Genomic DNA, 131,297 nt, shown 5'->3' on the forward strand with positions numbered 1-131,297 from the left:
AAGGAAAGAAAAAAATAGAGAAAATATAAGGGTAGAACAAGAAGCAATGGATGGAAACTAATCAAGGAGAGAAGCAACTTAGAACTGAGGAGAAATTTCCTGACAGTTAGAACAATTAATTCCAATTAATCAGTGGAACAGCTTGCGTCCAGAAGTTGTGAATGCCCCAACACTGGAAGTCTTTAAGAATATGTTGGATAGACATATGTCTGAAATGGTATAGGGTTTCCTGCCTAGGCAGGGGGTTGGACTAGAAGACCTCCAAGGTCCCTCTGCTATTGTATTATTTGTATAATTTCTACTCCAATCTTTACAAGAAACAGAAACCAGACATGCAGAAATAGACAATTATTTACAAAGACAACATTTACCTAATCTCTCACAAGCTCAACAACAACTTTTGAACAAAACAAAAAAAAAGGTTTGAACTTTGGAAATGCGTCCTTTCTTGTTCTGTATTAGGGTTTATGTCTGATCTTGTACTGAAACCTATGAACCATTTTCCAGGCCAGTTGACTCAGAATTTGCTATCCTAGATGTCTTTGTGGTAGCATCTGCTTGGAGGACAAATTTTTAAAGGCGCTTAAGCACTCAGAGGAAAGCAAGCTGCACAGCTACATTATCAGATAATTGCATCACAGGAGAGCTAAAAGTTCAGCTGAGCCATTTGTACAATAGCATAATTGCTCTAAGGCTTAATCCAACCTGACCATTTCCCCAAGAAAGATTTAGGAGCAGTTTTATTTCAGAGAAATAAGGAAAAGAGTCCTTTAAGCATTTCCACTAATACTATTAGGTAATTCAGGAATCATCATAAGAAGATTAACTTCTTGATGTTATGGATTGGTTTAAACTCTGACCGAATAAATAGGAATCTGCATCTACAGTTTGGAGCACAAATATCACTGCATCAGACTTAGTAGCCTCTAGATTGAACTACACACTAGACTCTAACTTTCTATGACTGTGTCCCTTCAGTTTCCTGTCATTCATCATTTTATCTAAATCTGAAGGCAAAGTCTGTCTCAGATGTTATTCACTGTGAATTCACTTACAGATTAAAAGTTGTAGTGTTCCTGTTCAAAGTTTTTGCAGTCTAACAATCTTGACAATGATGTGTCTTGAATTTGCCCCATAACAGCAACAATAAAATCAACTGGATTGTTCATTAAGAATTAGATTCAGATGGTGATTGAGCCTGTTGAATTTTGTCTTTTTTATGTTATGGGGTCATTCTTCTGGTTGTTTGTATTCTTTTTTCTTTCATGTATTTTGTTTTGGTTTTAATTTTTTTTATAACTGTAAGCTGCTCAACGTCAATGTGGAGTCAGATAGTTTTAAAATTGAAATAGTAAAATAAATTGTATTAAAATATGTAATTAAAGAACTTTGGAGTATGAATCAAGAATATTGAGATAATGTAATGTTTCTTCTTATTCATTTTGATATCTGTATGTCTTATAAGTAAACTGCATCTGCATAACTGTCTTGTCTTCCCTTCCCTTTTCCTTCTGCTCCTAACCTTTAAACACCACACCAAACTGGCTCTTAAATCTTATATCTATTTAGCCACTTTGGGCATTTAATGAAATGAACACATTTCTACTGATAGCTTATGCCTTTTATTAAAGTGTGTTAGTCTGAAAGATGCTACCAGACTTCTGATTTTTGTCTGCCATAGATTAACAGAGTTCTCCTACATTATTGACAACATTGTGGAAGTGCTTTGTCACTGCTTTCTTCTAGGATGTTTTTCAGCCCTAAAGTCTCCAATGGTGTCTTATACAAATAGTAATAAAATCTAATCCTGTTGAGATCAGTGAGATGTTACTACCTGCGGAGATGCTACCGTTATTATTAGTTCTTCATTTTTATCACAGATGGGCATCTATCAGATTTCAGAGGAAGTGGAAGGATGCAGCAGGTGGGACAAGTGGTCAAAGCCATATTATGTATCTACGTAGTGGTAGGATTTTCTAGTCTATATGCAAGAAAAAAATGTTTTTAAACTTATTTTAAGCTTAGATGAGTACAATTTTCCTACTTCAAAACAATGATTCCTACTTCAAAATAGCTAAGAACCACACTTCTTTTTGGAAATAATAGCCAAAAGGGCTATGAAAAATGCAAAAAGGATTTGATAGAAGAAAATTACCCACTCTTAGGATTTGTATGGGTTCTTCACTAATCAATGATACGAAGTTTGAAACAAAGTACTTCCATTGCACTAATTAAATTTGCCCCAAAATTCATGCAGTCTTGTAGATCTCAGGCAAAGAGAGATATTTTTACTTTTGCCGCATTTCAACAGCCAAATTATTTATCTCTTCTATGCAGAAGACAAAATAAATGTCTCATTGCTTTGTGAGGGAAAAGTTCCCTCATTTCTGTAATATTTCAGATTACCCAAGGAATTAGTTTGCTAAGTGAGAAAGATGATTTGGTAAATGTTACCCAGAAGGTTCCATGGTTTATGAGACACCAAAATAGGGGGGGGGGGGGCTTACCTGGTTTCCTTTACTTTTTTCTACAAGACAGAGGCATTTAAAGGCATTTTGCATAATTTTAACTATACAATTGTACTTCTTCAGTTATGAGAATATATTTTCTCTAGCACCATAATATGCTATCCATTCTATCCGTTCTGTTATTGTGTGTTTCCACCAAACAATAATATTTCTAAGATTTAAAAAAGTGTCTGACTTGATAAGATTGTTCAAATCTGGCACCTAAAGAATCTTAAGAGATTACAGGAAACATTTGAAGCTGCAATCTTATTTTTTGAACTATTCCATTTAATTTAAGTAAATTAGGACATTACTTCCAAATTGGAAATATAAAAGAGACCAGGATACAGCAATCCTTTTGCTTTCATCCTGATTTTTAAAAACAAGCATGAGTCAAAAGCAGAGTTTTACTCCTGTGTACTAATAGCTTTTCTTTAAGTGCCAATTCTTATGTCATCAAAATAGCACCATTGGGACATATTAACAGGCATGAAATGCCAATATTTCCAGAAGAACAAAAAGAAAAAGAAAAGTTTAGGAAACAAAAAAGCCCTAAGGGAGAAAAATAATCAGAAACTCAAAGTGAAGACTGTGCTCTGTTGAGAAAAAAAAATCTGAGGAATCTGTGAAGCTAGAAGACAGAAACCTGAAGGCCAGATGAGATGAAAAGCAGAATCCTAAACAAGAGCATGACTGATTGACTGCAATTGAGTAGGAATACTTCACACAACAACATCTTTTATATACCACTTGTACCAATTCAGGGCTTATCAGCGCTATCCATTTAACGCATTGCCAGAGGTGGCTAGCAACCGTTTCTGGAGAAAAGAAATATATATGTATAGTATAGTCTTTATTGTCATTGTACAAAATAAATACAATGAAATTGGTTATATAAGTGTGTGTTTGTTTGTGTGTGTTGTGTGTGTGTATGTGTGTGTGTGTGTATATACTTATATAACCAATTTCATTGTATTTATTTTGTACAATGATAATAAAGACTATACTATACTTATATTTTTACAACTTAAGAGGCTATAGCAATATCAACAGCACTTCGACTTATATACCGCTTTACAGTGCTTTTACAACCCTCTCTAAGCAATTTATAGAGTCAGCATATTGCCCCAACAATCTGGGTCCTCATTTTACCTGTAGCAGTCAGCAGAAGTAGCCTGCAGTACTGCATTCTAACCACTGTACCACCATGGCTCCGCAGAATAATATATACATAATCCTCCATCGTAATTCCTCACAAAAGCAATCTGTGGGGTGGGTTGAGGTGAAATTGAGTGACTAGCTGAAAGGCCCTGACCAGTTTTTACACCTTAGAATGTATTTTCTCTGGTTTATAGTCCAATACTTTATCTACAATATCAGAATGGCAAAATTCAATACATTTTTCTGCTTCCTCCCAAAGTACTATTTTCTAAGTCATTTTAAACCTACTTTTTATTTTGATAGCTAAATGGGTATAACAGTGATGACATTTACTTTGCTAGTTTGAAATCTGTTCAGAAAGGTTGTTGTGGTTGTTGCTATAATTGTTATTTATTGCTCATACTACTTTTTCCTGATCTCTGTATTTTTGTTTATTTATTTTTCAAGATAGGTAATACACCATTTCGGTGGCGGGGAGGGTATTCCAATAACTTGAAGCATAAGGATTTCACCTACTGCTCCCAAAGTGTTCATAAGTTATTATATATTTGGTTGCTGAGGATAAAATCTTTAGAAATATGTATTGCTTATCTATTATTAAGTAATAGTACTATAAGTACATTTTTAACAAAAGTTTGTTGTGCTTGCACACCTATATGCTTATTTTTCTTTATATATAATTTACAGAGCTGGTTGGAAGTGGCAAGCATTCAAATCAAATTAATAAAATTAATTAATTAACTTTGTTGACATAAATAAATGTGTACAGCGGACTTCCTGGGAGGAGCCTACTGGTGAAGGCAGCAAAAAATCAGCTGCCTCCGAATTCCTGGCTACGTACCTGTTTAGAGGATCTTCCATCTGACGTCTTATCAGGTTTTCTTATCCTTCAGGCAAGAGGGAAAGAAGAAACTGTTTTGCTGGCAAATGCTCTTCGATTTTTGCAGCTTTTGTGCTTGCAAGGAAAGGGGGGCGAGCCCAAGGCAGAACGGCTGTCCGTGCTGGGAATTTCAAACTGCCTTGTGCAGGACAAAGTAGGTCTCTCCCACTCTGCTCTAAGTTTTGTTTGATTTAATCTTATCACGAGCTGAATCCGTTTACTGCGAGGACAATAATTGCTTATCAACATTTTAGTTTCTTCTCTTTTTCTCCTCCGAAAAATTATTTACTCAGAGGCTTTTAAAATGGCGCCGAGCAGGCTGGTTTCTCCGGTAATAACGAACACTTTTTGCTAATCCTCAAAAGACTTCAAAAGAATTCAAAACAAAAGAGATAGCTTATCAAATGTTTTGGTTTCACAATAGAAGAATTTTACTCCTTCATTAACTTTGTTATTTGGAAGTTAAATGGTGATGAATCTGTTGAACGGTCTTGTTACAATGTTTACTCACTGAAAGTTTTGCCAAGCCTAAAACTTCAAAATAAAAGCCTCTTTACTTAAAGCTGCATATTTAGGCGATACAGTTTTATTAACTGCAGGCAGACAAATTTTGAAATGGCCTCAAAACCAAATATTAACTTGAAGTCTTCACCCTCTACTTCCAGGGGTACACCCTCAGTGCCTGGCACAAAGCTGCAGCCTCCGCTTCCTACGCCCCCTGCTGGGGATGTATTAACGAAAGAATTTTTTCTGAGTAATCTAAACGAGGCTCTTAATGCACAGACAATTAAAATGGAAGATAAATTTAGAGATAATAGAGAGGAGAGAAAAGAGGAAATAAAAGAAATGAAAGAAGAAATTAAAAGTGAAATTAAAAGTGAAATAAAAGGACTTAAACAGGGGTTGTATGAGAAATTTGAGGCTAAGGTTGATAAAATTAGAGACGACATGCTGAGTCTTGTAACTGTATTAACAGAACATATTTCTGGAGTGGAAGATACTCTAGAGGTTCTTAATGATGCCAATGCTAACTTGACATTGAAAACAGAGGTGGTGGAACAAAAAGTGGAAAATGCTGAAAAAGAAATTATTATGATACAGTACCGACAAATGGAGCTTGCATTAAGAGTAAGGGGGCTGCGTGAGGAGAAACAGGAGAACCTGAAACAGATCCTATCGGAAGCTTTTGACCGCCTGATGGGAAGACCAGGGACCAACCAAGGCTGGCAAATTGACAAAGCTTACCGCGTTAACTCCTGGCTGGCAAAGCAGAAGCAGCTTCCTCGAGACATCGTTATATATTTTACTACAAGAGAGTTCAGAAATATGGTACTGCAAGCGTCTTATAACACTAAGCTTCAAATTGGCGGTCAAGACCTGGCTGTTTTGAAAGAGATACCACCTCAAATGTTAAGAGCCAGAAGAGACTACGCTTTTTTGGTCGAAGAACTCAGAAACCGTCAGATACAGTATAGATGGGATGCACCATTCGGCATCATATTTACATTTGATAAGCAAAGGTACCGCCTCAACTCTGTATGGAAAGCCCGAGATTTTTATTATAATATATTGAAGGCTGGACACCCTGCACCATCTGGACCTAGAGAAAGACCACAAGAAGGACAGGATAGACAGCAAACTACACAACCACCAGACAAGATGGAGCATCTCTCTTCTCTAGAAGTGCAAGGTGCTATGGAACCAAGACCTAGCCGCATGACTACTAGACGTATGGAGAAACAAGCTAAGAAGCAACAGTATCAACAATTATCGGCCATCGATCAAGGAACTACAACAACAAATCTGGAAGCAGTGGGAGGAGCTAAACCTAAGGTTAAACAGGCCGTGCAGGAAGCTCTAAAAATGCCTCAACCAACCAAAGATGACAACTAAGATTTTAACATGGAATGTCAACGGACTGAACTCTCCACAGAAGAGGAAGAAAATATTTCATTATCTTAAACAGTTTAAGAACGATGTAATTTGTTTGCAAGAAACTCATATCAAGTCAACTGATCAAAAATATCTGATCAACTCAAAACTTGGTCAACATTTTGCAGCTTCTGCTATGGAAAAGAAGAATGGTATAGTTGTATACTTAAGAAAAGATATGAAAGCTGAATTAATAGAAGCAGATCCCTTCGGAAGATATATTGCTTTAGACTTGATCTTAGAAGGGAAAAAGACATTACTTTTGGGAATTTATGCACCCAATCAACAGCAAGATAGATTCTATAGAAATCTTCATGCTAAATTAGTACAGTGGGACTATAGTTCCTGTATACTATTGGGTGACTGGAATGGAGTGATAGACACTAAGAGAGATAAGAAGATTTCCCGCCTAAATACCAAGATGCGAGCAAAGTTACCCAAATCCTTCTTTGACATTATGGATGATTTTGAATTGAGAGATATCTGGCGAGAAAGAAATGCAGAGGAATATGACTTCACTTTCTTCTCGGACAGGCATCAATCCCTTTCAAGGATTGATTTTATTCTAACTACTAATGATTTGCTTTCTAGGGTCAAGAAAACAAAGATTGCAGCTAGAGTCCTTTCGGACCATAACCCAGTTTGGATGGAGTTGGGAAGGGTAGTGCAGGCAAGAAGGTTTTGGAGACTGAATGAAAATTTATTTAGATATGAAAACTATATTAATGATTGTAAAAAATTACTATCTGAATATTTTGTTTTGAATATGAATAAGGGTACATCTATGGAATTTGTATGGGATGCAAGCAAAGCGTATATGAGAGGAGTTTTGATGAATATAAATAAAACACATAGAAATAAGCAAGGGTTAAAACGAACAGAACTGGAAGAGGAAATTAAGAGAAAAGAGCTGGAGTTAACAAGGAAACCAGACGATACAAAGGTTAAGGAAACTATTAACATATTAAAATCTCAATTTGACATGTTGATCTCTGACCAGGTAGCTACTAATTTATTATATGCAAAACACAATACTTTTTGTAATGCAAACAAACCTGGCAGATGGTTAGCTTATCAGATTAGGAAAAAAAGGAAAACTCGAAATATATCTAAAATGATTTACAGAGGGAAGGAGGTGTTCCAACAGGAAGAGATTCAAAAGGCTTTCTGGGAATTTTTTACAGAACTGTATAAAGGGGATAAAATTAATGGTTTAGACATAGACAAATATTTAGACAAGGAGAAAATACCTTCAGTTAGAGAAGAACACAGGCAAAAATTGAACCAACCAATAACCTCGGGGGAAATCCTGCAGGTAATTAAGCAATTAAAGCCAGGGAAAGCACCAGGTACAGATGGCTTGACAGCGGTTTACTATAAAAACTTACAGTTAGAAATGGTAGAACCTCTTAGAGAATTATTTAATATGATTCAAACGGAAGGTAAAGTCCCTCCATCTTGGAAGACAGCGTTTATATCTTTGATACCCAAAGAAGATCAAGATACTACTCAACCCAAAAATTATAGACCCATTTCATTACTGAATGTAGATTATAAAATTTTTACTAAAATATTAGCAAATAGGTTAATGTTGGTCATTCAACAATTGATACATACGGACCAAACAGGTTTTATACAAGGGAGACAGATGAAAAGTAATGTCAGATTAATTATTAATGCATTAGAACATTTGGGAAAGAACAACCAGATCCCTGCTGCGTTTATATTTTTGGATGCTGAGAAGGCCTTTGATCGAGTTAACTGGCAATTTCTGTTGAAGATATTGCAAAAAATGCAGATAGGAGATAATTTTTTACAGTCAATTAAAGCAATATACCAACAGCAAACAGCACAAATCATAGTCAATGGAAGTTTAACAGACTCTATTCAAATTGGAAAAGGTACAAGACAGGGTTGTCCTTTGTCCCCATTATTGTTTATTATAACTTTGGAAGTATTGTTGAATAAAATACGGGGCTTGGATGGTTTAAAAGGGATCAAGATTAGGCAGCAAGAATATAGAGTCCGCGCTTTTGCGGATGATTTGGTCATAATATTGGAACAACCGCAGGAATCCAGTATGGTTTTAATGAATACGATTAATCAATATGGTCAAGTGTCTGGCTTTAAAATAAACTTAGGAAAAACCAAAACATTAGCTATAAATATGAATATTAAACAAAAGGAAGAATTAGGAGTGATGCTAGGATGTGAGGTAGTTAAAAAAGTCAAATATCTTGGAGTTAACATTTTAACTTCAAATGGGAAGTTATATAAGCATAATTATGAACCACTTTGGCATAGCATACAGACAGAGATGAAAAAATGGGAGAAATTGCACTTATCTTTGCTGGGCAGGATAGTGGCAGTGAAAATGAACATTTTACCAAAATTTTTATTTCTTTTCCAAATGTTACCTATACTTAAAAAAGATGCGAACCTTTTAGAATGGCAGAAGGGTATCAACAAATTTGTGTGGGCAGGAAAGAAGCCGAGGGTAAAGATGAAAATAATGCAAGATGTACGTGAGAGAGGAGGACTGAAACTACCTAATTTAAAACTATATTATGATGCAGTGGTATTATCTGTAATTAGTGATTGGATTCATTTAACCAATGATAGAATATTGAACATTGAGGGACACGATCTGGTATTTGGTTGGCACGCTTACCTGTTATTCAACAAAAAATTGGATAAGAACTTTAAAAGTCATATTTTAAGAAATGCTTTATTGCGGGTTTGGAAGAAATACCAATATAAATTAAATGACAAGATACCCATGTGGGCAATTCCTAGACATGCAATTGAAAATATGAATACAGCACAAAAACAGGACAGATTTACTTACAGACAGCTTCTTACCTCGGAAAGGGGGGTATTACAATTAAAATCTTTAGAGGTATTAAAAGAGGAGAAGGTAATTCAAACATGGTTCCAGTATGGGCAATTACAGGCTAGGTGGAAAATAGATCAAAAAATTGGTTTTATTCAAGTTGAGGATAATCTGTTTAAACAAATAAGAGATCAAAGCTTAATGCATATAAAGAGGATATATAATGTATTAATACAGATGGATTCGGAAACAGAATTAGTTAAAGATTGTATGATAAAATGGGCTCAAAATATTGAGGAACCAATAATGTTGGATACATGGGAAAGAATCTGGGTAAGAAATGTGAAATTTACACAAGCTCAAAATCTGAGAGAAAATTTTTACAAGATGTTCTATAGATGGCATTTAGATCCTAAAAAGTTGGCTTCTATGTATCCGAATGTACAGCCTAAATGTTGGAGATGTGGTTCTCTCGATGCTACATATTATCATATATGGTGGACCTGCCAAAAGGTTAAAGCATTTTGGATAAAAATATGGTGGGTCATGCAAAATGTTTTTAAAAGAAGGATAAAGTTTAGTCCTCAGTTATTTTTACTAGGTATATGTACTGACTTTACAGTGGTAGAGACCAATTTGACTCTGCACCTGATAACTGCAGCAAGACTGTTGGTGGCGCAATATTGGAAGAAGGAAGACTTGCCTACAATTCAAGAATGGACATTGAAAGTAACAAACTTAGCTGAAATGGCTAAAATATCGGCATATCTCAAAGATCATTCAAATGAGAGATATAAACGAGACTGGAAAAAATGGATTGACTATATACAAAATAAATACGGGACTAAGAAATTCCAGTTAGCCTATGCTTAAGATCAGAAATGATTTAAATTGTTTAAAGTTAGTTCAGTAAGAAGAAGCTAAGGTCAATCTAGAATGTTATTAATTTCTTTATTTCTTTTTTCTCAATAGATTTTAGACTGTGTTAGTTAAAATTCTATACCGTGTACGGGTTCTGGGAAGTCGGGGGGGGGGGAAGGAGGAGGGGAGGTGGGGGGGTGGAGGGAGGGAGGGGTATACACACAAAAAAAATTGTACTTCAATGTTTTAATGATTGACAAATGATGACATATTTGTGTTTTTTTTTTTTAAAGAAAAATAAAGAAATTATTCACTAAGAATAAATGTGTACAGCAATTGTACATAATTATGTACATATATAAACATATACAGACATAAATGTATCTGTGTACATGGAAACCCCCCCCCAAAAAAACTGGGGGGGAGAGTGTGGACAGAAAGTAGGAATGCACAACAGAGAAATTGTCCAATGGGAGCATATCCCAAGATCAGTGTTCCTCAACCTTGGCTGGCTGGGAAATTTTGGGAGTTGACACCTGTCCATCTTAAAGTTGCCAAGGTTGAAAAATACTACCCTACATAGTATAGACAGAATTTTCTTAAACCTGCTTAGATTTAGATAGCATGAGCACAGGGAAGGTGCGGTTTAAGTGTGGATGTGTCATTAGAACAAAGTATGTGGTTTGGTTTGGTTTGGTTTTATTGGACTTATATGCCGCCGTTTTATTAGACTTATATTCAGTATTAGACTTATATACAGTATTAGACTTATATATGCCATTTTATTAGACTTATATGTGGGTTATTACTATTCAGAAATAATTTTGATAGTATCAATTAGGGTAACTAGATTTATCAAAAAGAAAATTAAATTTCTTACTAACAAATACATACAAGTGAATACTCTCACCATTGTATTTAAGAAGTGGAAAAAAGAATAAAATAACACTTTTGATATTTTTTAACAGCTATCCCACATTTGTTCCAAGTTAGGAAATATAGCAAGCTACTGAATAATTGTATCTCATATCTCAGAATCAACTATGTTCTTAAGACTAGTGCTTATAATTCACTTCTGCTATTACATGAGGATTAAAACAGGGTCAGGACCATCTGCCTGGCTATTAAATTATTACTGTTCCAGTTGCAATCTTTCAGGATTTGTTTTAAATATAGACGAGAATAAAAGCATTTTTTCCTGAAAAGTGTTGCAACTAATTTGGACAAGATTGTTGTTGAATTGTTAAACTGGGATACCCTAACAAATGTATTAGATTATTACAAGACCCATCATCAAGCCAATAATCCAATTCATAGGTTAGGAAAGTAGCATAACACTATTGTCCTTGGGGATGTCTAAACAGTCAGGATGACATCCACAATCATACAATCAAAGATCCAACCTTGAAAAAACATGTTGCACTTGTGACACGAATAAGGCCAGGCTTGATCACAATCTTGACTTGACATTTTTTCTTCTCCCTGAGGTCACCCATACAGCATAAGGTCATGAAAATCTTGAATCTAGATTTAATTCAACTTTTTAAAGAAGATGCTGAAACATCTCTTCAATGTCTTGCTTGGCATGTCCATGCTACTGCTGCGGATATCTTCATTTATTTTCTTTGCCCACCAAATGTTAATGAAGCCTCAAGGTTTCAAGTTTGAAATCTCAAGGGCTGAGGCGTTCTCTATTGTGTATGCATGAAGAAACAAACATGGTTTGTTTTTCATTCTTTGCCCAAACAAACATGTCTGAGATTGCACAATACAGGGCGGGGCATAACCTTTTCCTAGGGGGTCACAGCAACACTTGTAATAACAACACAAATAATTCATACACCATTCGAAAGCCCATCAAAAACTGAGTTTATTGACACGATTTAATAGTCAGTATGACCACCATTAGCCCTTCGAACAGCATTCAAACGAGGTGCCTCTCGAAAGGCAATGCATTTTATTCTGTCAATGATCCTTTGTTCTTCCGAATCGAATTTTCCAGCCATTCTTAAAGCAAATTTAACATTTAATAGCTCATTCAATTCAGTTTTTTATGGGCTTTAAAATGAGGTGTCGCGGAAGTTGTAAACTGCTGTCGATCTTGCTGTGACCCCCTAGGAAAAGGTTATGCCCCGCCCTGTACATTTCAGAAGACAACTGCTATTTCAGAGGTATAGTTCTTGTGACCTGTTTTCATCCTCAATTTACCAGGCATAAATAGCAATAGCAATAGCAGTTAGACTTATATACCGCTTCATAGGGCTTTCAGCCCTCTCTAAGCAGTTTACAGAGTCAGCATATTGCACCCAACAACAATCCGGGTCCTCATTTTACCCACCTCAGAAGGATGGAAGGCTGAGTCAACCCTGAGCCGGTGAGATTTGAACAGCCGAACTGCAGAACTGTAGTCAGCTGAAGTAGCCTGCAGTGCTGCATTTAACCACTGCGCCACCTCTGCTCTATAAAGAACTGTCGATGTTAACTTTATCCACTATCATTAACAATGCCTCATAATGTTAATTAATACCGTAAGAGGCTAAATTGTAGATTTACAATTGTTTTCTGCCCATTGGGAATTTGTCATGCAAGTTTGTCAAGCAACATCTGGTATAAATAGAGGAATAATGCATTAATTAATGAAAGCTACCTCTAAGATAAAGTTTTGTAGCTAAATGATTATCATTACTTCATATTTAAGATGGCCTTCCCTTCTGTAGCTTCTTTTATGTAATGATTTTTAGTTATGAATACTGCATGTAGTTCTGCAGTGAATAATTTATGCATATGGAACATGGAACATGCTGTGCCCTTCTCAATTTCAAATGGATTGCTAATTGCAGTAGCTTGCACAGCTTCATATTGCATTCCTAACTAAAACTGATCTGTAAAAATCCCTTTCCTATCCTATCCTATCCTATCCTATCCTATCCTATCCTATCCTATCCTTTCCTTTCCTTTCCCTTCCCTTCCCTTCCTTTCCCTTCCCTCATCATTGTCTATATTATATAAAATAGGGTTTATTATACTGTTATATTAATCTACTATTAATCTACTATTAATCTACTATTAATCTACTATTAATCTACTATTAATCTACTATTAATCTACTATTAATCTACTATTAATCTACTATTAATCTACAGAGCCACAGTGGTTAGAGTGCAGTACTGCAGGCTACTTCTGCTAATCACTGGCTGCCAGCAGTTTGGCAGATCGAATCTTACCAGACTCAGGGTTGACTCAGCCTTCCATCCTTCCGAAGTTGGTAAAACGATGACCTAGATTTTTGAGGGTAATATACTGAGTCTCTAAACTGCTTAGAGAGGGCTGTAAAGCACTGTGAAGCGGTATATAAGTCTAAATGCTATTGCTATTGCTATTGAAAGATCAAGAGGTGATAGGAATAGAGATGAGATGAAACAAATTGAGTTAATCATAATAAAGTAAGATTAATAATATATATTTCATATTTTTATTTTTTTCAATAATATCAATAATATTTATTTAATATTGTCACATAGTTTGTGGCGGCCTTCTACAATGGCTTTAGACACAGTCTTTGGGCTACCCCATGCATGGGGGGTTGCACACGCATGCGCAGGGGAGCGTGTGCATATGCATAGGGAGGGCGGGGAGCTCTCCTGTGGGACTTTGTCCTATAAGAACTCATCCCACAAAGGGAAAGGTCTTTTTCTATAGATGGCTGGTCCTTAGTGAACTGAAGGAAATTCCTTTCTTGCTATAATATTAACTTGAGTGGGCAAATGTCAACAGATCTCAAATATAAAAAATGAAGATTGATTGTGCTTAATTCAGACATCTTTCAGCTAAAAGATACATTCATCATAATACCCTCTGTCTAAAAACATTGTACTTCAATCTTTCTTGACTGAGAGACATTTATTTTATTTTCTCCCAAATAAAGTCAGAAATTGTACTATTTCCAGATTTGGTTTACAACTGGTTTCCTCATTTCCATAATTTTATTATTTCATTCTGCTTTTTTTAAATGTTTGGCACTATTTGCATTCTCTTTGGCTGCTTCATATCATTCCTTTTATCTTTTTTTAAAATTTTCTATCATGATTTTTCAGATCCCACTGTTATTTCTCTCTTATTTTGGTTTTTTGTTGTCTTTTTCAAATAGGCAACTTTGTCACTGAGGTTACATTTATTTATTTATTTATTTTTTTGTGTGTTTCTGACTTTACTGCAGTCTGGGAATTGTAAAAACCCTTGTTTCCTTGTGTGTTGATTTTGTGGCCGATTTTGTGATTTTTCTATACAAGTGCTCTGATTTATAAGGGTCACATCTATATTATAGCAGAATGCATCTCCTTAAAACTCTTAGCTTGCTGCTGCAAGAATAAAAAAACACAACATTCCACATTTGATGTTTACAATGAAATGTTCTTATTTAGAAAGATTCAAGTAAGATCTCTTAACATTGCTGTTTTTTCATAAAAATCCAAGTTTTTATTTTAACAAAAAGCAAAAATGTTAACATTGCTAATTGTATCTTTTTTCAATACCAACTGTGCATAGAGAAGCTTATATAGTAAAAGCCTTTAGCCCTGTACAGGATATTCCTCAAGCTGCTCCTTCAATGTTCCTATATTTGCAAATTTTTAAGAACTGCTCAGAATTATTTCAGTGGGATACAGGGAATTAGAATGGCCCCCAAACTATTTTCTCATGTGAAGCACTTGAAACTCCACAGTTGCCACTATCTGTGGCATCAGCGTGCTCTGGCAATCTCTTTTTTTATGCTGTATCTTGTGATTAATGTGAGTGCCATTTGATGTCTACAGCAGGGTGAAATTGTCATTACAGTAGTAAAAGAATGGTTTTTTTGTGTGTTAGTATAACTGGTGTTGTTAAATGCAACAATTATGGTGAAATGTACTGTGTGCTACCATAACCACTAGGGGACACACTTATCCCAGAAATAGAAAAGGGGAGAAATTGCACATTCTATTTTTTAAATCTTTTTGTGATCATACTCTTTATGTATATTTGTTTAGACACTTGCCCTTTTACCAAACTTGCTAAGTTACCAGGTAGAATGCCACTAAAATCTATAATTGAATAATTAAAAATTGTATTATAGAACTCATTCTGCTATCAATAGAATCCAAATGAGTCCACTGCTCAAATTATAAACACCCTTTACACTGACTTCTTAGTACATGCCTGTGTGTCTGTGTGTGTATCTGTGTCTGTCTGTCTGTCCATCCGTGTCTCTGTTTCTAGCCTGCTGCCTTAACTACTACACCAAACTGGATCTCTGTAGTAAGCATACCCTTTCCATAGAGGTTTATCTAATTCCTTTTTTTACGTATTTGGGCACCAAAATTTTATCATTTTGTCAAGACTTACAAAAGTTTTTAGCCACTATTTGTAGTTTTGTGTTGCATGTTTGTAGCTCAGTTGCTCTCACTCTCTCCTTCTCCTGAAAATATGCGGGAAAATTTAATCCTCCAATTGTTCTGTGATATTTTAACTTTAAATCATATTTTATCTTTCCATCTTATAAGCTACCCAAAGAACAAGATGTGTTTATAGTGATAAAATAATGTCCTACTGAATTTCTGCCTGATTTAAGATGCAAAAGTTGTACAAAAGGAAATCCTATTTTTGTCTCTAGTATTATTTGCTCATAAATCTCCTTCCATAAAGCTAGATCATTTCAGTGACTTCTGCAGAATGATTTATTTCTTTTGCTTATTTCTTTCTGCAAGAATCTGTTAAAATTTCATTGCTTTTTTGCACACTATGGTTTATGCCTATGGTTAACTTTATTAAGTATTCTTACAAAAAATGCTTATTTTAAGGATTTGGGGACTACTTTTCAGTTAGCGTCATGATAAGCTAGAAAAATACTAATGCCTGAAAGAGGATCTGCAGAGGATATAGAAAGTAAAGGGAAAAGTGATCCCAGGGGTGGTAGGAGCCCTCAGGTTGGAACTCGGTCAGGCCCAAGCCTAAAGACAACCCAGTGGAATACAATTGGGTCTGATCCTTTATTTGCCTATGCCCAATGGACAGAATCTTGCCAAACTAAAGCAAATTATGAGAGATTCTAGTGTGTGGCTACCTGTACCTCTTCTCCCTCTCCCCCCCCCCGCCCCCATTTTTTTTCTAGTTTGGGACTGTGCACTCTCTTAATTTGCACTTCTCTCTGAAATGTATTGCATCTTCCATTGGAAAGCTCCATCATCATCTACATTTAACAACTCCATAATCCCTTGCAGGGTGGAGTCTGGGCAACTGAATGGAGCTAGAAGAGTGTTTTAATGGCCGAATGCCGTTCCTGTTGCTAATGCAGAGTTTTGTTCAGCAGATATATTCTCAGTGTTCCTGGAGAGAGAAATATCTGCCTCTACCTAGGATCAAACTCACACCCTCCTAATTCTGAGGCAAGAGCTCCAACTCTAGGCCAGTGCACCAGTCCCCCTTGGAAAGCTCTATGAAAACTCTAAGATTCTCCTGTCTTCTCCACTGCTTCTCCAAGTACAGATTTCATCACATTCCAAAACTGACAGTGGCTCCAACAGAACCCAGGAACAACATCAGAGCACTCAGTCAGAAGATTGCTGTGTTAGGAATAATCAAGATATTATGCAGAACTCTCAAAGCAGTGGTGGGTTACAACCAGTATGCCCCAGTATGGGCGTACCGGTGCCTTCCAGGAGCTCCAGGTACAGTGCTCTGGAGGGCACACCCGCCTGCCCGCTGTCCTTACCTGTATTTGAGCTCTTTGGGGCTTCCACACACAGTCACGGAACACACAGCTCCGCCAAGCAGCTGGAGCATCATGGAGGCATCGCAGAGGCATCATGGAGTGTCGCAGATGGTAAGTACACATGCATGCACTGCACACATGTGCGTGCGTGCTGCGTGCCTTCATGTGGTGGACGCCAGGCCCCCGTAGCACTGTACCGATTGCAACGGGATCCGGGATCCACCACTATCTCAAAGCCTCCCAAACCCAAGATTGAAGGAGAGAAAGAGAGAGACAGAGAGACAGAGAGACAGAGAGACAGAGAGAGAGAGAGAGAGGGAGAGGGAGAGAGAGAGAGAGAGAGGAGAGAGAGAGAGAGAGAGAGAGATGCTTCCTTGATTTAGTATGAAAATTAGGACAACTTTTGTTCCCAGTCAAATCAACAACCGTACACTGCAATTCCCATTGCCAGAAAAGGACCCACTAATACTTGCACTGAGGGAGAGAGCTGACAAAGAAACACATACCTCAGCCCAAATGCAGCATTTGTTGTTGAGTGTTCATGTTCTATCAAATTGAGTTACTGCCAGTTGCAAGGATCCTGCTACAGTGCTTCATGAGGGCAATTCAAAGGAGCCCTTTTCTTGTACCTTCATCAAGGCAAAGCATCCCTTCAAAAATCTACCATATTAAAACCACTTGGCTTTATTTTGAAAAATTGTTCTCAGCTTATCTTAAAAGCACAGAAACTTATTTTCTATTATAAAAAGCAAAATATTATAGACATTTTAGTTGCTCTTAAGAGGCCACTGGGTTATTTCCAGAAAGAAATTTCCTATTCATGACTCAAGTATGGTTTTAATTCTGGGTGAAATCACTAAGTATCTGGTCAATGTCAGTTTTTTTTTAAAAAAAAAAAAAAACCCTGTTACTTGTTGGCATGAACAATGAAAGGAATATTTTGTTATTTATAAATTCCCCAAGGAAATATGTAACTGTAAAATCACCTGGCTATGAATAATTGGTTAGATCCAAAGGCTTCTAAATGTTATCTTAATATCATCAATGTGCACGCTTCTTTGCTAATCTGAAACAGCATTCAGACAATATCTTTAACCAGTAGATATTAAATATAGATTGTCCTTAAATTATGACCACAATTGAGCCCAAAATTTCTGTTGTTAAGCAAAACAATTATTAAGTCAGTTTTGTCCCATTTTACGACCTTTCTTACACAGTGGTTGAACGAATCACTGCACTTGCTGAGTAACAAGTTGTTAAGTGAATCTGGCTTCCCCATTGACTTTGCTAGTCAGAAAGGCACAAAAGGTGATCACATGATCCTCGAGACACTACAACCATCATGAGTCAGTTGCCAAGGCTCTGAATTTTGATCATGTGGCCGTGGAAATGGTGCAAGGTCAAAGTCACAAAGGCAAAAAGTCATTTTTCAGTGCCTTTGTAACTTCAAGCAGTCACTAAATGAATTGCTGTAAATTGAGCATTACCTGTATGTTTACATATTTTCTTGTCCATATAGGCAGCAGGAAAAGAAGTGCAATTTCTACCCAAGTACAGGAGTTTATTGGTGTTTTTGTTCCCTCAAATTTAGGGGAAATGGGAGGGGAAAAACAGAGACACAGTGATTGCTGGATGACTGATCTGGGCTACAAAAATCTGAATTGGAGTTTGCTTGTTTGTTTGCCGCCATCTATAGTCATCAGAATTTTTGCAACTCAGAAGAAGTTGCTCTAGGTGGCAAGATCAAACATGTGTGGTAGTACATTTATTGTACATCAACACCTATCCCAGTTCAGCTTGCAAATGAGAGGTTTTCTCACAAAGAAATACTTTACCGAAACTAATCATGTTAGTTTGTTATGTTTCCAAAGACAACAGAATGAATCACAATGCAATGCAAAAAAGGCAGAACATCTGGACAAAATCTAAGATAATTTTGATCAAACTGTTCACAGGTAAAGATTTTGTTGCACAATTATCTCTATTTTAGTCATATATGTTTATAAGCAAAAAAAAATAGGCAAAACATTTGATATCTCATGGGTATTAGTGGGTGCTCTAATTGAAGAAAGTCACCATGAAACCCAGTAAGGGTGCTGTTACTCTAGTGTAGCCTATTTGCTCTCTGGACATTATTTCCATAAATTCTATAGATTTGAGTAGTATTTAATGTTTCTATTACAGAATATATGCTATCAAGAAGACAAATGATAGTGCTGGGCAATTTATTAACAAATAATTACTAGTAACAGATGTGGTAATAAGGTGTATTTCTTTTAAATACTACAGTTCAAACGTATTGAGATCATTTGAAAATAACTAACTTTACATTCAGCTGCTTCAGGTTTCATTGTGCAGAAAATTTATATTATCCGGGAGCATTCTTAAATGAATGTTGTTACGTGATATACTTGGACTGCAGAACATTCTATTACCCACTATTACTTAACATTAGTACATTGCACATGGTTAGGGAAGTTGTTTTGTACTTTTACAAAAATCAATTTACTTTATGTATTTAGAAGATTTTGAGAGAAAACCTCTTTTTCCTAAGTGCCTAATCATTGCAAATCAATTGAAATCGGCATACTATCCTTTAACTGAAGGATTTATGAATATCTTCTATAGCTTCAGTACTCAACATATTTAGAATTCAATGAGACTTACAGTTGCAATAAAAAGTATGTGAACCCCTTGGGATTACATAGAGTTTTGCATGAATTGGGCATAAAATGTGCTCTGAACGTCATTTAAGTCACAACAGTAGAAAAACACAGTCTGCTGAAAATAATACTACACAAACATTACATGTTGCCATGGTTAATTGGACATAACATGTAAACATTCACAGTGCAGGGAGGAAAAAGTATGTGAACCGTTGGACTTAATAACTGGTTGACCCTCCTTTGGCAGCAATCAAACGTTTCCTGTAGTTGCAGCTCAGACCTGCACAACGATCTGGAATAATTTTGGACCACTCCTCTTCACAAAACTGTTTCAGTGTAGCAATATTCTTGGGATGTCTGGTGTGAATCGCTCTCTTAAGGTCATGCCACAGCATTTCAATCGGGTTGAGGTCAGGACTCTGACTGGGCCACTCCAGAAGGCGTATTCTGTGCTGTTGAAGCCATTTTTTTGTTGAATTACTTGTATGCTTTGGGTCATTGTCCTGTTGCATCACCCATCCTCTGCGGAGCTTCAGTTGGCAGACAGATGGTCGTACGTTTTCCTGCAAAATGTCTTGATAAACCCTGGAATTCATTTTCCCATCAATGACAACAATCCATCCCGGCCCTGAGGCAGCAAAGCAGCCCCAAACCATGATGCTCCCTCCGCCATGTTTTACAGTGAGGATGAGGTCTTGATATTGGTGTGTTGTGCCTTTTTTTCTCCACACATAGTGTTGTGTGTTTTTCCCAAACAACTCAATTTTGGTTTCATCTGTCCACAGTATATTTTGCCAGTACTGCTGTGGAACATCCAGGTGCTCTTTTGCAAACTTCAAATGTGCTGCAATATTTTTTTGGGACAGCAATGGCTTCCTCCATGGTGTCCTCCCATGTACTCCATTCTTGTTTAATGTTTTCCTTATTGTAGATGTGTCAACAAAAATGTTAGCATGTGCCAGAGTTTTCTGTAGATCTTTAGCTGACACTCTAGGATTCTTCTTTACCTCATGAAGCATTCTGCGCTGTGCTCTTGCAGTCATTTTTACAGGACGACCACGCCTAGGGAGAGTAGCAACAGTGCTAAACTTTCTCCATTTGTAGACAGTCTGTCTTACCGTGGAGACATGAACATCAAGGCTTTGGGAGATACTTTTGTAACCCTTTCCAGCTTCATGCAAGTCAACAATTCTTGATCGTAGGTCTTCTGAGAGCTCTTTTCTGCGAGGCATGGTTCACATCAGACAGTGCTTCTTGAAACCAGTCACCCCAAAACAGGTGTGTGTTTTTAAAGGGCAGGACAGCTGTCAGCAACACATCCAATATCATCACACTGATTGGAGTCAAGGTTGGCTCACTCCTGGCTCCAATTACCTCTTGGAGAAGTCATTAGGCTAGGGGCTCACATACTTTTTCCTCCCTGCACTGTGAATGTTTACATGTTATGTGCAATTAAACCATGGCAACATCTAATGTTTGTGTAGCATTATTTTCAGCAGACTGTGTTTGTCTATTGTTGTGACTTAGATGACGTTCAGAGCACATTTTATGACCAATTCATGCAAAACTCCATGTAATCCCAAGGGGTTCACATATTTTTTCTTGCAACTGTACTTCTGAATTTAAATACATAGGGTACCACTTTAAAACATCTATATAGTCTTTAGGCTGGTAGCAAGGTTGCAGATAAGAAAACTTAATTTAATACTTTATTTTGGATTTTGTGTAGTACATAAGGAAAACAAGGATGTGTGCTTCACCTTCATCCTTTCCATCTCAATTTTAACATCCTTAGGGTTTTCCTCAACTATCTTCAAATAGCAATCATTTATCAGATTTCACTATTAAAATTAGATGACAGGTGTGGGTATGTTGGTATGATTCTTCCAGCCTCTACCAATAGATCATCTCCAGCAATCTCTTCTCTTCTCCTTTCTGATTTGCATTTGCAAGCTGTATCTGCAAGCTAGTTATATGGCTGCTACAGAACATCAGTTATGAGTAAGTGAAGTTGTGATTTGAGAAAGCAACTTGATGTTCTGACAATTCATAAGCTTCTATATATATAAGCTTCTATTTGTATTGCCATTTGCCTACTTTGTCCTGAGGACAAAGTGCCTTTTGCTGCCATTAGGCCAGGATCCATATTTGTTTAAGAAAGTAAAACCACCATTTTCTAAATGATACCCTAGTGGTATCAGCAAAGTAGAAGAAGGTGCCACGATAAACTAGTTCCTAGTTCTACCATGTGTGGGAGTTGAATTCATCACAATAATTTAATACAATTTAATGTTCATGGAGTTGCTAATTTATTACTAGTATTACATTTTTTCCAACTAATTATATCATTGGTACAATTATAAATGCCAAAATACAGCTCAGGTGCCCAAGGTATTTAATTTAGGAAAACAAATAATTGTGAATGTCTTAGAATGTCTTTTCTTGCAATCAGTTATCCCTTTTATAGTGACACTCCAGTGAAATAAGGAACAGAATCAGGTCTAAGCATGAGGGCTGTAAAGAGCAGCATCAAAAGAGCACAACGTAGCTGGGAAGTAGCTATTTTCATATACACTAATGTTGCCATATTGGGAATATAAAAAGGCAGCTTATAATATGGATATAAGGAGTCATCACGAGAAATGTTACAAGTACATCCTTGTCAGAACGCTGGAGTTATTCGTGTTAGTCAAGAGTATTATTGCTATTGAAAGCAACAGCAATAGTATTGGAGAAACTGCACAGAAGTGGTTACAAAAACAAAAGTATGATTTAAGTAATGTGTTAGAAAGATGCCCAGATGGGCTCCACCATCATTCAGTGAAGTATAAGAGGGAGGCAAGGGGTGGGGGGAAGTCTTCAGTACTGTGTTACTATAGCCTATGCTTTATTTTGGCTGGTGAATTCTGGGAGTTGAAGTCCACACATCTTAAAGTTGTTAAAGTTGAGAAAGATTGATCTGTCTCAACAAAATATAGTCAGATCAAACTCATGGATCCTATTTCATACTTCAAAAGACTGACCTATGTGATATCAGACCTAGAAACAAACCAACAAACACAGGAAATATGATAGCAAGTGATGCAAATTTAATTAGAGAAGCGTCACTTGTTTGTTTTTAGATGGTGCCAACACAAGCAGAAGTCAAGCCCAGATTGTGTGTAATCTACATAAGCATATCTTTATTGCTGAACTTACATAAGTAACATTTTATTTTGACAAAAATAATATTTTTAGTCTTACCCTATTCTACTTCTATGCCTCTTATTTTTATTTCCTAATTCCCAAATTTACCAGTACTTCTATTCTCCTCTACTAATCACAGTGGATGCCACTTGTGTGCTGTTTCTCACTCTTCCCACCTCCCCTCTCTCTTTATCAGTATTGAGTTGGGAACACAATAAGCTCCCTATGAAACAACCAGTTACACAATCAAGGCAAAATGGATGCCTGTCTCATTCAATGCTTCTGAATTCACTTCAGCTGGTCCAGTAGTTTTTGCTCTCAGCCTTTCCTTTGTCCCCAAAGCCTTTTCTCATGGAAGCATTTTGTTGTCAATGTGATTTCTCTCTCTGCAGATTCCTTTTGTGGCTGGGTCTACTGGATGAGTCTCTGAGTGGCAAACGTCAACTCTGCTATGCTGTGGATTCATTCTTTCACAACAGCTGTTTTTCCTTTAATCAAGCTGCTTGTAGCTCCTCCACTTTTTGTCCTCCAGATCCTCCAGTGCTTCTCTTATTCATCACTACCTCAGGCAATCTTCTTTCCTAGACTCAGTTATTCTTTTCTCTCTCTTCCTTCTATCCAAAGCAGAGGCCTCTAAATATATGAGAGCTTCGTCACTGGAGGCTTTCAAGAAAAGATTGGACTTCCATTTATCAGAAATGGTGTAGGGTCTCTTGCTTGGGCAGGGGATTGGACTAGATGACCTACAAGATCACTTCCAATTCTTAATCTGTAGTCTGTAATGTTAAAATATTCATGACTGGGAGAGACATGGGAACAAGATCAGCCAATGAATAAGCATAGCAACTAAGTCTGCCAATGGGAGCATAAACAAATCTGAGTCTGTGCAGAGAATTGAAACAGGAACTTAAGAAGAAAGCACTCTGCCTGGGCTTGTCTGCTGAAATGAAACTAACTGCTTGTGTTTGCCTGTAACTCCCTTCCTTGTGTTTACTTGAAAGAACTACATGTTGGTATTGTACATTTATTCATCTATTCTTATGTATATAAAGAAGTTAATGAATCCAGCTGAATCAGTTATCTGTGTGTGCTTTCTGGATTTGATTTTTCTGCAACAAATTTTGACATGAAAGGAGCATCCTATAGGTCAAACAGCATTGATTCCTTTCCATCTCTTTTGTCACTTAGCTGCTGGCTGGAAGGTGGAAAAAGACAAGATGTTCAAAATACTTCTAGCTTGTTGGAATGTCTTATTGAAAACAAAGGCAGAACTTGCACATTCCAGAATCTCTCTATCGGCCTCCAAACAAAAGCAGAAGGGCAGGTGGGGTATTCCTTTCTCATCTTTTACAGTCAAACTCTTTGGGGAGGAAGTGTTCCTTCCCTATTTTTTTTCTTGCAACTTTTTTTCCAGAATAAGTTGTTCATAATTTATTAGATTATAAACATTATAATGTTTCAAGAATGTTTTTAAATTGAAGAGACTCTGGAAACACAGTTTCTCAAATGTTATGCAGGAGAAAGGATAGCTTCTGTTCAAAGCATAATATGCTGCCAGATGTGAGCGAGTCACTAGGCTCCTTATTCCTGCTCATTATACTGAAAGAGTAGAACTAGGATGAAAGATTAAAGATTAAAAAACCACAAGGAAACAATGCTTATCATTTTCTTGTACTGAGCTGCTATGAACAGAGAATGATAAGGAATTATTTTGTGGGCTAGAGTGATCAAAAGAAAATGAGAGCTGTTAAAATTACCTTTATATTTTAAAAAACCCTAAACTTTTGTTAGAAGCCCAGATGGTATTTTAAAGTGTTCTTCTTTAGGGATAATTTATCAATTCAAAGAAAAAATGGTTGTAAAGTATAAGGAAAGAAAGAAAACCTGAAAGATGTGTTTGTTAATAACCAAATACCTGAACATTGCATGCTGATATTCCTAATAATGCAATTATCAAGTTAAAAGCTTTAGGCTAAACTATGTACAGTGCAAGTCTTTATTTCCAGTATATAAGTAATAATATTTAATATTTTTCTGCTAGACATTTATATGTAAATAATGTTTGTCTCTTTGTGACAGTTTAAGTTTTTTTAAAAACTATCAAAGGTCTAAGAGTCAATATTTTTTCAAGTAACAGCAAAGTGTTTTCTATCTTACACATACAATATTACCCTTGAAAAGAAAAAAAAAGTATCCTGGCAGTGTGAAAAGCTAAGTTATTACTGTACAGCAAAAGTTCACTGTTTCTTTTCTTAATATTGTTTCTTTTTTTTTCTTAGATATTGTATGGATTATTTCTTTTTAATTACGGACAAAATCAAGAAGTGTGACATTTCACCAAACATGTTAGGTGGTTTTGTACACAAGATCCTTTCCCTTTCCTCATTTTAAATGTCATTCTTCCTCTTTGCCACGTGGACTAGTACAACAATCCATTATCCAAGAACAAATCATGATTGCTAATTATTTTTATATTTTTCTGTCCTTTTAAAGCAGGGCCTTTCAACTCATCAATTTCTTCATGAAGTTTCAGGTTGTTCATAAAGTTTATTGGCTGCCCATCTTACCATAGGGTAAGCTTACTCTGGGAGGCTTACAGTTACATATAACTCTAATAAGAAAATAATGTAATAAATACCACTTTACTTAACTGTGCTATAAACAATATTATTAACAACAACACTTATCCCTTGGATATTCCCATCAATTCTTGAGTATTTCCCCACCCACTGATTCTGAAGATTGCTAGCCAACAATGTTATTTAAGGTAGCCAGATTTTGGGTAACAGAGTAGTAAGAAGGTCCCTGGAAGCCTACTGTGATAATTGTTCTCAGAATCTATTGGATAAAATCAATCAAATCCATTCCAAATGGGATGTCATCTATAAAGGTCCTATAGAGCTGATTGAGGCAAGTCTACTAGGAAATGGAGTCTATTATCTTGGAAGAGTTTAACCCTGACCTTCTTAATCCTGAGAAAATAGACAGGGTCCTTGATGGTATAGGTTCATCCACTTGTGTTTAGATCTATGCCACTCCTGGTTCTTTAAAATCTCCTGTAGGTGGATTGATATGATTATGAATGAGACAGAGGATGGTCCATCATCTCCTCAAAAAGTCATTACTAGATCCACCAGAACTGGTTGATTTTTGTCCAACCCTCCCTTTTTCTCCTGCTGTGCATGCTTTCAGACCCATCCCCCCCCCCAAAAAAAAATTGCCTATAGCTTTATCAAGCAGTTGACAAAAAAGAAAAAAGAAACTGATTGTAGGCCTCACTAAATCATGGTAATAATTTATCAGGACTGAGGCAAGATGTTTGTTGGTCACCTTTCCAATAAAAGATTAGAAAATATTAAGCCATGCATGTCATTCATTATCTAGGCCTCTGCAAGGAAGGAGGAAAAATCCAAATGGTGACAGCAAAATTAAAAACCCTGTGATGGGCATTTAAAACAGTGTGGCCTCAAACGCATGGATATGAGTACCATTTTAATTTTTTCGTCACCTTCTATGGAGGTCTAGTTCATAAAGCCACAGAAGGGCTGCACCAATTCCAAGATCGGATTGCAAAAACTTTAATCCACATTCAAATGGTTACTTGCAGTTTCAAGAAGCAAATCCAGATGGTCACTGTGTGGAATCATTTGTACAACTGCAGGATTGATGTATACTGCAATAGTCTCAGGTTAACATTGTATTTTTGTCTGTGTATATGTAAATAAAGCAATGTACACAACAGCCAAGAATCTTACTTACGAAATGCTTCCTTACTACTTTTTATATTTAAAAAATTGTTCTACAGATATTGGGCAATATAATTTGGAGATGAAAGCACTTTTAAAAGTTGTACAATACAATTAGAATATGAAATAAGCTACTATATGTTAAGAACAGGAATATGAAAAGAAGTTTGTACCAAAGATAGAAAAATGTATCAAAATATCCTAAAAGATTGCAGAGAAACACAACTTTCAGTTTTAATTTTATGTGATATTAAGGTTTAAGTCCTTACTTAGATTTGAAGCTTGTGATATTCTCACTGTATCTCTCAAACTATTCTGTCACAGAGTTGCTTAGAGCCAAGGTGGCGCAGTGGTTAAATGCAGCACTGCAGGCTACTGCTAGATCAGCAGGTCAGCGGTTCAAATCTCACCGGCTCAGGGTTGACTCAGCCTTCCATCCTTCCGAGGTGGGTAAAATGAGGACCCAGATTGTTGGGGGCAATATGCTGACTCTCTGTAAACCGCTTAGAGAGGCCTGAAAGGCCTATGAAGCGGTATATAAGTCTACTGCTATTGCTATTGCTATTGCTGAAAGGATAAACATAGGTGATTTTTACACTGCTTGCAGGAAGTTTGGGATAATATTAATTTAACTTTATGGCTAATGTGCGATTCTCCACTTAATCTCTGTTTATATTTTGCTTAACTTCCAAAGGATTTGTGAATTCCAAGCAATGAGGATTCAGAGAGATTAGTTTGTGACTGATTTTATGTTTTCAAAGGAAGTTTTTTTTCCTTTACTGTTCTGCTCTGGAAAACCTTTAAATAATTAAAAACAGCACAGAGCCTACTATCTGGATAACAAAGAGTTGATTAAATTAAGACTACTTTTAATTATATTACCTCAGCAAGTATTTTTATCCTATTTTAAGACTGAATATAAGCTGAAAGCTACAATATGCTATATTTTTTCCTATTTATATTGATTATTTTTATGGAAACAACCCCAAAAAGAACAATGTCACAGAGAATGAACTGTATTTTAAACACAGGTGGGTCTAATGAAATTTTATATCAAGAATGAATGAAACACACACACACACACACACACACACACACACACACACACACAAACACACGTTTACTTTCACAACAATACTGTTAGGCAAATTAGACTGACGGCCTATGTAACCAGTCGAGAGTCACTTAGTGGCTTCATAACTGACCTAGCATTTGAGCAGTGGAATAGTTTAGTTGTAATTCAATGCTTTAGTAAATATGTCCACTGATTCTGAAGTTGTTAACTTTATTTATCAAACAGCAAGTATTAGCTCAGTGTACATTGGGCTTCTTTTGCTAAAAAAAAAAAGAGGTGGAGTAAAATCAAGGATGAGTCAATTTGCATTGCCCCTTTCCATTAGTTCAGTTTTGAGTGTGTAGTATGGGCTACTAGAATAATATCAAAATGGCTCATCTATGAGCGTGCTCATAGCTGATGCTTAGAGGTAGAATAAACTAGGTATCATTACTTATTGTTTTGAATTCCTTATAGATCACTGCTCAGAAGACCAGGTGCCCAACACTATTTGCACTCAATGTCTGTTTGTATAAGTTCTTTAAACTCTCATTGATCACTGTGAAATAATATTACCAAGCTATTTTCTATTGATGTATTCTTTTGTGGCTGTCATCTGATTGTCTGGGATTGTCTGTCAGGAACTGTATGTCTGAACTCATGCCATCATTTCCTCTCATCTGGCTTTGTTCATGATATATTGTATTATATATTAAATTATTATTATTATATTCCCAACATCAAGCCATTTAGCTATTTACATCATTATAACTGATGCTTCCTAGCCACTATGCAAATTCTTAAATAGGAATATGGGATATGAGGGCCATCCATAATTGGTTGCAATTCACAGAGTCAAAGGGCTTAGAATTAGCATATTTTTCAGAGTATAATACGGATCTTTTTCCCTCAAAAAAGAGGCTGAAAATCTGGGTGCATCTTATACACTGAATACAGCATTTTTGCCTCCCAAAACCCTACCCCCTTTACCGAAATGGCCATGCATAGCCTTTAGGAGGCTTCAAGAGTGCTCCTGGAGGCTGGGGAGGGCAAAAATGAGCAAAAAACAGGCCGTTTTTGCTCCCCTCCCCAAAGCCTCCAGGAGCACTCTATAAGCCTCCTAAAGGCTCTGCATGCCCTTTTTTTGGACAAAAACGGACCCATTTTTTGTGAAAAAGGGGCCATTTTCTGCTCATTTTGGGAGGTGCCACCTCCCAGGAGCATTCTACAAGCCTCCTAAAGGCTATTGATGCCCTTTTTGAAAACAACTGGGTCCATTTTTGCAAAAAATGAGCCATTTTTGGGAGATCTGCAGAGTGCAAAATCTTTTTTTTTTTTAATTTGCCTCTTCAAAATCTTGGTGTGTCTTATACTCCGGTGCATCTTATACTCTGAAAAATATGATATCCATTACAAATCTATATATTTGTTTTAACTCTGTGGGCATTTTTACAGAATTATTCGAATAAATGTGACACTTATCTAGGTTAAAACATGTTTACATGAGCTATACAACAATAAAATGTGCATTTAAGCTGCATTATGCATCCAGAAAGTCTGTTTAAAAGATCAGTGTTGCATATATTTTACATAACATTGTTGAAAATCTATGTTGTAGCACTTCAAAGTAAAAGTTCTTTTTGGGATTAGAGATACCTTCACATACTGTCTCCATTTCTAAGCCTCCACAAAACCTGTCTACAATCTAAGGAAGGATACTTTTGCTCCATTTTTAAAATAACCTCTCTGGAGGCTAGTGGGGAACTAAGTCTATATTTGGCTGACAGCAGATCTGTTCTATGATTTTCAATTCTCTTACAAGCAGTTTTACAAATTCTGGAAATGTAGCTGTTAATTAAGGTCCATGCCAACCTGAAGAATATTGAGTTGTGAGTGGGCAGGAGGAAATTAACACCTTGGTTCTAATTTATTTAACAGCTTGAGATCAGTTCAGCATATAAACAGAGACTGCGGATAACAGGCTGAGAATGGTAAAGCAAACAGAGGTTCATCAGAGAATTCTTGACTATGGTCTGAAGTAACATCTTTTGAAAACCGTAGCTGGAAGAGTTCATACAAGTCCAAGAGTTTTAAACCAGAAAGCAACTGATACAGTGGAGAAAAAGGAAAGTGTGGTGTCAAACAGGTACAAGAACCCCAGGAGTAAATGGAGTAAATAGCAATAGCACTTAAAACTTATATACCACTTCACAGCCCTCTCTAAGCGGGTTACAGAATCAACTTATTGCCCCCAACAATCTGAGTCCTCATTTTACTGACTTCTTGAAGCATGGAAGGATGAGTCATCCTTGAGCCCATGGGAATCGAACTGCTGAACTGCTGGCAGCCAGCAGTCAGCAGTAAGCAGAAGTAACCTGCCGTATTGCATTCTAACTACTGCGCCACCACAGCTCATTGCCATTTCTCTTAAGAAATCACACACAGCTTTCCTTCTCAGATATTTTAAACTGCTATCTTGTTCTAGCATTAGGTATTAATCAAGACAGATTGCACACTTTGATGGAGGGAATCATGTCGTTTTTGCTGAGAGAACTCTGTCAAAGCAAATCTCAGTTACCTTGTTCTGGCTTTAAAGTAATGAATTAAAAAAACAGTCGTTTATATACTGGAATGATAGTTAATTATAAACCCTTAGATTTGGTGTATTCTATTTTATTAATAGCAGTAAGATTTCTTATTGTAAGATGCAAATATATGCACAGGATATTTTTGCAAGAACATAATTCCTATTTGGAAATTGACAATCACTCTTGGCATGAATGAGTTTAGATAATAAGAAAATGTGGTCAATGAATATATCAAAATAAGATTAAAACATACAATACATGCTCCTCTATACTGCTAAGGCAGGATTGGTCTTTAAAACCTAAAAACCAGCAAATCTAAATACCATAATTTTTTCAGGATTAGGGACCCTGGACCTTCACCCCATAATAAATCAGTTAATACTTTGCAGTTTTGCTATGTGATTGCATCACAACCTTCCTGTATCAGAGGTACTGTATTCCAAAAGCAACGGTAAAAGCATTTTTCTTCTTTAAACTGGCACCACTACATTTCAGATGATTCAATAAAAAACAGGTCAGCCTCCAGGCAAATATTTCATAAGAGTGCTATATCTCATAATGCGGATTGGTCATAACTGGATTTAAGGGGGGGAAACTGATTTTTCCAGTTGCAGAGAATGCTTAGCTTTAGGACTAAGTTGTGCCCATTAGGTAGCCAGATACCTATATTTTGCTACTGAAATAGCAAGAAAATGTAAGCAACATTTATTGTAATGTACAAAACATTCTTAAACAGATGCTCTCTTTCCTCCTTTAGTTGTGATGAAGATGGAGTTGGAAGGGAGCTTGGAGCATATCTACTCCAACACTCTGTAATGTGCAAGCAAACCAATGAAAGTGGCTATCCAGATTCTTCTTAAAAACTTCCAGGTATGGTAAACAACATTTGAGAATCACTGATAGGCCCTTCCCGTATTGTACTGATCTTACCATCAAGTTTATCCTTGCATTTAAATAAAATCACAGAAACTGCAACTTCTACTCATCATTTCTAATCCTAGTTTATATAGCAATAGAATATAATTCCAGACCATATTACTGAAGGTACTCTTGTAGGGTATCTGAACCCTAATATCATATCTCCCTTCACTCTTTTTTTCTTGAGACCAAACTTCCCAGGTTCCTTTCGGCCTGTCCCCAAAAGGCATGCTATCAAGCCCCTATATTATTTTTGTCACCTTTCTCTGAACCTTTTCTAACCTATCAATATCTTTCTTGAAATACGATGCCTAGAATGCTTACAGCTCTTGATCTATTTGGAACACTTGGTTTTCACCAGATGAGACATATTATTAAAAAATTGAACCCAAAAGGCACATATATATTTTTTTATGTGATCAAAACTTAAGTATTCTTTGGACTATAAAAGGAAACTCAAATGAGAATTTTCTACAAATTCTATTCACTATTTCTGTGTGCATCTAGAAAATAAAACAAATGGTTCAAAGTTTTATCAGTTCCTACAGCTGACAAGATATAGTTAAAGGTACGTTTTATTTCAAGGTTCATTCTTCCATTGCTACTGGAAAAAGTAATCCCTATTCATTTACTAGGTATAATGTATACAACATTTGAAAACAAGCTAAATAGAAGCAATCCATCGAAGCATGAAGATTATGTTCCAAGTGTCTGCACCAGCAGCAGTAGGCAGACCAACTTTGGTAAAACTTTAACAGAATAAAACCGCTGAATGAAAATTATTTAAGTATCCATGGTAATAAATGGAAGCCTTTTCATATCTTACTGTACGGATGAGAGTTTCTGACTTAGCAGCACTCATCAATCCACAATTCAGAAGTAAAACTAATGCTGTTGACAAATAGCTAAGCTTTCATCTGATTTCTACAGAAATAAGGTAATTTCATCCTTGTGGCTCTCAACTTTTTTCTAATAAAATCCCACAAAGCTTTTGCTTAATGAGTTAAAATAATGAAGTTATGGACTTTACTACTACCATGGTTCCCCCAAAATAAGACCCAGTTTTATTTTGGGGGGAAAATAAGCACTAGGGCTTATTTTCAGGGAAATGTAATTTCAGGGTGATCAGCCCAAGTGGGCGCCCCACCCTCGGCATGCAGAGAGGAGCTGGCAAGCACGCAGGGATTGATGGTATATAGCAGCAGCTGTAGCCCATCAGCCCCTTGGTCAGTGCAGTGTGGGGCTGCACAGAGCAGAAGATATGGAGTGGAAGACTGGCAATCCACATGTGCAGAGTGGAAGGCAGGCAATCCAGATATGCCATGTGGGCTGCAGACAAGCCAAGAGATATAAAGATGAGTCTCCCACAGCCAGCTGCCACTCTGGCTCACCACCACTCAGCTTTCCCATGGCCCGCACAGAGCAACCAGATTGCCTCCCTCCCACTGTAGCTCTGCTTCCACCTGTTGCTTGCACAGGTACTCAACTCACCTGTGTTGCACGAGCTGTGGCTGCTATCAGACACCATCAGCCCACATGTGCTTGCCGCCTCCTATGCTGGCCACATCCACCCCATCACTAGGGTTTATATGTAGGATAAGGATTATATTAGCCACAGGTGTATAAATCAGGCTAGTGCTTATTTTCAGGATACTGTATTTTTTGGAGTATAATATGCACCTTTCCCCCCCTAAAAGAGCGTGTAATGTTAGTGCATCTTCTACACTGATTACAGTGATTTTTGGCCTCCTGAAGCCTCACCCCCGCATTCCATTTTTGCAAAAAACAGGTGAAAATGAGCCGTTTTTCACAAAAACAGAGGCTTGTTTGCCTTGCCTTGGCCCCCAGCAGCACTCTGCGGGCTTCAGCGGGGCTGCAGCAAGGCAAAAATGCCCCTGTTTTTGCAAAAAACGGACCATTTTTTGCAAAAACAGAGGCTTTTTTGTCTTACCTCAGCCCTGCTGAAGCCTGCAGAGTGCTGCTGGGGGCTGAGGGAATGCAACAACTTTTTTTCTTACTTACCTCTTTGAAATCTTGGTGTGTCTAATACACTATACACCAGTGACGTGCAGTGAAGCTTCTGCCTGGTGAGGCGAAAAGAAAGAAAGCGGCTTCCCCCCCCCCCCCCGCAGCAGGCTGGAGCGAGAGCCGCGGTCTCCCAGCCAGCAGCCCCAGGAGGAAACGGCGAAGAGGGGTGGGGGGTGTTCCAAGAAAGCGGCGGGAGCAGAATGCTGTCATCTATTGCCGGAAAGTCCGGTGAGGGAAGCGGGACTCGTGGAGACTCGCTAGCAGCCGGGTTCTCTGGAGTGGAGGGGGGGTGATAGGAGCGGAGCGGATCGCAGCGGCAAGAGGATCCGCTTCCATCTGAATGGAATGGATTCTCCCAGAGCTCCGGCAGGCCTTGCGGAGTGCCAAAAAGGGGAGGGGGATTCTTGGAACACCCCCCCCACCCGTCTTCACCGTTTCCTCCTGGGGCTGCTGGCTGGGAGACGGAACCAGGGCTGCAAACACCCTCCCCACCCCTCTTCACCTTTCGCCTCCGCAGTTCCTCCTCGCCCCCCACCTCCTCCATCCCCAAGTCTGTGTCCGCCAGGCGTCTCGCGTTTATGCCCACCGGAGGAGGCAGAGGGGGGCGAGGTGGCAGCCGGCGAAGAAAGGGGAGAGGAGGAGGAGGAAAGAAAGAGGGGAGAGGAGGAGGAGGAAAGAAAGAGGGGAGCAGGATGGGGGGGGAGAGGGCTGCCCTTCTCTTCTCAAACAAGGCTCCCCTCCCGGCATCTGCTCCTTCCCTCTCTTCTCAAGCAAACTCTCTCTCAAATTGAGAGTTGTTTGAGTGAAGTTAAGAAACACACACACACACACACACACACACACACACACAATAAAAACAAATGACAATTACTTAAATTACAAATAAATTGAATTCCTCCCCCCTCTGACCAACATACCTTCCAGCTACGCCGAATTCCAGATTCGGTCTAGCTAGGCTCCAGGGCCAGGCAGGCTAGGATAGTGGCTCCTAGAGCCACCACGTGCCCTCTGCAGGAAGAGGCCCGAGAACTATGGGCCTCATTTGCATACTAATTTTTTTGCTTTTAACCCTTGGTTAACCCTTAAAAGGCAAAAAAATCCTTATTCAAAGGAGGCCCCGAGTTCTCTGGCCTCCTCCTATACTTAAACACTATGTACACTTCAAATCACTGTGAGTTGAAGTCTGGTAGCAACTAGCTTGGCCTTAATTATTTTAGAAAAAATATTTAAAATTCCTTCCTTTTCCTGAGGAGACTGGTGAGGCCCCGCCTTCCCTGCCTCTAGTGAGTGCACGTCCCTGCTATACACGTCTTATAGTCTGAAAAATACGGTAGATCCTATCTTTGGGGAAACATTTGAGCTTTAGTCATAACTATGGTACAAAACAGCATTTCTTGCTAATAGTAAAGGCAGTACCAGTCAATTTTAATAACTTATGCAAAAATATTGGAACAATTTCCCCAAGTGACATGTTTTTTACACTAACAGCATGACTCTGTCTTGCAAACTGTGCATGACAAAAATAGAGTTTGTCTTGTTCTTGTTTTTGCCCCAACCTGTTGTTGCCATGATTTTTATAGCATCAGCCAAAGCCTTGAAGGATAAAGTCCCCATCAGGTGCTTATGAAAGGCATATGTCTTCTTCTTTCTCCCATTAATTTCCTATGTTTTATGGTGTAACACAATTTTTTAATGAATTCAAAGCAAAATAATTAAGTAAATCATGATTTAATAAGAATGTGAAAATCCATTCAAAACTTCAAATTCTTGAGAACTTGTGTAATGTAAATATTCATCCTAACAAGAACCACAAAATGAGGTAAATACAGGCTATACTCAAAAGAATAATGAACAAGAACGATATTTAATTTAATTCAATTCAAGCTTTTTTTTAAATGAGATACAGATATTACTTTCTGTCCTATTAAAATTTACAGTTTGGTGACAATTGGAGATGTCTGGAGTTATCTCCAGGGTTTGGTGGGATTTTCATTTAATCTCTCTACTCTAGAATTTCCTGTATTTTGACTTCAAGAGGACCACCCGTGTCTGCAACTTTCAGTTCCTACTGTGCCCATACAGCAACATCATTGGCAGATGTGGTTTTCACCAAGGTAGATCCAGATAGTGCTTATAGATATAAGGAAAATAAGCTTACCAAATATTCTTAAGCTTTTAAAATTTAGCCTTCTCACAGGTGGCTCTTATACTGTACCCTGAACAGTATGTGCCTGGGGGGTGGGTGCATAAGCACACCAGTGTGCCTACCAAAAGTGGTATGCTGCCGGTTCGTGCCGGTTCGGGTGACATCATCCCACCCACCCTGACATCATCACGGACCTTCTGTGCAAACCCAGCATGCATGCTACTACTACCAAACTGGTAGTGAAGAGAATAGAAAACCATTACTGGTGCCTACCGTTCATGTCCTATTGTCCCCATTGATTCATACCAATTTCCTGTGCTCGTGTCCATGTTTATACTTATGCCTGTTATCTCATACATGTTTGACAAACTAAAAAAATAAATTAAATAAATAAATTCATGGACACCTAATACTCCACATGCCTGGGAGGAGCCAAGAAATATTTTATCTCTCATTGTGAAAGCTCTGGAGTAGTGAAAAGAATCCAAATGAATGCTAATTAATTAATTAATTAATTAATTAACAAGAAATTCGGTTGGGTAACTATACAGCTACACACACAAATGGAGAATCATCATTAAGAAGGAAAATATATGATGCTAATTTCTATTTGAATCATCATCTTGGAGCAACTAAGTGTTTAAGACTTGTTCCTATTTGTAGCAATGTACTACTTCTGGGAATGACATTTTTTGTTGATAGTTTCAGGATTTTCTTTCTATTAGGACCTGTAGCCCAATATCTGCTTCTCAAAGTAGACAAGCTAAGCCACTGTTTAGTAGCACTAAGACAAATACCATAGTTTATAAAACAAAGTGGCTGGGGTTATAGAACAGGTTAAACCAAAAGTGAACAACCTGCTTCTTCTTTAATCAAACCTCTAAACTGAGAAAAGCCATGATCAGACTTTTCCTAGATTTTAATTTGTTTCTTACAGCCATATTTCAGGGAGAAGTTTTATACCTTGAGCTCCTCTTTCCCATCCATCTATTTTTCCCTTTATCTCCCCCCTGCTCAGCTATTTGGATAATGGAAATGTCAAAAGCAGCTTTAGAGCCCAGTTGGTCTAAAGCAGGAAAATTACATTTTTTTAAAAATGAAGAAAAACCTTCACTCCAAACAATCCCAGTAAGCAGAAACAATACTCAGAAGTGATGGAAGTTGTAATCTAACATCTGGCAGGTCTCAGTGGCCCCTTTTGTGCTTAAAGAAATGCCACATTCAATTTGATCCTCTCATTTATAAAAAGCAACAGGAAACTAGTTTGACCTGCTGCATCCATAATATACATATAAAGTCTTTTAGTGCCAAATAACGCACTTAGTATTAGTTTCCAAGCAAAGTGCCCCCATGACACAGATTAATGTTTTTCTCCCTGAATGTTATTTTTCTGAATATATTTCATAGAACTAAAAAGAAACTCTATGCAAAATTGTGAATCAAAATTAATAACAAAGAACAAAATAAATGTAAACTTACTTGCATTTTTCAATGAACAGTTTTCCTTTTATTCTTCTATATGAAACTGTTAATAAATTGGGCCAGCAGATGTATGAGGAAGAGCAGGCATCTCACTGGAAGGGTACCTTTCTGTGTCCATAAATTCTCAAGTTCTGTAACTCTGAAGAAAAGTTGCTTTCAATCAAATCTGAAGTTCTGAGATTTTTTTTTAAAGAAATACTCACCCTTTTCTACCCAAATGGAATGTTGGGGTATATCTAAAAGGCTTCTTCCAGCAATTTGCCACTGATTTCCCCAACTTAGTCAGCTTTAATCTTCCTGCCATAGTCTGATTTTTCCTGTATGCTAGACCTTCATTTGGAAATTAATATAGTTTTTACACTATTTTTTTCTTTAAAAAAAACATCCTCATCCTCATACCTCTTCCTGCCCCTCAAAAGATGCTCTCCACTCCAGTTTGGGAACTCCTGTTCTAAACAAATAATGCTCAATAGATTAACTGATCTCATATGAGAAAGCTTACTATTGATGAAAGAAATGTCCTTCTGTGTCCAGCTCCAAGTGGGGAAAAAGATACTGGAGACATGGAGGCTGCTTGGAAAGATGGTTTATTGTTGGACAGGGCCACATAGCTTGAGCCCTGAACAGAAAAGGTGATCACATGCTTCAATGTTGGTGGAGAAGAAGAGAAGGGCTGAGGGAGGGGCTTGCTAGGCTTTTTATAACCTGTTCAGTCCCACCTCTCTGTTTCCTGTTCCTGTGTAAGAAATGCATTCTGATTGGTTGTCAGACTTCCAGAGGGCCATGCAGGGGCAACTCTCTAGGCTGCGTTTTGAATCCAGATTTAGTTGAGTTCTCAGATGCCATGTGGTCAGTTGAGTAAAGGGCCAATATTATCATGCCTTTACTCCCATCCCCCTTGGGGCTGCAGTGGAGAAGTCTTTATTATGTAAAAGGACTAGCTTGGCCTTCTTAGTGGCCCATTAACAGTGGGGATGGGCAGGAAGCTACAGGCAACTATTCTGTCTTTTAAAACATGTTTCTTTCTTTTCATATCCAGAGAAATATTCTGCCTTTTCAATATTTCCTAGGATATTTCATTTTTTTGGGAGAGGGCTGGATGATAACTTCCCACAATCCCTCCTTTTTATTTCAAAACATGTGAGTGGAACGCACATGTTTTTGACAAAAGATTAAAATTGGTCAGATCAGGGAGACTTAATTCTTCTGATGAAAAAGCATTGAGAGAGAGAGCAGAAGGATCTCTTCAGTGGCTCCCAATTTCTGGAAAGAAATCTACAGTATCCAATTTTCCATGCCAATTAGTATCAGATATCACTTTCTGTGAGCTTCCAGACAGGTTTTAAGCAAGCAGAAATCCCAAAATTATTCACAGCCATGCTTTCCCTTTAAGTTACAGGCTGCCCATTTTAAAAGGGATGGTTCTTGAACCTGCCCTGGCTCTTATTTTAGTGAGGCCAAACTGAGTTTAGCTGGTGTGCAATCCAGGCTATTTAGTATTTGTAAAATTACACAGAATGAGCCTGGGGACTCCTACTCATGAGACCACCAGTGCAACATATCCTGCTTTACTGGGCAGCATGGTTTTCTGTTTTGTCACAGTGAGGGCTTGGGTTTTTTTGGGGGAGATCCTCTCTGCTAGCTCTTCAACTGGGGGAATTGCCTGAGGGGAATTGACCCCCCCCCCCTGCACAGAAAAGGGAGAAACCACTGTTTAGGCTTTTTTGCCATGGCAAAAATCAACCTAGGAAAAGCTCTGTGTGGAGTTAAGTCAAGGAGATAGTTTCAATCAATTCTGAATGATCTCTCTCTCTCTCTCTCTCTCTCTCTCTCTCTCTCTCTCTCTCTCTCTCTCTCTCTCTCTCTCTCTCTCTCTCTTTGTGTGTGTGTGTGTGTGTATGTGTGTGTAGCTGCTTCTACAATACAGAAAATACAGACATTTTGGACAAAATCTCCCTCTCACTGGACAGACATCTAAGGTGTTCAGAACTTGCTGTGCTAGCCATTCTTAAATACAATTCTTACATGAATACATTAAACTGATTACAATATAAATGAGACAAGAAAGAAACCTTACAATGAATTTCTGTGAAGGAAGCAAAGAAAGAAAACTTTAGAATCAATTTTCACCCTCCCCCATAGTCTTTACAGCTGTCTTCTGGGGATAGAAGAGAGTCTTTTGGTCTTTACTTCTCCATCTCAGGGTCCATTCTTCCATATCTGCTGGATGGCATTAGGCGTAGCTTGCTGGTAAGAGTGGTCAGTCAGGCTTGGTAGAGTCTGTCCCAGGCTTAGCTAAGTTTTTTCCCCTCATGTCAGGTTTTATCAGGATGCAATCACCAGCAGCCAATTCAAGAGTTATGGTTTGAGCTAGCAGTCCTTTGTTTCTGAGGTGAAGAAAAAGAGGAGAGGCCAAGTATACAGTTCTTTACAGACATATCTTTAGTCTCATGTTGTGGAATCTCACCCATTCTGTCCAAATGTGGAAATCCAAACATTATTCCAGAAGGCAGACGATGTACATTTCATGGAACAGGACATTCCCACTGCTTCTATGATTGAAACACTTTTGCAGTAAGATGAGTAAATTTCCAAAAGGGACAACAACTTGTGTTGCAAACAAACAAACAAAATATCATAGGGTAGAGCACCTTGACTCATAAGCTTTTAAAAATGCACTCCGGTGTAAAAGAGGAAGGGAAGAACAGCTTTTAAAAAAATGCAATTAAAAAAAGAGGTACTTTGAGTCAACACTCCAAAATATTAGATTCCATTCAGATGGAAGCAAATTCTCATTAAGTATGTTAAAACATTTACAAATGTAAGCAAAATATCTCAAAATCATTTCTTTTTATAGGTTTAATTAAGCATTTTAAACCTCAAAAATTTCCAGAAGAGGGAAAAAAAATCAAAATTGTATTCAGAGCAGAAAAGGAAATGTAGTTCCATAACTTTTATATGCAGATGAAAAGATCACAACAGTGAAAGTTAAAGGTGCAGGAGCAGGTCACCCATTTATTCCACATTTCTCAGAGAGAAAAAAAGTGGTTAAAATGAGCAGAAAAACTTCAGCCCCCTTCAATGACCCAAAAAGAAGGAGGGAAAGAAGGGGGGGGATACAGAGAGGCATTCACAGGTATCACTGGGGGCATTTCATACACACACTCATGGTAAAATGAGCAGACACTCACTCTCCCCACCTTTTCTGCTTCCTCCAAAGAATGACCCAGAAGGAAGAAGGGGGGGGGATTCATGCAGGCAATCACAGGTCTCTGGATCCCTTCACTTAGCACTCCCTGGGGCATTGGGGACATATACTCACATTCATACTGCAGTCAGATGTTCATGCTTGCTCATGCCAACCAATCATAATAAGTATTTCAGGAAGCTTTTTTCACAAGCCACCAAGCTTCATTTTCTTTTATTAGAGGATCTCACCCTCCCTTCAGGTTTGGAAATTATAACACACATGCATACACATATACCATTAAACAACCTTGCAACTTACTATTTCTTTATATGAAAGGGAATCAAAGTACATTCATACCAACTTTTACTATCAACACTCACATTTGCACTGCAATCAGACTGTTTGTGTAAATTAATTTCACATACAAAAATCCCATTTCATTCTTTCTTCATGTAAAGCAGTTATTACAATTATTTCAGGGAGCTGTACATAAGCCAATGAGCTCCATTTTCTGTTATTAAGGGATCTCAACTTCTCTCCAGGTCTGGAAATGATTACACACACACACACACACACATACACACATACATGCACACATACCATGGAACAACACTTTCAGGCCTGGGGGAGGTTTTGTCCCTTTAAATCTTCAATTTTCTTTTATTGGAGAACATGTGGTTCATTCTCCAAGCAGGGGAGAGGGCTGGATGATAACTTCCCACACTATCCTGGAAGAAAACTATTGTTATGGTTCTAGTATATGCTTGATTGCTGATTGACCTTAGTCATGAAAGTAAAGTAAACATGGAATTAGCTAAAACAGGATGCACTTTACAAGTAGCAAGTAAGAACATTTACAAAAGTCAGAAGGCAGACATATAATTATAATTTTATGAAAATAGTTGTACAATCATGTTCACTTTTCATCCCAACTGAAGACTTCAAAATAAGAGTAAGCATCAGGGACATGCAGTCACTAGAGGCAAGGGAGGCGGAGCCTCACCACTCTCCTCAGGAAAAGAAAAGAAATTTAAATATTTTTTTAAAATAATTAAAGCCAAGATAGTTGCTACCAGATTCCAGGTCACAGTGGCTTGGTGTCTGCTTAGTGTTAACCAAAGCAGGAGGCGAGAGAACTCGGGGCCTCTTTTCCATAAGGAATTTTTCGCCTTCTAAAAGTTAAGAAAGAGTTAAAAGGCAAAGAAGTTCAGATGGAAAAGAGGCACTAATTCTCCCGCCTCCTGATCTGGAAGCAGCCAATCATGTCTTCTTGAGCACGCTTACGTTGGGCGGGTTATTTCGGAGGGCGCGCTTCAGAGGAGAGAGGAGTGGGGGAGAAGGAGGAGGCTCGCTCTTCACCCCTCCCCAACCTTCCCAGGGTCCAGATTCCCTTTGCTGCAAGCCTTGCTGTCTCTTGCATCCCAAAGGTGGGTGGGTGTGGGAGCTTTGGTGGCCCCAATTCTTCTCTGGGGGGCGGGGGGTGTCTCCTGGGGCTGCTGGCTAGATAGACTCCCGAGGAGCGACTCCTTCCTTCCTAGTCCCCCTGTGGGTGGCTGGAAATGTCCGCGCATTTCAGCCAGCCACAAAACGCTTAGCCGGGGGTTTCCGGCTGGCGGCCGAGGGACAAGCTAAAGTGCCGGCATGCACTTTAAAGTGCCATAGAGCGGGCTTGTTCTCTACTTTAAGGGGGCTTTGCATGGGAAGGGGGGGCTCTCCTTGGCTTTCCTCCCTCTCCTCAGCTGTAGCTGGGGTGAGGGGGGTGGATGGCGCGTGCACGTGCAATATTCCGGTCGCTGGGGGGTGGAGGCAAAATGTCACAAGGAAAATCCTGGCGCATGAGGGTGGGCGGAGGCAGGGGGCTCTGCCAACGCCAGCCGCTGCTGCCCGTCCTCGGTGCTTCTGGTGTGTGAGGCTGCTCGGGGAGATTATTCATTTCTTGCGTTCAGACACTTGCCTTAAAGCCCCCGCCGCCCCCCTCACCCAGCTATAGCGAGCGAGCACGCGCTTGGAGAGGCGGGCTCCGAGGCAAGCCCTCCGATCCTTATGCGGTGGGGAGATGAACCCTTCAGCTTGTCCTACCTCCCCTCCCCAAGCGGGTGCCCTCCTCCTCCTCCTCTCCTTCAAAGGCAAGAGGCAGGCAGTTTTTTTTTTCCGGAACGGCTTGGTCCTGCCTAGATTGGAGGGTGGGGGGAGGAGACTATAGAGGTCCTGCCCGCTTGCCTCACCTGCCGTGAACTTCACCGCACGTCACTGGTAAGCATATATGGGGAAACTGCTGTAAAGCTTTGTAATCCTAGACAGACTTGCTATAAAAAGGTCATACTTGCAATAGGAAACTGGGCAGAAGCTGCAGTATCAATCACTTACATGTCCTTCTAGGTAACTGATACAGAAACAAGATTCCTCTCTGAAAGATAGCAATATAAAGTTTGAGGCAACCATATAAAATACTTTAGCATCATTTAATGCTGCTGTGGATGTGCATTTCTTTTTTCTTTTTTAAGAATTACCCTACCTTAAAATTTTAAAAAAAGATAGTCACATTTAAAATTTGTATCTTTGACTCTATACAAAGAAACATCAAGCTTTACTGAAAGATGAATAAGTCCAAAACAAAACACCCCCCCCCCCAATATCTTTGTTATAATTAATTATAATTCAGCAAATTGTGAACAAGACTTTTGCCTCAAGCCTTCATCGTACTGAATGTTAAGCAAGATAGAGAGAGGGAAAGCTGGTCTGATGTTGACAATTTTTTTTTATTCTGATTTTCTACTAACTATGCCATGGTTGGCTTGAATTGAACTGAATTGAATCTACTGAATAAACTACAACTCAGTATTGTATATATGGGTTCATACAACATGGTAAGTGTACTATAAATAGCAATAGCACTTAGACTCATATACTGCTTCACGGTGCTTTACAGCCCTCTCTAAACAGTTTATAGAGTTAGCATATTGCCCCCAACAATCTGGGTCCTCATTTTGCCAACCTTGGTAGGATGGAAGGTTGAATCAACCAGTGAGAATCGAACTGCCAGCAGCCGGCAGTCAGGAGAAATAGCTTGCAGTACTGTGTTCTAACCACTGCACCACCACATAAATCAAACATATTACCTAATGGTTTTGTTCTGTGGTCAAGTCTAACCATTCTGATTATGCAAAACAGTTTGTAAACCTAACTGTAATCATTATGCACTAACCGGCATATTTCTAATTGTCAGATTCTAACAACATCCACAACAAAGATGAAAATGTCATCCTTAACTCTCCTGCTTTCCAAGTTCTCACTTCTTCTGCCACCAGACTGATACTGCATAAACCAAAGGATAGCTATCAGCAGACAATACCATTCTGCTTTGAAGTCTGAGACTCACAACCTGTCTCCAGATTCTTGCTTCTCATGAATATTAGGGGTCTGTCATATGTCTAGCATCATATCTAGAACCATATCTGGATACATGGATAGAAAACAAAGTCAGTGGTCACAGCTCCTGCAGCTGCACTTGGCCAAGGCAAACAAGCAGTGGAGGATCAAAGGCACAAAAGTTACCTGCCTTTGTATCTATGGGTGTCTTATAAGTGTTTCAGGGTGACATGGCTTTGAGGCTACAGGTCCACCCGTAGGTTAATCCAGCTCCATGGGCACAGTGGGCAATGGGATGTTTGAAGGGGAGGGGGCAAAAGGTCAACTCAATGGCTAAAATAGATACAGATTAGCAGACAGGAACAGAGGGGTTCCCTTTTACTGCCCTATTCCTCCATGTTTTGCCAATACAAAGAACTACAGTACTTCCTAAAATAGATTCCTCCAGCTCATTCAACAGGAATCCACCTGCAGTGATAATCTAAGGTCTGAGAATGCAGTGGAGGCATCCAAAGCTGGTCTGGTATTAGCTCCTTTCAACTGATCAGGCAGGGAAGGGAATGGTGCCCTGCACAACTTCTTTGCTCCAGCCTGCAAACTTAGAAACTCTACCCTATTTCCGCCAGTCTTTTTTTTAAGGGGGGAGAGGGTCAGGCCCGGGAAGCAGACAGCGTGCGATGCGGAGAACTTTCTCGCGCGGGGAACTTAGCGCTCCTCGCGAGCCGGCCCGAAGACTCCTGAAAGGTAGCAGCTTGCCGAGCGGGCGGGGCAACCCACCACCACTTCGGGGAAAGGAAAGGGCCGGGGCTGCCTGGCTCGCGGGTAGGTCGAGAAGTTCGCGAGGCGGGGCTCCGCGTCGAAGCAGGCGGGCTGGGGAGTTTCACCCCGTCTCATTTCGCCGCGGGAGGCGAGCGCTGCGCCACAGAAGCCTCTTTCCTGATCGGGAGGTGGGAGCCTCCTCTGCGAAGGAAGCGCGGGGCGCATGCTGGGGCGTGTGAGACCTGACACTTGGTCTCCGGCTGAACTTCTCCTAGGATGAGGTAAAGCTGGTGCTGCTTGGGCATGGCCAACTCGCTTGCCAATAACCCGCCCAAGTGGGGAACGAGGGCTCTTGAAGGACTTGGGGGACAGCGGCTGCTCAGGATAGGCGGTGGGCATTTTCGGGAACTTATTGTCAATGCGAAACGCCTTTCTAAACAGACTCGCTTCGCTCTGCTCTGGCATGGCAATGCACCTCCCTCTTCTCCACTTTTACCTACAGTTTTGTTTGTTTTGCTTTGGGTGCATTTAATAGTCCGCTTTTTGGTACAGGGAGGCTGCCAGGACAAGTCCTTGGAGTTTTCTTGGCAAGGTTTCAGAAGTCGTTTTACCATTGCCAGCTCTCTCGGGCTGAGAGAGAGTGCCTGGCCCAAAGTGGCTTTGTGCCCAAGGCAAGCCTAGGACTCAGTGGTGAATTAAGGCTCACTGATGCCCTAAGCACTGACAAATCTTGGTGCTCCTCCTTTGTATATACTGTACAAATCTTTATTGAGTTGTTGTTTTCTCAGCTTTTTTGTGTCCCCTTGGGCCTGGTACCCTAAGCACGTGCTTAGTCTGCTTAACCAGTACAGCTGGCTGAAGAATTCTGGGAGTTAAAGTCCACAAGTCTTAAAGTTGCCAAATTTGGGGACCCCTGGCTTAATGGTTAATACACCAATTTTAGAACTCATGGTTTTCTGGTGTCTTAACCACTACACCAAACCGACTCTCACTCTGTCTCATGTTAATTCTTCTTTTTTTTTAATTCTATCTTTTTGAACGTTATGTTGCTACCTTCCCTCCCTCGATTTTTCACCTCAAGTGTTGGACTCGCGGCTTGATCCAGGTTCCTTTGAGTAGGAACCAGGGACTATAATTCAAGGTTGCACCTCTGAGCCCACCACCCCACTCCAACTCTGTCATTGGACAGCATTATAATAATAACTTTGAACGACTTTATAGGATTACCTGACTTGCTCGGGCAATGTCAGCAAAGTGTTTTAAATGCTGGCAACCCGCTTCTCCGTGAAAGTTTGAATATTAAGAAATGCTGGGTTCGCTGTTATTGACCAAACTATCCCCTAAGGTGCCTTGACACTGTATTGCTGTCTCCCTACTCTGCAATTGCAAAAGCTTCCCAAAAGCATTACTTGTGGGGCCAATTCAACACTATTCTTTATTATATTATTTTCCATTCATAGCATTATCTTTTCCCAGATACCTCCCCATCCCAAGAGCATCCTTTAAAAAGTTTTAAAGTTTCGTCATAATTGTAAAAAAGGAAGAAGAAGCTTTTATAGCCAAGTAAACCTCTTTTGTACTGCTTTAAAGCAAAAGAACCTGAAATTGTTGGTGGTTTTTACATATATAATATAAATTTGGAGACTACCCATCTTGCTCACAATGACTTTTGGTGACTTAATGGTTTTTAATGCATTTATAGTGGGTGCTTTCCAACATAGTTTGTTTTTCTATTATATGTGTAACGCTCATTTTATTCCGAGGGAATGCAATGATTGTGCTGTTGCCAGAAATCCATAAATTGAAGCTTTCTTTAAATTCCAGAATTTCGGTCGGGAATATAAAAATTGTGAGAAATGAAACAAAGTTTAGAATAGCTTTCCCTAAAGTAGTACTTTCCCATGATACCATTAGTGACCAGGAGGTTATTGACAGAGAAATTGGAAGGTACCCACTTGTAGATATTTGAGCTAAATGAAATATTTTTTGTGGAATTATCACTTTGTCAATTTTCCAGAAAGGTTTTTATGCAACAAATGGGATTAAACAGGATTAAAACTAGATAGTCATAAAAGTAATCCCTTTCTTCATTGTAAATATTGCTCACCATGCAAAGATAGGAACTGGAAAAAAACTTTATTGAGGAATTGAAATACTTACATTCTGTGTAAAAGTAAATTATTTTTAAATATATTATAATTCAGTTGTTTGACACTGGCTTTAATTTTTGTTTCTTTTATACTCTTCTATACTCTGTGTAGATAATTTGGCTCATCTCAGTAGAACTCATTTATAAATTATCTGTGGACTTCAGATATGCCTAAAAATTACTTTCAGAATGATACTTTATTAGTCTAATGCAACAGAAATATGAATGTCACAAAACTTTGATGACTTGAAAAAATTATGATTGTATATCCCAAAGGTGCTCCAACACACACACACAAATGGCAACTACACTTTTCTTGAAGACATTTCACTTCACCTCTGAAGAGCTTCTTCATTTCTAACTAAGTGATCTGGAAGGAAGGATTTATACTCTGTGAAAAGAATTTCTGGATCCCTTTTCTGAACCAGGATATTGCAAACAAATAAAACTCAAGGCATAATGCTGGTGGAAAAGAGGGGAAATGTTTATTCCCAAAAGCTAAGAGGTTTGAAGGTAACTATAGAGAAATTGGGGTACAGAGAGTTTGTTTTATAGAACTGGTCCTATAGTAAGTGGTATGTATGTGCTGGTTGTAGTGTGAGGTCAATCTTAATTTCCTTCCTGATGTCAAAAAAAAATTGGGTGGTTTGGGCAACCTATTTGTGGGTGTGGGGAAGTGTGACTGGAGAGGTTCTTTGTCTGGTTAACTACTCTTGCCCAGGTACTTGGATTTGGTACTTATTTTTGTAATTTAAAGTTTAGCAGAAGTGCAATTCAATAATCTATTCTTACAAGGTATTTTCTATTGTTTCCAGTCTCAATGGATCATGGATTTGTGTTAAAGGTTAACGGATAACCAGCACAATGAAATAAATAAAGTTAATTTGGAATAAAGAATCTCCTATGGTTATTTTTTATTAAAATAACATTCTTCCCCCACCTCTTTTCAACACTGTAGTTGTTGACAATACCTGGGGATTAATCTGTGTCCTCAGAGTACCTGAATCAAGACTGCAAATCAGTGTGCAACTGGCTTGGGATGCTGAAAGGACTGCATTGTTAACACTGCATTGATAGGTGGTGTGGTACCTCCCCCCTCCCCCACTTATCTCCTGTTTACAATGCAATCCCTGAAACTGCTTATCTTCTGCTTACAATGAAGTCCTTTTAGAAGTCTCAAGGCAATTCATACTCATCTGTACTCTGGCTGATTGAAAAGAGTATAAATCCTGCTTTCCCTACCAGTCAATTAGAGATGAAGAAGCTTATTGGAGGAAAAGTTAAATGTCTTCAATTAAAAAAGAAAAAGCTCAGTTGCAGATTGGAAAAAAAAATAGCACCTTGTTAACAACCATGACCTGGATAACTGAGAATTCCCATCGACACTTATTATTGTATACATTTTAATAAACATGACAAAATGGCCTTTCTGTCTCACTAATGCCTCTTCTATTTTTTGTCATTTCATTTCTCTGTCATCCAGTGCTGATTGCAATAAAGAGACATGCATTACAGAGATTTGGATCTATTTCTTGCACAAGGCATTTTGAAATTATCCTAAGGACTGTGTGGTATTCTAGGACCACACTCTCTGAACAGTTTACAAATATCTGCTTATTTCACACACACACACACACACACACACACACACACACACAGGGTCCTCATGTAACTGATCTTGGAAGGATGGAAACCTTGAGCCAGTCAGGTTCAAACTCCTGACTGTGGGCAGAGTTCGCCTGTATTACAGCATTCTTTCTACTTTACCACCACAGCTCCTCCCTAACAGAAAGTCTACCAGTCTCTCTTTCCGACACTAAAGATTTCTGCCCTGGTGAATTATAATATTATCCAGTCATTATTGTGCTGATTTAAAGCCTGTCTTAATTCATCACAGAATTCTAAATTAGTAATGTGAAATGTTTCTTTTTCCTCTCATTCAAGATCAGTGCTTTGATCCCTACTTGCACTACTCCTGAGTTTTAAGAACAGAAAACCATGTTTTATGAGTTCAGCTGGATATATGAAGACTCCCTCTAAGGGAGATGTGCATAGAGCAGAGAAGAATATTGGATATAAAACTAGAATGTGAACATGTTCCACTTCCTCTCATGTTTTGTTTGAACATGCCATAAGAAACTTTGTGGGAAAGAGTTTATATCCCAAGAGTGTAAATTAGACTAAAGCTTTCTTCTATAGCTGAAATCCAAAAAAAAATCATATAACAAAGAGAAACATTATAGGTATCTTAAATTTTACTGACATCTACTGCAGTTAAACATTTACAAAAGCTTATTATGAGCTTCTTGTAAGCTAAGCAGGTATTTTTTCAGTTATAAAATGGAAAGTAGTTGGGGTTCACTTGTGAAAAGAAATGTAAATAGCATTGTTTAAATATTACACATGTTACTAGTGGAGAAGGCAAATTAGGGGGTTCAGTTCTGACTTCAGACTAGACTGTCTTCTCCCTAATTCCATTTGTTCAGGATTGGATGGATTGGTCAATGGGACTGAACATGTGGGGTCAACCTAAATCTTCTTCCAATGAGATGACTATCTTCTAAAGCAGATTGGGAGGGAGGAAAGTCATTCATGTATTGTTGGTTTTAATCTAAAGAGAGAGAGAGACAGGAGACAAAACCTTTATCTTCTGGTCTTATCCAATCTGCCTTATTTTTTTTATCCGATTCCTCCAACCCAGCATCATTGCCTAACAAATTGCAAAGATGACAAAAAGACTTTACATTAAGATATATTAAATTAGAGGAACAAAGAGAAATAAAATTGTAGCAAAACAGATTCCAAATACTTCAGTATTTGTTTACTTCAGTAAAACATTTAACATTTGAATAACAAAAAACTCTGAAAAGGTTGTCTTTTTTATTACATTGTTTGTTATCAAATTCCTTCTTATCAGATTTATCTAAAAAAAAAAGGTCTTCAGTTTTCTCACAATTTTAAGAGAACCAATTTTGTATATTGATTAGGTCACTGGGGACCTGGAGGCCATGGGATATAGTCCTCACCTTCAATATGAAACAAACTAGGTGACCTTAAACTAGTCACTTTCAGCTAGGAAACAGGTAATGGCAAGCCACTTAAAAAATCTTGCCAAGAAAATCGCAGGGACATGTCCAAGCAGATACCAGGAGTCAAGACCAACTTGAAGACACCATAAACAAACAATGCTGTTTCTGGGTGTGTGACATGTTGAGGCAGTCCATAGGAATCCAAACAATTCAAAATTATTAAATAAGTTAAAATCAGTTAATGACATTGTTTTAAAATGCTGTCAGTAATTAATAATTTGGTATTTTATGTCTAAGAGTGGCTTCTGAATATGTATATAGACAATTTTTTTTATTTTTGCTATTGGCAGAATACATCTAAAATGTAAGAGAGACTATTCTGGATGTCTGTTTAATAAAATAATAAAAGGAGCAGTTAGCAGGCTTGTTTTTGTTTCTGAATCTGAAAAGGGGTGCTTAAACTTTTTATTATATGGTACCAATTTTGTAGACATGAGCTTCTCCCCATGTTTCTTTGCACATTTTCCAGCAAGCAGAAATTTGAGTAAATAAAAATGGGAATGGGAAAACATAAGAGATTTCTTACACAATAGATATGTAAGATACATAATGTATCTTGTCTTTTGATGTACACTGAGAGCATATGCACCAAAGACAAATTCCTTGTATGTCCAATCACACCTGGCCAATAAAGAATTGTATTCTATTCTATAGTAAATTTGGCCTTAAGTAAAAGATCTGTTGGAAGAAATGTTATCTGGGTTCAGTTCCAAATGGGGGAAAAACACTGGAAACATGGAGGCTGTTTGGAAAGATGGTTTAATTGTGGACAGGATCACATGCCCTGGAGCTTCTGGGTGAAAATGGAAGAGATGTTGAGAGTCCCTGGGTTTTATGCCCTCTGGGCTTTGAACTTCCTGGGGCATAGGAAAAGTATCCTGATTGGTTGCTGTCACAGGTCATAGCTAGCTTTGTTGGTTGTCTGCGTGCTATGTTTGGTTGAAACTTGGTGGGTGTGCAGTGAAGGGCAATGAAATGGCTCTCCCTGAAGGGGGTAGATTTTTGTTATGTAGAATAGACTGGCTCAGGCCTTAATGACCCATTAACAAAGGTGGGGGAGCTAGGTTTCTGCCTCTCTGAATTTCTACTTCTCTTTTTAGGGGAAATATTTTGCCTTTTTAATATTGCCTAAAATATTTCATTTTCTGGAAGAGGGGTAGATTTTAACTTCCTATAGATCAAAATCAGGGACCACTTGAGATATCTACATTATTGTTTTAAAGTGTTTGGAACTATTGTTTTGGGATTTGAATCCAGCTAAAAAAATTAAAAAGTATCTTGACTCTAGGTTGTTCAGCTCTGATATAAAATATGGAGAGGGATTTAGGATTTTTGGAGGCTCAGAAGTACATCAGAACTAAACATTTTTGAAAGCAAAATGTGCAAAAAGCAAACCCAGAGTAAACAATGTATCTTTGTCACATCAGTAGTCTATTAGTGACTACCAAGATCTTTCTGAAGCATCTGTATTCAGAAGGTTTCTTTGCTTACATTGCACCCAAATGTATTCTTAGAACCCATGTTTTGTATGGAAGTCCATCCAGCTTCTTGTTAAAAAAGGCAAATTTAAGCCAGAGCAGCATCCCAGATAAATTGGAATGCAGCAACTGGAGCAACAGCACAACTTTTACTTTTATTTTAGCCAAAGAATGATAATGTGCCCATGAGCTTCATAGCACATACCACAGCCTTCTACTCACGGCATTCAAGGAACTAAAACAAAATTTTAATTTGGGAGGAAGATTAAAAATATGTGTGTAGTTACAGGTTTGACCAGTTTCCATTTGAGCTGCGCTGGTTACCAACTGTAATTCAAGATGTTGTCATGAGAAAAGCTTAGATTATGGCATGGTTACTATGGGATCATATTTCTCCTGTTGTTTTTACTAATAAATAAGGTCTTGGTGAATTGGGTCCCAGCTGTCAAGCAATGACATCATGTGAGACATACGATCCATTCATTCATGGGAGCTGTGTTTGCCCTGTGGAACAGCATCTCTCTAAGGTCCATAAGGCTCCAAATCCAATAGAATTTGATAAAGCTATAAAAATGATTTTTTTTAATCAGCTGACCCTAGCCTAGAATGTAGTGATAGTCTTTTTAATGGTTGGGATTAGGTCTGTTCTAGTTATTGTTTCCCAGTATAGTTCACGTTCAAGATCTTATCTTCCTGTTAGCTTTTACTTACTATTTTTTAAACATGAAGCGTTAATCCTATTATGTAATTTAGAGACACTTTCATGACTGATATGGTTTATAGGTTGACAGTGGTGGAATTCAAATAATTTAACAAATGGTTTTCTGCCCTAATGACCAGCTGGGTAGGCGTGGCTTGTTGGTCATGTGACTGGGTGGGCATGGCCTGTTGAGGACTCAGAGAGTCCTCGACATACGACCACCCTGATTGGCTGGGGCGCAGCATCGCCTGTTGCTAGCTGCTAGAGGTGCCCTGATTGGTTTAGGCACAGTGTCATCAGTTGCTAGACGCTAAAGCGTGCCCATTGGCTATCCCTGCTCTGACAGCTCGTTTAAATAGCTGTCAAGCAGGGATGGTGCTGAATCGCCTGTAAATAGTTTCTGTTGTAAATAAACCTCTTGTTCGGCAGTCCTGGCTCTCATCTCGTCTCATCTTTCCCGCCAATCCTCTAAACTGGCGACGAAGGTGGGATGCCGGTGATTCCAATAAACAGCGCCTAGGACTGAACGAGAGGAAAATCAGCCACGTAGCCACTCAACCCGCGAAGCAACCGCCGGCTCTGCAAACCAACAACTTTCCCCCCCCCCTCTCTCTGCCAAATGTCATGACCGAGAGATTTGCCTTAAGAGTTAAACATGGCAGCAGCTTTACCACCGTTCACTCCATATGGGACCGCCGGCGAGTCGTGGGCCGGGTTCCTCAAGCGCTTTGAGTGCTATCTCATAGCCTCAAAAAATCATAACCTGCCACCGGAGGAAAAGTGCAGCTTCTTCCTTAGCTGCTGCGGGCCTGCTATGTTCGCCTCTGCAAGGGCCCTGGCCTCCCCACGGCCAGTTTATCAGCTCAGCTGGGGGACGCTGATGGCGAAACTAAAGAATCATTATGCGCCCACACCATCTCGCATTGCCCGCCATTATGCATTTCGCCAATGCGTCCAGAAACTGGCGGAATCCATCAGCCAGTTTCTGCAATCCCTACGCGTAACGGCAATCCAATGCAACTTCAGGGACTTAGAAGACAACCTTGTAGAATAATTTGTCTGTGGGGTCAAAGACATCCGTCTTCACCGCCGCCTCCTGTCTCACCCTGAGATCACCTTGCAGCAGGCCGTGGACGAAGCCAGAGCAGCCGAGCTCTCGGAACAGTCCACAGCTGACATGCAGCGCCTGCAGCCTCTTCTTCAGCCTCAACCGCTACTTCCGCCTCCACCTCCACCTCCTCTGTGCCCTCCGCCGGCTTCCCAGGCTTGCCTCATCGATGAGCTGGTGCCGCTGGAAGACCCTGGCTATGAGCAAGTGGCCCAGCTCCGTGCTCAACCTCGGCGGCCTCCCCCTCAGCCGGCTGTTCCTGCCTTGTCTGTGTGTGTGGGCTGCGGCAGCAGACACGCCCATTCTGCATGCTCATTCAAGGGCACCGTCTGCCGTCACTGTAGCAAGAAAGGCCACATCGCCCAGGTCTGCCGTGCCTCACTGCCTGCACCTTCCTTCCTTCAGCAGCCTGCCGCGCCTCAACCGCAGCCGCGCCGCCAGACTCCTCGGCCCACGAGATGGGCTGAAGATTGCTACGCTGCCAGCCTGCCGGACTTTGCCGGGGAGACTGTCAGCCAGGCATCCGCTGGTGCGAGGAAGGTCTCTGCAGCCCTCCAGCTGGAAGGTCAGCCCTGCTGCATGGAGGTGGACTCCGACTCCTCCCACTCCCTGCTATCCTGGTCCGCCTTCTCCCGCCTGTGTCCCCGCTTCACCCGCGACCAGCTGCAGCTGGTGGACACTTCCCTCAGAGACTACCAAGGGACTCTTATTCCTACCCTGGGTTCTTTCCCCATTTGGGTTGACTATGGGGACTTTCACGGCCGCCTGCCTGTCCTGATAGTACAAAAGCCCCTGCCGGCCCTGTTGGGCTTGGATTGGTTCCCTCCCCTGGGCTTGTCGATTAGGGGGATCCATAGGGTGGGTGCATCTTCCCCCTCTTTGGATGATGTCCTCGCGGAATTCGTGGATGTTTTCGATGGCCAGCTGGGCTCCTACAAGGGCACCCCCATCTCCCTTAATCTCGATCCCCAGGTTGCTCCAATTCAGCTGCAGGCTTGCAGGGTGCCTTTTGCCTTGAGGGCCAAGGTTGATGCCGAGCTGGATAAGCTGTTGGTGCAGGGCGTCCTGTAACCCGTCGACTATTCACGATGGGAGACCCCAATTGTGGTCCCTGTCAAGTCCGACGGGTCGGTCAGGATCTGCACCGACTACAAGTCGACCATCAACCTTGCCCTCCAGGCAAACCCCTATCCAGTCCCTGTTGTGCAGCACCTGCTCCATTCCTTGGGGCGGGGCTGCACCTTTGCAAAACTGGATATGGCGCAGGCCTACCAACAGCTCCCGGTGGATGACAATGCGGTGGCTGCCCAAACCATCACCCATCGTGGGACTTTTCGTTGTCGCCGCCTCCAATTCGGCGTTTCCGTGGCCCCGGGGATCTTCCAGAACCTCATGGAGCGCTTGCTCCATGGGCTCCCTGGTGTGATTCCGTATTTCAATGATGTTCTGATCGCTGCTTCCAGCCGCTCAGAACTCATCAAAATGCTCAGGAAGGTCCTCCTTCGTTTAAGGGGCGCGGGTTTAAAATTGAAACGCAGCAAATGTTTGTTTGCTGTGCCTAGGGTGGAGTTCTTGGGCTTCTTGATTGACGCCCAAGGGATCCACCCTACACCTTCTAAGGTTACTGCCATCAGGAACGCCCCTACTCCCTCCTCCAAGGTGGAGTTACAGGCGTTCCTGGGGCTTCTCAATTTTTATGCACCTTTCGTGCCGCACAAGGTGTCACTAGTTGAGCCGCTGCATCGGTTGCTTGACCGATCCGCAGCTTGGTGCTGGGGCAGCTGCGAAGCGCATGCGTTCGTGGCTGTCAAAGACACGCTTACGTCAGCGGCTGTCTTAGTACAGTACAGTGACAAGCTGCCGCTGACGTTGGCCTCTGACACCTCCCCTTATGGTCTGGGGGCTGTCCTGAGCCATGTCCTCCCAAATGGCTCAGAGGCCCCCATGGCTTTCTACTCCTGGACACTCTCCTCTGCAGAGCACAATTACAGCCAGATCGACAAGGAGGCTGCAGTGTCTGGGATTAAGAAATTCCACGACTATCTGTATGGTCGGCACTTTACCCTTGTCACTGACCACAAGCCTCTCCTTGGGCTTCTGGCAGGCGACAAGCCGACCCATCCCATCCTCTCCCCCAGGATGACCCGCTGGATGGAATTCCTGGCGGCGTATCTTATACGCTGCTCTACCATCCGGGCAAGCAGCTGGGGCATGCCGATGCTCTTAGCCGCTGCCCCTTGCCAGACTCTGATCCGACCACAGTGCCTTCTCTCTCTGTTCTTTTGATTGCCTCCTCGGGCCTTCCCCTCACTGCCGCGGACGTAGCGGCCCACACTAAGGCCGACCCAGTTTTAGCTCAGGTCTGCTCCTGGGTCCTCCAGGGTTGGCCTCTGGGGAAGGTGGCTGATAGCTTCCGGCCTTTTAAGGCCCGTCAAGCCGAATTGTCTCTCCATAGCGGGTGCCTCATTTGGGGAGATTGGGTGGTGATTCTTCCCATTCTGTGCTCCCAGGTCCTGTCTCTGCTCCACAAGGACCACCTGGGCATAGCGCGCATGAAGGCGTTGGTGCGCAGCTATGTCTGTTGGCCCTTGCTGGACACAGAGATAGAAGCCTGGGTCGACTGCTGTTCTACCTGTCAGCTCTCCCATCCCAACCCCCTGGCGGTGCCTACTTGCGAGTGGGAGGCTCCTAGAGGCCCGTGGTTGCGTATCTACATCGATTTCGCCGGCCCCTTCCATGGCCAGACATTCCTGATTGTGGTGGATGCCTACTCTCACTGGGTGGAGCTGGTCCTTATGACCTCCACCTCAGCTGAGAGTAGTGTCAGGGCCCTGCGCCGGTTGTTCACAACCCACGGGTTGTCGGACATGATAGTCTCTGACAACGGGCCCCAATTCGCTTCTACCACTTTCCAGGAATTCCTGGCCTTGCAGGGTATCCGGCACGTGCCCTGCAATGGCCGGGTGGAGCGTGCGGTCCGCTCGGCCAAGGAGGCGCTTGGCCTGATGGACCAGGGCGATTGGCCGGCGAGGGTGGCGGTTTACCTGTTAAGCCAACACTCTACCCCCTGCCCAACGACCAACAAAAGCCCCGCAGAGCTGTTGATGGGTCAGCACCTGCAGAGCCCCCTGGATAAGCTTTATCCGCTCTATTCAGGGGAGCAGCCGTGCAACCTGGGGGTCTCCCCTTCCTGCTCTTTTTTAGTGGGGGATTTGGTTTGGGCCCGTTCTTTCTCAGGGGACACTAAATGGGTGGCTGCCTCTATTCTGTCCATAACCGGCGCCTGTTCTTACAGGGTCGGACTGGCCGATGGATCCGAGTGGAGGCGCCACGTGGATCAGCTAAGGAGGCGTCTCCCCGCTGAGACCAGCTTCCCATCTGATCCAGGGGCCAACGACACAGCTGCTTGCCAGCTGGTCCAAAGTTTCCAGTTTGAGGCCTTTCCCCAGGCAGGCCTCCCCTACTCCAACGTTGCAGGATTTCCACCTGCCAGTTACATGCCTCAATCTGTGTTTGCCCAACCAGTTTCTCGCAAAAGGGCCTTTTCTCAAGCAGGCCCCACCTATCCGGACGCCCCCTGTTGGCCGGCGTTCCCGTCACAAACTCAAACCAGTCAAGCCCTCTTTCTCAGTTTCAACGACAATACATCACCGGTTGCCGCCTCCCGACAAGGCGACTCCACCCGTTGCTGCACCCCACGGCCTGTGCTACCTGATGCGTTGCACCCGCCTTCTGGGCCGTCCCAAGATGGCGTTGCTCGGAGCTCCACTCCCTTCAGGGAGGAGCTACAACGAGCAGGACTCACCCGTCCGATGACTCCTGTAGAACTGAGGCATTCTGGGCGGATCCGGCACCGCCCTGCCTATCTTGCTGACTACGCATGCTCCAAATACTGAGCATGTGCTCTCACTCGGGGGGAAGGGGTGTTGAGGACTCGGAAAGTCCTCGACATACAACCAGGCAGCTAGCAACAAGCCAGGCTGCGCCCTGATTGGCTGGGGCGCAGCATCGCATGTTGCTAGCTGCTAGAGGCACCCTGATTGGTTTAGGCGCAGCGTCATCAGTTGCTAGACACTAAAGCGTGCCCATTGGCTATCCCTGCTCTGACAGCTTGTTTAAATAGCTGTCAAGCAGGGATGGTGCTGAATCACCTGTAAATAGTTTCTGTTATAAATAAACCTCTTGTTCAACAGTCCTGGCTCTCATCTCGTCTTTCCCGCCGATCCTCTAAATGGCCAACTCAATGTCACTCACGTCAATGGGTGCTTTGCCTCAGCTCCTACAATGTAATAAGGGTTAACCGGAGAGTCAGTTTCTGTAAGCAGGGCAATAAAGATTAGGCTAGAAACAACACCAGAATATTTTCTTCCTGCCTTCCTTACAGGATTACTGTAAAGTGGAAAAAAACAAAATGAGATTTTTTCCAACAACCGGTTCTCCAAACTGCTTGGAATGAAATAACTGGTTCTCCTGAATAGGTGTGATCTGGCTGAATTCCACCTCTGTAGGTTGATAAATAAATAAATAAAGTCTTATAAAAACGTTCACTGTCTTAAATGTTGATGTTTGGAAACTTTGAACAAAAGTATCAAAACCTGATAAGATTCTAAGTAAGATTGGCAAAATCTTGTATAACATTGCAAACTTGTGAAAAAATGGCTACTAAAAGATTGTTGGCAACTAACATATACAATTAATTTATTATAACATTTTGGTTTTTTTGTGGAAATTGAATACTAAAATAACATCGGCATTCAGTATTAAAGGCTGCTCTGTAATGATTTCAGTTTTTTAAACCTTCCAGTCTAAAGGAAAATAACTAAATGAAAATTACCACCAGAGAGACTAATATACACTAATACAATTATAACCTCTTAAGAAGAATCTAGGAACTATTTATGTCTGATTCATTTATGAAGTATCTTTATTGTTAGTTCTTTAATAGAAATTGCTAAAATAGATTTAAAAAGAATTTTATGCTATTAAATTCATCTAAATATTGATCTAAATATTCTTCCTGTATATATTTAGGTATAGGTAGTCTTCAATTTATGACCCCAATTGAGCTCAAAATTTCTGTTGCTAAGTGAGACATTTGTTAAGTGACTTTTGCTCCATTTTACAACCTTTTTGCCACAGTTGTTAAGTGAATCACTAAATTGTTAACAACAGAGTTAAGTGAATCTGGCCTCCCAAATGAATTTGCTTGTCAAAAAGTTATAAAAGTGATCATATGAGCCCAGGACACTGTAAGCATCATAAAAATGAGTCAGTTGCCAAGTGTCTGAATTTTGAGCACATGATTATGGGGATGCTACAACAGTTGTACAGGTGAAAAATTATCATGTCACTTATGATTTTCTTTCCAAGAATTAAAATCACGTTTGATATGGCACTTGTATTGAAATAGATTTAAACTATATTATGTTATTGGCCCTTGTCTGACCCTTTACTAAATGTTCTGTTTCAAAATATATTTTTTCTATTCTGATATTACTGACCTACAATTAGTTTTCTGATTGTAAAGTATGGAATTTGGAAGTTAAAAATAACATACATAGATTGAATTTTGGTACAATTATTTAAATGAATAAAAGACCACCCTGAAGCTTTCAAGATTTCGTTTCAGTTCTCTGCTTCAAAGCATTATTTTTTTGTTATTCTCTGAGGGTCTGCAAAAATGATCACTTCTGTTGTTACCAGACCAATGCATTTCACAGAATAAAAAGAAACATGTGATACCTAATCTTTACACTGCAATCGTGTGCATAATTGCTTAGAAGTAAGCTCCACTGATCAGAAATGAGAATTTTTGCAGAAGCATGCATAACATTGGTCCTTTTTCTGTTTTGTAAAACCATTTGTTTTAGCTAAACTAAGTTTGCCTATAATTGCCTCCATTAAATGAAAATTATTGTCTTAGCTGGTGGCTTTTAGAGTTTGTCTCCATGCTACTTTCTGCTCTATTGGTTTTACATTGTGCCAAAGGTTATAGGCTAAATCAAAGTGTGTCAATATTAACAATGTTAATAATACAGTATTTTTCTTCTGTGTATTAAACTGTTAATGGAAAGCCTTTCTTTCTGCATTGAATATTTCAACTCCTACATATTATCTAAATAGCCAGTATTCTTTAATGAGAAAGTAAGATCTTTATTATGGTCAAAGACCAGCAATATACATTTGTCTTTACACTATATTAAAAATACTAACATTAAAATATAATTAAAAGTATTTACATTAAAAGTGGATAATAACACTTTTTTCTCTTCAGATCGTATAAATCTTTAATGAGATTATGTGGGAAAATAAGGAGGACAAATTTCAAAGATTCTCATGCTTTGGGTAAGCTGTTCTTAATTTTCTGTATGCTTAATATAGGTACTCCTCAATTTAAACATTTTGTTTAATGACTGTTCGAAGTTACATCAGCACTGGAAAAAATGAATAATGTCCATTTTTCATATGATCACTGCAGCATTTTCAAACTCACGTGATCAAAATTCAGGCACTTGGCAAATGAATCATACTTATGATGGTCATTGGTGGCTTTTTTTAAAGTAGTCGATGGGGAAGTCAGATTCACTTAACAATCATGTTACTAACTTAACAACTGCAGTGATTCTCTTAACAACTATGGTAACAAAGGTTGTAAAATGGGCAAAACTCACTTAAGAACAAAAATTTTGGGGTCAATGTTTATGGTCATAAATTGAGGACTATCTATAAGCTTAATAGCAATAATAATAATACCTTAAATATAGGGGTTTGTTTTAGTGGTAGGATTCAAAAATGTTTACTACCAATTCTGTGGGCATGGATTTGTGGGTGTGGCTTGGCTTGGTGGGTATGGCAGGGGAAGGTTACTGCAAAATCCCCATTCCCTCCTGATCAGCTGGGACTCAGGAGGCAGAGAATAGATGGGGCGGGGCCAGCCAGAGACGGTATTTACCGGTTCTCTAAACTACTCAAAATTTCCGCATCTGGTTCTCCAGAACTGGTCAGAACCTGCTGAATACCACCACTGGTTTGTTTGCATGCTGAATTTTTTTTTAATTAAATTTTTTTAATTTTTAATTTAAAACAAATACTATAGAAAGTGTATCAATTGGTTACAAGTAGACTTTTGTGCATCTCTTCCACAGTCAACAAACATAATTCATGTTAACTCAAACGTTTTAACTCAAATATTCATACATGTCACCATCATCATATATCCATTTTCATTTGATTATAATTGTTATTAAATAATAATAATAATAATAATAATAATAATAATAATAATTTTTGTTACTTAAACAACACATGCCCACACCAGTGGGAAAAGAAAAAATCAAAACACAAAAAAGACAAAAAACAGAAAACAAGGCAGGGGAAAACAAAAGAAAAACAAAAGAAAAACAAAAAAGAGACCCCCCCCCCAAAAAAAACCACAGGTATATATTATAAAAAAAGTATATCAGCTGGTTACAGCATGTTTTGGTGCTTCTCTTCCATTAATTCATATTAATTCAAATATCTTAACTCAAATGTTTACCATATTGACATCATTATACCTCCACTTTTAGTTAACTACAGTTATTTAAACATCCTTCATCCTTAACTATGCCAAAGAATTAATCCATAACCACATGCTGACATCTCATTTACTTGTTTGTAAAATCCTCTATTAACATCAAATCCTCATATCCTATTTTAGCTGAACATCCATAACATTTAATACCAAAAATTCCATCTTCCATGCGGTATAGTTTATTATCATTCTCCCTTCTTTATGTAGTTATATCGTATATCGTAACATTTTCCCCATATTAATTAACATTTAACTGTATATATTTTATTTTATTTTTTAATAGTGATAATTATTGTGATTAATAACCTTTGTATATGGTCCAAAAATATTTCCAACCCTCCTTTCTCATATTCAATTATTATTTATCATATCAACTCCACATTATATACATTACTATCAATATCAATTATTATTCAGCTATATCTATTACAAATAAGAATAATTAGATTTAGCCAATTTTCAATTGTATTCTTCCATCTATCAGCCTGTCTCTCCAATAACAAAACCTCCTTAGTCCTATTGCCATTCTTGGAACAAGTTCACCAAACGTTTTTATAAGCAAGTCCAAACAGGAATATCTTCGCACCTTTTTGCTTAGGATGCCTCTGATGTAATAACGTTGTCCTCGGCTTGTTGCACTTTTCAGTTTGTCTTTAATTTTCAAGGGTGGTATCGAAAATTCTGCAAATAATGTTTCATAAAGTATAGATTCTTTAATGCTTCTCATTCCTCCTGCGCTCTGTCTTTTGAAATAAATCTTCTGTATGGCTGCCCCCCTTTCAAGCATTGCATCTCTTTCTCCCTCCGAAGTAAACCAGACGCCCGGCGTGTCAGCAAGTTGAGAAACTTCCTTTCTAACATTCTTCATTTGTATTTCAGGAGCATTCAAACATTCAACGTTCTCACTTTTTTCTTCATATTTTAATGTTAAAAACAACAAATAGTCCAGTTTTTTTCAGATTTTTCATATGTGTCAAACAACTTTTGAAATGTGGAGAAAATCATTTGAAAGGAATCATTTGAAGCATGTATAGACGCCATGTTGTGACGCAGCTAGATTTGCAAGTAAGAACACGCTGGGAGCTGTGCAATCTTATCTGATCTTAGACCAGCACAGCCAAGCAGTAAAAGTGTCAAGTTGTAAGAAGCCAAATTATAGTAAATTGGTTTACAGCCCACTTAGGGAGAGTCAGAGGGAATGTTGGAGTAAAGTAATCTTTCCTTTATCCACGTAAACAGCATTCAAAACATTTAAGAAATAGGGTAACCACCGACCATAAACCCATTAAAAAAAACAATTCGCCGCTAGATTCTTCTGTTCCTTGGTTTCAATTAGCTTGAATTTTAATGCGGACCGTATCTCTTTGAGTAATAAAATCAGCTTACCAGTTGAAAATACTTCCACCATTCTTAGGGGCAACCTGCAGTTTCGGTTAGCTTACAGCTAATCCAGAAGGAACTGGCAATGGAGGTTAAATTCCAAGCCCCCAGGGACCTTGCGAACATCTCTGGGGTCACTGGATCTCCCCCAACCTTTCACTGTCTCTCCGGGACAGCTTGGGTTCAAAAATGAACCGTCCAAATCCTTCGGAATAGAGGAATTTCAGGAGTAGCCTGAAAATCCGTCTTCTCACTGCTAAGCCCCGCCTTCTTCCAATGCATGCTGAATTTTTGAATGAATTCTGTCAATGGTAAACTATCCTGAAATGAAGTGATTGGTTATTGGTCCACTTGTTCAGAAAAAAAATAGTGTTTTCTACAGAAGTGTTTTCTGCAGCATGCAAACTCCAGGTCTTCATCACAGGAACCACCCTGTCTATACAGCTAACTTTCAGCTTTTTCTCATTTTGAAGTTAAAAACATAGAAATTATAATTTATACTTAAAATAAATTTAATAAATAATCAAAACCTAATGATTCTCTAAAGAATAAAATTAGAAAATTCCAATTCTATATATTTTGTATTCATACATAGGGTGAATTCCTGACTGATTGAACTGGAGATGATAGACATTTGAGGATTTGTGGCACAAAAATGATATACTTTAGTCTATTCTTAAGCAGGATGCTAAGGACATAAAAGAATTCTTACAGAGTGCTCTAATAGAAGAGTCGACCCCTGCTATGTTTGACACAGAAGGCAATGATCTATCTTGGTGTCATAGTCATGGATTTAATGAGGCTCATAAGCACAGGCTGTAGATCAGAAATCATTGTGCTAACTGCTCAGATTAATCAAGATGACACTTGCTAAAATCTTATATAGAATAACAGATGCAAAACTACATCTAATGTGCAGATAGTTTGAGCCTGAAGTGTACAACTTTTAATTAAAATTTAACACAATAGAATTTCAAATACCACATATTTAAATTAGGATTACTGCCAAACGTCTAAAATGGAAATTGCCCTAAGTCTATCACTGTTCCAAAATGACATAGTATTTTACAATAGCCATATGTAGTAAAATCTGAATTACTTGTCAAAACTTTTGCTTGTTGATCTGAAAATGTGTAAGTGTCACTGGCTGTTTCTTGCCAACAAATGTTCTGTCAAGAGTATCATATCCTGGGATTAATGTTCTCTATATTGTTCTTATGATGGCCCATTTTGGCAAGAGAATTGGAGAACAGCATCAAAAACTAGCAAAGTTGCAAACAAGTAAGAGAAGAGTAAGCCATAAACTAGCTCTAAAAATGAAAAGTAATAAAGTAGTAAAATGATCAGCATGTTTTATTAAAACCTTACTTTGAAATGCCGAAAAACAATCCTATATAAAAAAGAAGCAAATAATAAAATAGATGGTTTATTTTCTATACATTGTAGTTGCTACGTGGTTGTTTTTTTTAATATACCATTTGGAGGCTTTATTGATTTATTCCAAACTATTTTTACTATTGAAGTTGGAGGAGAAAATGTCTCTGCTTGAACATTATTCTGTATCTCATGAAACATTGGCTAAGATGTAGAAATACATTTGGATAACACTTTTCTTAATTTTCAAAGAAGTTTGCCATGCAGTATGGAGAAAATCAAGAAAGTTGTTTTTAAAAAAATCCAAAGGCCCATTCAGGACTAATTGCATACTCTTTTAGATCCTGTCCATTATGTAAGTGAATACAAATTAAAGTTCACAAGCCATTAAAATAACTTAAATAAATAAATTTAGCTGACAACAATTTCCTTCAAAATCCAAAAAATTGTCAGGGCAAAGATCTTCATTGATGTTGCTTTTGCTTCACAAATCTACTCAAGCATCCTAGCATTTCCCAGCTTTAGGGCCTCTTATGTCAAAGATAATGTCTATCATTCTAAAGAATATGGTTAAGGATGGCATGAATTCTATGCATACCTTGGGATTAGAAGTTGGGGAAAACTGTTTTAGAGAGAGAAAATAAAGATCATCTTTAACAACCTCTTTAGACATTTAGGTAATTGTCACAAAATTTTTCATACAAGATCCTTAAAATGGAACGTGAGAACTTTTTGTGTAAAATAAACTGCCATTTCTTACATGTAATATGGTTCATGTGCAGCAGATAATTATCATGTCATTTTTTCTGTGTCACTTTACTGATGCTTAATTTATTAACCAATTTCTAATTTGATTTTTTTAAAATTTAAGTGATACTTATTGTTTACATCAGTAGCAGGACATAAGTAAAATGTCAGCAATTGCAACTCTTTAATCTGGCTTCTGCAGGGCCTCAGGAATCCATCTCTTGATGGATGACCCTGATTCCTACTAGAAAAGACACAATATAATTTTTCCCTGTCTTTTAAAAATTATTTAGAAAGTGTTTAATAGTGAAAATTGTATTCAGAAGCTTCCAAGCGGCAAACTCTTTTGATTTCCATCCTTCTAAACTCCCAGACTTCCCAAATCACTTATTTTTTTCTTACTTTTATTTTTATAAACATCTCAAGGTAGCAAACATACCTAATATTCCTTCTGCATCCTATTTTCCCCATAAAAACAATCCTGTCAGGTGGGATGCGCTGAGAGAAAGTGACTGGCCCAGCCACCCAGCCAGCTCTCATACCTAAGGCAGGACCAGAATTCACTGTCTCCTGGTTTCTATCTTGGTATCTTAACCACTAGCTCATACTGGCTGTTTTGGATAAAATTTTGGGAGTTGAAATTTTTAATGGTGAGATTGAAACTGGTTTGATACCCAGAAGGATTCCGTTCCCATCCTTAATTTTAAAATAAAACTGGGGGGAGGGGGGAATCTCATCATTGTGAAATTTCAGCCATATTACCTCAAGGTTCTGGGAAAGTGTGAATGAACAATTGGAAACTCTATTGAGTTGACAGGCCTGATAATACATTGTTTAATAAAGTGCAAAAGTAAAATGATGTAAAGCTGATATTTTTGTAGATTGTATTTGTCTCATGTAGTCCTAACCAATTGATTCTCAATAATGTTATAACTTGTTCACAGGCCTGTTTCAATAGAGATTTCTCTATCAGGATGTCAAACAAAATATAAAATACTTTGAAATGATTATTTTCAAATATTCTCTTTATATTTTTGTTATTTTTAACTTAATCTACCAGAAAGTTCTTTAAATATAATTACTATTATACTTTGCTTCCAGAAGGGACTAAGCAGTTTAATATTCCCTCTGTAGTATAGTCAACTGAATTATAATGTGCTAGGATTGCAAACACATTGTAGTCTTAGTTTTTCTTGCAGTCTACAGATCATTTTCACATTGCATTTTTGTCAGCTATAACATCCTGCGGTGTTTTGAGTGGCAGAAGAAAGGAATTTAAATTAATAATTTTCTTCTGATGCTCTGAGTTGCAAGTAAGGTTAATTTTTAGCATACTTTCGGATTGAGCATATTTTACTTAAACCCACTGGTAAGAATCTGTCTTTTAAGGTTTGCCTTAATTGGTGTCTGTGAAATTGGCAAATAGATTAATATATATTGTACACTGTATAGCTTTTGATAGGAGTTATTTTTAGATTTACATATAAAAGTATAGCTTAGAATGAATAATTTTTATTAGCTTCCTCTGGTAGTATATTTGTTCATCATCCTGTCTCCAAAAGGGTTTGGTTTAGTAGTCTATCTTATTACCCTTGCAGTGCAAATTCTGTTATTTGCCTTTTCAGCACACCTTACATATGCAATCAGAGAGCTCCATAAATAAGTCCTTGAAAAACTAAACATTGAGCCAATGGGAAAAGTGATTATTTAATCTAGCTGGTAGACAGGACACAGGCAAAAAATCAGGTACTGGAGGTTTTTTTAAGATACTACTTTCAACTAAATGGTATGTGTGAAAATAGCATAATGATATAACCAAAGTAGATGAGGATGGAATTTTCATTGTTAGGAATCTGGCTAACCAGCTTCTGATATTTTCCAGTAACTATCTTTTGGTGTAATGTAGATGGAGAGCTCCACAGAGTGCACAAAACATCTCTTATTGTGCTATGAGTAAACATGAGTACCAGTGCTCATGTTGGATCCTAAAAAGTGGGCTGTGCCAGTGTCTGTAGGTGTGTTTTCCTATATAAAAAAAAGAAAGAGGATAGGAAAGTTTCTGGGAGAAAAGATTGAACAAACCCTCATGTAGATGAGTTTTATACTACTGTTTTACAGACCAAAATAAAAATAGAAAATATTAAAAAGAATTCACTTTTCCATAAGAATTCACTGTTGGAGAAAGAAGGAGCTAGAGGGTTGAATAATTATTGACTCATGGATAAGGTGACCAGACGTCCCGATTTCAGCAGGACAGTCACGCTTTATAACAATTGGTCCTGTGTCCCGGGGAGTTTTTAAAAAGTCCTGATTTTCTGGCTTCATGTTGAAAGCCCAGTGGATTTGCTTAAGAAATCCTAACCGGGGCAGACAAAAGACACTCTGTCTAACTAACCTCTTTCTCTGTCTCAGTACTTTCATTGAAGATATTAAAACGTTAAAGCAACAAAGCGGACCCCCCCCCCGCCCCTTTTACCTCATTTTATAAGAAAAAATGACCAAGTACCATAGAGCTCCAGGAAATGCTTGGCTAGAGAAGCTGCGAGTGTTACTTCCTGGATTTTCTGGAGGGGAGGGGCACGGAGGTTGGAGGTCGGCTCGTGTGGAAAAAATGGTGGCAAAGTTTCTTTGAAAAATATTTCCCTGACTAATTTCACCATTTTAATTTGCTCAGTTCTTTGTATTAACACCTATATCATTCTGGATTGACTTGGAGTGCTCACTTGTGCCTGCTGGTAAATGAACTGGGTTTTTTTCTTTTATTTTTTAATGTATTTTAAAATAATATTTTATTTATTGTGCATAGGATTCTTTAAAAGTTTTATTCTGTGTGGATTCTTTTTTTAAATTGTCTTAGACTATTTAAAAAAAGATTCTATCCAAAATAAATTGAAGTGAAACCATTTTTAAAAATTCTATGCACAATACTTTGATATGTTTTACTTCAATTTATTCTGTGTGGATTCTTTTTTTAAATTGTCTTAGACTATTTAAAAAAAGATTCTATCCAAAATACAAAATACCAGCTGCAGTTATTCACTTAAGAACTGTGGCAAGAAAGGTGGTATAGTGACCAAAGTTACAATGGCATTGAAAAAAGTGACTGATGACCATTTTTCACACTTAGTGACTATTTTCACACTTAGCGACCATTGCAGCATCCTCATGGTCACGCGATCAAAAGTTGATGTTTGGCAACAGATTCGTATTTATGATGGTTTCAGTGTCCTGGGGTCATTTTCATTGCCTTTTGACAAAGTCAAATGGGGAAACCAGATTCACTTATGTTACTAACTTATCAGCTGCAGTTATTCACTTAAGAACTGTGGCAAGAAAGGTGGTATAGTGACCAAAGTTACAATGGCATTGAAAAAAGTGACTGATTACCATTTTTCACACTTAGCGACCATTTTCACACTTAGTGACCGTTGCAGCATCCTCATGGTCACTTGATCAAAATTTTGATGTTTGGCAAGAGTTACAATTTATATTTGTAAATTGTAGTTATGTTGAAATTAAAAAAAATTACAATTCTATTTTTGCATTATATGAAAATTTTTGTTGCTCCGTATAAAATTTTTAATCAAGCCCCCACCCCATCCACCGCCCCGGTCAAAGGTGTCCCTCTTTATCAATCTGAAAATCTGATTACCTTACTCATGGAAGAGCTTTGATTAAAGTTTTTTGCTCACTTTTCCTCACTTTTATATTTATGCCCTTCTGAATATTTTTTCCCTGCTGATTCAAATGACAGCTCTTTGTTCCTGTTTCCTACCTTCAATATATCTGATAAATATTGTCGCAATGATTTCATTTAAAATACTAACATAGATCTATGTGAAGTTAGTGAACATTTTATCTTACCTCCAGGCTGTATGTTGATATTGGAAGTATATGAAAAAACATTTGTGGTACTGCAAATAAACGTGATTGAAGTGGAACAAATTTCCTTTCCTTTGAAATACCTATTTCTACAAAATGGCAAGTGGTTGGGTGCAAAGCTGTTGTTTGGTACATTTAAAAAATGAAGATAAATAATTCAATTTTTAAAAAATCTGCCTTAGTTTTATATATCACCCAAGCATGCCTGAGCAAGCAATAGCAAGTGTTGGAGCACTATAGATTAATATACTTCTGTGGTTCATAAATCTAAGTAATCACTCATTAGTATATAGAGCAGAGGTCTTCAAACTTGCCAACTTTAAGACATGTGGAATTCTGGGAGTTGAAGTCCACATGTCTTAAAGTGGCCAAGTTTGGGGACCCCTGATGTAGAGTATTTTGACTCAGTTTCTTTTGACCTTATGTTCCTTAAGCTAAGCTTCCTAACACTGCTATAAATATGAGAACACCTGCCCACTTTGTGAATCTTGACCTAGGGATCATAGAGGTATTTTAAATTCTAAGGTTGATTACAGAAAGTGACTAAAATATAATTATCTGTGCATAAAAGTTGTAGGAGAAATGGAAAATAATAGAAAATCATTTTATTGTATCTTTCCAGATCATATTTTTCTAGAAAAACCAGAGAAGGAAAAATATGCAGAATCTCTGAAAAGTGAATTATGCCCTCTTCTGAAATTGTTCAAAAGTAGGGCCATGAATCTAAAACTAATATATATATCTGTACTGGCGTTTGGAGTATCAGGTCTAATTGTCTTCACATATCTGCAAACCTGCATTGAAGATCAACGTACAGGTAAAATAAATATTACTGGTATTAAGAACTTTCTTAATTAAGTTACAAATATCTGCAAATTTCTTCCACACAGAGAAAAAAGGCATCTAGTTTGACACTTAAGGAGTCTGTATTTTTTTTTTAAAAAGTCTGGCGTTTTAACAAAGTTGAATTTAGTAAGAAAAAATACTAAACTATATTCTAGAAATAAAATATGTATCAATAAAGAAAAGAGGAGAAATCACTGAAAATACAATAACTATTCCAAGAAAAATGGAAGAGATCTAAAGTAATTGCATAAAAAATGGTAATGGTTACAACCAAGAGATGTACAGAAGTACTCAGCACATAATATATTGTATTATGTCAGCCAGAATATGAAATATACTTACAGTTTGAGTTCCAAGGTTCCTTTAAGTATTCCAAAATTATAATACATTCTCAAAAAGAATTTAGTTTACTTTAGCTTGAAAAATATGCCATTGAACTCCCTGTTACATATAGGTTGCTCTTAAAGAGACTACAAAAATAGTTTATGGAACTAATGCATTCATTTATGCTTACTTATTTACAGTTGCAAGAAAAAGTATGTGAACCCCATGGGATTATGTGGAGTTTTGAATGAATTGGTCATAAAATGTGCTCTGAACTTCATCTAAGTCACAATAATAGAAAAACACAGTCTGCTGAAAATAATACTACACAAACATTAGATGTTGCCATGGTTTAATTGCACATAACATGTAAACATTCACAGTGCAGGGAGGAAAAAGTATGTGAGCCCCTAGCCTAATGACTTCTCCAAGAGGTAATTGGAGCCAGGAGTGAGCCAACCTTGACTCCAATCAGTGTGATGATATTGGATGTGTTGCTGACAGCTGTTCTGCCCTTTAAAAACACACACCTATTTTGGGTTTACTGGTTTCAAGAAGCACTATCTGATGTGAACCATGCCTCGCAGAAAAGAGCTCTCAGAAGACCTACGATCAAGAATTGTTGACTTCATGAAGCTGGAAAGGATTACAAAAGTATCTCCAAAAGCCTTGATGTTCATGTGTCCTTGGTAAGACAGACTGTCTACAAATGGAGGAAGTTTAGCACTGTTGCTACTCTCCCTAGGTGTGTTCGTCCTGTAAACATGACTGCAAGAGCACAGCGCAGAATGCTTCATGAGGTAAAGAAGAATCCTAGAGTGTCAGCTAAAGACCTACAGAAATCTCTGGCACACGCTAACATTTTTGTTGACACATCTACAATAAGAAAAACATTAAACAAGAATGGAGTACATGGGAGGACACCACGGAGGAAGCCATTGCTGTCCAAAAAAAATATTGCAGCATGATTGAAGTTTGCAAAAGAGCACCTGGATGTTCCACAGCACTACTGGCAAAATATACTGTGGACAGATGAAATCAAAATTGAGTTGTTTGGGAAAAACACACAACACTATGTGTGGGGGAAAAAAGGCACAGCACACCAACATCAAAACCTCATCTCCACTGTAAAACATGGTGGAGGGAGCATCATGGTTTGGGGCTGCTTTGCTGCCTCAGGGCCTGGACGGATTGTTGTCATTGATGGGAAAATGAATTCCAGAGTTTATCAAGACATTTTGCAGTAAAACGTACGACCATCTGTCTGCCAACTGAAGCTCCACAGAGGATGGGTGATGCAACAGGACAATGACCCAAAGCATACAAGTAAGTCAACACAAAAATGGCTTTAACAGCACAGAATATGTCCTCTGGAGTGGCCCAGTCAGAGTCCTGACCTCAACCCGATTGAAATGCTGTGGCATGACCTTAAGAGAGCGATTCACACCAGACATCCCAAGAATATTGCTACACTGAAACAGTTTTGTGAAGAGGAGTGGTCCAAAATTACTCCAGATTGTTGTGCACATCTGATCTGCAACTACAGGAAACGTTTGTTTGAGGTTATTACTGCCAAAGGAGGGTCAACTAGTTATTAAGTCCAACGGTTCACATACGTTTTCCTCCCTGCACTGTGAATGTTTACATGTTATGTGCAATTAAACCATGGCAACATCTAATGTTTGTGTAGTATTATTTTCAGCAGACTGTGTTTTTCTATTATTGTGTCTTAGATGAAGTTCAGAGCACATTTTATGACCAATTCATGCAAAACTCCATGTAATCCCAAGGGGTTCACATACTTTTTATTGCAACTGTATTTATAAATATATAAATATATATTTATCAATTTAGGGGGTTGTCACTGCTATTTAATCCAAAATTGTGAAATTAATTTAATAACAGTAAATATGGGCAAAATTGGTTAAGGTTCTGGTTTAGGAGCAGGAAAACTAAGGTTCCAGTATATTCACTGGAACTAAGAGGAAAAAAACTTCTGCAAATAAAAGAATGGGCATTAGATTTGTTTAGAGATCTATTTAGCACATCTGATTCTTATTTATTTATTTATTTATTCTATTTCTGTAACCACCCATCTCATCCAAATGACTCTGGGCAGCTTACAGCTCTAAGACTATAAAACAGTTAAGACAATTAAAAACAATAAAAACATCCAAACAAAAAATACATGCAACATCACTCAATACATACTAAATAGGAGGGGAGAAGACCAAGCCTGAGACACCTCACAAAGTAGGAACCATATGCTGGATATTTTCATCCCTATCAACGATAACGGGAACTGATCATGGAAGAAAGGGGGGGGGACAATGTAGTGCTGCCCATCCCCAGTTCTTCAAGCTGGCTTGGCATGATACCATGATCCATAATATCAAATACCTCTAAGACGTCAAGGATGCACTACGTCCATCCTGCTCCTACCAGAGGTCATCCATGACCACAATCAATTCTATCTTAGTCCCAAATCCTGACCTAAATCCAACAGACCAAAAGAAATCTAGATAATCATCCAGGGCCCTCTAACATTGCCATGCAACCATACTGTCACTATCCTCCCCAAAGAGGAATTTTTGAACTGGATGAAAAGTGTTCAGCTTAGTTGGGTTGAGTGATAGTTCTTTGAATACGGAGTCATATTACCAACTCTTTAAGAGTCTCTTTCAAGAAGGAGTTAACTAACAACCCTAATCATAAATCCCCTTCCACACAGTCTTAATAAGGCAGAAAGGATATATATATCTAATACACAAGTGGCCAGACTGGCAGGTGAGAGGATCCTATTTCCTTCTTCAAACTCTTCCCAGGTCATCTTGCAAGACATAGACCCCACCACCTCTGTTGATTCTGCTTTTGATCTGGAGTCCAAAGTAAAGTGAATTTAAGTGACTTTGTCCACCAGATATGGAGCGTATTCTTCACAACAAGCTTTGAGGTGATCTTTGGTATTGCTCCCACCATGGAGGGACTTAGAAATACTCACTGGGTGACTATTGGTGGGTGCAATAAGAATGAAGAAATAATTGTATCTCACTACCCCTACTTCCACAAGGTAGGCAATAATAGAAGTTGTAGCTCATATCTGATCATGTTCATTTAACTTGTTAACTTCTAAACTTTCTTTGCTGTTCCTGTCTCTCCCTCCTATCTCTTTTGTTGTTCTGCTGGAAGGAGAGATATGAATGTGGCCACATTAGTATGGGGGTGTTTTTTTCAGTGTAAAAGAAACCTATTGTTACATGCAGTTAATTACTATACATGGAACAGCAGGTTTAAATTTCCGCTGAGGTATCCCTCTGTATATTTTTACAAGTTCTGCTCCCCGCATCTCTTCTCTTTCTCTCTGCTCTTCCTTTGTGATCTTCCTTTCGGTTAAATATGACAGTAGGTTTTGATACTAATTTAAGCAAGAAACTAATTCATGCTTATAAAAATGGAATCAAAACTAAATATTTTAAATTCTATACGTTGCATTATTTATCTTCTTTCGGCATGTTTTATTTCTCTGTCACTTATATATTGAACTTAGTTCTATTAGATGTTTCTCTTTTTTGTTTTAAAATTTACTTAAAGGTTATTTTGATACAATTTTCTATTTACCATTTTTTTCTCTGTGTAATAAATATATTATTATTTTCTTTTCTTTAATCTTACAAGCTTCATTCTCATCTTCCCTTAAACTCTTCTTCCTTTTTTCCTTTATACAGAAGGTTAAACTTGGGACAGGGATCTTAGTATTTTTTTAAAAAATCTGAACAGCAGTATACTAGAAGTAGTTTAATAAAATTATCATGAGAAGATGGAGGTTGTGGGACTATGTCCTTGTAACTTTCATTTCATTTAAGAATGACTGCTGAGGAAGCCCAGAAGTCCAATTTAGGCAAAGGTTGTTTTTTTCAAACAGCAAGCCCTGCAGTCAGATGTCAGAGAAACCAGATTATAAGCTTTTCATAATGCCAGAGATATTGTCTGCTTGTGGGTAGAAAAACTATTGCTTTTCCTCAGGGCTTCGATGTTGAAGTCAAATGAGATTATTGCATTATCTGTCCTTCCCCACCATGTGCCTTATTATGTAAACAAGCTCTTAATTTTTCAAAATGGAAGGGAGAACCCCTCCACAAGATTATTCACTTCCATCCTTAAGATCTATTTTTATTTCTTGTTCCTTCGTTTTGCTTTTCCTGGGTGTCCCAAAGGTGCTTTTTCAAGAGTCCAGTTGCTTTTTGAAAAAGCATCTTTGGGACAATCATGACCTGGATGACTGAGAATCTCCATAGACAATTTCCTGGGTGGATATTTATGTTAGGAATGTGAAGAAGAAGAAGGGTAGTATAAGAACATTTTTACTGCTGACAATGTTGGTGTCTTACAACTTCAATTAGTTTGGGCTTCTTGTAAAAATATTCATCTATTCAATATATTGCAAGGTAGCCTAAATGCATCTTTTATATATTTTCTTCCATTCATAAGAAATATTGCATTCCAGCAAAGCACCTTCTGGAATTCCTTGAATTTATGTTCAGAGGATAAATGGTGCACAGGGAAAGCTCATATAAGATTGGCAATACTTGCTAGTAATAATTTATATGTTATATGGTATGGCCCAATAGTGTGTAACTGTTTTCTATTGGAAACAAGGGTAGATGGAATGTCTCTGACTATCTTATTCAGATCTGAGTTGCATATGATCTTAGTATCCAGAAAAATAACAATTCACATTTTCAAGTCCTCTCCACGATCAACGTGTGAGCTCATGTTAGACAAGGGAATGTAGCCAAAATCAGTATTCACTGAAAGATTGTATAGCTGTAATGGCACTTTGATCTAGAAATAAGTTGCCAAGTACATTGTTGTGGTGGTCTCTCATGAGGAATAAGACACGCAGACAAGATGTCTCGGGATGAGAGCTCAGAACAGAGTCCGAAACTCCCTTTTATTATCATTACACTCATTAGCATACAATGTTATCACTTAGGGCCAGGGCTGTCTATGGCCAGTTACTTTTATGAGTCATTTATCCTGTTTTCCTTTTTTTTAAAAAAAAAAAATATAATTTTTATTAAACATTATTACCTTTAAAAAACAGAAAAAAAACAATACAACGACATAAATACAACGACATAAGCAAGACAAATCATACATAAAACATACAGATACAAATGCCGTTTTAGACATACAACCCCCCCTCCCCCCCCATGGTGACAGTCATTCACAGCCCAGTTTTTCTTTCTTTCCTCATTATTAGATCTCTAAGCCACATCTTCTCATTGCAAGATTCAGGGATCTATTACAGTACCTATGTTAACTTTCCCCATTTTAAGTCCCTGCTGTTCTCCTAGTCGCCCACATATACCATAGGTTCCAGCTAAGATAATGTTCTGTTTCTCCTTTGTCCCTCAGCCAACCCGTCATTCTGTCCATTTCTGCGCATTCGTAGATCTTTTTAATTAATGCATCTTCCGGCGGTATAGTGGTGGATTTCCAAAATTGTGCATAGGTTATTCTTGCGGCCACAATTATATGCAGGCTCAAATGCCATATTGAACTGCTTATGTTATCTGGTTTGATGCTTAGTAACAGGTTCTCAGGTCTCCATTCAATGTTTGCCCCGGTAACCTCTTTTAACCATTTTTTAATCCTTTTCCAATATTTCGTGGCCTCAGTACAGGACCACCAAATATGGTAGAATGTGCCATCCTTTCTTCCACATTTCCAACACAATGGAGATAACCCAGGAAACATCTTCGCTAACCTCGTTGGGGGGAAGTGCCACCTATACACCATCTTGTATATGTTTTCTTTGAATGCAGTGGATGTTGTAAGTTTAATGGTCTTACTCCATAGATCCCACCATTTGCCCATTTCAATTTCATAACCTAGGTTTCTCTCCCATACTGTTAGAAGGCTTTTGTCCATCTCTTCATTGGTATCTTGGCAGGTCAAAAATTGGTAGATCTTCGATAACATTTTTTTGTCTCCACCAAACAAGATCTTATCTAGCCCCTGAGGGTTTGGGTAGATCCCGAAACGTGCCTTATCACTTTTAAACCTGTTTCTAACCTGTAAATATTCCCACCATTCCAAATTCCTGCCCTGTTGCTCTAATTCCATCTTTGTTTTTATGTTGCCCTCTTCTGTCATAATATCTTTATACGTTATGTTTCTTGTCCAATTAAATAAACTCGGATGCGTTAAGGCCTCTAATGGTGCCAACCAACACGGAACCCTAAGATAATATTTTTTCCTCATTTTTTCCCAGACCCCCATCAAAATCTTCCGAATATAATGTCCCATGAAGTACCTATGGGGGATGTCTCTTTCTTGCCAGAGGGAGGCATGCCATCCCTGGGGGAGGTCATGTCCCTCTATAGCCAATAGGTGCCTTCTATTCAACATCACCCAATCTTTCACCCATGTCATGATTGCTGCGTTATAGTATGCTTCCCAGTTGGGTACTCCGAAGCCTCCCAGTTCTCTGCGTTTTTGTAAAGTTTGGGCTTTAATTCGTGCTTTCTTGCCTTGCCATATAAACTGTGTCACTATTGTCTCCAAGGATTTAAAAAATTTTTTATCCAATTTAGTTGGTGCCGTTTGAAACAAAAACAAAAATTTTGGTAATACATATGTCTTGACTGTCGCGATCCTGCCCATCAGAGACAATTGTTTGCTACTCCAATTAGTCATATCTTTGGATACCTGTTGTAGTAATTTCATATAGTTATCTACCTTGATAGAGGAACATCTCTCCGTCAGCCAAATTCCCAAATATTGTATTTTGTGGGCCATGTTGATCCCTAACAGGCTTTGTACTTCCCTTTTCTGGTTCAGAGTCATATTTTTAATTAACAGTTTTGTCTTCTCTTTGTTTATACGTAGCCCCGCTATCCTACCGTACTCTTCTATTTTACATAAAAGTTGTATCCCAGACGCCATAGGGTCCTCCAGGATAAAAACAAGGTCATCGGCGAAAGCCTGGACCTTGAATTCCTGAGCTTTAACTCGTAACCCTTTAATTTGTGTATCGCTTCTCACTAATCTAAGAAGGTGTTCTAATGTGAGGATAAACAGTAGGGGGGATAGCGGGCATCCTTGTCTTGTGCCTTTACCAATCACAATGTCACCCGCCTCTTCTCCATTTACCAATATTGTCGCGGTTTGTCGTACATAAATTGCCCGAATTGCATTTAAAAAACTTTCTCCAAACTTCATGTTTTCTAGTTGTGACAACATAAAATTCCAATTTACCCGATCAAAAGCCTTTTGTGCGTCAAGAAACATAAAGGCCACTTGTTTATCTGGCCGAGCTTCATAATATTCTAAGGCATCCAAAATAATTCTGACATTGTCTTTCAAATGCCTTGACGGCAGGAAGCCATTCTGATCAGAGTGTATAAATTTGTTAAGGAAAAATTTGAGTCTATCTGCCAATATAGCTGCAAAGATTTTATAATCCACATTCAAAAGTGAAATGGGCCTATAGTTTTTAATTTGGGTACGGTCAGCTCCAACTTTAGGCAAAAGGGTTATATAAGCCTCGGCCCATGATTTCGGTGCAATAGAATCCGTCAAGACAGCATTAAATATTGCTATCATCTCCTGTCCTAAAATTTCCAAAAAAGATTTATAGATTTCAACTGGCAAACCATCCATGCCAGGAGTTTTGTTGTTTCCCATTTTTTTAACTGCCTTTTCTAGTTCCTCTAATGTTATCTTTTGGTTCAGTACCCCTTTTGCTTCATTTGAGATCTTGGGTAGATTTGCATTATCTAAAAATTCCTTAATTTGGACCTCAGAAACTTCTTCCCTACTATATAGTTGCTGAAAAAAGCCTTGGATAATTTCCTGTTTCTCCCCCTTGGTTTCTACTAATTCCCCTTTACTATTCTGCAGTTGAGCTATATGTCTGCTCTCTCTTTCTTTTCGAAGTCTATAAGAGAGCCAGCGACCTGGTTTGTTAGCATGCTCAAAAAAGTTTTGCTTAATCCCCCTAAGTTTTCGGGCGACATCCTCCTGGTCTAAAAGAGAGATCCCATGCTTAATTCTAGCCATTTCTTCTTTTTTCCTGTCGTCTAGTGGGTTCTGTTGCAAGGCTTTTTCTACCACCTCCAGTTTAGTTACCCATTTTGCCCTCTCTTCTAATTTTTTCCTGTGGGTACCTATTGTATGTTTAATAGCTAGGCCTCTCATATAAGCCTTGGCCGTATCCCAAAGTATTTGTGGGGTTACTCCTTTCCTATTTTCTTCAAAAAAAAACCTCATTTCCCTTTTAAACATTTGCTGAAATTCTTGTTCTTTCACTATCTCTGTATTCATCATCCACCTTCTCTTCCTCCCCTGCCTTACTCCCTTCCACACCAATAAGAGTGGATTGTGATCGGCCCAGGTGTTGACCTCAATTGCTGCTTCCTTAATCAAGTCCCCAACTTCTGGTGTCAACCAGGCCATGTCGATCCTAGAACAGGATTGGTGTCTATGTGAGAAGAAAGTAAATTGTTGTTTCTGTGGGTGGAGTTCACGCCATACATCCTTTAATTCATATTCCTCCCTCATGTCTTCAAAGGTTTTGGGGAGAACTCTCCTCCTTTCTCTTAATTTCCCCCCCTTTTGGATGTTTCCTGGGTTATAATCCATTGTCCTATCTGCCACCGCGTTATAGTCACCCACCACACAAATATGATCATAGCCTAACTCTGCAATTTTTAAATGCAACCTTCTAAAGAAGGTACTTTGGTTGTCATTCGGTGCGTATATGGCCACCAGCAAGATTTTATATCGACCAAATTTCAATTCGACCATTAAGATTCTACCCTCCCCATCCGTATACACCAATTTAGAATCGATATGGTCTTTAACATACAACACAATGCCCCTTTTCTTTTCATCTGCTAAGCTTGTATACATTATACCCAGCCGGGGGTAATTCAACACATTTTGCTGGTGGTTCGCTATATGTACTTCTTGCAGGCATGTCAAATCACAATTCTTTTTCCGTAAAGCATTTAGTATTTTATTTCTCTTTCTTAGTGAATTCAAACCATTTATATTTAAGGAGATTAAGCGAAGTTCATCCGCCATGTTTATTTGTTTAAGGCTTTAGCTTTTGTTGTCTGCCTCGTTTGCGGTCTCTCATCTCTGCTTTGTTTCTCATTTCCCCCTTTCTCATCTCCCGGGACACTATTCTTTCGCTCCTTTCCTTGGCTCTTATTGTCCAGTTCTCCCTCGTTATTCTGAGTTCCCTTCTTCAGCTGGCTTTCGATAAAGTCTTGCGCATCTTGCAATGATTCAATCCGAAACCTCTGGCCTTGCCAGAAAAAAGATAACCCTTCTGGGAAAAGCCACCTATACCTCACCTGAAGTTTTCTCAGTTGTGTTGTTAGGTCCTGATATTTCTGCCTCCTTTCCCTCACTCTTTTTGGTATCTGTTTTAGTACTATGACCATCTCCCCCGCACACATGGTATTCTGATCACGTGCCTTCTGGTAAATTTCTTCCCTCAGGGATCGCTTAGTAAACCTCACGTGCACTTCACGTGGCAGTTTCTGTCTCCTAGTATAAGAAGTATAGACTCTATATACGTCATCAATGTCGCTCTGTATCAACAATTTATCCTTCTGGGCGATCCCTGCAATCATCTCCACCATGATTTCTTTCAGTTTCTCCCCTCTTTCCTCTGGGATATTTTGAAATCTGAGAAAGAAGGCTGACTTTTCTAATTCCAACATCGCAATCTCATCTTCCAACCTTCTATTAATATGTAGCTGCCTCATTTCCCACCTTGCCATATTCTCTTCACTTTCCTTCATTTTTACTCCTAACTCTTGAATTTGACCCTCCTGTTTCTCCATTTTTGCCCAAATCTCCTTTTGCTGTAAATTCAACTGTTTCAGTTCACCCCTCATGTCTCCCATTTCATTTTTGATGTCGGCCAGGGATTTTTCGGTGGTCTCTTGATTCCTAGCAATATTATTTTGTATCGATAGCAAAGTTGTCTGTATACTTTGCAATGTGGGTGCCTTCTCTACCCCAGCCATATTGCCTAAAGTTCTGTGTGATATTGGAGGAGTTGAAGATGGGGACGGCTGAGTAGGTAATGTCGAGGTTTTTTTCCCCACCTTTGCCCAGCTCATATCAATTAAGTTAAGAATATCCCACTGCTTCATAAGCTATCTACTACCAGTTTGAGCAATGTTCCAACTTATTTTGCTGCTATCTATACCGAAAATTATATGTAAATAAAGTCCCATAGAAAGGTCTAAAAAAAGTACAGGAAGGGGCTCATATCAGGAAGAAAGGAAAGAGGGGGAGGCAAATACATCAACACAGAAAGAAAAAAAGAAAAAACAGACCTCAAAGAGGAGAGAATAAAAAAGAAGAAAGGTTCAACTCGAAGTGTTCCGCTTTCAAGTATCCAACATCAATTCCAAAAGGAGAAAAGAGAAAACAATGCACACGGTGGATATAATATTGACTGTCTCACGTGGAGCCTCAGCACAAAAGTTTTCCAAAGGTCTTAATAGCAAGAGAGCAAGTTCGCTGGTTACTCAGCAAAAGTTTTCCAAAGGTCTTAATAGCAAGAGAGCAAGTTCGCTGGTTACTCAGCAAAAGTTTTCCAAAGGCCTTAATAGCAAGCAGAGCAGATTCGCTGAGTATTCTCAGCTATGCCTCTGGGTAGAAAAAAGCTTCTCTCTTCTGTTTCCACCAACCTAAGCCGCCTTCAAAGACTCTTTATAATGTAAATCCGTCTTCAATTGTTAGTTCATTTACTCCTGTTTGTCTTAATTGCCGCTAAAAGTCCCATCAAAGAGAAAAAAAGATTGCCAGAGATGCAGTAACCAAGTAGTAACTCCAACTTACTCTTCAAGAAAAGTTAGGGCGTCCAGATTCACTCCAAAAATCTTACACCAGACAAAAGTGCTGTGTCATGGCTGGGACAGCTCACACGTCCCTCTCCAGAAGTCTGGGATCGATGCAGAGTCTCTGTTTAGCCGAGGAGATTGCACTTCCCCCCGCCTGCAGAGAAGCACCTCTGTTCTTCGCTGAGTCCCTCCAAGACAGCGAACGACAGCTTTCTATGCCGCCAGACCCCCTGATTGTCAGCACGGCTTCGGAGCAATCTCCAAGCCTGCCGCCATAGCCAATGACGTCACCAGAAGCCTGGTGACTGAGTACAGAATTAGAGTCTCACAATTAGTGTAGGTGCCAAGATATGTTGCATTCGTCCATCGGCCTGTGCTAGAAAAACAGTAATGAGCAGGTTCCTGCACACGGGTGGCTACAGCATATGTGATGTCGATCAAACTTTGCGTTCTAGGCCAGGTAGCTTGTTTCCATCCTGTTTCATTAAATGGAATAGCGTGTAACACCATGCTACCTTTGCTATCAGTTGGGATATGTAAGCAAATCCAACAATTAGTTAAATTAAAAAGGTGTGAAACCTTCTTCAAGTCCTGTAAATAAGAATTGGGACCCCAGGCCCCCAAGTCATGTGTACTACACCGAGGGAACGTCAGCAGGCACCATGTAAGGCCGAACACAGCGAGCAGGTGTCCAGATAATTTCACCATGGTCTTCAACTGCGGCGTAACCACGGCCCCAAGTAATGAGGGAGGCAGGAACCTTTCCAGGATGGGTCCGGCAGACATCGGTAGTACACTTGTGGATGTGGAGAGTCTGCGGGAGAAGCAGAAAAATGCCTGCTGGTGGCCGTGAGACCCGGGGTGCCAGTAACATTAAGAAAGTTGAGAGTGTAAAGAGTAAGATTTAAAACATTTTGTATTCCAGGTAAGCCGGGGTTATTTTCCCCTTTATTATTTGAGTGTGCAGCAAGAGCAGTTTTCAAAGTTTGATTAGCTCATTCCACAATGGCTTGACCAGTGGAATTATAAGGAATACCAAATTTATGGATAATGGACCAGCGATGGCAAAATGCCGCAAAGGCGGAACTAGTATAAGTTGGGCCATTATCAGTTTTCAACTCTGTTGAGTTACCCAAAATACAGAAAGTCCGAATACAATGATTAATAACATGTTTGGTGGCCTCACCCCGCTGGGAGGTGGCCATAATAAAGCCTGAATGGGTGTCAATGGAAACATGTAAATATTTCCAAGGGGCAAATGGCAAATATTGAGTCATGTCCACAACTGACAACTTTGCGTCCCCCGAGGGTTGACACCTTGGGGAACTGCATGTGCTTGAAGGCTACAGGTAGGACATTGTTGAATAATGGCTGAAGCCTCCCGAACTGAAAGGGAAAATTGTTTCATAAGAGCTTTTTTATTCTGATGAAAATATGCATGACTTTCCCATGGAGTAATCGGGGAAAGGACTAAAATGGAGGAGGCTGCAGAAGCAGCTCCATCCGCCCGGGCATTGCCCTCTTGAAGCATGCCCGGAAAAGGCAAGTGGCTACGAATATGGGCAGAGAAGAAGGGACAAACATGACGTTGCAAAAGGAGTTGACGGGTAAGAAAAAGGCTTAGGAGAGAGTCATCCAAAGAGGGAGAAACATAGGAATTAGGCAAAGAAATAAGAACACGATACACAAAGGCTATCCAAAATCAAATTAAAGGGTAAATGGGGAAAAGTCTGAAAAGCCAAAATTGTAGCGGCAAGTTCAGCACGTTGAGCAGAGGATTGAGGCGGGGTGATTTTTGTGTGCCAGGATCCATCCTGTTGCCACACACAAGAACCATATGTTTTTCCCCCATCCACAAAAAGCGTCAACGTATCCGAAAGAGGGGAGGTTACCAAGGAAGTAGACAGGGAAAGGGGAACGTTGAGGAAAAGTTGAAAACGGGGATCAGAAGGTAAATGACAAAACACGAAACCTGACCAATTGGCCAAGGAAAGTTGTAAGACATCAGATGTGGCCAAGAGGGGTTCCCAAACAGTAAGAGAAATGGGGACATGCAAACCAGCAAGATCAAAACCAATAAGGCATTTAGCTCAAAAGCGAGCCTTATTTATTAAAAGAGCCATTAAAAGAGGCTGGGAACTGATGGACTTACATGGGGTATGAGGGAGGTGTAACCATTCTACAATGTAAACTTTTTTGTCATGGCATTGTATAAGCGCCCCAGTGGGTAACGGAGCAGTAGCAAAGATTGCCAATGAGAGTGGGTGGTCTGGTAGAGCTCGATCCACCCAACGGGTGGTCATTGCCTCATTTATTAAACTAAACACTTGCTCCTGAGCTGGAGTAAGAATTACAATAGAAGGGGGGCCTAAAGGTCCCTTTAATGCCATAAATAATGGGGCTAATTGCGAGGTGGTAAGAGCCAAAAAGGCTCTTACAAAATTTATGGTGCCTAAAATTTGCTGCAAGGCAACCAAAGTCAAAGGCGAGGGTATTTTGATGGAGGGTATTACCAGAGATGAGTACGAGGCCAAAACCTTATGGCCTAAGTAGGAAAATGGTTCAGGGGTCTGAATTTTGTCTGGGGCTACTTGAAGACAAACGTGGCCAATAATGTAACAAGCTCCGATAGCACAAGTTGTACTGTACCCTTTGGGCCAGGAGCCGCAACCAAAATGTCATCCATATAATGGTAAACCAAAAAAGAAGGATGAGATTTACAGAAAGGTTGTAATGCAAAATCCACAAAAGCCTGACACATGGTAGGGCTATTAAGCATTCCCTTTTGTACTCAGACTCAAACACCACATACTGGGTTCCATTAAGCAACATCCGAGCCAAATCTTTCCAATCCTGCGGTAGCAGTTGATAGGCACCCGCTAGAGAATTAAGAAGTCCCCTGGAGTAGTGACTGGTAATTCCATAATCCTTTACCACAGTTTTTAATTATTTAATCATTACCAGAGGCACGGGTTCCCAGTCAAAAACAATACCTGCTTGTGTATTTTGGTATGTGACTGGAAACAACTCAGTATCCTGCAAATTGGAGGCGTCTAAACCTCCTTCTTTTATTGCTTTTTGATAAGCTCCTCTAATAATTCCTGGCTGTTGGGCTTGGACAGAATGGCTGTCAGCAGTAGTCTGACAGCACGCGGGTTGGGAAAGACCCTCAGGAGCCGTGGGTTGACAAACCCATAAGTCTGGAGCAGGAGTTGTTAACATAACAGACGTTGTTTGATAAGGAGGTGGATTCAACAACGGCTGAAGAGGGGATTCAGCATGTGTCTGAATCAATGTATAGGCAATTTTCCACAGACAAAGAACATCTGGGGAGCCCTCGGAACCTGGTGGAGGACTGTGCCAATTTTCCTCCATGTGTCGGCTTTTAAGGAACCATGTTCCAGATAAGATGGACAGTTAGCCCAAACGTAGGTAAGCAATTTTACAGCCTCTGATTTAGAGAGAGGCTTGGTAATTTTTTGGTCTTGGGTGCTTAAATATTTTTTCCTGCCTAACTGCCTAAGCTCTTCAACATGCACTTTCTGAGCTGCAGACATTCCACCCACCATACTTACGAATTAGAGTCAGTCGCCAGCGACGTTGTCGGTGCACCGAGTCTATTCCATGCGGTAAGCAGAGGGTTATTCCCACACATTGTAAAGCATTTAGCTAAAATATTCAGATCTTAATATCTGCTATCCTCAATTGTCTAAGAAGAAACGTTTTGTTGTGTAATAGAGAATTCATCATGTCCTGTTTCTCAGATAACATTTTATTAGATACAGTTATTTTATTAAAAAATAGCAGACCATATAAATAATCATAGTTAGATTTAGTTTCCTTTGTGTGTTTAGTCCCAAAGTTCTGGAAGATTCTAAGTTGGAAACAAATAACTTATAGTCTTTGGATATCTGGAGAATTCTTACCTTTTCAGTGGAATTACTTGAGTCAACAAGGTTTATCCAAAAATAAGATATCTTCAACAAGTTCTGTTGACATACTTTATCTTGCATGGTTGGTGTTTGATCTAAATTGCTTTAAACATGTGAAAAATTTATTCCATATGAAAGATTACCTGAAGTATCCATTCAGACTGATTTTGATAGAAGCAACATCCAAATGACAAATTCAGTGAAGGGCTGAAATGACAGTGACAAATGATAATGAATAGCCTGGATTGGGGAAAGATAATTTTGCGCCATAAAGATCAGCCTTGAGTCCAAGTTTTAAATGAACAATTAGCCCCTTCATTAGTGTGATAAATGAGGAAGCAAACAGTGTGTTTAACACCTGTCTAAAAATGTGGGGGAAACATAATAGCAAGAAACCTGCAAAACTTAAATATGAAAAGACATTAACATGGGATTAGTTTCAGAAAACAAATTTATAATGATGCAAAATGTAAATATAACATATGAATATCAACATGTTTTCAGTATTTTAAATTTATTTGCAGGAAACAGAATTATCTTAATAGTTAGAACCAAAATGCAGAACCATCTGTCTGAAAGTGGCCATTTGAGAGACATTTCTGTATAAACAGGATTTTCCTGCCATTTAAATGATAGCAGTAGCCCATGTATAGCAGTATGTGCTTAAAGGTTAAGTTTAATTTCTAAAGTATTTTGATGCTTGTTGTGCCTTTGTGTTTGCTACATTTTAGTCTACCATGGTTGAAAAATCCAGTAAATCACACAATTAATAATTAAGAGCCGTGGTGGCGCAGTGGGTAGAGTGCAGTACTGCAGGCCACTTCAGCTGACTGCTAGATCTAGCAGTTAAGCGGTTCAAATCTCACCGGCTCAGGGTTGACTCAGCCTTCCATCCTTCCGAGGTGGGTAAAATGAGGACCCGCATTGTTGTTGGGGGCAATATGCTGACTCTGTAAACCGCTTAGAGAGGGCTGAAAGCCCTATGAAGCGGTATATAAAAATCTGCTATTGCTATTGCTATATAGTAAGTACCAGAAGGACAGAACAGAACTGTTTAGATAAAAGTATTGTAGAATCAATTTTGTTCTTTGAGTGGTTTATTCAACAGAAAAAGCACTTATAAATTCAATAATTGGAAGCTTCAGTGCTATTCGTGCAAAATAACTTGAGTAACAGCTATGAATTCAGAATGTCTTTTGACCTGCTGTAAGATATGATAATCAGGATCAATTGCTATTAAAATAATGCAAGATTAAATAGATTTCTATAAGATTTTCCATCATGAAATCCATGTATTTATCAAGCATATATTATATGTATATAATGTATAAACGTTAAAAATAATAAGAAACTTTGACTTTTTTACAATTAAAATAAAGCCATTGGAGAAGAATGAATTGACCTACCATACAAATGTTTATTTAATAATTGGAAATATCTGTTAAAGGAATTAATTTTCCACTTCCTCTCTCTCCCTATCTTTCTCTCACTCTCTTTATGTTGTAGTAAGAATAAACATATCTTAATGGAACATATGCAATAGCATTGTAACTTTAGATAAATGCCTTAGCATCTGAGCCAACAAAAAGATTCTGCAATATTACATTTATATGTAAGGTAAAGGTTCCCCTCACACTTATGTGTTAGTCGTTTCCAACTCTAAGGGACAGTGATCATCTTCGTTTCAAAGTCGAAGAGCCAGCGCTGTCTGAAGACTTCTCCGTGGTCATGTGGCCATCATGACTAAATGCCGAAGGCGCATGGAATGCTGTTACCTTCCTACCAAAGGTGGTCCCTATTTTTCTACTTGCATTTTTACGTGCTTTCGAACTGCTAGGTTGGAAGAAGCTGGGACAAGTAACAGGAGCTCACTCCATTACATGGCGCTAGGGATTTGAAGTGCTGAACAGCCGACCTTTCTGATCAACAAGCTCAGCATCTTAGCCACTGAGCCATTACATCCTGTTATTATCCCTGGTTCCACCACAAAACCGCGATGCCCTTATCCGCGCCGACATAAGTGCGGAGGCAAATCCGCGGCGTCCGAAGCGCTAAGAAAAAAACGACCCTACCGCCGCGACAACAGTGCGGCGACAGAAGGGCGTTCTACATGCTTCGTTCTTTGCCTCCAAAGGTAGCCCTCCTCCTCCAGCTGACAGCGGCAGCAGGCACGGGGCAAAGCGGGCTGCCCAGCAGCAGCAGCCTGCGGGAAGGGTCCAGCTCAGCCGCGGGGGGCAGCAGGAAGCGGAGGAGGACGCGGCAGCGGCGGCGGCTGAGGCTCTCCCAGGCCGGCGAAGCGGGCTTGCCCGGCGGAGGCAGGCTGCCCTCTTCTTCCTCAACAACATCTCCTTGGACGGGCGGCCTCCGCCGCCGGCGCCTCCCCCGGAGGAAGAGGCAGGGCGGGCGGCGGCAGCGGCTGAGGCTCTCCCGGGGCCGGCGAAGCGGGCTTGCCTGGTGGCGGCGGCCGCCCATCCAAGGAGATGTTGTTGAGGAAGAAGAGGGTGGCCTGCCTCTGCCGGGCAAGCCCGGTTCGCCGGCCCCGGGAGAGCGTCAGCCGCCGCCGCTGCTGCGTCCTCCGCCGCCGCCAGCGTCGGCGGCCCTGCTCGGGCCCCCCGCGGGCTTCCTGCTGCCCCCCGTGGCTGTGCTGGACCCTTCCCGCAGGCTGCTGCTGCTGCTGGACAGCCCGCTTTGCCCCGTGCCCGCTGCCGCTGTCAGCTGGAGGAGGAGGGCTACCTTTGGAGGCAAAGAACGCTCTTCTGTCGCCGCGCTGTTGTCCCCGCGGTGATGACGCGCGGTGATGATGTCGCGACTTTAGGGACGCGATTTAATCTCCGCTATTTTGCGTAGCGCGGTTTTGTCGTGCCACGATTATCCCTTACATTTATATGTAAGAAGGGAAAAATTTACAGTACTTTGCAATCATAGAAATATGGGATTATTTATTTATTTATTTTCTTATTTTCTGGGACAATTTCAGGGGACAGAAGCTTTAAAAAATATACATTCATTATGTAGAGTCAGTCTGGTTTAAAGACTAGAGTCCGTCTGGTTTAATGACTAAGGCACCAAGCTGGAAATCAAGAGACTCTGAGTTCAAATTGCCTCATAGGCACAAAGTCAGCTGGTGACCTTACACCAGTTGGTCTCCCTCAGCCCTTGAAAACCCCAATGGCAAACCACTTCTGAAAAACCTTCCCAAGAAAAATGCAGGAACTGGTTCAGAAAGTTGACAGCAGTCAAGACTGACTTGAAGGCATAATAAATAAATAAACTACACTAGATAGACATGACTCTTCTTTAATATCATAAAACATTATTTTTAACTTACATATATTAATATAATTTGTAAGGTGATTTGACAAAATATTGAAAACCATCCAGTTTTTTTTCCTGGAAATGGTTTCACAAAGCATCCTATGTAAAAATGAACAAAATTTATCAAGTGATAATGCTTCATATACAGGGGAAGGGAGGGGAGGAAGGTTTCTGACATTCACTGCCAGCTTCCCACAAGGCTGTTCAATGAAAAAGCCAACAGAAACTTAAAAATTCCTCCTGATCCCAGTGGTTTTTTTGCCTGTGTGTTGTTACTCCATATTTAAGTGAAGAAATATTTATGTTTCTTTGCATTTAGGTGAAGATGGGGTGCAGCCCATCACAGGTTATATAATAAAAAGCAATTTAAGCCTTGGATTAGACATTTTTGTTTGAATTCTGAAGCTTAGTTGCCAGTCACTTCCTAAGGGCCAGTTGGTCATCATCTTTTAGGGTCTTGTAGTGAAAAGGATTCTATAGAGTCTGAACAATACACGGCTACCTGTTTTAAGAACACCAGATGTGGCAGGATGAATTCACTTTTCCTGGTAGACTTGTCTTAAACTGTTTAATATGTAAACCAGATGACCATTTGTTGAAGCATACCTTCTTCGAGTACTATCCCATCAAGTCTCCTCTAAACATATTGAACCAGTTTCTTTGATCCTTAGAAGCACCGTTGTTATTATTGAAGTCCAACACATGCTTAAGAAACTCTGTCGTATTCATTTATATTTTATAATGTTACCATGAACGAAGTATCTTGACTAGGAAGTATAAGTTTTCATTGCCTTGCTCACTTTAGTTTTTATTTTTGTAAAGATTATCTTAAAAAGTTGAACAGAAAGACTTGGAAACATAAGAAAAATATAAATAATAAAGTTGGGATATATTTTATCCCAATGCATCATTGTAAATATATGCCAGTTGCCATGTAGCCAAATTTTGATGATGTGTCCTTGGGGATGCTGTAACGGTCATTTGCAAGTCGTAAGTTGCCTTTTTTCAGTACCACTGTTACTTTGAATGATCACTAAAAGAATGGATTTAAGCCAAATTTACCCCTAGTGAATTTATTATAATAGTAAATGTATGTATCGTTTAGACGGAGAAATATATTAGATTTTCTATTTTTAGAATGTTCTTTAGTTATTGCCATAATTTAGGAAGGAAGGAAGGATGAATCTGCATTTTTAATATAACTTAACTTCAGAAAGTTATTTATTTATGAATCTATAACTTTTGCCTTCTGAGGTTTCTGCTGGAACTTTAAAATTAAAGAAAATAATAAAATGCCATTCATTTCCTTTCTTTGCTTTAAAAACCCTGTGCTATTCTAATGTATTGATCTAACAATATACCGTATATTTGCTTCCGTTGTTTTTTCTTTTAGATGTAAGAACAATCATTAAGGGTTCCTGGGGGGGGGGGGGAGAGTTCATACATCAAAAGATCAGCTATTTTTATTGTTTATAAATCCAAACAACATTCTATTTATTATTTCTATATAGTTTCCTCAAATATAGCTTCCTAAAGTGTAATGACTCCCCTTGCTGGCATATCAAAGTCATGACAAAATGTATTATAGTTTAAAAAACTTCATCTCAATATGCAGTTCCAACAAAGAGTAAGAACCTAAATATTTGAAATAAAATATTTGTAAAAAGATAATGTCATGATACTCAGCTTCAGTGCTATACTGCAGTACAATAATGAATAGAAAATACATTTTAATTAAAAAAAACTACTTATGTAAATCACACCTCTTTTTGTTTTAAATCAGTAATTTAAAAAGTAAGCACACATTTTGTCAAATGCAGTATGAAGATGAATTCATTTCAAATTTGGATGCAAATTGTAGTTTGTCTGATTCAATTTAAATATCAAATTATAATTTGTGACAGTCTAGGAAATTAGGGAGGAATTCAATTTTTTTGATTTTGAGAAAACCAAAAGAATATTAACTAAACAATTAAATATGCTTCTGTGGGAAGTTTTTCATTGAATTGGATCCCAATATGGCTTCCATAAAGAGAAGAACATTTTAATGCTAACAATTGCATTATCCCCCCAATTTATTATATTCCAAAAGCACTCCTTTACCCCTAAGAATGGATTTAGGGGGTGGCAAAACAGTGGCGGGATTCAAATTTTTTTACTACCAGTTCTGTGGGTGTGGTTTGGCTTGGTGGGCATGGCAGGGAAAGGATACTGTAAATCTCCATTCCCTCTCCACTCCAGGGGAAGATTACTGCAAAATCCCCATTCCCTCCCGATCAGCCGAGACTCTGGAGGCATAGATGGGGGTGGAGCCAATTGGAGGTGGTATTTACCGATTCTCCAAACTACTCAAAATTTCTGCTACCAGTTCTCCAGAACTGGTGAGAACCTGCTGAATATCACCTCTGTGGCAAAGGGCTATAATGGTATTGGATAAACAGAATTTTCCTTACATTTCTTTAAATCAGTTGTTTATATTCTACAAAGAAAATTAGTCTACAGTATGAAGACATGTAAAATTGGATTAAAATAAACAGTTATACACATTACTATAAACTATGTTTTCTGCCTAACAGAAAGGATACATTTTGTCAACTTTTTCTACAATTTGAGAAAAAATAAAAATTCACATCAGCTACTTTAAGGGAATGTCACAGTTTCAAATGATCAGCTTTGAATCTTAATTGCTTAAAAAATCCTCTGCACTGTCACTTCTGAATTGAAGAAGGTGTGTTCTTAATAAATCATCACTGAATGGAGCTTCATGTTTAATAGTTAAATAATAACAAGTAAGAACAGTCTTACTTGCACCAACAATATGATTAAGCTGCGTAAATCAAAACAGCAATGACAACCAGAGCATTTTGATAAATTGTCATCAAACATTGTTCATGACAGATATAGAAATGCTATATAATTCAACTAGGGGTGTCAAATTCACATCGTCATCGCAGCATCGTGTGACGTATTGTAACTCCCCCCCCCTTCGATAAAAAGGGCATGAATGTGGCCAGCGCATGTCACATCTGTCCCGCGGGCTGCGAGTTTGACACTCCTGAAGTAGGCTAAACTATTCCTTGGCTGCATTCTTCCTGGTTATATATGCAGTTGTGTATTTTGAGAAGACGTAGTCAAAATCTCTCTTAAACATGGGCAGTCAGTTGAACCTTTCTTTAGTTTTGTGCTTTTAACATCTGTTTTGTATAACTGCAAGATTAAGTAACATTTTTTATAGAAACTATTCATTAGGTTTATGCCTATGTGACATTTGTCATCATCAGCAAACAGGGAATCCTAATGTTTACAGTTGTAAATCAGCTAATTGTGACTGGTTTCTTCTACTGATTTCTGATCTACACACCACAGTTCATGGGGCTAATCTTATAGCAATTTGGTGGGGAATGGCAGCAAAATGGTGAAGGAGAAAGGTGTATGCCATATGGCTGTGATGGCGAACCTATGGCACGCATGCCAGAGGTGGCACACCAAGCCACCTCTGTGGGCATGTGTGCCGTCACCAGCTGGTCTTCGCAGCCACTGAAAAACAGCCAAAAAACAGGCATGTGCGCAAAGGTCAGCTGGCCGGCATGCATGCATGTGCCAGAAACCCAAAGAACAGCTGGCCAGCACATGCATGCAGCTGGTCTTCGGGTTTCTGGCGCGCACACATGCGTTCCAGTTTCGGCCAAAAAGATTTGCCATCACTGCCATATGGACTTCCTTGTACTTCTACCCTAATCTGCTGCCTCAAAATCCACAGAAAAATGATCCCACTATTAGAGCAGAAGTATATTAATATATCCATACAGATTGAGAACCAGCCTGGTTTTTCTTTTTTTCCCTTTAGTTTAAACCGATCATCATCTGACTTTATTTTGTCACTAGAGGGCACTTCACCACACAAAATCATTTTTGTTACTAAAAAATAGCACATCTATTTTGTAACATAAGGTCTATTTTCATGCACTGAAGCATCTAAAAATAATGATTTTGTGCTATTTTAGTCTTAGATACAGATGCCTTTCATGTGGTCAGCGTGATATATCAATTATAATGCAAGTTAAACATTTAAAATAGTCCAGTTTGTTTCTATGGAGAACTTTGCTCTATACACTGGGCAGCCTATTTTACAAAAACAGGTAGGCCTTGACTTACAACAGCTCATTTAGTGACTGTTCAAAGTTACAACAGCACTAGAAAATGTGACTTATGACCATTTTTCACAGTTACGACCTTTGCAGCATCCTCACGATCATGTGATCAAAATTCAGATGCTTGGCAACTGGTTCATTTGTATGACCATTGCTATGTCCCAAGATCATGCAATCACCTTTTGTGACATCACAAACAAAATAAATAGAAAAGCTAGGTTAGTTTAGCAACCGAGCTACAAACTTATCAACGGCAGTGATTCATTTAATAACTGCGGCAAGAAAAGTAGTAAAATGGGGCAAAACCCACCTATCAAATATCTCATTTAACAACAGAAATATTGGACTCTATTGTGGTCATAAATTGAGAATTATCTGTATAATAAATATGTACAAACCAGTGGTGGGTTTCAAAATTTTTTAGAACCTGTTCTGTAGGTGTGGCCTGCTTTGTGGGAGTGGCTTGCTGGCCTTGTGACCGGGTGGGAGTGGCTTGCCAGCCATGTGACTGGGTGGGAGTGGCTTGCCAGCCATGTGACTGGGTGGGCATGGCCAACTTGTAAAATGTGGTGAAACTCACTTAACAATGCTCTTGCTTAGCAACCAAAATGTTGGCTCAGAAACTCTGGCATTTAAAGCACGCAAATCTTAAAGCTGTCAAGTTACAAGACCCTTGCACCCATAACCCTTTAGAAAAAAAAACCCAGGGGTGTTCAAACTTGACAGCTTTAAGACTTGTGTACTTCAACTCCCAGAATTCCTCCTCTCGCTCTTCATCTTGATGATGTGCAGATGGGCGGGGGGAGGGAACTGGAACCAGTTCTAAATGGCACTATAGATTTGTGGAACCTCTTCTATAGAAGAGGTTAGAACTGGCAGGAACCCACCCCTGGTACAAACTCTCACTTATAACAGAAGTTAGCATTGGGATTTCTAGGAAAGAAATGGCAAATTAAAAACAATGGCAGTGCAAGAAAGAGCTAGCAAGTAGACCGGACAAGAAGGGCACTTGACATTGCCCACAAATGCTCCAGACAGTTGCTTCTCATGAGGAAATTGCAAGATGGTGACCTCCAGCAGTTTAGAGTTTTGTAGATGAGGGAAATGCCATCTTGCTCAAATCATAGTTGTCTTTAAGGCTATTAGTAGGTTCAGATACTTCTTTTTCTAATCACTTTAAGAAATTGCTTGTTAACTGCTTTTCAATTAGTTTTAGAGGATAAAATGAGTTTCCTTCCATCCTTAGTGAAAGAAGTTTTAAACACAAGTTTAAAGATTTTTTTTCTGAAATTAATAGCAAAAGGGTGGTTAAAACTTAGATTTTAGAAAGTTACAAATGAAGTAAACCAATTTGAAATAGATTTTTGCAATTAATTATTAAGAAACCTTGCCACAGGAAAATTATTTTGTTTGGATCCTTTAAAAAACATAATAAAGTACAACTTTAAAAATTGGACACTACTATGAATTAGAACAAATTAAAGATACAATTAAAAGAGAAGAATGTTCACGCTGAACAGAATAAAGGAAAATATTTTAGCACTTGACATAAAAGGATATTTTTGAACAAGGAGCCCAAAAGTTAATTAATTAATCTTAATAATGCCTCTACAGATAGACTCTATTTAAATATTGTTATGAAGAGGAGACATTTCTAAAATTCTATTTTCACTTTGTCATTATGGGTTACTGAGTGTAAATTAATGAGAAAAAATGAATTTCAACAACTGTAAAATCAAGTTGCAGCATAACAAAATTGTCAAAGATGAAGAGGATCTGAATATTTAGAATGCAGTGTGTGTGTGTGTGTGTATGCATATGTATGTATATATATACTGTTGCCCTGAAAATAAGACTTCCCCAGATAATAAGCTTAATTGGGCTTTTGAGCGCATGCACTAAAATAAGCCCTCCCCTGAAAATAAGGCCTCCCAACTTTATTATTTTTATAAATATCTCAAATACCTAATATTCTTTCTTCTGTTTTCCACACAACAGCCCTATGAGGTGGGTTGAGCTGAGAGCGAGTGACTCACCTAAAGACCCCTAGCCCACTTACATGCCTAAGGCAAGACTAGAACTCACAGGCTTCGGGTTTATAGTCTAGCATCTTAACCGATGGACTAAACTGTTTTCTAAACTGAATTCTCCATACTTTGATCCTGGAGTACTTGTACTGGAGTATTTTAACGGGGCAATATTACATTGGTGCAATTTATGAAGAAATATTCTGAATTGCATATATGTGTATAATTCTTAATTGTAAACATTTGACATAGAATTGTGGGCACTTTCATAGTACTGAATATGAGGTACTTGTCAAAGAAGTACTCATTTTTACCTGCTACCGTCATGTTTTCCAATTAAATCTCCATAATATTTCAGAAATTTTGCATTGTTATAGTATTTATTGGCATAATTGCAAATCTGTTCTTACATTTATTGCTAGATTGCATCAACTGCTAGTAACATGCAGTAGGGCAAATGGCCAAAATTCATTTTCCTGTTATTCTGCCCTGTGGGCCGACTACTTAAATTATGAGAAGAAAGATCCCTTGGTGGCTTATTGTTCTTTGCCAATTGGCTGCTGCTGCCAGTTACAATAGGTAAATAAAGCATATTGGGATTTGATGTGCTTTATTGTGGGGTTGGATCAGGCAGTCAGTGTAAATTTTAATTTAGTAAGATTTGAGTCCATGCTTGAGTCCAATTATAGCAATGTCTGTGTTAATTGTTCTTTTCTAATTTTGTTAGCTTTTTGCCATGGAAATGTTACCCTACCAATGTTTCTTAATTAACCAAATGTATAATCTGTTTTGAATAGTTCTTGCAAAAATTAATTTTAAAATATTTAGATATTTTGGATATTCCTATATAACTAGGGGTGGGATTCTACCAGTTCAGACCAGTTGCTCCGACGATCAGCTGGGAGCAAACTGGTTCACTCCGATGATCAGATGGGCCCACCCGCCTGCCTGTGCTACTGTGTTTCCCCGAAAATAAGACAGCGTCTTATTTTCTTCTGACCCCAAAATAAGCACTTCGCCTTATTTTCCGGGAGGTCTTATTATTTTTGAAGTGTAGGAAGCGACAAGTGTGGTCATCTCATAGCTGCTGCTGTATTGCAATAGTTTCGGGGAGGGCTTATTTTCAGGGGAGAGCTTATTTTAGCGCATGCGCTCAAAAGCCAGATTGGGCTTATTATTATTTTCAGGGAAACAGGGTATTTTCCTACCTTTATCTTCTCAGCTGATTTGCGCAGCAGAGCAGATTGCTGCGCAAATCAGCTCTCTTACTCCTCCAAAGAAACCCGGAAGTGAAGTTTTTTTTCAAAATGCACACACACACACAGCGCAAATCATATGACCACCAAACCGGTTGTTAAACTGGGAGGATCCCACCACTGTAATATAACTAATGATAATGTTATCCATTCAGTCATGTCCAAGTCTTGGCAGTTCTATGGGCCAGCTCTCTCCACATCTCCCAATCCTGCACTACTTTTTTGAGTTGTTCTGTCCTCTGGTGGTGTCAGCTTTGATGGTGTCCAGCCATCATGTTCTTTGGTGGCCTGGTTTCCTTTCAGTGCTAACTCTTCCAGACACAATTGCTTTCTTCAGTGAATTCTCCTGCATGACATGGCCACAATAAGTGAGATGTGGTTTGGTGATTTCCTCTATACAACTACTGAATAAAATTAAGATTGCTATTTGACAGGTAACTCTAGGATACATTTCTTTGTGTTACTTTTAAGTGAGTAGATTGCATTTTCTGTTTTATCAATGAAATAAATGTGGTCTCAGTTAAAAAAGCTTCCCCTTCCAAAAATTGTAATTCTTTTTATTGTGTCCTTATTTTTTGACGTCTGTTTCCATCTTTGATATGTTTAAATATGTTGTGTAGTATTGGTTGTAGTCCAGGGGTGGGTTTCTCGCCCCGTTCCAACCGGATCGGTTGGAATGAGGCCGGCGGCGTCCTCGCGCACGCACGCGGCGTCCGTGGCGTCTGCGGCGTCCTCGTGCACGCATGCAGCGCATGCGTGCACGCATGCGGTGCGCGCATGCATACTAGCGTCTGCGCAATGCTCCAGCTGCTCCTGGAGGATCGCGCAGGCTCTGTATGCGTTCTGCGCATGCGTGGAAAGCGCAGAATTCGTAAAAACCGGGTAAGGAGCGGGCGCGGGTGTGCGGGCGCGCGCGGGCGCGGGGGGGGCGTCGCCATTCCCGGAAGTTACTTACTTCTGGGTTCGGCGACCAACCGGATCGCAGGGACCGGTGCGAACCGGTCGAAACCCACCCCTGTTGTAGTCCCTTCTTGAACCTCTCTGTAACTTTTTGTTGAGGTCCATTCTGAAAGTTTTGTATTTCTTGGCATTGCTTCTCTTCTCTTTTTGGCATTTTCCATGCTTTTTCTGATACGCAGTTTGCTTTCTTCTCTTTTTTCATTTTTGGTAGGCTCTTTTCACATTCATCCTAAACAACTTTTTAAAATTCATACCATAATTCTTTAAGTTCTCTCTCAATGAAATGCAAAGCAATTCCTGATGTCTCATTGAAAATACTGGGGATCTGCTCAAAATCATATAGTTGTTCTTTAGTTTAACTTGCGTTTTCATATTAGCAGTTTGTGATCTGTTTCTCAGTCAGTGCCTGGCCATGCTATAATTGTTCTCTTCTACTTCCTTTAGCAATAATGCCAAGGTCCTAAAATATGTACTTTAGATGCTGATGCCTTAGAATAAGTGCAGAGAAGAGCAACAAAGATGATAATGGGTCTGGAGGCTAAATCATAGGATGAACAGCTGAGAAAACTAGGTCTGTTTATGGTTAGGGTTTACATGATAGCTGCCTTCCAGTATTTGAAAAGCTTTCACAGGGAAAAAGGGGTCAATTTATTTTCCATACCATTTGAGGGCATGGCAAGAAGCAATGGATGGAAACTCATCAGAGGGAAACTCAGCCCTGAAACTAATGAGGAATTTCCTGACATTATGAAACAGCTAACAGTACTTCCTGGAGTTATGGGTGCTCCAACACTGGAGATTTTCAAGAGAAGACTGGACAACTGTTTGTCCAGGATGGTATAAGAACTATTGCCTTGAGCAGAGGGTTGGAGTAGAAGACCTCCAAGGTACCTTCTAGGCTTAAGATTCTATGATTGCTAACTATAAAAGCAGCACTGTTTTTTAAATGTCTTGAGTAATAAATGGTGTGATCATCTGACTGAAAGTGTCCAATCCCAATCCATCTCAATTCACTGGTGTCTAAGATCCTAATTGATGCCATCGCAATTCACCTTTCCTTGTATTGAACCATCCAATGTTCATGGCTCTTACAATACCTACTGCCATTCTATCTTTATGCCTTCTAACTTTATGTTCCTGTATGATGACATCAGCAATAGACATCCCAAAGGCTTTAATCTGATCATGTGATAAACACCATTAGTACTCTGAAAGACCTTCAGCTGTTCCTCAGTAGCATGAGTGCCATTTGACCTGAGGGGCCCATCTTCCTGCACTAAATCATCAATCATTTTATATTTTCTATCCATGTGGTTTTATTGGTAAAAATACAGAAGTGGTTTACTATTTCCTTCTCCCACACAGTACATATTGATGCCTTTGCCATTGTCACTAAAATGTTTATCTGCCTCCAGCAGCTTCCTGTATCATCACTGCCCAATATAAATGACTGCTTGCTTTAGCTGGGCAGCTGGAATGACCTTCACGCCTTGTGTGACCCAGCCTGGATTATATACCCTATCACCATTCTCATCCCTTCCTCCCAGGAATACCTCCTCCCATCACAATGACAAAGCATGGCAGGACTTGGGGGGAGGCAAATGATAATTCAGTTTATTTATTGCTTTTAACCATGATTAAAATACAATCCTAAATGATAAGATTATGCATCAAAAATATTCTTTGTGAAGTTGTTCAGCACAGCACTTCTCTGTTCTTCTTTAAAGTAACATGATATTTTTAGTCTTCTATTCAATCCTGGGGGGAGGAAATGTGACTCTGGAGAGCCATTAACTTTAATTAATAGTTTCCTTAAAGTCCTATTAAAAGCCTGAAAAAAACAGGTTACTTCAATGTTGTGGCCCGGCAGGAGCCGTTGGAGCTGCCACCAGACTCCGACAGCGAGGGGTCTTATGAGTCGGCCCTGGAGGATGTGGAGGACCCTGGACAGGGTTCCGACTCTGAGCAGGGTGCAGAGAGACTGGTTGGTCACCAGGTGGCGCCTGAGCCTTGGATCAGTGGGGAGGAGACAAGAGAGAATGATCCAGAAACCACCTGTGAGTTGTTCCGGGACGCACACCGTCGAAAGGCTACTCGGCGTCAAGAACAACTATGTAATTACAGGAGGTAATTACGCTCAGCTGATGCTCATTAAGATCCTCTCCTGATTGTAAAAGAGAGTGCTTGTGCCACGCCCTTCTTGCAGAAGTCAACGTTAAGGACTAACGAGAAACAAACTTGGTAGGCTGGATTGCTGCCAGAGTTTGTTTGCATTGCTGCCAAGGTTTGTAGGACTTGCTGCCAGAGTGCTTATCTCTTTGTTTATTTTGGGCTTTCAGCCAACAAGAGTCTGGACTGATTAAAAACATTCTTATTTACGTTGGTCTCGGCTTGCGTTCCTGGATGGAGGAGGAGGGGTCAGAACATTCAATAAACATTAGAGGGTACTCACTCATACAAAGTCCAAAGAATTTCATCCAAGTCATTTTCAGAGAATATTGCAGTGGTAATAAATATTCTACAGAATTTTATATCCTGAATGGTCCAAAAAGTATTTTCAAGAAATATAAATCGCCTGAAATTATACAAAAGTAATGTAGTGACCAGTACAAAAAACTCAGAATCATAATCTGAATAGCAAATCCAGCAACATATAATTTCAGGAGCATTTAGATTTATAAAATTGGTTTCCTCCCCCAGGCAATACTGTGTCATATAATCATGGCAACATGTCACAATTAGTGAAGATGTTTCTTTTCTTTTTTAGTCTTGGGAATTAGTTATCTTTGAAATCCAAAGGGAAACAGTGTTTAAAACAAGCTGGTGTAAACATCTGAATGACACAGTTTATTAAGGAAAGAAGGATTTTTATCAAGCTTACTGAAGTCATTATATTGGAGATGAATAATTAACACTGCTCATTTCTTTTTATCTTCTGTGCATAACAATAAGCACCACATGGGCAATTTTTTAAAAAATTCTACCAGTATAGATAAAAATTTATGGGAACATATAGAGCAGGGATAGCGAACCTATGGCACGCGTGCCACAGGTGGCACGTGGAGCCATTTATCAGGGCACACGAGGTATTGCCCTGTCAGCTGGCCAGCATGCATGCGCCTGCTGGCCAGCTGAGTTCAGCCTTTTGTAAACCCATTTTTTGCCTTCCCCAGGCCCAGAGGCATTATAGGAGCCTGGGGAGAGCCTCCCCCGGGGGCCCTCCGGAGGCTTCAGGAGCTTCCCTGAAGCCTTCGGAGTGCAAAAAAACAGCCCTATGGGCAAACCGGAAGTTTGGGAAAGGACTTCCAGTTTGCTCGGGTTTAAGCCCTCCGGAGTGTTCAGGGACCTTCTGGAGGTTTGCTTGTAGGGTCCTTTTTAGTCCTATGGAGGGGCGGGGGAGACTGTTTTCGCCCTCCCCAGGCTCCTATAAAGCCTCTGGAGCCTGGGGAGGGCGAAAAAAGCATGCAAAAAATGAGGGGGGTCTCGCATGTGCAATGGGGGGTTGCGCCCTGCATTATGGGTGTGGCACGCCTGCGCATGACCCCCCTGCACTCCCCCTCCTTATGGCACGTGAGCCAAAAAAGGTTCGCCATCACTGATATAGGGTATGTATGGAAATAAATGAACAAAAAATGTTCAGTGTGAGATTTATGGAAAAATAGTTTCGTTCTGACTTCGTTCTGAAGAAGGGTATTGCAGAACCAACTGCTGATTTTGATCCTGAAAAATTAGTATTTTAGGATTTTTAAAAATGAGACTAAACATCATAATTGCCTTGCTGTTTTTTAATTCATAGTTTGCAAAACTTAGTCATGGAATTTGAGTCTTGTGAATAGGCTTGTTAAATTGCTTTTCAATCTCATTGGTTCTCTTTTTTTCACACTTTGGTCTCAGAATCATTTTTTCAACTCATTTTTTTTCAACTCATTTTTTATCACATGTTTTTGATTGCAAAAATTTCATGTTTAATTCCAGGCATAGGCTGAAACATTTTGCTACTCCAGATAGGGAATCGTCAATAGACTAGAGCATGGGTGTCAAACTCGATCGTGTCATGTGACATATTGTGATGTATCACAATGTTTTTTGCGTTTGTGGAGCCAGTGTGGACCTGGTCTGTGTGTGATGCATCCTGCCTGTGGGCTGTCAGTTTGACAGGCCTAGAGTATCTCTCTCATTCAAATGGTGTAACCTTCTTGTTACATTCAAATCATGACTATAAAGGAGAAAATTCCATTAACATAAATATTATACAATACTTATATAATAACAAAGCAACCAAAACAAAACATTTAAAATGCAAATTATATTCCAAATCTTATACTGTGAAAAGCCTACAAAAATCCTGATCAATATCTCAACGCTCATCTTCCAAGGTTCAGGGAACTACTACTAATTATATAAGAATTTGCCTACTGTAAGCAAGCATGTTCAGACATTTTAATGTTTCATCACCTCAGGGCCAGGAGTTCACAGTGATTCATGCATAATTGGAAACATTAATTCCAGCAAAGCAAGAAACTGTTCTGCTGGACAATTTCTAGTTGTATCACATAAATCTTACATTGTGTTCCTTGAGATATTCCAAAATTTCCAATTGGAAACATATCAAAATATCTCCCATGTAAACTAGTTTAATAAAAATATTAAATACAATAGAAAAGGGGGAATATATTTGAAATCTGTTAAGATTAATGTGCTACACTTTATATGCCCTTTTCAAAGAAAAGTTGCAACTAACCTGCCACATTGTGTAACACTTCTACGATCTGTTAGGAAATTTCATTTTGCTTTGAGCATTCGTATAAGAATTAAAAGATAACCTCCAATAGTGTTGTTGCTATTTCCAAGGATTTGCAGATGGTCCTGGATAGACTTTTCTATGTCATTTAAATTTCTCTTTTAAAAATGCTGTTAAAATGCTTATTCAAAATATACTCTTGAAAAAGTTTTTTTTTTAATGACTCAGGTCATTAGTTCTACATCTGATCAACACAGCCTGAATGTGAAAATAACTCTCAGGTACATCTAGTAGAAACTACATGCTATCAGACCATCTACATACTCTCACCAGATAGAGATTCAAAAATGTGCTTACTGCAAAAACACCTGGTGCTAACAGGCAATACAATTCTTTTATAAGTGAACTTTTTTTTTTAAAAAAAAAAGGGATACCTGTACTGTTCGGTCCACTGTTTAAGAAGTTAGCTTGTGGATAGACTGATGCAAAAGCAACAATTCATAATGGCTTCTCTGATCTCACTCTGGATCCCTACCAAGTCATCTTTAGAGATAGTTTTTTCTGAATTCTAATTCTTGCTTGTAACTTGTTTTTTGTCTTTTGCTTTCCAACCTGATTTTGCTTTATGAAAAAGTTGCATTTATATTCTGTTTTTCAGTTTCACAACTTCATGAGAGTTTCTGATTGACAACACTAAGGAATGAAACTGCATTAAAGCTAATGTTCTGCCACTGATTTATGGCAGCAGAATGAGATTATAAGGAAAATATTGGACAATTTACTGGAAAAAAATTGGCTCAAATTATTTCAGCTGAGCTTTTTCAATACTTTATCCAAACTGAAAAAAAATTCTTCTATTCATTTTTAAAAGGTACTCCATCAAACTATATTATGTGCTCTTAGTCTGGCTGAGAATGCTGGGAATTGAAGTTCATACATTTTAAAGTTGCCAAGGTTGAGAAACATTGGGCTAATCAGTAACACTGGAGAAGAAAAATGTGAGCATCCCAAACGAATTGCTTTCTTGAAGTAATTGTTTCCTGTGGCAATTCAAATTATAGTTTCTCCATTTTCATATGAAAAATAAATTTGCTTTACTTGTGATCTTCCTATATATGTCTGTGAACTTCAAAACGTAAAAGAATACCGCCATGATCTCCTGCATTTACAAAACTGATGTTTCCACTCGTGAATGATCTTTAGCAAGATATTTGCTATCAATGCAGCTGAGTCTGTGTTTCCAAAAGGTCAGAATGCAGCTTTGCAAAATGTAGGTAACATTATCTCCATGCAGCAGCTGATGTGCTGAAAGTCTTTGTGTAGTGTTGGCACAATCATCATTCAAATTTATCTATTAAGAATTAATTTAAAAGTTATGCCAGGAACTGACTTGTTTCCATTTTCTAGGCATTTGTATTTCGCAACAAATGAAACGCCCTGGATGATGTTTCTTTATTGTATATTAATAAAAACTCAGAGGAATGGTCGAAATTAAAACGTGTTTACAGCTTTTTTCACTGAGCTTGTACTTTCAATATTTTAATCTCTGCTTGCCACCTTAATCAGGGAAAGTATTTATGTTCAGTTGTACTTTTCCTACAAATGCAATTTACCACTCAATTCAATAAATCTCCACTGACTTTGGCAGTTTGGGTCCTTGTTTATTCCCACTTACATGGTTCCACCATTGGCATTACTTACTGGAACTGAATTCCTCATCAGCCTGTACAAGTTTGTCAAATTAAGGATTTATCCAAGTAATTAGTCAAATTGTATCCCAGCCAGATATTAGCCTTTGCAGGATGGTCCCAATCAGTGGTGAGATTCAATTTTTTTTACTACCAGTTCTGTGAGTGTGGCAAGGAAAGGATACTGTAAAATCTCCATTCCCTCCCCACTCCAGGGGAAGGTTACCACAAAATCCCCATTCCCTCCCGATCAGCTGGGCAGATCAGGCAGAGAATAGATGGGGGTGGTGCCAGTCAGAGATGGTATTTACCGGTTCTCTGAACTACTCAAAATTTCTGCTACCAATTCTCCAGAACTGGTCAGAACCTGCTGAATACCACCTCTGGTCCCTGTTATGAAAGTGATATAGGCAGACATATAGTAAGGAAGTACAACTAGGGACCTGCAACTCAATTGTTAAGCAAAGGAGCCACTAGGTGAAAGCACAGCTGTGCTTATTATCTTATTTCAGCTTTCCTTTCTTACAGACCTGAGAAGGTCATAAATGCAAGGATTGGTTGCAAAGTTACTTGTATCATTGGTGACTTAGTTTGTGCACCATTTTGATTACAGACTTTGAGTTTCAACAAAAAAAGAAAAGAAAAATATATGCCTTGATGGTCTAAGAAAGAAAGAACTATGTTCCTGAAATAGATATTAGTGTGAAAAGGGAGATTTCAGGAGGGAGGTGTTGTTTTGTTTGTTTGTTTGTTTGTTTAGAAACTACAAGAGTATTACTGCATTTGAATATCTAGAAATGTCTAGAAAAACTTGTCCATATGTATGGTACATTATTGCACAGAACTAAAAATAACCACAAAATGGCCAGACCTTTAGAGAACAGATGCGGATGCCACACTTTTGATATATAATATATAGTGGAATATAGTGAAATATGTATATAATCCAGGCATTGGACCTAAAATGAAAAAAACTTTATAGGTGAGACCATACCTTACAAGTTTAAACTGAGAATTCCTTGAGTCATTGAACCCAAAGCCGGTCAATTGCCTCCTAACTTCCAAAACAAAGAACTGTAGAAAAAGAGTGGTTGAAATAGACCCATTTGTTATTTTAAATTCTGTTGCCATGGTCCTTCCAACTGCAGCACTAAAACTAATTAATGCCCATTTCCTTCAGAGACTATCAAACTGCACAGGTCGCTGCTATACACATTCCCATCAGATTGCTTTCAGACATACTGAACCTTTGATAAGCATAGCCAGCAGTGAAATCAAATGGGGTAACCTTTATTGCAGTTTCTTGCATATACTACTGTAAACAAATAGGACTCCTAGAATCATAAAATCATAGGACTGGGAGGGGGAAAAAGCAGGAGTCTTTATACCATTCCAGACAAATAGATACTCCCCATCATCATGGGCCTTGTCTTCTGCTTTCCATGACCATGTCAAGAATGAGAGGTTATCCTGTGACAGCAGCCAACAGGTTTTACATAAGAAAGCTTCATGAACTGATTAAGGACAATCAGCAAATCACTAAAATAAAAATTGTCAGGAACTGGTTGAAAAGACAAAGTTCTTTTGTGATGGTTTTAAGAAGCTCATCCATCCTTGGCAGGTAATTATATGGAGAAGTCAATACAGGTAATATAAGAGCTCATTTCAAGAATTGTTTTTCTGTTTCATTTATTAAAATATTCTATTTAAACTAAGTTATGGAAGTGATGGTAATACTCTTCATTCAATCCTCACAGTAAGCTTCCACAAGAGGAAAATTTTTGAAGTTTATATTGATTTACAATAAATTACAAAGTGATAATATTAAAGCACTATAATTTTGAGACAGAATTAATAATATAGGACATAGCTAATTATTTAAGTTAATAGGGGATATTGATATTAGCACTAATAGCATCACATCAACAAACCTGTAAATACAAATACAAGTTTCCATATCAGCCTTGTTGCAAAATGATAGTGTACTGTAACAGTCATGGATCTTACAGAAATAATTTCCAAGGAATACATTATTTTTGGCCTTTGAGGCCAGTGGACTTTTTATCAAAACTTAATTGTACAGTTACATCATTTCTTTGTTGGTTTGATATAAATGCTATAAAGTTGATCATCTAATTTGCATTTGTAGGCATCCTGTCAAAACAACAAAATGGGAGACCATAAACATACAAACTCAATTTTCCCTCTTGGCTGTCTTTTGAAACTCATTGATGTCACTTCCTTCCTAAGTCAGCAACTGAATTTTTCTTTAATTCTTAGTCCCAGCTGTCTATGTTGTCAACACAAAGTTATTAAAATTCCTTTAAAGTGAATAAAAATAGCCTAAAAACAAATGTAGTGGGAAGCAGGAAAGCATCAGTATTCAAAGTCCACAAACCTTTGAGCAAAATAGAGTTGATCCAAGTAGAGATTGAAAACATTGGTCTTTCCTCGCATCTTGTACATCATTAAAGGTTGTTTAAAATATGTTTGCCTTAATCTTTTATTACCCCCAAAAAGAGAGTGCCTTATCTGGTTAAAAAAAAGTAGCCTCAAGATGTGAATTTTCACAATGATGTTCTCAGTGAACTCTATTGCCTACTGAAAGTCTGCCTGAATAATGTTGATTTTCTTTCTCAAAGCAAAAAAAAAGCATTTCTGCAAAACAAAATACTACGCTATTATGCAGGAAGTAATTACCATAAAGAGGCAATCCTCCATCATAGCCTAAAGCAATAAGTAATCTTGATTTTGTTTTATTTTTTAGGAAGATTGTTATTTTAGGAGATCATTAGGAAAGTTACTTTCTTACTTGTACCAGTATAGTACTTTTCATCCCATTCTATCAACTTACTTGTTGAACATAAATATTTATTTTATTTTTATTATATTTTTAAAAGCTCAAGATGAATAAGATTTCTTCCTCATCTATCTTCTGAGTGGCATGGTAGATGGTGACATTTAATTTTCTGCCTGAATAGAGAATGCAGAATTAAGCCTGATTCTATCTATCTATCTATCTATCTATCTATCTATCTATCTATCTATCTATCTATCTATCTATCTATCTATCTATCTATCTATACTGAAAAGGTGGATACAGCCCTATAAACACTAGAGATCCAGATTAAGGAACCAACTCGTTCAATAAGAAGTTGACATTCCCTCTTCCATGGGTTGCCCCACTTCTGAGTTGTGGTATTACTAACCCATGTCATCAGAGTCATCAGAGTGGCATAGAATTTGCTGCTAACATTCTCAGTTCCTATTCTTCTTTTATTCCCAACAATTGCCACATCACTTGACCTTTCTCCAGAGTACCAATGACAAAGCCTAATATACCTTAAGGTTGCTTTTAACTAGTAACAGAATAAGGTGTAGGGCTTTGCTTTAACATTGGAACATTAATGACTAAAGCCTGGATCAATGTATTAAGTGGAGTAAAAATGCAAGTAGAAGAATAGGGACCACTTTGGTGGGAAGGTAACAGTACTCCATGCACCCTCGGCATTTAATCATGCTGGCCACATGACCACAGAGAAGTCTTCAGACAGCACTGGCTCTTTGGCTTAGAAATGGAGATGAGCACCGCACGTAGAGGCAGAAATGACTAGCATGCATGTATGGGGGAATATTTACCTTTACCTTATTCAAGTTAAAATTTATTTATTGGTTTGTATTTGCTTTTGCTAATTCAAAATGCTTCTACGAATCCTAGGAAAGTTGGTGAGCACTGATAAATGGACACTTTGGTATTCTGACTAGTTGTTCCACAATGTATTTAAACAAAGCGGGAATGGATTGCCTTTTTTCTATAACTATGAATACACAGCAAGATAGAGATCTCTCTGTTGAACAGCTTAAATATATTCAGAATAAAAAATATTCAAAACCTAAAAGAATCTTTATGATGGGAATGTTATCAGCATAAGATCTGACTACAATGCTTTAGTTCAACTAAACAGGTCATTTAGATCTGCAAGCTTTTGAAAATACTTCATGTTTTTAAAGGTATAACTTCTGAATTTTTTATTGAATTCCCTCATCAAACAAGGAAACCAACTTCTTTATTAAATACGCTGTTCTATAGCTTATGTGAATCAGGTTAATTCATTTGTTATCATGCAGAGAAAGTTGCAATTTCGCAAAGACGATGGGAAATCTTCACATTCAGTGTTTGAACAGAAACAAAAGGAATATTTGTTTGATGATTTAACACTGCCTCATATAGTTCCACAGCCATCCTGTGAGCTCTACAAATTATGACACTGTCAAACTGAAAAAGGAATATGATATATTTAGTGCAGAATGTGTGATTGGCGGAGTTTGATTAAGAATTTCCACAAACAATATGAAAACTTTTTAGTAATGACGATAACATTGTGAACTCAAAAAATAAAGGATAGCCCTTTTAATCTTTCATTCCATTATATCATTTTAAATTATACAACTGTCAGGAGGTTATTGGAACAATTCTAGCCTTTTACAATCTTCTTTTTTTTCTAAGTGAACTTGCTGGATTTTCCTTATTTTGGCAGTATAAGATGCTTTTGTGCAAACCCTTTAGGTACAGATCAAAAATTTTATAATTATGCAGTGTAGATTGGTTCCAGTGGTCATACATTCCTTCTTTAATTATTTATTTGTTAAAAGTCATATTCTTTTTTGTAATAGTTAAATTATGTGTTGCATTTGACATTTACACAATTGCAATATAAATATAATTATTATAGGACTGTTCAATAATGTGTTATGCTAGTTCAGGGGTGTCAAACTCGAAGCCTGGGAACCAGATCTGGCCCACAGGGTACTTAGATCTGGCCCATGGAGACACACTGGAAACAGCAAAGGACTAGCCCACAGTGCCTCTGCTAGCATAAACAGAGCTTGGGAGGGCTGCATGCATTGTATTATTGTGAGATGCAAAAAATCAGGTTTCCAAAAAGTCAATTAACTGACTTTTTGTTAAAGCCTATGCACAGGAATCTTTTAAGACTGACAGCACCTGTTTAAAACTAGATAAGGGTCAACAGCAATCAAGGAAGTTAGATTTAATTCACTTGTGGCAATGTCACACTTCTAAACTGATGCCTCATTTAACTTCTTTCCCTGGGTATGGCAGTGCTTCTCCTACAATTATGGCACTAATATGTTCCCAGAATTCATTTTGGACTGGTGAGACTGGAAAAGTTTCCATATTTGAAACATCCACTACTAAAATAAATAGACTGATTAAAATTAGGCTCATGTGTTTGACCTTTTGTGAGGATTGTTGAGGATGGCTATCTTACAGAATGAAGAGCAAGAGTTTTAACAAACAATAGTTCACCTATTGTAAATGGGACAAATCCAACACTCCGAAAAGTTGTTTTATAAAAGCCTATAGGAGTGATTCAAACACTCTTAAAAGCTGTTTTTTCCCCTTAACCTTGTTTTGAAACTCATATGACCACTTTTCTCTGAAATGAAAACTTTTTCCTTTTTTTTCAGGATCTGAAGAAAAAATGCAACTTCAGATGATTATTCAGGTATTTTGACCATTTTTAAGATATATTTAGATATGTTGCATAGTTAATTGTTCTGTCCCCTCTTCACAGCTCTTAACAAATGGCAAGACAAATAAACTAAAAAGGAACTTTCTTTATCAGTTCTCAGTTCAAACTGGCTTCGAGCCCAAAAATAAACTAATTAAAGTCTCTGCCAGAAGATAACGGACTGAAACACAAATCTTTCTTACTTCAATACAAGGTGAATCAAACGAAAGGAAAGCCCTTCTTCCAAAGTCTCTACAAATCAGGGTTACAGAAGTCAAACCACTTTTCCAAGTGTACAGCAAAGAAACCCCGATCAAGGATCAAGGAACGCACGAAGGAACGTTGACTCCTGCAACTAGGGCGTGGCAGCATCCGTCCTTTTATCTCCAAACCTGCCTCTAACAAGCCCCAGCTGCATAATGAATCTTGTATCCCAAAAAGAATCACAGCAGACATCTGCTGAGTCACAACACTATCCCCCACCGCAGGGCCCTTTCCCCGGGGTCCGATGGTCTGGATGCGGTGGGAATGTCATGTCCACAAGATGACCCGCACCCATTTCCCTTGATGCCTTTTTCATGAATCCCAAACCTCTGGAGGCATAGCCCCCTTGAATCGGAACTCTCTAGGTATCTGGTGGCCACCATGTTTCCTTCCACCCTTCCTGGAATTGACATCCCGTCCAGGGTCATCCACCCTCCGCAAGGCCGACCCACCAGCCCCCCTACCTTCGGAGGTTGATGGCACCTCTACCAGCTTCGGCCGAGCCTTAACACCCTGTCCAGGGTCCTCCACCCGCTGCAAGGCCGACCCACCAACCCCCTTTCCGTCGGAGGTTGACGGCAGCTCTGCCAGCTTTGGCCGAGCCTTAACACCCTGTCCAGGGTCCTCCACCCTCTGCAAGGCCGACCCACCAACCCCCTTTCCATCGGAGGTTGACGGCAGCTCTACCGACTCCTGCTGAACCATCACGCAATCCCCTCCCGCAGAACCCTTCCTCTGGTTTCGATGATCGGGGTGTGGCCCAGAAGGGTTGGTGACGGCCTCCCCGGAACATGGTCCAAGACACTGGCACCCCACTGGAAACCTAGAGACAAAGTCCAGTGTTGCGGGGACTGGAGTCGACAACGGCTGGAATCTCGGCGGAGTTCCCCTTGTAGATCTGGCTCAATGACACTGGGCACATGACTTCACGCACCTACGTACATCATTTTTCAGATGGGGCCACCAAAATTGGGAAGCCAGGCGCAACGTCCAAAAAAACCCAATGTTTGATACAGATGTGCAATGAATCTGCGCAAGCACCCGTCGACGGATGTACCCTGCGGGAACATAGAGCCAGCCCCGACACTTCAAAAGATCCCCTTCCAAAGTCCATGGGGACGCTGGCCTCACTTCCGCCTTTTGTCGCTCCACCCAGTCGTCACCCCACTGCGCATCCCGTATCAGAGTCTGCATGCTCACGGGATGACCAATGGCAGCGCAGGATGCAACGGGTAGAACAGTCCGAGGTAGAAGCGAGTTCACAGGGTCGGAGTTCTTTACTTTACTCGGCAGGGCATCCGCCCTGGGACTCCACACACCCCCAAACGCACGCTATCTTGTGCGAATGGGGTAACACGGCCGCACCAATGTGCTGGTTGTCTGACTTGATCGTGCATTGCTGAGGGATGGCTACAGTCCATGCAACCCTTCTGTTCTTCTTGGGGCAGCTCCCTGCCAAGTGTCCAAGATCCCCACAGTAAAAACACAATCTCTCCGCATGTCGTCTGTCCATCTCTGTCCATGACACTCGAGGTCTGACAGCACCCAACTCCATGGGCTCCTCCCAGTCCACTGCAGTCCCTTGTTGAACCGGCATTCTGGTGGTCTCCTGGAATACACGGCAAGGCCTTTGCCTCTGCAGCCGGGCATCTATCTGGAGGCACAGGTGGACCAATGTGTTGAATGTCGGTGGCCTGTCCACCCTCACCAGTTCATCCTGCAAGGCCTCAAACAATCCATACTGGAACATGTCCATTAGAGCTGGTTCATTCCATGTGGAATCCTGGCTACATAGCCTGAATTCAGACACATAGTCCTGCAATGAACCACTCTCCTGCTGCAGTGATTTCAAACTTCTAACAGCTGTTTCCCCCTTAATCGGATCTTCAAACATCCGTTTGAAATACTGGCAGAAGCCCTGGAAGTCATCCAACAAAGGGCTCTGCTGAACTAACAAGGGGGTAGCCCAACGGGCAGCTGTGCCTGAGAGCAAACTGATTATGAATCCCACCTTCGTTCGGTCAGTGGGAAAGTCCTCCACTCTCAGGCTAATAAACAGCTGGCATTGTCCCAAGAATGCTGCAAACATGGCCAGACTCCCATCATATTTATCTGGCATGGCTACTGGGCACTTCCTCCTTGGCTGGGGGGGTCTTACAGCTCTCTGCAATTGTGCCATTTGATCCATTAGGACAGCCATTTGTTGCGCGAGTTGCGTATGTGCAGCATGTAATTGCTCCATAGTTAATGAAATGGAGGCTTATCAGGCAGGAGTCAATCTGTTCTGTCCCCCCTTCACGGCTCTTAACAAACGGCAAGACAAATAAACTTAAAAGGAACTTTCTTTATCAGTTCTCAGTTCAAACTGGCTTCGAGCCCAAAAATAACAGAAATACAGTCTCTTTCAAGCAGATAACAGAATACAAAACAACTCTTACAAGCAATGCACTTCTTCCAAAGTCTCCACGAATCAGGGTTACATGAAACACCAAAGCACTTATCCAAGTGTATCAAGCAATGTTGTATGAATCCAGGAACGCACGAAGGAACGTTGACTCCTGCGACTAGGGCGTGGCAGCATCCATCCTTTTATCTCCAAACCTGCCTCTAACAAGCCCCAGCTGCATAATGAATCTTGTATCCCGAAAAGACTCACAGCAGACATCTGCTGAGTCACAACATTTAATAAAGTCTATGCATTCTACGTTTTTATAAGGGAAGACATAGTACAGCTATCAAATTGGCCGCTGCTGCTTCCTATTTTAATTGCACCACCGTTATGTGGCTCCGCCAATTACAGGACTACATCCCGATTCAGGATGAGCATCTTCACCAAGACCTCACCAAAATTATTTCTGCCACGCAGTTCTCTGTGGATGCCACTCTAGACTCTATTAAGTTTGCATCCCAGGCGTTGTCCACCTCAGTAATGTCCAGACGTCTTTTGTGGCTTCGCAACTGGCAAATGGACAACAAGTCCAAATGGAATTTAACAGAGGCACCTTACAATGGTCTCAATCTCTTCAGGGAATCGCGTGATCCGATTCTCATTGAGAACAAAGATAAGAAGAAGGTCCTACCCTCTAACACCAAGAAGCCGGAATCCCGTCCGGCTCTTTACCGTAGACCTTCTTCTTACAGACCACCTGATCCGGACTATCGCCAACAGTGGTACTTCCCTTATAGGTCCGACAGACAGAGTCACCGTCCCTTTTATCAGGGCAGGGGAAGGTACCAGGGTCAGTCCAAGCAGCCCTTTCTTGGGGGGGGGGGGCGTGGCCGCCCCTTCCACAGCGGGAAATGACTCCAACCCAAGTCAGACCATAGGCAGCCACCTAGTGTCCTTCGCGGATCAGTGGAACCAGATAACCTCAGATGCTTGGGTCAGGTCTACCATCAGGAACGGCCTCCATCTAGAATTTCTCTCCCTCCAATGGTCTTCAGGACCTTCCCTCCATCCAGGGATCTGGAACAGTGCCATCTAATGAGTCTGGCCATCCAACACCTGCTGGACATTCGGGTGGTAGAACCAGTCCTGAGGAAGGAGTATGGGTTGGGTCTATACTCCAACCTATTCGTTGTCCCGAAGAGCTCGGGGGGATGGAGGGCAATTTTGGACCTGAAGCGCCTCAACTCTTACCTGGTTTACCGGCACTTCAAAATGTCATCTCTCAGGTCCATACTCCTGGTGATCCGGCGGAACGACTTCATGGCATCTGTAGATTTGACGGAAGCGTATCTGCACATTCCAATCCTACCTGCCCATCACAGATTCCTCCGTTTCTCCCATAAGGGGCGCCACCTCCAGTATAGGGCTCTCCTATTCGGTCTGGCCTCTGCCTCACGCACGTTCACGAAGGTCCTGGCAGCATTGGTGGTTCACTTGCGATCTCACCCAGTGAGACTCCAATGCTACCTAGATGACATGCTCGTTCAGGCCCAATCACGTACACAGGCAATTCATGACCTGAACCTGACAATTCAGATGTTACAGTCCCTGGGGTTCTTTGTCAACTTTCCCAAAAGCCATCTTTCATCCATGACAAAAATCCTTCATTTGGGTACAGTAATAGACTCTGTAGCGGGACTTGTTCGACTTTTTTCAGAACGCCTCACAAATCTTCAAGCCTTAACATGTCACGTCCGCGCAAGTCAGTCAGTTTCCATCCTGACCTTGGCCTGCTTACTGGACAAGATGGTGTCATGCATAGGGATAGTGCCCTGGGCCCGTCTTCACTCTTGGCCACTCCAATGGACACTCATCCCCTATCAACACCAGCGCATGAGCAACTCGCTGCGGACAGTCACCCTATCATCAAGCTTTTGCTGGTCCCTAAGGTGGTGGTTATCTCCGGCCTGTGGCACAGATCCGACATTTGGGAGCCGGATCATATCATGATGGATGCGAACCTCCCCCCCCCCCGAGTCAACATCCCACCCTGGGACCTAGCTTGGGTACATCCCAGCTGTAGCCCCTCCCACCATATCTACACGAAAAAGAAAGTTGGTCCTTATCTGAATGTTTCTTTTATGTAGATTGGTGGGAGGGGCTACACCCTGCCCTAGTGTAGCTGTTAGAGCAGGTGAGGGGTGGTCGGGGGGGTCTGTTGTTTGTCCTTCTTGCATTGTGGTTTTGCAGCTTTCTCCATTCGACCTCGAGGAAACTGGGAGCCAATAGGGAAGGAAGGATACTTTAAGAAGTTTCCCTCAGTCTTTGGACCAATCAGGCTGTGACTAAACCCAGCTGTAGCCCCTCCCACCAATCTATATAAAAGAAACATTCAGGTAAGGACCAACGTTCTTTTACTTCTGGTTTTCAGCAAAAACATCCCAATACTTAACAACTGTGGTGTTTGCTTAGCGACGCTGGTGGTTGGTTTATGACAGGGCATTTGCTTCACCATTACTGCAAGAAATGTTGCAAAAACTTGCTGATCTGCTTTATGACCATTGAGGACTACCTGTATTTTTACCGCAAGCAAGGATTAGATAAAGGAATTATTAATATTAATTAATTAATATAATGCTCAGTATACCTTTGATGACATATTAACCATAAATTGATACATGAAATTATTTTAATCCTTTATGATAGGTTTGTACATATTTTCAGCCATTTATTAATATAATCACTAATTTATGCTATACAGTTTTAAATATTCTGATCTAACAAAGAAAATATTTTGGTAGAGATAATTATCCTCAAATATTTGAACAGTCCTTCTTTTATATTTTCATACAACTTGTTACATATTGGAAAAAAAACATTAAATTTAATTCAATTTCTGGTACATCCAGAAAAAATAAAACCTCAACATTAGATAAAATGCTTTGGTAATTATTAAGAAGGCACAGAATATCATTAATGTATCTGAAAGTGTTGAAATTGGAAAAAATGTTCTCTCACCCTCCTTCCCCATTTTTGTTAGAAATGTCTTTTGAAATAAACCAATACAAAATATATCATTTTTGTCCAGTGGTGTTTTGTCCATCTGCTGTTAAGCAGACTAAGCACATGCTTAGGGCACCATGCCCAAAGAGGGCACCACAAAGTTGAGAAAGGAAAACAAAAACAATGAAGATTTGTACAGTATGTACAAAGGAGGGGCATCAAGATTTGTCAGTGCTTAGGGCACCAGTGAGCCTTAATCCACCACTGCTTTTGTACCTCTTACCCTATATCATTTTCTTCTGTTTTAACAGGAATTTGGAAGCTATTCTACTGGGGAATCTGAAAAACCAAGAGAAAATTGGATTGCAGGAAAGTATTTTCACCAAGACAGTAAAGCTTTGATTGAGAGTGAAGGTGATGAGGAGCCCAATTATTTTGAGAATAGAACAGAAGATTCTTTGACCACTAATTTTTCTGAAGACCCACACAAGGTTCTTAAACAATTCAAAGAAATGGATTTTTCCTCCAACAAGCATTATTTAAATACATTCTTTAATAGGAACAATAACTGGAAAGCTACCAATGAGATACAAGAGAGGCGGAAATTTTTTCTTCGTGATATTTGCCAAAAATACGTTAACAGAACCCAAATTCCCCTTGTGCACATGGTCTCTAGAATATACGTGGAAGATAAATACAAACTTTTGTATTGTGAGGTTCCTAAAGCGGGCTGTTCCAACTGGAAAAGGATTCTGATGATACTTGGTGGTCGTGCAAAATCTGCTGCTAATATTTCCCATAATAGTGTTCACTATGGAGATCATCTGAAGAAACTAGATAGTTATAATATAAAAGAGATACATAAGCGTTTAAAAACATATACCAAAATTATATTTGTCCGTGATCCAATGGAAAGGTTGGTGTCTGCTTTTCGAGATAAGTTTGAACATCCAAACATTTATTACCATCCTGTATTTGGGAAGGCAATTATTAAGAAATACAGACCTAATGCAGATAAAGAGGCATTGATAACTGGCTCAGGAGTGAAATTTAAAGAATTTATACAATATCTATTAGATCCCTATCGGCCATTAGGTATGGATACGCATTGGGAGCAAATCAACAAACTTTGTTATCCTTGCGATATCGATTATAATTTCGTTGGCAAATTTGAAACTCTGGAAAAAGATGCCAATTATTTTTTGAAACGAATAAATGCTCCAGATGAGCTCTTATTCCCGCATTTCAAAGACAGACACTCCACAGACAAAAGAACCAATTCAGAAGTTGTAAGTAAATACTTGTCAGAAATTCCTGCTACAGAGAGGCTGAAGGTTTATGACTTTTATTACCTGGATTATTTAATGTTTAACTATACTGTACCATATGAGGGATTCCAAATTGATGTAATGCATAATCAGCCTTCCCTATAACTTATGAAAAAAAAGTATATTTTTTTAAATGGAGAAGCTTTTGATTTGTTAAAATTTTCATAAATGTGAGTGCCTAAAATTTAAGAAATAACATATTGAACTGTGATGTCTAGGGACAATAATTTTGTATTAGAAAATTCTTGAATATAATGCAATATATTTAAGATAAGAGGTTTTAAAACAATTGTGTTTTATTGTATTTATTTCGTTCCTGCAAATTCATTTTTCTACATTCCACGGAACAGCAATTAAAAGCTGGATTTATAAATCTGAGAGTGTTTTTTATTATCAATCAGATAAGGAAATATTAAAGAAGAGGCAATATGTGGATTATCAGCTAAATGTATGCAATGGTTCAACATTAGTTTATCTACCTGAAAAGCTCAATTCTGTCTGGACAGATAGTGCTTGGAAATAATATATATTCCAATTACTGATTTTCTTACTGATTTTTTTTATTATTGGCCAGAATTGCAGATAAAAGCACACTAAAAATAAAAATAAATAGTAAATAGTTTACTAGCTAATAAAATACCTAGCTTCACTACTGTAATATCAACTATTTCAACAAACAACTCTTCATTATACACCTTACTTGGTAATTTTGACAACAATTTGAGCACACCTTTATATACATATTTAATTACACCTTTAAATGCATCTTTATTAAATACACCTTTAAATATTAAATACATCTTTAAATACATCTTTAACATTTATTTGTTTCGTATATAAATTCTTTATTTTTTTATTGTATACATTCCTTGTTTGACATCAGTTACTCCAAATATAAGTTGTTCTACAATATACTTACTAAGATCCATTTCATTATCAGCACAATTGTTTCGGATCCTTGTATTTATTGCTGCAGGATCAGATAATTTTCCTTCAATTTGTTTAGAATGCATTTTAAGCATTTTTAACTGTTCTTAAAGCAATGTTTCATAACAAGGTGTCCTATATTTCATGAATGAAGGCATATGTGTCCAAGGATAATGTTGCAGGACCTAGTCTGGGTTGGTCACCAGGACAATAAGTTTAGTCTTCCAAATTTTCAAACTTAGGCACACTTGTGGGCACACATCCTGGTGAGAAAAATGTTCCCTGAGGATGGGCTCCAGCATGAGTCCCAATACAGCAAGGAAGACTAAACCTATGTTCCTGGTTGCTGATCCAGATTGGATCCCATCCTATAGTCCTTTGATGGGAGAAAGTTAGCATTTTTGAGCATTGTTTCTAACTTAGGAAATCAAATATTTACTTAAACTCCATGATCAATATGCCAAATAATGGTGTGATTCAGCCAGTTTGCAATGATTCGATAGAGCTGGTAGCTAACTTTTTGTGCAGTTCAGTGAGTTGGCTGAATAGCATGCTTCGCCACTCCCCTGCCAGCCCTCCTCGCAGGCCGGCTCGCCTGGCCTTCGAAATAAGCACAACATGGAAGGCTTCCATCCTAGGAAATAAGCCCAATCAGCGCCTCTATCTCCACCAAAACAGGGTGACCCATCTTCATGTCTTTTCAAGCACAGCCTCTCTTCCAAACGATCCTATGTATAAGATGAGCAATGCACACTGAACTGATCTGGAGGAGGAGGAAGGGGAGGATTTGAGCTACCTGAGCGGGCATGAGCGATCAGTTTGGCACAACTGTGCACTGTACAAGCAATGCCTTGACCAGAGTGCGGGAATACCCAGCGACCAATCATGATTCACGATCTCAAAGGGTAAAAGCAACCGAGCAGCCACATTGCCTCCACATACTTTGACACCTTTAGGGCTCTTCCACTTTGGCGTTAATTAGGGTGAGGCTAGGAGGAGAGGGGCAAGGCAAGGCACCCCTCAACGTGAATAATGTCATGTTGGCAATGCCCACCCAGTCACATGACCACTCAGCCATGCCTACCCAACTGGTCATTAGGGCAGAGAACCGGTTGTTAACTTATTTGAATCCCACCACTGATCCCAAACCCTATTTTCACACAAATGTCAACTCTATCTCACTTGTATTTATTGTAATATCTTAATAATGATCTTTACTACTTTGAAATTATTGAATCCTGTAGAAAAAAAGAACATGACTGTTGAGTATACAAAATAATTCTTCTTTCACTTCTTTCAGCTCATTCTAATAAGAGTTGTATTTTGTCAAATATAAGCAGAAATTTGCCTTCCCTTAATATGAATAAGAACAAAGGTTTGTGGGATGAAACACATGTGGCTATCATGCTAATCACTACTCAAGTCAGGAATTCAGAAAATGGATGTGCATATACAACATGCTGAAACACAAAGTAGCTAATTGTATTTCAATTTAGTGTGTTGTATAAATCCTTCATGTAATTAGTGGCCAGCATCTTGGAGGAATCTAGCAAATAAGATTAATTATCAAGTGTCATTAAATAAATTATGGACAGTGTAGTTTATGAATATAGCTAATTACTTAGCGTGGACAGTCCAGGAATGAAGCAGTTGTTTTACAGTACAGTGCTGGGAGCATAGGATTCAAGAATGATGCTACCTCAACCTAAATATGATTGATCACTGCTCCGTGTCAGATTGCAAGGTAAATGAAGGGGGGAAATGGTGAATACAAATTTCAAGCCACACAGCAGCAACTAAGACCTAAAAACCAAACCTTTCTCTGTATAGGATTTACCAACTTGTTTTGAAGGGTTTTGTCTGATTTTCAGTGAATCTGCCAAAGGGTTCTTTTAGTACATTGTAGAATTATTTATTTACTTATTTTACAACATGTATAGCCTACTCTAATCTAAACATTCTCTGATAAAAATATAACAAAATCAAGAAAAGATAGTACATTAAAGATCACCTACCGGTAATAAAAATAATCAATAAAAAATCTAATACATCATACTGTTATTCAGTTCAACTAACCTAAGGGCCAAATGTCTGTTTTGACTATCTTTTGAAATGTCTTTAGAGGGAGGTTGTACCTCCAAGGAAACACATCTCATAACAGGGGGCTAGCATATCACCTGGCCCATTCCTCAGCATTCTGAAGTGGGGAAAGGACATCAAGTCCTTTCTAGATGACCAAACCAGAAGAGCACATTTAACATGAGCAACATATTTCAGGGCCATGAAGAGCTTTGAAGATAATAATCAACAGTTTGAATTGAGCCACAGAGCCTAATTCAACCAAGGAGGTGACTTCAAAATTGTTGTTATTCCTACCTGCCTGGATTGACCCATGGATTGTCTAGTTGCAATTAAGTGTAACTAACCCACTGGAGCTTACATGTCATCTCCAATTGCAGCCCTACATATAGAGCATTGCAAGATTTGAGCTGGATTGTAAACAAGGAACAAGTTACAAGTCATCAATGTTCCTTGATCAAGAAAATTTAAAATCCATTCACTAGCCAAGTTTGGGTGAAGGTTCCCCAGCAACAGCTTTCACTCTCTATTTAATTGTCCCTACTTAATCCTCTGAGACCCAACAATACTCCCATTTCCTGAGAGCTTCAGCCTCCACATTCTACCTTAAGAAGCTTCCTTCCACCCCTTCTTCGGCGTTCTCCATCTCTAAGTGGCAGGGGTTGGGAGGGGGAGAAGGATGATGGAAGTGTTCTTTTCTTACCCATTACCGTTCTTCAAGTCTGTCTAATATTATGGGATCCAGGATTAATCTCTGGAACAATCAACAGCTGCCAGAAACTGTTCTCCAAACAGCAGCTGGATTTCAGCAGCAGTAATTTACCACAGTTCCTTGAGTTACCATACTAACTTATTATTCTATCATTCTATCTACTGTACTAACTTATCATTCTATCACTGACCGGTCTGTTCAATCCAACTAAAAGGTAGTGTTCCTTACCTGTATAAAATGAAGCCAAAGATACAACTGTAGCATCTGCCTCTCATTCTGGTTACATTTTCTGATTTAGAAGCCCCCATCAAATTTAGAGTGATGATTTCTAACATAGTGAAAAACTGTGGAATGGTTCTGAATGAGATATTACCATGTTTTCCTAAAAATAAAATAGGTTCTCCTCAATAAGCACGTGGCCTTATTTTCAGGGAGGTCTTATTATTATTTTTTATTTTTTTATTTTTTATTACATAAACCACACATACACACAATAATAAAATAAAAAAACACACACAGAGACAAAAAAACCCATCACATACAGCATGTCGTTTGGTTACAGGTGTTTTAACATTTATCATTCTTATACATTTATTATTTCATTTAATAGGTTATAATATACTCTTTGGGTTGCTTTATTTACCATCCCTTCCTCCTGTTATAACACCACCTTATTTTCCCTTTCTTTTCTCCCTCCCTTCTCTACTTTCTTCCTTCCTCCTCTCCTTTCCCTTCCTTCTTCCTGTACCTTTCTCCTACTCCCGCTCTTCCTCTTCCCCTTTCTACCCTCTCTCCTCCTCCTTTCCATCCTCCTCTCCTTACCTCTTTCTTTTCACCCTCTCTCCCTTCTCTACTTTATTCCTTCCTCCTCTCCTTCCCCTTCCTTCTTCCCTTACCTCTCCTTTGCTCCTGCTCTTCCTCTTTCCCTTCCTACCCTTTCTCCTTCCTTTTCTCTCCCTTCCATCCTCCTTTTCTTTCCCTTTCCCTTTCTCCCTCCCTCCCTTCTCTACTTTCCTCCTTCCTCCTCTCCTTCCCCTTCCTTCTTCCCGTACCTTTCTCTTACTCCTGCTCTTCCTCTTCCCCTTTCTTGCCTCTCTTCTCTTCTTTCTCTCCTTTCCATCCTCCTCTCCTTACCTCTTTCTTCTTTCCCCTGTCTTTCTTTCACTCTCTCCTCCTCTCTCCCTTTTTTTTTCTATTGTTGTTGGTGTGTCTATTTTAAATCTCAGTTTATGTTTCCTTGGGATGGTATTTCCGCCAACCCAGACATAATTTAGTATCATTTCTTATTCCCTTACTTTTGCTAACCTGTCCTAACTATACTTCCCCACACTCACACACTTTGTATCTCTCTGTTGTATATATACTTATATATTTGGTACACACAACAATAAAAACAAAACAACAAAAAAACACAAAAAGAAATAAAAAAACATCATCACATATAGCATGTCGTTTGGTTACAGGTATTTTAGCATCCATATTCTCAAATAATATTTACCATCTCAGATTTTCCATCTAGTATAACTCAATACCTCTCTTTCATTGGACATTATATATTCAGTTACCTTTAGTGTTACTTTTTCAGAAAAATCATGCTTTCCCTACATTGTTGATTATCTATTTGATAACAGTTAGAATTATTATCAATAACAAGATATCATTGTAGTACATTCTTAACATTATACATTATATCACCAGTCCTCTTATTGAATATACATAAAATCATTATTATCCTTATCCTTTTTAAGCAAAAAGTTCTAGAGTATTCCATTCATAGATATATTAGTTTTCCATTGTATCATTGTTAATTTATTTCACAGCATAATTGTGTTATCATTTAACTCCTTCAGTTCAAGATTCTTCCCTCTTCCTCTGCGTAGATTAATTTTGCTGGAATATTGCCTTTAAAATAGAAGATCACTCCTCTTTTCTTGCAGTTCGCCAGTGTTGAAAGCATTTTCCCAAGCTTTGGTTGAATTAGTAGATGTTCATTTCTCTTTTGGATCTGCACTTCTTGTAGGCAAATTATGGCAAGTTTTAACTTCTCTAATTTATAGAATGTTTTTTTTGCTTTTAGTTACCAAATTAAGTCCATTATTGTTAATTGTAATCATTTTTCTTTCCTCCATGTTTATACTTTATATACAGGGTTTATAGTTCTAGTAGATCTGGGTTCTCATTTTTCTCTACGGCTTACATCACCCACCGCACCTTCTTCTTTCTCAATTCCACCTACAGCTCCTTCTATTTTTTCAGTCGCAGTTGTGGGTGATTCCAGTAGTTGTACCACAGAACCATCTTTCCCAGTTTTCTCAGCCATTTCTCTAAAATATTCTGCATAAAAAGCTTCTGCCTTCTCAGTTGTATCTATCCTGTGTCTTTGTCCTTGCCATGTACATAGTAGACTTTCTGGTATGAGCCATCTGTAATTAACACCTTTTTTAATCAGAACTCTGGTCAGGAATTGGTATTCTCTTCTTCTCTCTCTCACCTCTCTCGGGATTTGTTTGAGGACTACAATCTCCTTGCCTTTGTATTCTAATTCTATCTCTCATTTTCTGTAAGATTTGTAATTTGATTGTTTTCTTAGTAAATCTTACATGCACTTCCCTTGGAAGAGCATTCCTCATTGTATATCTTGTATATGATAGATATGATTGATGATTCATCAATCATATCTATCATCTTATCTTGGGAAATATCTAATGCATCTATCAGGATCTTGGATATTATCTAAACTAAGTTCTCTCCTTTTTCTTCTTCTATGTTTTGAAATCTTAAGAAAAATTCAGACCTATCCATCTCCCATCTTAGTATTCCACTACTCTCTCTTTCAACATCGCTTAGTCTGCTCTCTAGCTTCTCAGTTTTCTTCTCTCCTTCTTGGATTTTATCTTCATTTTTTTGAATCCTGTCTTCATATTTCATCATCAGTTATGCATACTTTCAATTTTCCCTTCCATTTTATCAACTTTTTGTACTATGCTTTGGTTTTGTTGTTCCATTATCTCCATTTTTTTCCATACTCTCAAACTTCTTTACGAGGGTGTCTAACTTGTCATTCTTACTATCAAGTCCTGCTTGCATTTTCTGCATCGCTTGCATGAGTGTTTCAAAATTTGCTCCTTTCTCTTTTTCTTGCTGAAGCATTGGCTGTATTGTCCTCTGGCCTCCCGCAAGTGAGGGGGCGGAAATTGATATAGAGCCAAGGGGGGATGCTTTTCTACTCATAGTTAGCAAGTTTTAGAAGGTGTAAGATTGTAAGTACAATGCAAAAAAAAGCGTAAGAGACAGAAGAAGGGGGGAGAGTGGAGATCTGGCTTAAGAGAGAAGATGAAAAAAGGAGAGAAGGAAGAGATAGTGAAAGAATAAAGACAGGGGGAAAGAGAGAGAGAGAAAGAAAAAACTCTTCAGGCTGTTTTGCTCAAAATTTAAGGTGAACCATCTATTGATGTCCCAATGTCTTCAAAAAAATGCCAAAAAGAAGACAAATGATAGAAAGAAAACCCCAAAAAAGGAAAAAGCAAGGGTGCTTCAAGCCACAAGAAAAAAAAAAGTAGTCAAAAAGTCAAAAAGAATAATCATAAAAAAGGAAAAAAAGTCAATGTCAATATCTCCCCAGCAGAATGATATGAAAGTAATGTTGAAAAAAGAGTAAATGCCACCAAGCTAAAACAAATAGTCTTTTCAGGCTCTTTTTTCCCCCCCCCCTAAGATAAAAGTTTTTCCAAGGTCATTCTCAGCTCCTTCGCCGCTCTGTTATTTGGTCTAACAAAGCTCCAGATAAAGAAAAAACAGCAGATGTGTAATAAAAAGCTGTAAATAAAGCCTTTTTTAAAAAAAGTCAAATGAATTACAGGGGAAATTTTGGTAACAATAGTTCAAGTCCGCTAGATGGCAGTATTACTTGTAACTTGTGGCTTGCATTAACTCTATATTAAAACTTCCATAGCTTCTTTGTTTACAGATTGCTAATTACTAATTATTAAAATGCAACCAAAAAGCTAAAAGAAAACAAAAGACAGATCTTCAAAGCACTTTAGGTTTAAATTCAATGTCCCCACAAGGTTCAAAGTTAGAGATATCAACAACAAAAAGGAGAACACGAAAAGCCAATTTGAATTACAAGAAAGTCCAGCCCGGTTTCCAAAGATAAAAAGAAAAACAGAAAAAGTAATCCTTCAATTGGCAAAGCTTATACCCACCGCTTTTTTCACTAGTCAGCCTTATTTTAAACTAAGTTTCCAAATTTAGAGTGTTTTCTTTCCAACAAAAAAAGGTTTAAAACTCACACCAAACGACATGTTCTTATCCAGTATCTTTAGGGCTATCCGCAGTTTCAGTAGCCTTGATGGCTGGTCCGGAAATCACTGGCAAAGGGGGTTTTCCTAGGCCCCCAGAGACTTTGCGAACGTCTCTGGGACCACTGGATTTCCCCCTACCTTTCACTGTCTCTTCGGGACAGCTTGGGTCCAAAAAAGGACCGTCCAGATGACCCGATTTAGATGGTCCCTCAGGAACAGCCTGAAAGTCCGTCTTCACACTGCTAAGCCCCGCCTTCTTCCTCCCGGGAGGTCTTATTATTTTTGAGGTGCAGAAGGCGACGAGCGTGGTCACCTCATGGCTGCTGCTGTGTTGCAATATTTTTGGGGAGGGTTTATTTTAGTGCATGTGCTCAAAAGCCCGATTGGGCTTATTATCTGGGCGGGTCTTATTTTCAGGGGAGCAGGGTACATGATTTTATTCATTTGTTTTTTTCTAAATTTGCGAATTGATGAAAGGTAATCATTGCAAATAGTTTTCATGCCTAATAACTTTTCAAGTTTATGTAAATTAAATAAAGGTTGTTTAAGCTATTCAGATAATGGCTGCTTTTCTTGGATACTCAAGATATACATTTCCAAAATCATGTCAAATTAATATAATCCAGATACAATCCTAAAGGAGCACTTATTCTGATGATGCTCATATTCTTTCATTGAAGAAATTTGTTTGGGTTTCAGGAGTTAAAAAAACCAATGGAGGTAATTTCCTTTTTTCTGTTTGAAGCAAAAAAAATTCTCCCCTTGTTCTGTCTGCCTTGAGATTTCTGGAGGAAGATCATCGATCTCTTGTAAGTATTCTATTGTAAATGGCTCCTTTGCAATGAAAGAATGGAATTAAACTTAGAATCTCATGTGACTCAAAGGTTGCAGGTTGTCCATCTTTACCAAAGTGATTCACATGCCTACAAGGATATTCTGTACAGTTTTCTGACATTACAACTGTTTTCAGAAATGAGTAATTCTGTTTAATATCACAGCTTTAATTTGCAGCTTCCAAAAAATTTCAGGTGACTTATCTTACTTAGCTAGAATGCGATGGCCAACTTGGATATTGGTAAGGCAGAACACAATAAGAGCTTCAGAAGAAATTTTAAATTTCTTTAAATCTGTGTGAACTTTTATTCAAGTTTGGTAAATTTTTACTCAACATTCATCATCATCAACAACTATGACCATAAGCCAATGATCGTCTACTTAAAGAACATTCAGCATTCTTCTCTGAAATATGAATAAATATGAGGCTTACCATATCACAGGGCTGAAATGTTTACAGCAAAGTTGAATTGCTTTCTGCTCCTGCAGAAGTAGATTTTATTTAGGTCAGTTCAGAAAAATAAATGTTGGCACAGATCTCATGGCAATAAATGCATTTCACAAAACATCATGTTCTGGGAATGGCTTTCTTTTTAAGTTGTTCCCCTATTTAAATTCCCCCTTTTGTAATTCCTCTTTGTTCATTTCCTCTTCTTTCAACTTTATTCTTTGCTCCCTACATTCTTGGCAGCAAGTTTAAGCAGACCAAATTTCCAACTCAGGGGAATGTAGATCTGAATAACAATGATTTGGGATGAAGATAGCATGAGATTCCATGGAGTGTTCCTTACTTTTCTTGAAAACTGTATTAGTCCTCAAAATTGTTCCAGACTAAGTATCCTCTCTACACGGGCTTATTATTAAAGATAGCCAAGTTGATGCAAAGGATGGATCTCATTTTATAAAATGTATTTTACCAAATAAATAGTTTTGGAAGAATGTCATTTCAAGTTTTAAATATGGTGGTTATCTCTAACTGATATAATAGGAGGAAGATAACATTTATATCACTTTTGTGTCATTTTCAAATAATGAAAGAACATTTGATTGAAGTTGGTTAAGTTTCAAGATCATTAGTTGAGAGTTATACAAAACATAGCAGACTGGTTATTACACTAGACTTTTGAAATCTAGACATCTACTTTAAATCTATTTATCCATGAAGGAGATGGATGGACTGATTTTCTTTTTTAAGTTAGAAGTGGTTATTAAATCACAGTCCTTTCTGTATGCTAAAGACCATAGAAATTGGAATGGGCTTTAAAAGTCCATATAAGGCTTTTTTTAAAATGTATTTCAGCATAAATTAATACTGAGAAACTGTCATGTCAGTCAAATTTAAGAAGAGAAACATGTTTGTAAAACATTTTCCATGCAAATGTTTTAAGACATGATAGTTACATGCAGGAGCCTAGTGCAAAGCAGTTACCAATTCTCTTTCAGTTCTGTTTTTCTTCTAGAAGAATTTTTTTAGCAGAAAAAAACAAGATCTTCCGGAGTACATTCACGCTAAACTATCCATTTTCTTTCTGCCAAAATTTTCTGCTTGCTGAGTTGTGTTGGTATGCTGAATGAGAGGAGCTGGACAATTGTCATTCAGAATCAGCAGTTCATTCTTGGACATTCTGTTTGCATTTATTAGATAGTAACTAAATGTATTGGCTTGGAAAGAAACAATGACTGGACCTCAGACAACCAAACTATTTTGATCTAGTTAGTGACAATGAAAAATCCAGGTGATCTCATCCTCTGATAACGTTTCATTCACTACTACCTACTGTATTAGGAACATAAAAATAAAAAATAAGACCGTGTTTCCCCAAAATTACGACATGTCCTGATAATAAGGCCGTGCCACATTTTTCTGGTGGGCAAAAATATAAGCCTCCCCCCAAATAAGACCCCTGGACAACCCCTCACCTCTGGCCAGGCAGAGCACCGCTCACCAACCTAGCAGTATCCCAAAGGTGCCAAGCCACGGGGGGGAGGCAAAAGTGATCGCATTGCTTAGTGCCTTCGGATACCGCTAGGTTGGTGAGCAGCTCTGTGCCCAGATGAAGTGGGGGTTGCCAGATGCCAAGCAAAAATTTCCCCCCCTCCTCTGCCCGCATCGAAAAGTGCCGGAAATTCACTAGCGCCTTCTGCTAAAATACAATCATTACTCCCTTCTACTTCTGCAGGGGACCCCCTGATTGAATTGAATTGAATTGAATTTATTAGCTTTCTATGCCGCCCAATCCCGAAGGACTCCGGCCGGCTTACAGAATAAGGGAAATTCTGCAGAAGCAATTAATCGATGCATTAAAAAATCATGCTGTTACGATGGAAGCAAAACTTAAGGAAGAGATAGCTGCTTCTAACAAACAGATGTCTGAAGAACTTATGACATGTAACCAAAGGATTAGAGGGGACTTTCTGATGGCCCTGAATTTGCTAGCGGGTTATGCATATGGCCTTGAAGAAAAGTTAGAAAATCTTAGTGACTCTAATACGAACTTGGTAATGAAGATGGAGGCGGTCCAGCAAAAGGTTAGCGATGCAGAAAATGAAATCATAATGCTACAGTATAGGCAAATGGAATTTGCTTTAAGGATAAGGGGCCTTCCTGAAAATACACAAGAGAACCTGAAACAGACTCTCTCTGAAGCCTTCAACCTGATGGCGGGAAGGTCAGGAGGGAATCTTGATTGGCAAATTGAAAAGGTTTACCGCGTTAATTCCTCGCTGGCAAAACAAAAACAATTACCAAGAGATATAGTGATCTACTTCACCACTAGATATGTGAGAAATACGATATTACAGGAATCCTACAAAAATAAGCTTCAAATCGGGGGTCGGGAGGTGACTGTCTTGAAGGAGACACCACCTAAAATGCTGAGATCTAGGAAAGACTATGCCTTTTTAGTTGAAGAGCTTAAAAATCGCCAGATACAGTTTAGATGGGACACACCAGCCGGCATCGCATTTAGCTACCTTGGAAAAAGACATCGCCTCAATACAGTATGGAAGGCACAAGATTTCTACACCAACGTACTGAAGGGTGGACAACCCTCTCTCTCTAGATCTAGACAAAGAGAACAAGAAGGATACGATGGAAAGCAAACCACTCAAGTATCAACAAGGGGGGGAATCAACTTGTTCTCTCAGAGGTACAAGAAGCTAAAGAACAAAGACAAGACCGTGTAGTTACTAGACGAATGGAACAGGAATTAAGAAAACAATGTACACAAGCCACCATTCAGGAGCATACATGTGTTACATCAGAAACAGTGGGATGAGCTAGGCCAAAAGTTAAATTCCAAGATGTTCAGATGGCTATTAAAAAGTTTCAGGGGGGCTAATGATGGTAACTAAGTCTCTAATATGGAGTGTTAAGCGATTGGATCAATTTAGCAGGGGATGGAGTGTTCAGTATTGAAGGGTATGATTTGGTATATGGCTGCTTGTCTGCTGTATAATAAAGAGGTGGATGAGAATTTTAAAGGTCATCTTCTGGGGAATGCCTTGCTACGGATTGGGAAAAAACATCAATATAAATTAAATAACATGGTAGACTTATAAAAAGGTTAAGGTATTCTGGACAAAAATATGATGGATTATGCAAAATGTTCTAAAAAAAAAGGATAAAGTTTACCCCCCACCTATTTTTTGTTATGTATAATTACTGACTGTACAGCAGTAGAGATTAACTTGACTTTGCATTTGATAACTGCAGCTAGATTGTTGGTGGCGTAATACTGGAAGAAGGAAGATTTGTCTACTATCCAGGAAGGGACATTGAAAATCACAAACTTAGCAGAGATGGCTAAAATATTTGTATATCTCTAGGATAATTCAAACGAGAGATATAAACGAGACCGGGAAAAATGGATTGACTATATTCAAAATAAATATGGGTCTAGGAAATTTCAGATAGCTTATGATTAAGATCAGAAATGATATAAATTGTTTATAGTTAGCCTAGCAAGGAGGAGCTAAGCTCAATTCAAAGATGTTATTAACTTTCTACTTTTTCTTTAAGTATACCTTAAACTGTTTTTGTTAAAGATTTATACCTTGTATTGGTTCTGGGAAGTCAGGGTGGGGGAAGGTTGGGGGGGTTGGGGGGAGGGGGGAGGGAGTGGAGTTTACTAAGTTGGAGGAGGGATGTTGGATGATTGTACATGTATATTGTAATTTTTTCTTTTTTATGCATATTGAAATGGAATTATAAATACCATCAACACAAAAGGGAGTTTGCTCAGAAGATGAAATACACCAAGTGAATTAGAGGAAGAGTGGGAAGCAGAGGAGAGAAGAAAGATAGGTAGAGAGGGATAGGAGTGAGGGGGGAAGGGGGAAGATGAGGTGTATAAGGAGGAGTGGTAAGGGGAGAGAAGAGAAGGAGAAAGGAAAGGGAAGTAGAGTAGAAAATGATGGAGGGAAGACAGGATGTAGAAAGGGGAGGAGAGAGGGGGAGGGAAGTGTCGGATAAGGTATAAATATGGTGTGTGGAGAGCAGAAGAGCCAATAACTAGGTTTTTCTTTTTTTTTCTTTGGTAGTTGATGATAAGATGAATTGATGTAAGTACTTAATAATACAACATGATATTGATTATGTAATAGTATACATGTGATTGTATGTTATGAAAATGGAAAATAAAAACTTTCTATGGATATGGAAGCATAAATACCATCAACATAGATTGGAGTTTGCTCAGAAGCGGAAATACACCAATGAGAGCAAGAGTGGGAAACAGAAGAGAGAAGAAAGATGGGAAGAGAGGGATAGGAGAGAGGGTAAGGGGGGAAGATGAGGAGGATAAGGAGGAGTGGAATGTAGAGAGGAGAAGGAGAAAGGAAGGGGAAGTAGAGTAGGAAAGGATGATGGAGGGAAGGAAGGAGGTAGGAGAAAGGTAGAAAAAAGAGGTGTATGGAGAGCAGAAGAGCTAATAATGGGTTTTTATCTTTCTGGGCGTTGATGACAAGAGGAACTGATGTAATTACTATTTAATACAATAGGATGCTGGCTATCTAATAGTACACATGTGATTGTATGTTATGAAAATGGAAAATAAAAAAGTATATTGGGAAAAAAAAGACTTGTGGACTTCAACTCCCAGAATTCTTCCTTTCGCTCTTCATCTTGATGATGTGTGGACAGGCGGGGGGAGGGAGCTGGAACTGGTTCTAAACAGCACTGTAGATTTGTGGAACCTCTTCTATAGAAGAGGTTAGAACTGGCAGGAACCCACCCCTGCTTAGGCCTCATATGCATATTTTTTCTTTATTTTTTTTAATTTCAGAGGGAACTTGTCCCACTTAAGCTAACTAAGATAATTTTAATTGGTTTTCACAAGGTGTAGTACAGATAATTTTGGGCATGCTCACTGAATTAGTAAATAAGAGGTTTTTGTTTAACCACAATTGGAATAAAAATCCCTATAGATCACTGACAGAAAACTTTATATTCTGTGGAACATATATAACATTTTAGAGCTGAATCAATATACTCATAGGTTCCTGGTAATTTCTTTGTTAAAAGAGAAATATACCTGTGTCTAACTGATGCCTGCCTGCCCTCTGTCCCCTCCCCTATTCTCACTCTCTGATTAGCTTTGCTTCCTTTACTGCTTCCTACCCCAAGTATCATTCCAGAATGCCCCTTGCATTGTTATTTAATCTAATGGTGCTATCCTTTTTTTTAAAAGTTTTTTAAAGAAATACACTTGCGTGCGATTCTCGTACTGTTGGCTGTGTGTGTGTGTGTGTGTGTGTGTGTGTGTGTGAGAGAGAGAGAGAGAGAGAGAGAGAGAAGAGAGAGAGAGAGAGAGAGAGAGAGAGAGAGAGAGAGAGAGAGAGAGAGAGAAACATATGTTAAGGTGACCAGATGTCTCGATTTCAGCGGGACAATCACGCTTTATAACCATTTGTCCCGTGTCCCGGGCCACTTTAAAAAAGTCCCGATTTTCTGGCTTCATGTTGAAAGCCCAGTGGATTTGCTTAAGAAATCCTAACCGGGGCAAGACAAAAGACACCCTGTCTAACCTCTCTCTCTCTGTCTCAGTACTTTCATTGAAGATATTAAAACATTAAAGCAACAAAACGGACTCCCCCACACCCCTTTTACCTCATTTTATAAGAAAAAATGACCAAGTACCATAGAGCTGCAGGAAACACTTGGCTAGAGAGGTCGCGAGTGTTACTTCCTGGATTTTCCAGAGGGGAGGGGCACGGAGGTTGGAGGTCTGGAAAAAATGGTGGCAAAGTTTCTTTGAAAAATGTTTCCCTGACTAATTTCACCATTTCAATTTGCTCAGTTCTTTGTATTAACATCTACATCATTCTGGGTACACTTGGAGTGCAAGCCTACTGGTAAGTGAGCTGGGTTTTTTTTCCTTTTCTTTTTTTAATGTATTTTAAAATAATATTTTATTTATTGTGCATAGGATTTTTAAAAATTCTGTGTGGATTCTTTTTTTAAATTGTCTTAGACTATTTAAAAAAAGATTCTATCCAAAATAAATTGAAGTGAAACCATGTTTAAAAATTCTATGCACAATACTTTGAAATATATTGTGCATAGAAAGAATAGTTTGAAATGTTTTACTTCAATTTATTCTGTGTGGATTCTTTTTTTAAATTGTCTTAGGCTATTTAAAAAAGATTCTATCCAAAATACAAAATACCAGCTGCAGTTATTCACTTAAGAACTGTGGCAAGAAAGGTGGTATAATGGGCTTACAGTTCATTTGTCCAATTTCCTCTCCCAGCTTTCATTCAAAGGTTCTTGGTGTACATAAACTTTTATCTTCAGAATAAACCTACCTACCTACCTACATGTCATCTATCTATTGAAAAGTAGCAAAAGCTGACCCTACATTAGAACAATTGAGGCTGTATATTGAAACTGCCAAGTAGGAGTGTAACAACTTTTTTATTCTATTGATATGGAGCAAACATCATCACTTTAGTGACCAAAGTTACAATGGCATTGAAAAAGTGACTGATGACCATTTTTCACACTTAGTGACCATTTTCACACTTAGCAACCATTGCAGCATCCTCATGGTCACGCAATCAAAATTTTGATGTTTGGCAACAGATTCATATTTATGATGGTTTCAGTGTCCCGGGGTCATATAATCACCTTTTGACAAAGTCAAATGGGGAAACCAGATTCACTTATGTTACTAACTTATCAGCTGCAGTTATTCACTTAAGAACTGTGGCCAGAAAGGTGGTATAGTGACCAAAGTTACAATGGCATTGAAAAAAGTGACTGATGACCATTTTTCACACTTAGCGACCATTTTCACACTTAGTGACCATTGCAGCATCCTCATGGTCACGTGATCAAAATTTTGATGTTTGGCAACAGTTACAATTTATATTTGTAAATTGTAGTTACGTTGAAATAAAAAAAATATTACAATACTATTTTTGCGTTGTATGAACATTTTTGTTGCTCCGTATAAAATTTTTAATCAAGCCCACCCCCCACCCTGGTCAAAGGTGTCCCTCTTTACCAATCTGAAAATCTGGTCACCTTAACATATGTATACATTTGCTTTTGTGCCTACAGTACTCCTTTGAATACCCACTTCCAGTTTTAAAAGTTTCACAACTGGAGGCTTATGGATAATTGCTTCAATGATGCGTGTAGCTGAAAAGAATTTAATTTTGGATTTAATGGTAATAGAAACTCAACACTGGCAGTGAAATAACAAATCTGAAGCTTCAGCTGGAGAGGAACTACATATAGTGAATGACTGGCATGTGAAATCCAACATTTCTCATCAATATAGATTTTCTTCAGACAACTTTCTTGCATCTCAGTTGCTAACAATGTGAATGAGTGAAAGCATTATTATCAAATTGTATTATATGTATTCTTTCTGTCATGCTTTCACTACAGACTTATCCCAGTTTATCCAACCTGGAGTTCTGTATTGTACTATAATTCCCATCACCATCGAGCCACATACACAAAACTTTAAAAGTCTTTCCAGCAGTTAAGTACCCTCCCCCCAAAAAAACAATAACAGCAACAACACCAATGATGTCTGGCTACAGAATGAGAATCTCATTTTTTGAAGAAGAATATGGGACTGGGGAAAAAATGAGGCCTAACCTCGCCCCTTTTGTGCAGAAGCAATGACTCTTCCCCTACTCAAAAATTAAGTTTTAAACATACCTACATTTATCTAATACTTGTTTGTTTGTTTGTTTGATTGTTTGTTTTAAAAAGACTGATTGTAGATTAGGGTCACATCACTGAGACTTAGATGTTGTTACC

The 131,297-nt window shown here is 39.1% G+C and overlaps 1 protein-coding gene across 6 annotated transcripts; it reads left to right on the plus strand.

Moving 5' to 3' along the window:
* Window positions 1-44,246: 44,246 nt before the first annotated feature.
* Window positions 44,247-114,541, plus strand: CHST9 (carbohydrate sulfotransferase 9). 6 transcript variants are annotated; one of them, XM_087707136.1, is made up of 5 exons: window positions 44,247-44,332; window positions 58,850-58,920; window positions 68,154-68,348; window positions 107,136-107,173; window positions 113,147-114,541. In XM_087707136.1, the coding sequence occupies exons 1-5, from the start codon at window positions 44,328-44,330 to the stop codon at window positions 114,266-114,268; spliced, it is 1,431 nt and encodes a 476-aa protein (XP_087563262.1). In that variant the 5' UTR covers window positions 44,247-44,327; the 3' UTR covers window positions 114,269-114,541. The 6 variants fall into 6 exon arrangements, with proteins under 6 accessions (XP_087563262.1, XP_087563263.1, XP_087563264.1 ...); XM_087707137.1 differs by lacking the exon at window positions 58,850-58,920; XM_087707138.1 differs by lacking the exons at window positions 44,247-44,332; window positions 58,850-58,920 and adding an exon at window positions 61,112-61,213.
* The last annotated feature ends 16,756 nt before the right edge of the window (window positions 114,542-131,297 follow it).

Source organism: Thamnophis sirtalis, unplaced genomic scaffold (assembly GCF_051295495.1).
Source record: "Thamnophis sirtalis isolate CommonGarterSnake01/CBP01778 unplaced genomic scaffold, rThaSir2_p1.2 scaffold_2, whole genome shotgun sequence".
Classification (NCBI taxonomy): Eukaryota; Metazoa; Chordata; class Lepidosauria; order Squamata; family Natricidae; genus Thamnophis; species Thamnophis sirtalis.

What these genes read in the sequence shown, in the direction of transcription:
- CHST9 (XM_087707136.1), top strand. An exon ending in CATTGAAGATCAACGTACAG is followed by an intron (nt 68,349 to 107,135) that starts GTAAAATAAATA and finishes CTTTTTTTTCAG; the next exon opens with GATCTGAAGAAAAAATGCAA. An exon ending in AACTTCAGATGATTATTCAG is followed by an intron (nt 107,174 to 113,146) that starts GTATTTTGACCA and finishes CTGTTTTAACAG; the next exon opens with GAATTTGGAAGCTATTCTAC.